Source organism: Ursus americanus, chromosome 3 (genome assembly GCF_024610735.1).
Source record: "Ursus americanus isolate L20-20 chromosome 3, mUrsAme1.1.p, whole genome shotgun sequence".
In the NCBI taxonomy this organism is placed as follows: domain Eukaryota; kingdom Metazoa; phylum Chordata; class Mammalia; order Carnivora; family Ursidae; genus Ursus; species Ursus americanus.
The window spans coordinates 35,685,765-35,807,660 of NC_142129.1; the positions used below are offsets into that span (position 1 = coordinate 35,685,765).

At 35.9% G+C, this 121,896-nt stretch overlaps 1 protein-coding gene across 1 annotated transcript; it reads left to right on the plus strand.

The window, feature by feature from the left end:
* The first annotated feature begins 26,562 nt into the window (after positions 1-26,562).
* SAMTOR (S-adenosylmethionine sensor upstream of mTORC1) lies at positions 26,563-119,476 on the plus strand. The gene is made up of 5 exons (XM_045792813.2): positions 26,563-26,722; positions 41,443-41,584; positions 55,036-55,206; positions 98,766-98,880; positions 116,272-119,476. The coding sequence occupies exons 1-5, from the start codon at positions 26,563-26,565 to the stop codon at positions 116,899-116,901; spliced, it is 1,218 nt and encodes a 405-aa protein (XP_045648769.1). The 3' UTR covers positions 116,902-119,476.
* Positions 119,477-121,896: the final 2,420 nt, after the last annotated feature.

Below are 121,896 nucleotides of genomic sequence, written 5' to 3' on the forward strand. Positions count from 1 at the left end.
CAGAGAGACAGTGAGAGAGGGAACACAAGCAGGGGGAGTGGGACAGGGAGAAGCAGGCTTCCTGCCAAGCAGGGAGCCCGATGAGGGCTCGATCCCAGGACGCCGGGATCATGACCTGAGCAGAAGGCAGATGCTTAATGGCTGAGCCACCCAGGCGACCCCACATCTAATCATATTTAAACATATTTCTAGATCCAATTTTTTTTTTTTTTAAGATTTTATTTATTTATGTGACAGAGAGACAGCCAGCGAGAGAGGGAACACAGCAGGGGAGTGAGAGAGGAAGAAGCAGGCTCCCAGCGGAGGAGCCCGATGTGGGGCTCCATCCCGGAACACCGGGATCACGCCCTGAGCCAAAGGCAGACGCTTTAACGACTGCGCTACCCAGGCGCCCCTCTAGATCCAATTCTAACTTGGACCAATAAAATACCCATAGATTTGCTAATTTAATCAATCATGTGAAGGTTTTAGTAATTCCACTCTTAGAATTCCATACCCTTTGTCTCAGTTCTGAGATCGTCTCACTCTAGCCTTCAGTGCCCTGCTTCTCCTTCTCAGTGAATTCTGCTCATTGTGTCTGTACACACCAAATGTTAGAAGTCTTTGCCAACACAGCAATTGTCAAAAATAAGGTCTTTAGGAATCTCTCACGACCATTACCCACAATCAATTCCATTCTTGCTGAAGGAGAAGATTTTTGCAGAACTTGACAATGCCCAAGTTAGGCAGTTTGTTCAGCAACCCCGAAGTATAGGACACCCAAGTCTGAGGAGTCTTCCAAGATTTATTTGTTCAGCTTGGACTTTCTAACCCTCGGAATTTTCTAATGCATCACAGAGATGCTGTTTTCTGGGGCTCCTGAAAATAATACCTTAGCTATAAGAGCTACCAAAGAGAAGTTATCTTAAAAACCTCTGTATCATTGCCTTTGGAATCATTCTTGAGCCTCTTATTCTCCCACAGCCACATTGTATCTTCAAAAACACCTGATGGCTCTGCCTTGAACATATATCAGAATCTGACCGCCTCTCACTCCTCCCCTGCCCCCATGGTGGTGCTGGCACTGATCTAGGCCACCCCAGATTCTCAGTCCCTGAATTACAATTGCCTCCAAATGGCTCTGTTTCTATCCTTTCTATGCTATAGCTTCTCTTCAACACAGAAGCCACAGAGATGGTTTTAAAACATTCGTCTGCTCTCCTTCGCTCAAAACCCTACAGGAATTCGCCATTTCGCTTGGAGTAAAAGCCAAAGTCCTCGCAGTGGCAGCAAGTTATGTGGTCTCCTTCCCACTTTACCTCCCACGTTACCTCCCGACCTCGTGCTCCAGCTCACTCCACCTAAACTACATCGGCCTCCTTGCTGTTCCTCAAACAAACCAGCTAGTACGTCACTTTGGACCCCCCCCCCCCGTAGCCTGTGCCACCCACCTGCCACGATCCTGCACTTCCTTCAAACCTATGTTCAGTATCATTTACTCAATCAGGCTACACGAGGACCCTGTCTAAAACGGCAACTTTGCCTTCTCGCTGGCACTCATGATGTTGCTTATACTGCTCTACCTTCTCTTTCTCATAGCACGTATCATCCTATAAAAAACTAAATAATGAATATGTTTATTATATTTAATACTTACGGTTTGTCCACCATATCTATAGTATAAATTCTCTGGGAGCATATCTCTTTGTTTTATGCAACCATATTTTCCAGCCACCTAAAACTGTATCTGGTACACAATAAGTCTACAACAAATATTTGTCGAATTAAAGAATAAATGAATTGGTAATAGGAAAATATTTCTGTTACCACCTGAATCAGTTAAAGATTTAGAGTTCAGATGTGCATAATAGAAACATGACTACTGTGATTTATAAAGGAGTTAATTTTTCTCATGTAAAGTAGGCAATTCCAGTTAGTGCCTGTCTTTCTTTCTTTCTTTCTTTCTTCTTTCTTTCTTTCTCTTTTTTTTTTTGTTTCTCAATACCCTATGATTTTTTTTAAATTTAAATTCAGGGGGCGCCTGGGTGGCACAGCGGTTAAGCGTCTGCCTTCGGCTCAGGGCGTGATCCTGGCGTTGTGGGATCGAGCCCCACATCAGGCTCCTCTGCTATGAGCCTGCTTCTTCCTCTCCCACTCCCCCCTGCTTGTGTTCCCTCTCTCGCTGGCTGTCTCTATCTCTGTCAAATAAATAAATAAAATCTTTAAAAAAATAAAATAAAATAAATTCGGTTAGCCAACATATAGTACATCATTAGTTTCAGATGTAGTGTTTAATAATTCATCAGCTGTGTATAACACCTGGTGCTCATCACATCAATTAGTGCCTTATTTCTTATGCCTTTTTGCCTCATGGCCTTTAGCACGGGGTTTCTTCCTTACAACCTCAAAAAGGCTGCTTCACTTTCAGGCACTGTCCGCTGAGTCTGTACCTTTCTGGATTCCTTGTCTGATGACTTCGGATTACATCTCACTAGCCAGAACTAGAACACATGGCCATTCATAGCTGCAAAGAAAATTGTGAAGTGTCCATAGTTTTAAGTGGACGCATTGCAGCCCATAACAGAAGACTGGAATCAACACATGTAAATGCTTAGAACCATGTATGGCATAGAGTAAATGGCATGAACATATTAGCTATTACCATCACCTTTGTCTTTTATTTATTTATTTTTTAATAATAATATTTTTTCATTATATTAAGTTAGTCACCATACAGTACATCCCTAGTTTTTGATGTAAAGTTCGATGATTCATTACTTGCGTATAACACCCAGTGCACCATGCAATACGTGCCCTCCTTACTACCCATCACCAGCCTAGCCCATTCCCCCACCCCCTCCCCTCTGAAGCCCTCAGTTTGTTTCCCAGAGTCCATAGTCTCTCATGTTTCATTCCCCCTTCTGTCTTTTATTTTTTAATTTCTAAAAGTATTCTGTGAATACTTAGCCAATAAGGAAATTAATATAATATGACTGCATTGAATTAATGCAGTTAATATATTAAAGCTTTCCATTTTTAAATAAAAGAATGGTTAAAGTAGCTAGAATGAATTTGCTTTAAAGAGCACAATTGATGATAGGATCTTGGAGTTTACGCAAAATATCTACAAATTAAATGCTACTTTGTTCTGAATCAGGCTCAAGTTCATACAGATAAAATCATACTTCTGTACATTTTCCCAAATATTGCTGATTCATTTATGTCTAAATGTCTATTATGTGCCAGGCACGATTCTGGACACTGTTTTACACTCTGTGGGCAGAACTATAAATAAGCAAAAAGGTGTTTCCAGAATTCACATTCTAATGATCACAAATATGAGTTTATAAAATGAGTTATTAAAAACTCTGTCTATACTCCCATTTTCCAAATGACTTCCTAAATTAATTTATCTAATACCTGACTAATAGCAAACTAAAGTAAGCAACTTATTTAAAAGTAAGTTTCAGGGCACCTGAGTGGCTCAGTGGGTTAAGCATCTGCCTTCTGCTCAGGTCATGATCTCAGGGCGCTGGGATTGAGTCCCACATCAGGCTTCCTGCTCAGTGGGGAGTCTGCTTCTCCCTTGGCCTGCAGCTCCCCTTGCTTGTGCTCTCTCTCTGTCAAATAAATTTTAAAAATCTTTAAAAAAAAAAAAGGAAGTTTCTCTATATCATAAAATTTAAAGAAGAATATCATGCAAAGTGTATTTTCCTTGTTCACTTTTACAATAGAGGCAGACTATTTTTTCCCCATATTTGAATAGTGTACTTGCACATTTATGCTGATTCTTAAGGAAGTTGTTTTCTTTTTTTGTTTTGGTGTACTATTCCTAACATAAGTTGCTCTTATTTCATTCACATCTGTAAATGTTTTAAACATACAGAGCCTGTTGGTCTAGACTGAGGGAAATTATTTCTGAAATTATTTCACAGTCACAAATATTAAGTACCATTCCTTTAAATTACGCACAGATACATAAGATGAGTTTGGCGAAGTGGGGAGAAAAAGTCATCATTTGAATTCATAACTATCTGAAACTGATCTGAAACCATTTTTTATCTTAGGTTAGGTCAAGTCTAAAGAATGGGAAGCAAACATTTAAGAAGGAAATAAGTAATACATCTCAGAAATCCTGTGAGAAAACATTCAAGAAAATGTTTATTTCAAAATATTATGTTCCTTTATTCCAGTGGGGAATGGTCCTTACAAAGGACCTACTTCCTGGTTCTCCAGGGACTCAGGGTCACTTCCTAGTCCCGACTTCTACCCGAGGTTTCTGGGAGCCACTCCTAACACAACAGTCTCTACTTTAGGCTCAGTCACTTCAGGCCTGAAAATTGCTGCTCCCCGTTATAGGCCTATTGGGTAGAGATGGACAGAGTTGTCTCTGCCCCATTTTCAGTTAAGAGCTGGGTGCACAAAGTTTCTTCTCAATATTTTTCCTTTTGCCCATGATAGAAGCAAAAAGGCTTTTTAAAAAAGCCTCAATCAAAAACCTAGAGTAAGGCTAATGACCCAATTAAGTTCTGTTGTCAGACTTTAACCTTTAAGTAATATGTCAGAAAGTCTGAAAAACTGGTTAACCTGTTACCTTTTCCCCAAATTGTTCACAAAATTGCAGTGTTTCAATCATAGTTATGAATCTGAAGACTTTTGGAGTTCAACCACAATAACAATGCTGTAAATAGCCACAATTCTTTTTCTCTTTTGTCCAATATAGCCATTGCCTAAATAACATACATATCTGGTCTGTCCATTCTGCTTGAGGTAGAAATAAACTTTCGCAAGATACATTACCCTTTTGGCCCTGAATTTTGTGGAGATTCAATAAATAATATATATGTCCATATCTTTACTGGCTATTTCCAATTAAGATGTATGTATGTGTGTTTAAGGGTAAGGGAAAATTATTAGAAATAATGAGAGAATTTATAAGCTCACAGATTACACACTTAATATTAAAAATACATAACATTTTAATATTCAAATAATAACCAGATAGAAACTATATGGGAAGGAATGATCCTATTTATAAAAACAATGAAAAGAAAGTATCTAACTATAAACTTACAGGAAATATGCTGAAACTATATGCCTAAAGCTTTAAAACAATATTGGGGAATATATAAAAAGATTTAAAGAAATTATAATACATACATACACACTTGTCTACAAAGGAGATAATGTTATAAAGATGCCATTTCTCCTATAAATTACTCAATAAGTTAAATGCAATGACAAAACACCAAAAGAATTTCTTTGTTCAACTGGACAAAATTATGCTAAAGATCATCTGGAAAACTAAACATGCAAAGACAAGTCAAGCAAATTCCAAAAGGGAAGAATGAAAAGGTCTAGTCCTACTAACTCTTGAGATACACGTAGCTTCCATAATTAAACAGCTTGAAACTTGAGAAGGGATAGATCAAGGGAAGAGAAGACAATAAATAGAACACAGTTATGTAACAGGGTAAAAGTGTTAGCTAAGGCTAAGGTGGTAATCATATTGCAATATATAAATGTATCAAATCGACACCATGAATACCCTAAACCTACACAATGTTATATATCACTTAAATCTCAAAAAAAAAAAAAAATAACCAAACGTATGAGAGAGACAGGTAAAGAGATTTCCTTTATGTTAAAATTGTGTTTCCAAATCAATGTGGAAAAACTTCTATATGGTGAAAACTAAAATTATAACTGTAAGCAAAGTCAAACAATACATAAGGAAAAAGTGTTTGTCACATGTAAAAAAAGATTAATTTCCTTAATTTATAAAGAACTCCTATAAATTAATAAGAACGAGATGATCATTTTGTGAGAAAGAGAAGTATAATTTTTTTTTTTTCCAAAAGAAATCAGGAAAATGGTGCCTACTCTGGAGTGTGACCAAAAAAACCAAACCAAACCAAAACAAAACAAACTCCCGCCCCTCAAAAAACAAAAAACAAAACAAAACCCTGCGGTTGTGAGTAAAGATGTTTGGAGGAAAATGGGAAAGTGAGGCTTTCACCTTCCAGTTTGTATCTTTCTCTACAGCATGGATTTTTCTATCATCCAACCATTTATTTACTTAACATGTCACCATATTGCCTGAGCAATGGAATTATAGGCCAGTATTTATTTTCATTATTTTATTTATCTATATTAAAAATAAAACTCAAGTTATTGCTGTTTTAACATTTTAAAGAAATTGTTCAATATTGCCTGTAATTTACTCTAGGATACTCCAGTGTAGATAGATACAGGAGTTTCAGTTTGATCATACCCCACAAACAGGTAATTATCACTTGAAGTGTCCTAATCAGAAACATGCACTTCATGGGCTGTTGGGTACTTTGAATAGCTCTAACTATAACATACAATCTAGAGACTGTTACACAGCCTTTCAAGTATCTTTATTTCCAATCAACACCAGAGGCTCTGTTAGATGTTAGAAGTGACTTCCCACTGGTGAAATGAATGGTGTTCAAGATGTATGCATTGGCTAGAAACATTATGCAGATGTTCCCACTTTTGAATGAAGAGCCTAGTACTTAGGCAACTCAATTTTCTACACCTTTTAGAATAAAACCTTGGTTTAGGATTCTGAATAAATTATTTGGCTGCCTAATGAAAGATTTTGTCACCTGGTTGTAACCAAAAGTTTAGTTATACTTGACATTAAAATATAGTTACTTTCATCTATATTGAAGCTTGTATGCAAGGTTGTGGCAGAGTGCCAAAAACGATACAATTTAAAGAACAGTTGTATGAACTTTTCCCAATAAATATTGCTGTGTAATGTTCATATGTGGGACAAATTTGGTCTTGCTTTCATTGTAATGTATCACCTCGTGGTGAAATTATGGAGGAGAAGACCTATAGCCCTCACTTAGCTTTTACCAGAGGTCACTCCACATGTATACCCCCAAAATGAATTATTATAAATCATCAAATTACTTTTATCAATTCACAAAAATGTATAATGGAGTGAGAAGGCAAAATCTTAAAAATCTTAAAACAATCTCAGCATCACATCCTCCCTCCTGATTATCATACTTGGATTCCAGAAATACAGAGGTAGAATTCGAAATGTACAATTTAATCATGGCATTGATGTGGGTCTTTATATTTCTTTAGCAAGCTTACAGGGTTGTCAACCCCACCCTTCCTGTGTCATCTGAGATCACTATTGTATTCCCAATTCTCCACCGAATGAGCCTCTTTGTCAGGTGTATTACCATATGGACATTTGCTAAAAGCTCTGACACAATCTGCTGACTGCAAAATATTCTAAATTTGGTCAAAATAGAGTCCTTTATAATGTAAGTTTCTCTATTTTCATTCCAATTCTCCAAATTTAGCAATATCAGCCTATCTGTAATATTTGAAATAATAGTTGCATATTTGGACAAGATTACTTTCTTGCCAGTTTTACTTTTTGGTTGTGTCACTTTTAAATTTACTGTACAAAAATTTAAGATATCTAATCCTTTGTATCATTTGTTAATCAACTCTTGGAATTTCATCCCCTTTAGATCTATTTAAAAAGATGTTTTTGCTTGAAGTCCAATGTAATCTCAAGAATAGTTCACATAAAGGATGCCTGGCTAGCTCAATTGGTTGAGAATCCAACTCTTAGTTTCAGGTCGTGATCTCAAGGTCAGGGGATCAAGCCCTGAACACTCAGCAGGGAGTCTGCTTGAGAGTCTCCCTTTCCCTCTGCCCCTCCCCCAGCTCACACATGCATGCTCTTGCTCTAAAATAAATAAATAAACCTTAAAAAAAAAAAAAAAGAATAGTTCACATGAATTTGAATACCCAGTCTCTGTAAATGTAAATCTTCTGTGTACTTGATGGATGATTTCAGTCTTGGTATCTACCCTCTAGCATTATACATTTAAAAAATATTCAGAATTTCTCAGTCTCATATGATCTTTCCTTATGTCCTTTAACAAAACTCTAACTTAAAACACTAACATCATATTCTTTGATCCTCAAAAAAGACTCCACCTTCTACATTGTGAATTAACTCTCGGAAAAATTACCAACCAAATCCAATTCTTTTCAGCTGAAAAGAGTTCACTCCACATTTTGCCATGAATTATACACATGCTCTCAGATCACAGGATATCTATGAAAACAGATGCCTAACAATTATTAGAAACACAAAATCTGCTAAAGACCTCAGAGACATCTGGTTCAATATCCTATTTTTGGAGGTAAACTGTGCCTTAGAAAAATTTAATAAGTTGTTCAGTTACCCAGAAAGTTAGTGTTAAAGTTGAATCCAGAACCCAGACTTCCTGACTTTCTTGGGCCATTTCTCCCCAAGGATACCACACCACTTCCTCATTCAATTGTCTTATTCATTAAGTTTTTTTCTGAAACAATCTGGAAAAGCCAACATTTCAGCAGCAAAGTATGGAAAATTTGAAATAAAATCTAGATGGAAATTTCAAGCTCCTTTGTTTATATCTAGATAAATACCCTACAGAAGGAAAAAGTAACTCTGACCATTTTTTTAAAAAATATTTTATTTATTTATTCGACAGAGAGAGAGACAGCCAGCGAGAGAGGGAACACAAGCAGGGGGAGTGGGAGAGGAAGAAGCAGGCTCATAGCAGAGGAGCCTGATGCGGGGCTCGATCCCGGAACGCCGGGATCACGCCCTGAGCCGAAGGCAGACGCTTAACCGCTGTGCCACCCAGGCGCCCCTACTCTGACCATTTTTTAACAACAAAAATATCAACAACAAAAATCCTATCTCTTTTCTACGTTCTCTTTTATATTCCCAGATTACAGTTTCTTACTTGTCTTTGATCTCTGTGAGATCATCAAAGAAAATTAGGAACCCTTAAGATCTTGATCTGACTGAGCCATTCCTGAGTCATCTTTTTCTTTCTTTCCTTTTTTAAAAATTATTGAAGTATAGTTGACATACAATGTTTTGTTAGTTTCGGGTGTACAACATAGTGATTCAACAATTCTATACATTACTCAATGCTCACCACAGTAAGTACAGGCACTATCTCTCACCACACAATGCTACTGTAATGTTACTGACTAAATTCCCATGCAATACTTCTCATCTCCATGACTTATTTTATAACTAGAAGTTTGTACCTCTTAATGCCCTTTTGCACACATCCCTGCACATCCCCCTCTCCTCTGGCAACCACCAGTTTCTTCTCTGAGGTTAAAAGTCTGGTTTGTTGTTGTTTTTACATTCCACATATAAATGAAATCATATGGTATTTGTTTTTCTGACTGACCCATTTCATTTACCATCATGGAGTTAACACAATCCCACATTCTAAGATATACTGGAAAGCTATAATAATCAAAACAGTAGGGTAGTGGCAGAAAAATAGACACATAGATGAATGGAGCAGAATAAAAAAAGCCCAGAAATAAGCCCACATTCATATGGTCATTTAATCTTCAACAAAGGACGCAAGAATATGCAATGGAGAAAAAGACAGTCTCTTTAACAAATGATGTTGGGAAAACTGGACACAGCTATATGCAAAAGAATGAAACTGGACTAATTTGTTACACCCTACACAAAAATAAACTCAAAATGGATTAAAGACCTGTATGTGAGATCTGAAGCCAAGAGTCTCCCAAAAGAAAACAGGCAGTAAACTCAGACATCAGCTTTAGCAGCATCTTTATGGATTTACCTCCTTTGGCAAGGGACACAAAAGCAAAAATAAACTATTGGGACTACAGCCGAAACATCCTTTTCAGGGGTCATTCTCTGCATAGTAATTTTGCTTCTAATGCTTAAACTGTTGACTTCCTATGCTACCGTTTTTTTCAACTTCACATGAATTGTTGAAGAACAAACAGGCCCATAAATAAATGAGACTGTAAAGTGGATTCTTCATCTCAAAACCAAGATAATTTTTCAGTTCGGTGTGTTCAATACTGGTAACCGCCAAAGAACCTGACTAGTGCTGCGTCCAAATGAAGCGCTATCTCCATAGCATTGGCAAGGCTGGTGGTAGTGTGGTGTATGCTACCCGGCAAAAGCAGGGGTTTTATATCTACCAAGTTGTGTATGAAATCTAACATCTGTTAGAGCCATGCAAGGTGCAGAGAAGTTAGTTAAAATATACAATAACTTAGAAAAGACTAGATATTGCTCAATGTTGCTGATTAAATTTTAAAAGATTTAGCTTGGCATTTTCTTGTTTTCTTTGACCATATGTTTTGCATTGAGCTTTTTAGTATCCCTTTCTAAAACTCAAGGTATTTCTGCTATCCAGTCCGCACTGTCAATGACATCACATTTCTCACTCTTAGCTCTCATTTCTTACTCTCAGCATAGTTTGTTCTTTTTTTAATTCAAGTACCAGAAGCAAACATTTACCACTTGCAAACAGAGGGCTCTTTCTGAGTTTCTGCATATGTGGGACATGATACACTTACAGAAATGATTATCAAAGGAGCATGTTTACCACTGAATTGAGATATGGGGAAATAAAAGATGATTTAAAATATGTTTTTCGCTTCCTTGGTGAATCTCCATAATCAGCTTCAACGAACCTTTCCTCATCTATAAAATAGGGATTCTAGGGGCGCCTGGGTGGCTCAGGCGGTTAAGCATCTGCCTTTGGCTCAGGTCATGATCCCAGGATCTTGGGAGCAATTTCTGCATCGGGCTCCTTCCTCAGGAGGGAGCCTGCTTCTCCCCCTGTGTTCTCACTCCCTCTCTCTCTCAAATAAATAAGTAAAATCTTCCAAAAAATAAAAACAAAATAGGGATGCTAAAGTATGTAACCTAAAATCTAATTAGAGAAGATATAAGTCCCCATTTATGGCGTTCCACAGTCATATCATCAGATAATAATGTGGCCTAGCAAGTTGTTAGCCAGCAAATGCATCTCCCCTTTCACCCTGCATACCTAAACTCAGGTTTTCAATGAACATCATTTCCTATAGGTCTATAAAGGTCTAGGTATGAGATTTTTCCAGTATGGTGCCAGGGCTACAGAAGAATGAAGGCATGGTCTCTTTAACTGTAAAATCACAACACATGTGATCAACAAGGTAACAATTCTCTGAAGCTGCAGTTGTCTAATACATTCAAATGTCCCCCTCTCCCCCTTAGATTTACAACTATTTTCTTTGTGTTGCTAAAACTGAGTTAAAAATTGACAATAAGTCAGCGTTATCCACACCATATAATAAAGCACTAAGTACAATATCATACATTGCTATTATAGAATTCTATAAAATCAATTATAGTATTGGGTTATAGATTCTAGTGATAAAATGGGGTTTTTTGTTTTGTTTGCTTTTTGGCTTGCTTGTTTGCTTGCTTAACAACATTAGCAGTATAGTCATGGGAACTAAACTGGAAAAACTAGAAACATCCCCCCTTGTCAAAAGTAAACACAGGGACAATAGTGAAAGATTCCTTACACTGTCTAATGTCTGGAGTTCTTTAAAGAGAAACTTGAGTGGCGCATTTGAAGCCAAAGTAAGTTTGATGACACATATTTTTTTTTTAATTTTATTTATTTATTTGACAGAGAAAGAGAGAAGGAGGGAGAAAGCAGCAGAGGGAGAAGGAGATGCAGACTCCCCACTGAGCAGGGAGCCGATTTGGGGCTCTACCCCAGGACCCTGAGATCAGGACCTGAGCTGAAGGCAGACACTTAACTGACTGAGCCACCCAGGCGCCCTGCTGGCACATTCTGAAATATAAGACTAGGATACTGCTTTTCACTCCCAGATTTTCCACGTTTCTTGAGTAATTCTGAATCATTCAAGAAATCTTAAAAATCAGGTCCTATCTTATTTGTAAATATGAATGATCTCAAAATATAAAGAAGAAGGAAAGGAAGAGAAAATTAAAGGAAAAAATAGTATTCTCTGGTCAAGAAGTTCAAAATAGCTATTAGTTTTAAACCTTAGTAATTAACATCAGAGGTTGAATAATGAATAGTCCAGAAGATTTCAGTTTTGATGTGTTAGACTGCTCAAGCTGCCATAACAGAAAAACCTCAGATAGGATGGCTTAAACAACAGAAATTAATTCTCTCACGGAAGTTCATGATCAAGGTGCTGGAAAATTCAGTCTCTGGTAAGGGCTCTATTCCTGGCTTGCAGAGAACCACATTCTCTCTGTGTCCTCACAAGGTCTCTCCTCTGTGTGGGTGTGAAGAGATTGAGAGACAGAGAGAGTGAGACAGAGACAGAGCTCTGGTGTCTCTTCCTCTTCTTGTAAGGACATCAGTCCTACTGGATTAGGGCTGCACCCCTACGATATCATCTAGCCTTAATTACCTTCTTAAACGTTATGTCATTTGAAAGAAGCTAGACACAAAGGAGCACCTACTGCCTGATTCCTTCCATACGAAGCTCAAGAACAGGAAAAATATCACTGTAGTGGTACAATCAAAACATCAACTACATACGGCTAAGTGGAGACCAACTAGAAGGGGCACAAGGTAGCTTTCCAGGTGATGAAAATGTTCCCTATCTTGTCTGAATTAATGCTTTCAAGAATGTATTCATCTGTTGTAACTCACCAGATTGTAAGTGTATTTTACCTCAATAAAAATTGTATCAGAAAGTATCCACAGATCCCTTATAAAATTTAAATTTCTCAACACCATCAGAGAATGTGGACCTATTGCATATATTTATTCTCCATGAAAATTTATCACTATATATAATTGTCCATGCAATATAATATAAATACTAAATATAGAAAGCAATGAGGGGGAAGAAAAAAAGGAACAAGAAATTTTCCAATCTTACAAAACAGCGTTTACTTGGGAAAAGGAAACTACCAAAGATATTTTCTGTTCCTTGTTAAAATTCTTTTTGCCTTCAAGACTCAAATTTACATTCTAAGTGGAAGAGAATTCAAATTTGTCCACTCCTTTGGAATGGATTCTGTGCCTAGTGAGGCAGAATAAATCCCTATAACTTGGCATTTTATGCATATTTTATTGCATATTCATTTATCCTAAAATCTTGTAAGTTAAAAAGCAAATACTGTAGTGACACATTGAGAGTTAACACACCTAACAGGAAAAGTTGTCACCAGAGATGGTTTAAAAAAAAAAAAAAAGGATTGTGTCATCCTAAAACAAAGGTCCTCAACCCTAGCTGTGCATCGGAATCAGCTGGGCAGATTTTTAAATACTGTATACCAAGCCTCACTAATTAAAGCAGAATATTTGAGGTATCAGTCTCGCTAAAATATGAACTTCACAAAGACAGGTTTGATTTTTTTTTTCCTACTTTGTTCATTCTTATATCCCCAGAGCTTAGAAAAGTGCCTGGCACATAATGGGCTCTCAAAACTTGATGAATGAATGAATGAGTGACAAATTAGTTATTACAAGTCAAGGGACAATTTTGGTCTTGTGCATAATGGCAAAATTCCTCGAGGTGACACACGGCACGGCAGTGCAAAGCAGTTATTTTACAAAAACTGTCTGATGGTTTGTATTAACTTTAGCTGAAAATTATTAAGTTTTTATCATGCATTTCCCATGGGTCAGGAATTATGCTCAGAGGAAGGTATATAAATGTGAATAAAATATGCTCCTACATTTGAGAAGCTCCCAGTCTATTAGGGATTAATGGTGAAGAGAAAGTTTAGCACGTAAACATTCATTAACTTATTCATTAATTCAACATCCATTCATTAAACTTTCACTATGCCATGCACATATGTGCCAGGATATGTGGTATCTGTCCTCAGGGAGCTCACTGTCTAGTGTGGGAGAAAAATAATAAACAAAGAAGTAATTTGTGATAAATATTATGAAGGAAATGATTATAATGTTGTGATAAAGCATTTCGGTCAGACGGAGGGCACTATTTTGTATCGAATGGTCATAAAATACCTCTTGAGGGAGGAAATATTTGTGTTAAGACGTTAATGATGAGAAGAAGGCAAGAATGCCCAGTACATAAAAAGGTTTCTAGGAGAGGAAATAACATGTCCAAAATACTCAAGGTTGGAAAAAATTTGGCATGTTCAGGGGCCCAAAAGAATCCAATGCCTGGAGCATAAATTGAAAGTAGAACAAGTTGACAGTGGAAAAAATAGGAATAATTCAGGAAGAGGTATTAAATTCACAGCCTGGGAGGCTATGGTAGAGAGTTTGGATTTTATTCTATGTGCAATATGAATCTACTAAATGATTTTCATCAACAAAATGGCATGATACAATTTATATATATATATATATAAATGATATATATATATATCATTATTCCTTTTTCTAAATGTAAAATGGATTTTGCAGCCTGTTCACTTCTTCTCCATTTCACAATATTAAAATATAGTGACCCCATAGCTCATAAGTATACTTTTTATAGGAGGGAGAGTGATTGGCCCAGTTCAGGTGTCTGTTCATGTTTCAATCAAATGTGCCTGGAAAGTGGGGAGTCATTTGGAATAAATATGGCTTCCAAAGGCTAGGCTGAGGAGCCGGAGCTGGTGTATTAAAGTAAAACTATGCAGTCTAGGACCTGCTGAATCAGAAGGCATAAGCCACCCATACAGGGTTGGCAGTTCCTCAGCACCCAAACTGCTACTTTGGGAAGGTGTAAAACCTGGAGTTGTTTGGATTGAAAGCACAGTTTCAATACACCCACACATAAGAAGTAAAGTCACAAGATTTGTTTTTTACGAATTTCAGAAACAGGGGTAGGTGGGGGTGGGCGGAGAAGGGTAGTGGAGCTGCCATGACAGGGGAAGGGCAGTCCTCCATTCCCAGTCATGAGTGAGAAAGAGGTGGAAAGCAGGGTAGCAAATACCTATTACTTACAAAGTGTTTGGAGTGGAGGTCACTAACTTCTGGGGGGCTTTCCTCTAAATGGTACCCCAGGAAAGCAAAGCAAGAACTTTTGGCAGGGGGCGCCTGGGTGGCACAGTCATTAAGCGTCTGCCTTCAGCTCAGGGCATGATCCCGCCATTCTGGGATCTAGCCCCACATCAGGCTCCTCTAATGGGAGCCTGCTTCTTCCTCTCCCACTTCCCCTGCTTGTGTTCCCTCTCTCGCTGGCTGTCTCTCTCTCTGTCAAATAAATAATAAAATCTTAAAAAAAAAAAAAAAAAAGAACTTTTGGCAGAAATCCTAAACTCGGATCTTATTTAAATGTCCAAAAGGAGGATTGTTATTCTGTAAAATGCCAAGGCAGCCATTCAGAAAAGAAAAAGTTGTTTTTCAGAAGTTTCAAAAACTCAGAAAACCAAAACTTTTTCTTATCACAGAGATCCACTTCTGTGGATCAGCATTCAAACTCATGAAAGATAAGGTTTTTTAGAAGTTAGGCAGGCCGTTCTCAAAGCATGAAGACACAGGAAGATTTTTTAAAAAAACACAGAAGTCATATGATCAACTTCAGCATTTATAAAGTAACTCCAGTAGCAACATAAAGAATAGGTAAGGAATAGAGACTAATCCAATTCAGAGAGGTAAGTCCCGTTAGGAAACCACAAAGAAAAATGGCAAGTAAAAACGAATAAGAACCTGGATCGGGACAGCAATAGCAGCAGTAAGGGAAAAGTATAAACAGATACCAGACACATTTCAGAGATTGAATGGACCAGACTTAAGCATAGGCAATGAGGAAAGGTGAAAAAAAAAAAGATTATTCTAAGATTTCTAGCTTGGGCAATAGAGGAATTGGATCACTGGTAATGGAGACGTGGAAAACAGGAAAAGAAACAAACAAAATGTTTGAGGGGGCAATATCGAGCATGAGGAGTTATTGTAAATCCAATGACAGATTGAAAGTTCAAGAAAGAGTAGAGAAATCAGCATTTGAGAGGAACACAGGTAATAGAACTTTAGGATTGCACGTGATCATCCGGGAAGATCGTGGAAGGTGATGCCCTTAGATGGAATCTAGTTTTCCCTAGAGAAAACTCTAGCACCAGAAATGGAACGAGGAAATATTATGAAGAGCAGTCAGAGCCATACAGGAAGAATAAGAGATAAGTGTGGCTTCGAAGTCAAGAAAGAGTTTTACAAGGAGGAAGCGATCATCGGTATCACATTACACTGGGAAGAAAAGTAGGCCAAGAGCTGAAAAGAGGCGAATGTACTTGCTAGCCACATCATTGCTGATCTTCTCAGAGCAATTTCAGCAGAGTGGAGGTGGAGGCCAGATTGTGGCGGGTTGAGAAGCCACCGAGAGAAGAGGAAGTAGAAGCAGTACCTATGACCTGCTCTTCCTAAAAGTTGTGTATAAAGTGGTATGTATATGAGCATATAATGACTTACGCTATTAAAACTTATTTTATCACGGTGTTGGGTTGGACTAAAACTAAATTATTGACAAAGCTCCCGAATGAAGCATGGATTCCTGACTCTCAGATATCTAGAGATCACCCTATTTTTAGGTGAGATAATTCTGTGGCCCTTTAGAGAGGTAGATCCAATGATATTATATCTCATCTTTATTTTCATTGGTTTTTCATGGCATTGTCTTTAATGATTTCTTCTACCATCATTCTTTTTTTACTCCATCTCAGATACATGACCTTTTTGCCAATCTCATTAATGCTTTGCTCATTTCTGCAAGTTTCCCATCTATTGGGATAATTGCTTCCTACACAAAACCCAGTCTCCTATTAACTGGCTCATTACCTTAAGTTAAAAGTTCAGAAACTTCTTCAAACTGAAATCACTGCCGTGTCCTGAAAAGAAAACTACTTTTGAAGATGCTGACACGTCCGTAAGCCGTAACATTTTTTGGATTAAATTCACTGTTTCACAAAAATTCGACGTATTCCATTTCAAGTTTCTGTTCGCACCTGTTTTCCTCATTGCAATGGTGCGTTTATTACTCTCTGCGTTACAATAGTGGCAAACATACAGAGCAGTAGAGTACAAATAAGTTAATAGCTGTGTTGATAGAGCTAATGTGGTTCAGAAAAGGAATACTACTAAAGTTCCTCTAGTTCTCTCTCTAGTCGAAGACAGTTAGGTTTATAAACATTTATACTCATTATTTCCATGCTGACTAGTTTTATCTTTGCATTTTCTAGACCTACCTCACTGATGCTGAACATCCTAAAAAGACTTTACTTCTTTGGATCAGTGAGAAAAGACCCAGAGATATGAAGTGAAAAAAAAAAAAGATTTGAAAAAATGTAATAAAATAAATGATCTGAATTTATTATACCTAATGAGTAATTTAAATTCTTCTTTGGTAGTATAGGTAAACTCTTCTCAAATACACTTTTAAAAGCGTCTATGTAAGTTCAAGACATACATCACTTCAAATGGAATAATATCTTCTAAAAAAGAATTAAAATGCCCTAGGGTACAACTGCCTTCCCTGTCAACGTTTAATTAGCACATACTAGATGGTGGGCACTGACATAGGGATACAGGCCTTGGTTTGTGTCCTCAAGAACCATACCATGGGTTGAAGACATAGGACAGGCCATTTGTAGGAAAGTAAATGATAATATAAAATAGCACGTTTTTAGTGAGAAATGAGTAGTACAGACACTAAGAGCTATCAGATTTCAAATGGAAAGAGCTACCATATCAATATGGAGTAATTAGAAAAGGTTTCACGAAGGAAATATTCCTTGTGTTGGATCATGGAGGAAGTATAAGAGGTGGGTTAGCAAAAAGGCCTGGGGAAGGAATTAGAAGTAGAGGAGACAACTTGATGACCCACAGGAGAGGTCAAACTGTTTAAGATTTGTTAGGCGAGTCTGGCCACAAAAAGGCCAGAGTGTCTTGTGCTCTGGGGAAGTTAGTGAACTTCCATGCTGTAAGTGAACATACCATGCTACAAGAAGCCCAACCTATAGAGCCCATGTGGAGAGGTCAGGTAGAGAGCTGAGGCCATTTGCCCCTAGCTCCCAACTGTAACAGGCAGGCACCAATGTGCCAGCAATGTGAGTAAGGCCATCTTGGAAGCGGTCTTCTAGGACTGGTTAAGTTACCCACCTGATACCATTACAGAGCCCTGCTTAAACTTCAGAAATTTGAGGAAATCAATGATTGATACTGATTTAAAACAGTATCAATTTTGGTGTGAATAACTGCCTTTTTTCTTCAGATGGGTTAAAAGTGTGACATAAGCAAAGTTTATCCGTGAGGACCTCTTGCTTCACTATTATTCACATTCCCAGCTTTGTCTTCTTTTCCACTTTACCATTAGTGTTTGTCCTTAAAATCCATGTCATGTAATGACTGGTTAATTTATTTTTTAAAAAAAGTCCAAAGTGTCCCTTTTAATGTTATTTATCTTTAAACAAAGTAAGATAGGAATATCTTTAAGATGCAAGTGCTGAAAGATTGGGGGGTAGGGACGGGTATGTAATAAAGAAGGAAGAAAAAAAATGTGTAAAGTCACCATATAAGAACCCAAAACACCCCATTTAAGCTATTTCTTCAAGTTACTTAGCTCACAATTTTTCCTTGCTTACTTTCTCTACTTAAAAGTACCATGTCACCTATTGTAGTGGGGGTTTTTTGTTTGTTTTTGTTTTTAAAACTTTATTTTTAAGTAATCTTTACATTCAGCATGGGACTTGAACCTACAATTCCGAGATCAAGAGTCACATGTTCTACCCACTGACCCAGCCAGGTACCTCAGGTAGTTTTTTTTTTTTTTTCAATTGATCAAAGTTAATTACTATCTCACAGGCCAGTTTATTATAGGCTAAAATCAACTTGGCAGATAACTGTTTCTAAATAACTAACAAAAGCCTCTCTCCATCTGATGCTTTACCTCAAACATATAAAGTGAATTAGAGAATAAAACAAAAAACATATTTTTCTTCAACTAGTCTACCACTAGTTCTCTTTAACTGGTATGAAACCTCAATGGGAAATTTTCTTTAAAAAGCATATTCTCCTACAATTAAGAAGCACATATTTTAATCAACCATAAAAATCTAAGTAGTATTTTCAGTTCCTATAACTATCAACTGTTTGGAATTAGAACACATTAAGAATTTAAAACTTTTCTATCTTAGAGTCACAAGCATTGGTAAGAGATTAATATTAAAAAATAATTTGTTATCTCGCTCTTTTACTTTTACATATCTTCTCAGTTTGGAATTAGAACACATTAAGTATTTAAAACTTTTCTATCTTAGAGTCACAAGCATTGGTAAGAGACTAATATTAAAAAATAATTTGTTATCTCGCTCTTTTACTTTTACATATCTTCTCAGTTAACAGATAGTCCTTGTTATTTTCACATTAAGTTGATCACTTAGCTGATCTAGGTATAAAACTTTGTTTTATAAATAGTAAAAAATTAGAATTTCACTGGTCTGTACTAGTAACTGTCCGCTCTTACTAGTAACTGTCAACTGTATAAGAATATACACAATGTTGGGGTACCTGGGTGGCTCAGCCTGTTCAGCGTCAGCCTTCGGCTCAGGTCATGATCCCAGGGTCCTGGGATTGAGCCCCACATCAGGCTCCCTGCTCCGTGGGGAGCCTGCTTCTCCCTCGGCCTGCTGCTCCCCCCTTGTGCTCTCTCTTCTCTGTTAAATAAATAAAATCAAATCTTAAAAATATATACATATACATATAAACAATGTCTTTTTTTTTCCACTGAAGACACAATACCTCACAGAAGGTCTGGCATGTAATAGATGCTAAATTTATTATTTTTAACAGCTTTATTGAGGTATAATAAGTATATAATAAAATATATACCTTTAAAGTGTACCGTTTGATAAATTTTGATAAATTTAGACTCATGAGACCATTACCAAAATCAAGATATAAACATATATGTTACCCTCAAAAGTTTCCTCATGCCCCTTTTTAATCCCTCTTACCCACTTCTCCTTATCCCAGCCCATAACCTACTTATGTACATTTTGCCACTATAGACTAATTTGCATTTTCCAAAGTTTTATATAGGTAAAAACCATAGAGTATATTATTGCTTTTTTGTCTGACGTCTGACATTCAGCATTAATTATGTTGAGATTAGTTCATGTTGTCATATGAATCAACAGTTTATTTCTTATTATTGCTGACTAGTATTCCATTGTATAGTTATGCCACAGTTTGTTTACCATTCATCTGTTGATAGACATTTGGGTTGTTTTCAGTTTGGGGCTGTTACAGAGATAGCTGCTGTAGATGTTATATATTTATATATTTATACACATACATATATAAAGTGTATACATATATACACACTTTTATGACTCTTGTGTAAATACTTGGGAGTGGGATGGCTGAATCATATCGTAGGTGTATGTTTAACTTTTTAAGAGACTGCCAAACAGTTTTCCAAAGTAGTTGTACCATTTAACATTTGCACCTGTGCTGTATGGGAGTTCTCCCACCTCTATGTTCCAGCCAATACTTGGTATGACCACTCTTTTTAATTTAGACATTCAAATAGGTGTGTAGTGGTATCTCATGTATTTTTAATTTGTTTTTTCGTAATGACTAATAATATTAAGCACTTTTTTCACATGCGTTTTGCTATCTGTACATCATCTTTAGGGAAGTTTCGTATCTGGTTCCCCTTTGGTGAAGGAGGGAAGTTATTTGTTTTCTTATTATTCAGTTTTGAGAGTTCTTTGTATATTCTGGATACAAGCCCTTAATGAGACATATGATTTCAAATGTTTTCTCCCACTCAGTGGCTTGTCTTTTGATTCCCTTAGCAGTCTAAGTCTTTCAAAGAGGAGACAATTTTAATTTTTGTTAAGTCCAAGTTAAATTAATTTTTTCTATTGTGGGTTGTACTTTATGTCATCTCCCAAAAATATGTGCCTAACCCAAGGTCATAAAGGTTTTCTTCCAGAACTTTTACGGTCTTAGGTTTTATATTTAGGTCTGTGTTCCATTTTGAGTTAATTTTCATATATGACATGAGACAAGGACTGAAATTTTTTTTACATATAGATGTCCAATTGTTCCAGCATCATTTATTGAAAGAAACTATCCTTTCTCTGTGAAATGTCTTTGCAATTGTGAAAAATGGGTTGTCTATAATGTGTGTCTATTTCTGAATGTCTCTCCTGTTCCATTGATCTACTTGTTTATCTTTACATTTTACACTGGGGCTCAGGACACTTAAACATATACTATACATATATAAATATAGACACTTACACGTAATTAGAACAAAAGTTCCACCAGGCAATACTTAACCTTCATTAAGTGCAATAATACATGGTGGTATTTTCAATTTTATTTAGTTTTTAAAACTGTGGAACACACTATATTGATTTTATGGTCCACTATTGAGTATTGGCCTAAAATTTGGAAAACACTACCAATTTAAAAGATCCCTTTCAGCCTCCAAACCACTATAATTCTGTGACTCACTTTAATTTTCGGAACATTTTGTGAGATGTATCTTGCCATATAGAGGCTACTCGGCTCCTTTTGAACACCATTTTTGCATCTGGGAGATTTCCTCCGGCATGAATGCAGGCTTAGATAAGAGACTTAGACTCTGCTAACTATATTCTCTGGGGTGAACTGTCTATTCAGAAAGGTGCAAAACAATGAAGCAGAAGCTACAGGGAGTCTTTTGGTCTGTTGAGGGAGACTGTGGAGGTGTGGGTCTTTTAGCATTACAGTGACTGAAGTTCCATCATTCAATGACCAACATTTGCCCTGTAAGCCAAGAAACAGAGTCAGTGGGGTTTGACCGGATAGAGTGGTCGCTGGGTCTGACTTAGGTGTTAGACTACCAAGCTGGGTAGTCTCCAAGTCGGCCACTTTGGTCTTTCTGGAGATTGGGGGCCACCTAATATCCTTTAATAATATTGTGTTTTCGATTTTCATTTTCCTGATGATTAATGATGTTGAGCACCTTTTCATGTATCTGTTGGCCATTTGTATGTTTTTCAAGATAAATAAGTAAAATGTATTACTTAAAAAATGTATTTCTTACTGTGTGTCATGGTAAAAAAGAATATTGAAAAACACTAGTCAAATCTAACCTCTTCATTTAACATATAAAGAAGGAAAAATAAAGCTTAGAGAAATAAAGTGATTAAAGCCCTGGTGGTTAATGAAAAGGTAAAATTAGGATGCAGAAAATCTCTTCGTCCTATGCTCCATTATAAGAACATCATGTATCACCTGGAAGAAGACTTCCCATTTCCTATGTAGATATCTTACTACATTAGTCCTGTTGTGAAAATTAAATGAATTTCATTAATTAGTATATTATAAAAATACTGTAAATTTTATCATTGCATTTGGAGTTAGGCACTAATTAATGGCTTTCACTTGCTCTAGTTAATATTAGGCTTAACATGATTTAACTCTGGAAAGAGAGGTAATCTGTGCTATTTTAAAGATTTTTTTGTTGGCAGATATGTTAAGAACTGCAGGGGAGATATAGGATAGTAGTTATAAACAAATTCTTTAAGAAAATAATTCTATTTTCAATAAATAGAAGGAATTCAATAAATAGAAGGAATTCAATAAATAGAAGGAATTCCTCCCACTATACTGAACGAAACATATCCCTGAAAATATTTCTTTTCTTGCTAGTTCTCTGCTATTATTTTAATTAATAGAATTTATACATTTATAAAATGTACAATGATGTACATCAATAGTGTAAAAAGACTTGATGTCTCTTTTTATTATTGAAGATAGAGATATATTCCAAGCTGGCTAAATCTTTGGCTTGTGGCTATTTAGAAATAGAATTTTTAGGAATTCAGCTAAAATGAGGACTGGAAAAATAAAACCTAATTGTTTTTAAGATTTTGATAATAAAGAGGGCCAAAGAGGAGTAAATAATAACATAGTGAAAAATAAAAATAAAAGAAATGCTTTAAATCATTTACAGAACTCTAATTCCTACTGTGTAGTCTTCTCCCACCTGCAGGAATACTCAATAAATAATGGAAAGTACACATATGCAAAGTGTACCCAGAATCCTTCTATTCACTAACTCAGTGCCATCACCCAGATTTTGATATGGATTTTAAACTTTTACTTTTCACCATGAATTAATATTTTTTGAACGCTCACTCAGAATAGAATGCACTTTATTTTTATATGTTGACTCTTACTGTCTACGGGAATTTGTTTCCCTTATAAAGAACATAACCACAAACAAAGAAGACAGGTGTTTTCCTTGCCAAGGACATTTTTCCTAGACTGAGTGGTTCTTTGACAGAGAAGCTTACTATGACACACCAAATGTGCATGGGGAAGAGTGCAAAAGTTGGTCAGGTAAGGCAAAGAATGAGGATGAGAAATTTATTTACCAGGGGTTTAGTGCAGTCATTAGAAAAAAATGCCTCTTCCTCCCAGACTGGTTTAACCTGCTCAGTGAATACTGTTTTATTCCAATATCCCTTTTACCAACAGCCATTTAAAATAATAATGAGAGGGTGCCTGGGTGGCTCAGTTGGTAAAGCATCTGCCTTGGCTCAGGTCAGGATCCCAGAACCCTGGGATCGAGCCCCGCATGGGGCTCCCAGCTCAGGGGGAGCCTGCCTCTCCCTCTTCCTCTGTTAATTCCTCCCCCAAATCTCGTGCCCTCTCTCTCTCTGCCCCTCTCAATAAAATCTTAAAAAAATAAAATAAATAAAATGAGAGAATTTTTTTAAAAAATAAGATATTTACAGTAAATGAAATCCTTTCATCACATGGGAGGGCAAAGGTGTTGATATTTTCCTGTACATGGGATATGCTCGTTGACTATGGCACCAAACATACTTCCCACAGAGATTCCCTCTTAGCAGCAATTTGGACAAATATTTTACTTAAATGGAAAATCCCATTACCATTCTTCTGCCACCTTATCAGATAGAAAGCTTTTTCCAGTATTACAAATCACACCAGAGGAAGGTTATAAACTTCCTTTTAAACCGTGGTCTATGGCCAGTTGCCATAGTTCTCCTAAGAAAAGTCAGTGTTGGTTACATTGGCCTTTGCCCTATTTGAATTCATGTAAATTCAGAATAAAATCCAGCTTTCCAATTCCTTTCTCAAGTTGCTTCTCAAGAAACTATGAAACCAAAAAACACATTTAGAATATGGAGCTCTTTAATTTGCTTGAAAAATGACAACTAAAGAGTCTAAATTACTTGCTCTTATATTAATATTCAGTGTTAATATTATACCAACCAGAATAGCTAGTTAAAAAACAGCAGAAAAGTCTCACATGTTTCTTAAAAACAAAGACCTTTTAAAAATCTCATTAATGATTTTGTCAATTGTAATACTTGTATTTGAAAAGGGTGCAGTGAAATAGACATATATATTGCTGGAGGTGACATAAACTGCCACCAACAGGCATTCGACAATATATATTAAAAACTTTAACATATTTTAATTAAATTATTAAATTAATTAAAAATTTGACTCATGTTTTAGTTAAAAATTTGATCCTCTGATTAAAAAATTTGACTTTTGGAAATTTAGCCTAGTGAAATGTATAACAGACAAACATTTGTGTACAAGGGTGTTAATCACAGCATTATTTGGAACACCCAAAAACTGGAAACAACATAAATATACTATAGTTGGGAATTGGTTACTAAAGTGAAAGGCTATTCATATAATAGATTACCTTACATGCATCAAAAATATCCAATTTGAAATAAAGATATACAAGCAAAGACAAAAAAATGTTAACAGTTGTTATCTCCCAGTGATGGGTTTCCAGGTGACTTCTACTTTTTCCCCCAGCTTTACTGAGATATAACTGACACATAACATTGTGTAAGTATAAGGTGCACAATATCTTGACTTGATACTTTTATAAAATGCAAAATGATTACCACTATCAAATTAGCTACCACCTCCAACCCATCACACAGTTACCATTTCTTCTTTGTGATGAGAACACTTAAGATCTTCTCTCTCAGCAATTTTATTTTACTCCCATTTGTATTTTCCAAATTTCCTTCAGTATACATCTTTACCTTAAAAAGGACTTTAAAATTCATTTGCAAGTAGTAACGGGGGGAGTTTGTTTTTTTAGTACAGTTCAGTACAAATGAAATTTAATGCCCTCTTTACAATGTATTTATAAATTCCAAATATTTGCACCTCTTTTCACTTCCCATATATATTAAAATATGGAAAGAGCCAAAACAACTGTCATTAAAGCTTCTCTTTCTTTCCAAATGAAAAGCCCCCAAGTAAGACCACCGTAGCCTCAATTTACTACACATGTGTGTGTAACTTCATTATAATTAGTTCTTTTGAAGTTTATCTGTATTTGATCTGCCTCTTCACTATGCAGGTAGGAATACATCTTCCATCTTTATATTCCACCCATCTTCTCTCTTCATTTCCCCCTCCTGTTCTTCCTATGTTCTAGAGAGTGTGTACAATGCTTTGCTCTTCAGAGTCTTCATTATCGAAGGTGACATATAAAACTTAAATGCAAGCTTTATTTATGTTCGTAAAATCATTGGTTAAAATTTTTTTGTAACAATTTACAAACGACATCATGTAACCAACAACTGCAGTTCGGGGGTACTCTCCAACCTAACACAATCCTTTAAGAGCTCTCAGCCTTTTGAGCAGCAGCCCCAATACCACTTCAAGAACTAATACAGTCTACATCTCTCTGGGGAGCAGGGACAGAAATCAACAACCACACTCCCTGGAAATTTCCAAAGAGAAGGGCAAGGAGAGGTGCAGGTGATGGTATAGGTTAGGCACTTAGGCACACTTCACATAGACTAACCCACCAAATTAAAGGACAGAACACCCAAGCCAATTTTAAAAGCACTCAGTTCTGATGCAAATTAAATCAGGGCACGCTCCCTGTGACACCAGGGCCACCACAAAAGTTCTTGAGGGTATGTGTTGAGGGTTTTCCATCTTTCCTTTTCTCTCCACTGTCATCTTCTACTGCTTTTCTTGGCCCTCTCCTTTTCCCATTTCCTGTGTCCTTTGCCCAGCTCTGGCACTAAAGGCATTAACCACTGCCGGCCCGTGAATTAAGGCACCACTTGGTACTCAGACCTCTCCTCTTGCCAATGAAAGCATCTTTGCTTGGGTCCCTTGACGTGTAAAATTCCTGTGCTGTCGAGTCATCTCAAAAGCGTTTCCCCGCGCTGTACAGCTAAAGAGAACCTAGAAGTGACAAAGTACAGCAGGGGTTTAGGTAGAGGACCCCACCCGCTTTGCGGAAGAACACAATTCTCAGGGGATGGAATGGCTGGAAGACCTGAGAACGCTGGGCAGTAGAACCGAGCCCCAACTAAGCAAACTCAGACGCGCAAGCGCGAGGTTCATAGCGCCTGCGCACAGAATCTGGCGAAAGTGGGGAGCAGAAAGGAGCTTTTGGGCCCAGCGCTCCCAGTGCTTCAGCTCCTCTTAGCTCCCAAGCCCCGCCTCCTCCAGCTGCTCGCCGTCCCAAACAACCGGGTGCGCCGCCGGCCCTCTCCGTCCATTGGCCCTTAGCCTTTTCCGTTTCCGCCCAGCCCTCCACAGCTCACCAATCAGCTTGAGCGTTTGAGTAAGGGGCCACCTCCGAGGCCGACGTTTCGGCTTCTCTGCCTCCCCCGGCTGCTGCCTCCGCTGCTGCCTCCTCCTTCCCCACCTCCTCCGTCAGGCAGGCGTCTGCGGGGGCCCGAGGGGCGGCGGCGGCGGCGGCGGCGGCAGCGATATGGAGCCGGAGGCCGGCGGCCGAAGCAGTGCTCGCAGGCCCGGGGCTGGGCCCCCGAGCACTCCGCCGCCTCAGGAGCAAGAGCGGAAGCTGGAGCAGGAGAAGCTCTCTGGGGTGGTGAAGAGCGTCCACCGGCGGCTCCGCAAGAAGTACCGGGAAGGTAAACAGCGAGCTTGAGCGAGGGGGGAGGGAAGGCCTCATCCCCCCCAGCCCCTGTCACCTCTCCCCTCCCCCAAGGGGCCACCATTACAACCTGAAGGAGCCGCACGTCAGCCCCTGCCAGTGCCGCTCTCCCAGGCCCGGACGCCCCCTTCTTGGTCGAGTCCTCGGTCGGCGTCAGGCGCGCTCCTCCCGCCCCCTTTTCTTTGAGGGCCCTTCAGGAGAGTTCCAGGGCTGTGGAGGAACTGAGTCCCCACCCCTTCCAATCCCCTATCCCCAGTCGGGGTGCTGAGATTGTTGTCACTACACACACAAACACACGCACTCTCCCAGAAAAGGTGGAGGTCGCTCGTCGCGAGAGGTGAGGGTAAAACACGAAGGCAGGTGAAAGCCATTTGTGAAAGACAGATTGAAAGAAGCCTGAGTTGCCACTCTCTCCCTTGCGCTTGACCAGCCTGTTTGATTTGCTGGCCCGGCAGACCCCTTGCCTGCGGGTTTAGCCAGGCAGTGCTGGAGCTTCCTCACATTGGTTTCGAGGGCTGCGAAGTCAGCAGGCCTTCTAGCTGTCTGGACTTCACCTTGTTAAAGGGGGGAAAGGCGCCATCCATACCCCCCACCCGCCATTCTTCAAAACCTTGATCTTAGTGTTTATTTCGGTGGGGGAGGAAAAGATCTGGGGCAGGTTCTCAAAATACTGTTTAGCTTTGAATAGTCTGTGTAACCACCAAGCCTCCTAAGGACACAGATGCCAGTGAAGCTGGTCATCGCTGGGAACCTGTCCTATGGAAGATCTTAAGCAAAAGAAGAAGCCTTTACTAGCTTTTGCTTCTACCTGAGGAGCGTTTATAGTTGGGGTCTACAGTTATCCTTGGTGTTTTTAAATATGGGCTTCTTTACAGAGCTATTTTATAGGTCACTTGACATTGAAAATTCCCATTTTTTCACACAGGAGAAATTTCTTGAGTATTAAAATGAGGGATAACCTTTTTCTTGCTCTCACTTTAGCTTAATTGCAAACTGAAAAGTAAGCAGTCGTCTAGTGTGAGTCTTAACAGTGAGTTAAATTTACGGTTAGAAGCAAAATTCTGACAGTGACATGTAACATGTTACTTTTGATTTACACTTTTCAATTACTCTAGAAGATTAGAAAGATGTATCTTTTGTTCCTTTGAATGTAGTTGATGTGTTTCATTTTTCAAACTTTAAATTCAAAGTTTTCCTCCCTTGGCAACTCAAGCCTAGCGTTTTAAATAGCTGCTTAAATAGTCATCCTCAAAGATGGCCTGTAGTTATTGTTTAATAGATAACAATAGAGACTTATCAGGCATAGTTAAGATGTTGACATTTTTTTTTAAAGAACGCTTTAACCCCCAACCCACAATTTATTCAATAAAATGAGTAGTTGTCATGGCAACCATTGCATCATTCTTGATATTCAGAGAGTTTACTTACATAATGGCATTCACTGTAGATTGGAGAAATCCACTGGAGAAATGAAGAAATAAATGGACACAATTTCCTGTAATTTATCATGCTGTTTCATGCAACTCTAAGCAAGTACATCTTTTTAAAGAAAAAGCTGAGTAGCATATAATTGTTTCCATTTTTACCTTCTTATAATACTGTTAATTTATTCATAAATGAATAGGTTCCACTTAAATCAACACACTACTAACGTGTCATCATGTCTTCAAGTGCTGTTTATACTCGATTAGTTCACACATGTTGAAACATGTCTTTAAACTTGAATATTAACCAAGGGAACTTTTGTTTATAATGAGACTTGGTAGTTGGAAGTTACCAGAGCTAGAATAGATACATGTGGTTCATAAATGAATGATCTAGTGTGCTTCTGGGCAGGTAAAGTCCTGGCAGTCTGTAGACATTTAAGTGAGACTGTTCTTTAGGCATTTTAATGCCCCGAATTCTGTCAATGATCTGGATTTCTGTAGGCGTTATTCCAGTGATACACAAAGTCCTATCAGTAAATTAGCAAAGTAAGAGATCCTAATGAGCATGCCCTTCCTACATTTATTTCTGACATGTAGGTCAAATCTTAGTTGTGATTGGACAGAAATCTGTGAAAAGGTGAAAAGGCCATCTGTGAAAAAGTCAAATTGTGTACATAATCCCAAGGAGATAATTTTTAGTGTTTTTCTTTGAGGTTTTAGTATTGTTATGATACTGGTGGCCCACAGTCTGCAAACATGTAAGTTCATTTGCAAGTCACCCGTGGTCATAAAATAATGATGTAAATGGAGCTTAGGTGCTAGGTCAGGTTATACAGGTCTATTTAAACAGTAACTGTAAGACCATCAATGATAAAACTACACACCTTTTATAACAATATTCTTATCAGAAAATGCAGTGAAAATCCCAGCTTAGAATCTTGGAATGTTAGACTAGAAGGAGCTTTAGCATTTGTCATTGATCAGTAGACTGATCAGTAGACTCATCTGGGTGCCATTTGGAAAATTCCTGTCTTCTACTTGAGTATATAGTTTCAGAATCCTTCTCACTGGGGCCTGGAAATTTGTTTTTGGAATGGGGATTTAAACTAGTTTGTTCCTTTTAAACGTGAGTGTGCCAAATCCCAAAAATATTGAAACAAACTTCCTTGAAGTTTGGATAGTTCATCATTAGCACTGTACATATTTTATGGGAATAATAGTTTTTTCTTCCCAATTGCACACCTGATGGTGACTCCGCATGTTGGTGGAATGGAGGGAAAATGGGAAGCAGGAATTTGTGTTAGGTAAAAAGATGCAAATTGATGACAATGGCGTAATCCATGGGATAGGTATGATTAGCTGAGTTGGGACTATATGAGGTATGGGTTTTTGGGTGAGAAATGGCAGGAAAGGAAATAAATTAGGGTAGAATGAAGAAGGAGGCAAAATGTTCACTGGATACTAAGGACAGGAGTGAGCACTGGATAACGAGTATAGGGTTAGATAATGTGGTTTTCCCTTCCCTTATATCTGGTACTGAAATTGAAAATGAAGCAGGAATAACAATGAAAATAAGACTTTCCTGCTGTGGTAGAAAAAGATTTCTCTCCATCCTTTCCAATCCATTTGTCCAACTAATGCTTGTTGATGGGGATGAGCAGGCTTGGGGTTGGGGGGGGTAGTGGATAGAATGGTAAAGACTAGCTGATGGATTTAGTGCACTCTTTCTTTTACCACTTTTCCCCCTCTCCATTTACTGCCTGTTCTCTGTCACCACTTAGAGATCCTTTACCACTTTATCCTTTGTATAAAGTGAGAATCGGAGATAATGGTCAGCGTTATAGGCAGTGCTGATATCTTAAGTAGTTACCAATAGGAAATGGTAGGGAAATGTCTAGCAGTGGTGAGAAGAGGTGTTTGTAGTGTCAGCCATTTATAGCTAAGGGACAGTCTTTTAGATTTGAGTTTATATAAATGGCAACATGCTTGCAGATATAGGTGTTTTCTGCCTTTGCTATACAGAACTTTAAAAGTAACACCACCGTGTAAGCCAGAAATATTTTAAATGTATCGTAAGAGTTACAGACAGCTTTTTAATGGTAGTTTTGCTTTCCAAACAGGGACTTCATTGTTTAATCCAATGTGCCTGATGAGTACATATCTAGTTGAGAACTGAAGTAGAGCCTAGTGTATTTTCAGTTGTCTTTGTTTTTTTTTTTTTTTTCCGTAATCCTAGTCACATAATCCTGTTCTTAAAATGATTATTATGCTTGGCATCTATTTTTCCAAATTTAAAGTATTCATGTAAAAATTCTGAGAAAATATAAAGGCTGCAGTTGTTAGAAATAAAAGTTTGATTTGCATTCCATTTAGTTTTGATTTTTTAACCCATCTGTGAATGTCTTTAGTAAATTTCATCAGTTTATTCACTCTGAATTTACTTATTCTGAGTGCCAGAACAAGTTAAACCAGTTCATCACACAAACCCATGCAGCTTATAAGTTAAAATAAAAATGCATAATAACCTGTTAACAGTGATAGTCTCAAGGTCATGGGATTATGGGTGATCTTTATTGTAGTTTCTTCTATTAAAATCAATGTTAGTAATAGCAATGATGGTATTATAAAAGCAGTTAAAACAGATTACTGATACTGAAGCACAAAAGGAGAACACAGGATATGTTGGTTCTGTAGACTAAGTCCAGAAAAAAATATGTTTCAGAGATAAACAGTTGTGAGCAGTATATTAAGAGGCAACTACTAAATAGTCTAGTTGAGATGTTTAATTCTTATTGATTACTCAAATTATTCATAGTTTGAGACAAAGGGTGAGCAAGAATAGCAGTTTAGGATAGGCTGAAAAATACGTTTGTGACTGTTACTCTTTAGCAAACACCTCAAACAAAAGAATCGGCAGGGAGGGAAAAAACTGTTGAATTAGAAATAATTTTAAACTAATACCAAAAGGTCTAAAAATGAAAGAATTAATGTAATGTTAGTGTTTTTCCTGAAATAAAGTTTTGAAATTGTTTTTAAAACTAGGATAACAAACTTTTTAATTGAAATTTCCTAATTTTTTTTCCTTATGGCCTTCAACACTACTTCAAAATATTAACCAACTCCATGACCCCAGGAAACTTAAAACAGGTTTTCTTTTTTTTTTAGTTTTTTTAAAGTGAGGTTTTACTCTGTTTTCTTTACATTTTTTTTGAAGTCACGCTCATTCTGATATAGAATCGGATATAGAAAGGGCTGCTTTGTGATGGATTCTGTATTTATTCAGCAAAGTAAGTAAGGTGAAGGCTATCCACAGAAGGGCTTTGTTAACTGCATAAGGAGAGTTGGAACTGCCATTCTAGCAGGGAGAAAAAATGAAGGGTTTAATAATGAGTAACACTAAAAGAGAACATTGACTAATAAACAGTCATCTCAGTGAGAGGCACATAGTGTATTAGCTATTTGATTTTGTTATTTTTAGTCATCTTTGTAGTAAGGTGTTTTTTTAGGTTTTGTTTTTTTAACATTTCAAAAGGTATAGTAAAAATTAAGTAGATCCTCTTGATTGGTGTAGATCCTTTTGACTGTTTTGTGGGGGAACAACAATAACAAATGTAGTGGATCTTGGTTCCACATCATTATCATCTGTGGAACTTTGTGGAACATAGGCATATGTATTTAAAAGGTCCACAGGTTATATAAGGGACAGAGGACTTAAGGAACACTGAGCTGAAGTACTAGAGATTAGAGTAAGAAGGAACCTGGAAGAAAGGAGATCACTTGGGAGACCTTAACACTAATCTGATTTAGAGTTAATGATAGTATCAATAACAACAGTGATCATGAAAATAGAGAAAGATACACCAAAGACTTTTTGAAGGTCAGGGTGAGTAGATTCAGTGAAAGTAAGGGGGAAGAGTCAGGGATGATGTCAAGGTTTGTTGTCTGGGAATATATAAGTACCCATTTTCGTCCATTTTGGAAACGTGTGTGTTGGGATGGGAGCAGGGAGAACAGAGTAAACAGACAGGTTGGTTTGTCATAGGGATAGTGTAATTGTTTAGTTTGGAATATATCTTTTGGAAGTGTAGGATTGGAAGCCGTGTCTGTGGAAGTTGAAGTTTGAGGCCAAATGAACTGCCCTGTATTGTGATGATAATGTATAATTGAGTACAGCTTCTTGGAAAACACCCGTAGTGTCCAGTTTTACATTAGTGCCCCTCTTTCTGTCTTATGCTCCCATACCGCAATTGTGCTTGCCTTTATCATATTTATCACTTACCAGTTCATTTACCTGTCTTTCCCCCTAAATTTAGTTTCTTGAGTAGGACTCTGCCTTTTGTTTTTATATCCCTAGTATATAGCATCACACCTTATAAATTTAAGACACACAAAAAAAGAAAGAAGCTAATACAAATATTTCCAGATAGTTGAGGTTAATCTTTTTATATTCATTCGTATTTTTAAATTATACATTTTGGGTACAGTTTTTCTGTAAAGAATTTATGGTCATGGCTTCTTATATTGAATAGTTAGATTAATTTTAGTCTTAAAAATGGTTGAAATTATCAATATAAACATCATACTGTTTTTCTATAAATAAAACAGTAAATAGTGGAGAATGTAGATATTGCAAAGTGCCTTGTCCTTAACATTTGGTACATGTTTGTTGAATCATCTTGCCTTATTTTACTGTATAGTATGAATTTCTTTTCTTTCTTATCTGTACTCCTCTTTCTCTACCCATTGGTTCCTACATACCAGTGTTAGCCAAAGATTTAAAAAAAAAAAAAAAAGTTTTGTGCACAGAAAAATGAGAACTAATAAGGATATTGAATTGTGTGTCTTTGTGTGTTAGTATTAGAAGATGGTAATAATTTTGTGTAGGAGTGTATATTTACCTATATTTATATACTGTAATTTCAGATATGAAAATTTTACAGCCCCAATATCAATCTCCTAAATTTTGGGAGTGAAATTTGTACTAGTTGCAAAATGCAAACGTCTGAGAACCACTGATATAAACTGTACTAATTTACTGTGCTCTAGGTGTAGGTATATTGATGCCCATTGCAAGGGTTATTTTAGAATAGATGGCTATCACCATGCCTTTAGTGGGGCATCTGAATATCCCCTTCTCTCATTTATAAAGAAATTTCTCTACGTAATCAATAGAAATTCTTAGTCCCATTTATACAGAAATTAATTCTCAGAAGATTGTTCATAAGTCCTTTGTTTACACTAAGCAAGTGATCTCTGTGGTTGTAAACGTATCAGTAAAGTTGTTTCATAAGGGAATAACAGATGTTGGTGCCATTGATTCTGACTTTTCTTAATTCTTTCCATCTCATGTATAGGATATATTCAGAGTTTTACATTTTGAATTTACTATTTTTATCATAAACATGTTTATAAAAAGAGAATGCTCCAAACACAAGATAGGCTAAAGATAGGCTAAGTTGTGTTTGTAGATACTGAATTTCATCCATGCAGTATTTTGTTTTTTAATTAAATTGGACTCTTCAGGATGCCTCAAGCCTCACTGATCTGTATATTATTTCAAGAGACATTTGAGTTTACAATCTTACCATAGACCTGTGGTTTTGAGCCATCACTGCACAGTGGCTTCATCTGGGGGGCATTAAAATAAATAACCAGTTCCCACTCCTGATCAATTAAATGAAACTTCTGGGTGATTCCAGTGTGCAGCCAAAGTTGAAACCATTGCCAGAAATCTAACAATTAATGCAGTTGCAGAGACTAAATAACTGCATTTGACTGACAAAAGACCATTTGTTTGTGGCAAGTAGAGTCAGTGTACTTTGTTCTGGTGCACAGCTTTGTTTCTATCTGTGAATGTTCATAAATTAAAAGCTTGTAAAGAGAAGCAAGGTGGTATGGTGGTTAGAAGCATGGACTTTGGCAGTTGACTGCTAAATTTGATGTGTACCCTTGAGAAGTTTACTTAATCTCTCTGTGCTTCACTTTCCTTATCTGTAAAGTAAAATATCTGCCTCAGTGGGTTGGTATTAGAATTAAATGAGTTCATATTTGTGAAGTACTTAAAACAGTATTTGCAACATAGGAAGCATTAAATTTGTTAAATACGTGGTTTAAGAAATAATAGAGGTATATCATTAGCTATACTGCCTGGTTGCATTTAAGGCTTATAACATTGAAGATTGGCTGCTTCCTGGAATTTCTCCCGAGACTGCTCTGTAGTCTCTGTCTTCTTCAGTATTAGAATGGCTGTAACAGTTTTTTTTTTGCCCCCACCCCACCCCCGGCCTTTGCTTCTTATATGTCTGTTTTTATAAGAAAGGTCTGACCTTCATAGTACATTGCAATATTGGGTTTTTTCCCTCTTGAGAGAAATGACTAGTCACGGCATGTTAAGTATAAGATGCAGGTTTTCAGGTGTTCCTGTGTTTGAATCAGGAGCTGCTTGTACACCACACACCTTGGATGTTTTGTTTCCCTTTAGGTGTGTCACTGTATCAGGTACACAGGGATGCTGAGAAGCCTGGTTTAACTGTATTTGTGAGATGGTCTGGTCCTGAACACTTTGTTTTAATGCCATAGAATGGCTGGTGAACTTGTTTCCACTTGGTCATGAGTTTATCTGCTTACCTCATATTAGAGGAAATGATCTTTAAAGGTTCTTGAAATGTGAATTTGATAATGTGGTCATCTATAGGTAATGTATCTTACTGCCCATATTTGATAATATACCTAAGTAAAAATTAAGTAAATTTTTAGTTATGAATTTCTACAAGTTCAAGATTTGTGATACTCAAAGTAAATCAGTTTTCGTTTTTTTTAGAGAAGTTGATGACCCTCAAATTTAATGAAATACAATTTTTTTTATTTTGTAACTTTTACTGTGCTCATGGCACATAATTTTTTTAAATAAAATTTATGGAGGTATAATTTATGTACAATAAACTGAACCCATTTAAAGTATATAATTCAATGGGTTTTGACAGCTGTATACACATGTGAAGCATTACTACATTCAAGATACAGAACATTTCTATTATTTCCCAGATTTCCTCATGCTCCTTTGTGGTCACTCTTCTCTCACTCTGTCCACTGATCCTTTCTCACTATAAATTTGTCCTCTTTTTTTTAGTGTTTTGTGAATATGGAATCATGTGATTTTTTTTGTATTGTATACCATGTAAGAACCACAGTAGTGCAGTGTTGATCTTTGGTATCATGACTCACAAGGGTAAATAACTAAGAATAATGACATGCTATTCTTATCTAAAATTGGCCTCAGATTTACACTTAACAAAATTTCTTATCTTCTGTGCTTTATCTTTTTAAAGTGAGAACTATGAGTTATTGAGAAAATAATATTATTTCTAACATACTTATAAACATCAGATGGTCCTGGCGTGTAAAAATGCATGCACTTTAGCACTATCATTTTTTTTTCACATAAAAACAGCTCATCTATTTAAATAGTGTTGTTACCAATAATTTCTCCTTAAGCATATAGCTTTTCCTAAAAGATATACGTACTGCTGGTTTTTTTTTTCTCTTTCAGTAGAAAATGCCATTTGAATTTTGTTTTTTCAGATTTTTATTTAGATATATGTGTTGTTATCAACAAACTTAATGGATACGACTGCACTTCCAGGTGCAGGTTTTTCTTTTGACAGTAACATAAAGTAAAAAACATATATATCAAAATAAAATAGTGGAGCTTCCAGAAAATTGACTTTGAATCATTGTTTTTCTAAGCCTCTTGTAACTCTTATTTTGAGAACACTATTTTGAAGTATTCAAATTTTACTTCTTTTTCATCACTATTATCCATTGACAGTTGTCAACTGTAGTTTGAATTTTACTCTAGCACCAAATTTAATTTATAATTTTGGTGTTTGTGTATTTTTTGAGCATAGCAAAAATGTAAAACATTTCTTACGCCATTAATGGGGCACTGTGACTGACTCCTATAGCTTATATAAGTTATGAATCAAAGTAGTCTTTGCCTTTCAATTTGTACTTTCTAATGGGAAAATTACCATTTTATGGTTTTAATAGACAATATACAGGAACAAGTGACAAAGTACTATATGGATTGCAGATACATATAGGTAGGAATTGTAAGATGATCAAGTAAGAAGCAGATAAACCCTTTTGAATATGTGAATCAATTATGGTTTGAAGGAAAGAAATTTGCTTATAACAGATGGCAGGAGAGAGGTTAATTCAAAAAGGAAGAATAGTATCAACTTCAATAGGGGATTCCATTGGTTCACTTGTGTTTGGACCTGTTCTTGAGGTTATTTAGAAGAGCAAAGATGAATAACTCCTTAACTCCATTATACTTGGTTCTTAAGAGACAGTTGCACTCAAAGTAATAATATCTTAAACTAATCACAAAATTATTAAAAATGGAACTTTCTTTTTTTCCTTACATCTTGATGACTTACTTATTTTATAACTGGCGTTTTGTATCTTTTGACCCCTTTCACCCATTTCTCCCACACCCCACCCCACACTCCTAGCGACCACCAGTCTGCTCTCTATATCTATGAGCTTGTTTTTTGTTTTTGTTTTAGATTCCATGGAACTCTGTCTTTTGAATTAATGAATTAATGTGCTGGTAATTTTTTCCTACTTAGTTGTTACTGTCTTTTCGTAGGAAGTAGTAGCTCATATTTTTCTCTTTTAGTTGTCACATAAAATGTTTGTAGAGGTGAATTTAGTCAATAATTATGATATTGTCTATATATTAGGACCAGTCTTCAAAATAACTTGGTTCATTGATTTCTGTTATTGAACTTAGTTTGACAACTTAATTGGCATCAGTTCTGTTTTAAATTATTAATTAGTTTTTTTTAATTACTGTTTTAAAAATTTAAATATAAGAATATAATAAATAGGGGCGCCTGGGTGGCTCAGTCGTTGAGCGTCTGCCTTCGGCTCAGGGCGTGACCCCGGGGTCCTGGGATCAAGCCCCACATCAGGCTCCTCCGCTGGGAGCCTACTTCTTCCTCTCCCACTCCCCCTGCTTGTGTTCCTTCTCTCACTGGCTGTCTCTCTCTCTGTCAAATAAGTAAATAAAATCTTTAAAAAAATATATATATATATATATAATAAATAGAAGTCATGTTAACTTAGTTCTAGAATCTTACTACGCAAATTGATGACTTTATCTTTTAGACTAAGCAGAGCTTTAACTTGATCTTTAAAACTATGTATTTGAACAAATGATTACTGATTTCTTCTCTGTATTTATTATTTTAGTTTGACTATAAAATGTTCACTATTAATTTCAAGTTAGGCTGGAGGGCATATATTTTTTATTGTGCTTTCTAAAAATAATTTTTGAATTCTCTGTATTTGGGCAAAATGAAATGTATGTATTGGAGATTTACCTCCCCCCCTTCCTCTTCTTTCTTTCTCTTTCTCTCTTTTTTTAAAAGATACATTCAGACTTTTAGAGGATGTGTATAAGAAGTGGGCAAGAAAATAGATATTGATTACAATGATTTTGAGTCATCACATGCCAATATCATTGTAAAATCATTATCTGACTAATTACTAAATACTTAAGCATTTCTGGTTCTGTTGACTAGATCTTTGATGCAGGTCTCAGGAAGTTCTTAGTTCCTGATTTGCTCTTTGGTAATGAAAAAGTATTAAGTAAGACAATTTTTTAAATGTTGGTTGACGTAATTACTAAATGATAACTAAAAATTCTTAGAATCAAGTTTTAACATATTTTTTGTGAATGCATTTTGACCAAGTTAGCAGAAGGATTTTGATTATGTATACTGGGCACTGTTCAACCTTAACTGGTTTTGGCTTTTAGAACCCAAATCATAAATTATTTTGAAAATACTTTGCTTAAAGGATAAATACCACTACTTTGAATACTGTAAAAACAGAGAATGGGAAAAAAAACCTGAATTTGCCCATTCTATTTTTGTTTATTAACTTTATTTAAAAAATAATAAGCTTTCCAAGGGTATTCTAGAAAGTGGAATTTTTTCATAACTGGAGGCTGTGTTTTTGGTTCACCTTTGTAATCACCATTTAACATAGTGTATTCTTAGCAGGCAGGGTTTGATACATTCTTGTTGTATATAATTTAAAAATTCAGAGTCCAGGTTGCCTTACATAGGACATAGGAAACAGAGGTTCATATCTTACAGCATCCACCACATTTTATGACATATCTTCTTCCCTTTCTTTGATGTCAGTGAGAGTTCATTAACTTTGTTATTCTAGGTAGCGTTTGACATAGAGTATTTTTTTTTCCAGCAAATCCACTGAAAGAATGAAAAATACAATTGCATTGTTTAGGCTCGATTATATATAAGTGTACTACACTTTACTAATCACACATTGGTTTCAGTATCAGCATACTTGGAGAGAATTTGGAGACTTAAATGTTAGCAAAGACATTAAGTTGGAAGTTTTCTGCAAACAGTTTGAATTAAATAGGCTTTACAGACAAAATTTGGATCCTTTTCTCAAAACTTCAGTGGAGCAGATAGTAAGCTTTAAAACTCTACAAGAAATTGATAGTATGTACACAGACTTTGTTGAATGTGAAAAACCGTAGGTCTTAAAAGCTGAAGGGCAGTAGGTTTCTGTATATACAGTTGTCTTTGTATAATTACAGTTGCCTTTGCAACTCCAGTTAATTCAAGAGTAAATTGAATTTCACAGTATACAGTGATATAGAGTTTTAGTAGATGTGTTTGGTGCCCCCACATAACTTACCCTTGGTCTTCAGCTGTGGTGGACAAACACTGTGAGCTCAGAGGCACCCAGGCCTAACAAAGTCACACTTTAAATGAGTGCTGCTTTCTTTTCTGCTTTCCACTATTCTTCAACACTGCTGGAGCCCACTAAGGATGTTCCCTTATTCAATGTCTAAGTGCAAACTAGAAGTACAGGTTCTCAACAACTCTCAGTTAATTGGGGGTTGTAGCTGATACATAAAATGTCCCAGCCTCCTGTCTTTTAGGTGCTCAATTCCAGAGGCATTTGTATGCTTCTCTTGCCCACAGCAGCAAACTCAATAGTGCACCTTTGTATTAGCATTTTTTCCTGCCTTGGCTTATTCTCCCCACTCCTTCACTCCTATTTCCTAGGATTCTGTCCTAAATAAACTACTTATACCCAATTATTTGTCTTAGTTGTATCTTCTGTAGAATCTAAGCTAAAAAGTCTTACGGAAAGGAAATCTGTTTAATTTTGTTAAACATAGCTTTTCCCAAATATATTTGGCCATACAGCTTTTGTTTGAATGATTCTTATTACCAACAAATGTAGTAATTTTACGTTTTTATTTTACATATTATATAGGACAGTGAAACTTAGAAGTTCAAACAAAAGGCCTTTTAGAATTGAAGACATCCATCTTAATAAAAGATAAAGCACCTTTAAAATGGTACTATACCTTAATGAACCATTTGATATCAAGTCTGATGAATAGTCAGGAAGAGTGTTAGGAACCGTCATAGGTTTATTAATGTATCATTAATCAAAATATTTTTTTCAAAGACTTTACTTCCTGTAGTTCTATTTAGAGAGTTGGTAAATAACTACATCTGAAAGATGTTGCTAAAACTGAGGAGTTTTTCTTTGAGAATTTAGGAAATATGTTTGCCTGCTTGTTTTAGTGGACGGTTATTGCAGTCCACTATATAACAAATTGAGAGCTTTGTCATGACACAGATATTACTGGTTAATGAAAATATTGTTGTGTAAATACATAACCCCCCAAAAGAGAACCCTTCATCCGTTTTGGGTTTACAGTCGGTATTCAGGCCAAGATTGAGACTGTGATATATACTCATTTTAACACTGTGTGAGGTCATGTATGTACCTTTATTGCTCTTTCTTAATTTTTATTTATTTATTTATTTATTTATTTATTTATTTATTTGACAGAGATAGAGACAGCCAGCGAGAGAGGGAACACAAGCAGGGGGAGTGGGAGAGGAAGAAGCAGGCCCATAGCGGAGGAGCCTGATGTGGGGCTCCATCCCACAACGCTGGGATCACGCCCTGAGCCGAAGGCAGGCGCTTAACCGCTGTGCCACCCAGGCGCCCCTGCTCTTTCTTAATTTAGTCAGACTAAAGGGCTAGTATTTTTCAGCTCAGTCTTTATTGGACTCTGTGCTTACAATAATAAGGTTTTTCAAATTTTGAATAAGTAGGTCTTGATACATTTGAACTGTTGGAATTCTTTTTCTATGTTTAAAAAAAAAAAAAACACACCTCTTAAATGCTAGAATCTAATAGTCTCACCTGGGGAGAGAATTTGAGTATAATTGTTTATCATCTTCAAATTTGACTGTCTTATGTTTTTAAGTTTATTCTGTCACCAGACAGTTGCCTACATTTGAACATAAGGCAAGAAAACCAATTTTATGACTAAGGACGTTGAGTGAAGCTACCATGATAATTTTTGTTTACCCTTTTTTCAATTCTTTTACCCTTACAATTCTGTTAATGTCATTTATTTGGCCATAGCATTCTCATTCCATTCTTTATTAGAACGCACATTGCTCTTTCAGATTTCATAGTAAAAGTGGTGACTGATTCAGTGTTTTTATAAAGGTGATGGCCAGATAATATAGTTCTCTTATAATTTTTATTCAGAACATTTTATAAAGACTTAAAACTTTGGAGAGGCTTCCAGGGTAATTTCTCTAGCAACGTTTTTGCCCTTGGATTATAATTTTTTGAAGTACAGTATGCTGAGACCACATCCAAGTGAGTTAATAAAAATATTTAGCTTGCTTGCTAATTTATGTTGCCATCTCACCTATCAGCCCCTTTTTAATATAGGAAACTGTCTGTAGAGGTCCAAGAAAATAACAGGCAAGAAGCAGGCTTCAGTAACTTCACTCTGTGCGCAAGGTCATATTGCCCAAGGGTAGCAGGATAATTAATGCTTGAATGCCCAGCCATAATTGTTCCCTACCTGTGTGTTTTTGGTTTATAAACTGATAACTCATACTTATGTCTACTTATGTTTATTAGTTTCATTCAGCTTCACAAATCCATCTGTTTAAAATGGTGAAATTTATTTGATTATCAAATTGTCATAGTTAAAATGCATCATTTATATAAAGGAGCTTTTAAAATTAAAAAGCTTAAGCTTCATGAAATTTGATTTCATGATTTTGCTTTTCTCATTTTTAAGTAATTTTAGGTTATGCAGAAATAAACTTTTAAAAGCCTGAGACATTTTTAAGTGAAGTTAACATAATTCATTTTTTTCCCTTGTTTTTAGTGGGAGATTTTGATAAGATCTGGCGAGAACATTGTGAGGATGAGGAAACACTTTGTGAATATGCTGTTGCAATGAAAAATTTGGCAGATAACCATTGGGCAAAAACTTGTGAGGGCGAAGGTCGTATTGAATGGTGTTGTAGGTGAGTGTTTTTATGAACTAACATTTTTGGTTTCTAATGTATTGTTTAAACTCTTAAATCCAAGTAATGCTTTGTGTAATTCACTGTACCAAAATAGGACTGTTTTAAAACAGATTATGTCTTTTAAATAACTTCTCCCCCTTGCCTCACTTTCCCTAGGTTTATATCATTCATCTCTTATTAATCAAAATGTTTTTCTTGGACATAACTTTAAATTTTGTTTCAGCTTTATAAAAGTATAACTTTAAAAATAAATAAAAGTATAGCTTTTAATGCATTTAATATACTTAAATACCAATACATTTAAAATATGAGTTTTAACACTTAACTCTTCATTAATAAATTATAGTATAGAAATTTCTTTTCGTAATTATCCTTATTTGGATTTCAAGTAAAAGTGAATATGTTTCTATAATTTAAAATTTGAAAACATCTCAAAAGTGTTAAAATCCTGAATTTTGGATGTTTAACTGAGATTATTGCAGAATTTAAATTTATTTTGGATAATGTTTATATTATAGTATAAATTCATAGTATAAATTCTAATATTTAAAATATCAGAAAATGACATACTGCTGGTCAATTCTTTCAAGGTGTAAAATGAGAAGAATGAATATGTATATTGATTGAATTTAAAAATGAATTCTCGGGGGTATCTGGGTGGCTCAGTCCCTTAAGCAACTGACTTTTGTATGGCTTAGGCGGTGACCTCGTGGTTGTGAGATAGAGCCCAGGGCATGGAGTCGGCTTAGGATTCTCTCTCTCCTTCTCCCTCTGCCCCTCCTCTCTCTCTCATTCTCTCTTCCTCTAAAAAAAAAAGGTAAATAAAAAATTAATAAAAATGAATTTCCAGAGAACAAAGTATTATCTTTCTGTGTGGACAATAAATTTATGATAACTTCTGGTTTATATTTCATTGTAGTTATTTTATCTAAAATTTCTGTTTTAATATCATTCAAAAGTTATGTAATGCATATTTTACTCATTCAACAAATAATCCAGAGGTTATTTAGTTATTTTATTCATTTAATAAATAATTTTTAATGATTGTCTACTGTGTACTAGTCAAATCATAGGCGCTGGGAGTACAGTAATCAACCAAACAAAATCCTTGCTATCTTGGAGCTTACATGCTAGTGGGGGTAGAAGCAAGAAACAATATAAAAGTTAAATATATGCTAGGTCAGATATAGAAAGTGCCCTGAGAAAAATGAAGCAAGGAAAAATAAAACAATTTTAAGTAGGGTAGATGGGGTAGGCCTCACTGAATTGATATGTGTAAAAAAACAGGAGAGAAGTGAGAGAAGAAGCCTAAGAAGTCCAAAGGCCTTGAGGTACAGACTATGCTGGGATATTTCTGAAACAGTAAGGAAACCAGTGTGGCTACAGCAAAATGTGAGGGAAAGAAGAGTGATAGAGAATAAGATAATGAACAGCTAGATTTTGTAGGGTCTTGGAAACCATTGTAAAGACATTGGCTTTTATTCTGTGTGAATGAGTCATTGGATGTTTTAAGAAGAAGATTAACAGGATTTTATTAACCTTTTATAATGTGTCAAGAATTCTTAAGAATTAATTGCTGTGTTAAGATAGACTATAGGAAGGGGAGGTTGTAAGTAAGGAAACCAGTTAGGAAGCTAATGTAATAATGAGGTATAAAGTTACAGGGAAACAATTTTTTTGGAGATTGAGAAAGTGAATGGACAGAATATTAGTATAATAAGATTAATGCTCAAATGAGTGTAATGACTGGAGAGGGGAAGGGAAATGATGGTATGTATATTGTGATTATAATGATATGTAAATATGAGTTAGATGAGAGGGAGTGAAAAGGTGGTATCACCCACCAAAGAATTGTGGACCCCAAGAATTGTGGAGTTGGAGAACTAAAGAAAGGAGCCAGAATAGTAGGAAATAGGATGCTTGGAATTAAAATGTTTGGTGTTTTTTGTTTGGTTCTAGAGAGAAAATGGTATAAATCTGACTTACACAAGATATACATTTTCTCCTTCAAGCTAGGAAACGCAAAATGAGATATACTACTGAACCGAATATTTCTCTTAAAACACAGAGTAATAATGTAATCCAGTCAGGAAATCAGCACATCACTATTTAAGACCACCATTCTTGGCTTTTACTAACACTGCTTTAAAATCAGTATTCACATACACCAGGCAAGCTCTCAGACTTTATTTCTTAAATAGACTTTGATAGGTGGCATTCTCCTAGGAGCATTTGCTTGTATCTTCCTTGAATAATGACTCTGCATCACACTTCACTCTTTTTTCCTTAGATTTGTGGTTTTTATCAATAGTTATTGCATCTACATGTGTCCTGAAAGAGGTCGTTTTTAGGTCAAACTGCTGAAAAGGAACATTCATAAGAATTTAGGTCAAACTGCTGAAAAAGAGCAGTAGCAAAATATTGTAAACTAATCTTACTATGGGAAGTAATCCACGAGGAGTTTTATAATGTCTTAAAACTAGCTTGAGGGAAAAGGCTTCAAAACAATATTGAATTTTGAAATTTGATTTATATATAATTTTAACTTGTGTTATATATAATTCCTTTCTCTGTTGATAATTCTAAGAAAGCAGTGGTAATTTAAAAGCTAAAGTGGGCTTTAAAAAGGGTTTGACAGAACTTCTTTCCAGTTAATTATACTTAAAACTTTATAGAAATTTGGTTTTTGAGATAAGGCTTACTGACATTACCCTTCTAAGATTTTATTGGCTGTTTAGCTTGAAGAATTCTACATATGATTTCCTTCAAAAAATAATAAAATTTGATTTATAGTATGAAATACTAAAAACTAGAAACAAAACACAACACAAAGGTATAGTCGTATGTTTAATAAAAGAATTTGCTTTTTCTAAGTCTTTGTACATACAGAGAAACACATTGTTTCCTGAACCATTTGCAAGTAAATTGCAGATAGCATCACATTTCATCCCCACACATCTCCTAAGAATAAGGACATTCTTGTGCATAACCACAGTACCATCATCATGTTAAGATAATTAACAGTAATTTCCTCATTTCCTAAAATTTTTTTTCAAAAATTCAGGTTTTTTTTTATTGTCCCCAAAGTGTCCTTATAATTTCTTTTTCTAAATCCAGTCAGGGCTCATGAATGGCATTTGGTGGTTACATTTCTTTAGGTTCTTTTTTTTTTTTTTTTTTAAGATTTTATTTATTTATTTGACAGAGACAGAGACAGCCAGCGTGAGAGGGAACACAGGCAGGGGGAGTGGGAGAGGAAGAAGCAGGCTCATAGCAGAGGAGCCTGATGTGGGGCTCGATCCCTTAACGCCGGGATCACGCCCTGAGCCGAAGGCAGATGCTCAACCGCTGTGCCACCCAGGCGCCCCACATTTCTTTAGGTTCTTGTTTTTGTTTTCCATAACATTGAGTTTTTAGAGCAATGTCAGTTTATTTGTAAAATATCCCACATTCTCTGTTTTGTGGTTCTTGATTTCAAGATGGTTGATAGTCCTGTTCAAAATATCTGTATATCCTTCCTGATTTTTTTTTTTTTTGTCTTCTTGTTCCATCAGTTACCAAGAGAGATATTTTCAAGATACCATTTTTTCTCAATTTTTATATAAATTTTTAGCTTATCTTTCAGAGATTTAAATTTTCTTTTGAAGTTCTATTCAGTTAACCTTTTCCTGAATTAAAAAGAATTACAATAATTATTTTAAAGTCCTTGTCTGCTTATTCCAATACATGTTTTATCTAGATCTGCTTCTTTTGGCTGTTTTTTCTTTTGGTTATTATGGATCATTTTCCTGCTTCGTTATGTCTGATAATTTTTAAAAAATATATATATACTAACATTGTGTTTAGAAGAGACTGGCATAAATATTAGTTTTCCCTAGAGAGGCCATGCTTTTTTTTTCCCCCCTCTTTGACAAGCTGCTGGGATGAGAGACTGACACTTTGATCCATCAGGGGTTAAACTGAGTTGAAGCTGGATTTCATAGTTTCATTTCACCTCTGGCTTCAAATGCTTTGAGGGTGAGTCCTGTTTTATGTATATTACAGGCACATTCCTCTAGCAAGACTCTGGGACCTTAGCCTACAGAAGAGTGCAAAGAATTTTCTCTGCTTTTTAGTCCCACTCCATGCCTCTAGTGCTGCCCCACTGCCTTTTTCATATTTGAAAATCAAGACCTATGGGGGCGGGGAGGATGCAGGAATAGAACAGGGAGAACAACCTCTGCATTTGGGTTTCTTAAAGATTCCAGACAGCCACACCATTCTAAGCAACCATTAAAACTCTGCTGGTTTCCCTTTAATCAAACAAAATCCCTCTACTATGGAAGAATTGATCCTTTGCTGCCCATGTACCTTTTCAACAAACGTACAAAGTGCCTGTGATCTCTTCTCATCTAGGCCTTTCTTCAGTTCCTTTAGACCTTTTGTATCTTCAGCTCTCTTGATTTCTTTTTAATACATTGTTTTTTAGATTGTATAGTTCTTTTCCCCCCTAGTAACAGCATAACCAGGGGCCTGTTGTGTTTGTCTGTATCCTAATCCACAACTAGCTTTGTGTACTGTATTTTGGATGTATTTGATTGTTTTCTCATGGAGCCATTTAACTAACTTTTTCAATCTCTTTTATTTCTTATAACCTGAAATTTGGATCTAAAGTGTTGATTCAAGTTATATTATTTTTGCCAAAATGTTAGGTAAAACAGCACACTTCTTACTGCATTACACTAGGAGGTTCTTATGTCACGTTATTCTACCAGTAGAAATACTAAATTTTGCCATTTGGTTTACGTGATTATTTCATTGTAACCTTATATTTTCTCTTTGCAATTAGCACGTAATATGTAGAATGACATTTGGCTTGTGGATCAGTCCTATCTCCTAACAATCTTTCAGCTAACAGGTTTATTTCTGTTTATTAAATAAACTGTTTCATTTGGGGTTGCAAAATGATTTTTCAAATTGTGTCATTCTTTGCATTTATTAGCTTCTATAAATAAAAGCTTTTCTTTATGAACAGGGAATGATTACATGTTCTCCAGAAAGGCTGGGAAAAAATAAACATACATGTATACCTAATTCTTTCTGTTTAATTAGCAGTTTTTGCCATAAGTAATTGGTGTAATAGTTGGAATTATGAGTAAGTTTTGGTTTTGGTTTTTTTTTTTAATTTGTGGAATATCACTGTAGCCTCTTACATTATTATTTATCCTGTCTTTCCATGAGTCTTTTTGTTTGTTTGTTTTGTTTTTGAGAGGGGAAGATGTTCAAATTATTCCATGTGTAGCTGGTGGGAGCCCCTTCGAAGCTGGCTTTTGTGTTCTGACATCACCTGTGAGCACTTTCTTACTATATAGTACAAAATGAGCCTTTACTTTTGCTGTCCAAGACTTAGAATCAAAGTATTTCTTCACAGGGCCCCACTTCCTTTTAATGGGAAATGGCATATAGAAATTAAGATCTGGGCCCTAGATGTGCTGCTGAAGGACTTAGTTCCAAATAATATTAATACAGTTGCTTTGTCCTACAGTTCACATAAAGTGGTTTGAAAATTACAATGCCAGTTTTACTTTTAACAATAAACTGGGTGAAATTTAAAATTTCTTTGCATTTCTTTTGTCTTTAGAACATATCCCACTAAGGGTCAGGATCCTGATCCTGTGTTTAAAAGTTACTTGAGACAGTTCTTTTGTATATGGTTGTGTTCACTTTACTTTCATTTTTATAGGTTTTTCTCCCTATTTTAATTTGTGGGAATATAAAACACTTACATGGTTCAAAACTCAAAACTTTATAAAAAGTTGTATTCAGAAAAGTCTCCCACCCATTTTCTTCATTTGTTTTATCCTGGGTTTTTGTTTTTGTTTTGTTTTGTTTTCCCCCAGAATTAACCAAATTCACATACACACATATATCCACCTGTTCTTATCTATGTTCAAGTGGGACATGTTATATACTCTATCATGTACCTTTCTCTTTTACTTATACATGTATATTATATAGAGAGAGAGGCTTTTGATTTCTGTATGTTTTACATCTTGTTTTACTGAATTCTCTTACTGTCGATACTGGTTTCTGATTTATTCTTTTGGGTTGTCTGGGTAAACTCATCTGTGAATATACAGAGTTTTCCTTTCTCTCTAGTTCTTTTGACTAATACTTTTTCTGTTGTCTGTTACCTAGCTGTGCCTTATTCATTTAGCAATAATTTGTGTGGTATGTCTCCATTAAAAACATTGCTGGCTTTTTGGCTGATAAATATGTATAATTTTATGGTTAGGAAGTATTCATCAATTCCTATTTTACTGAGTGTTTTTATTAGGAATAGGTGTTGCATTATGGTGAATGTCCTTTCAGCATCTGTGGAAATGAATATGAGTTTCCTCTTCAAATTTATGAATATAGGGAATTATATTAATGGATTTAAATTTGTAGGTGAAAGATTTTTTGCTTTATTTTGTTCTACTTTTATTACATTGTGATTGATTTAATCTGTGTTGTTTTTTATGTGGCTCTTACTGTGGTTTTCTTCATGACATAATACATGTATATGGTAATTTATGAATATTCCATGTGCGCTTGAAAAAAGCTATACTTTCTATTAGAGAGCAAAGTTTGTTACGTAGGTAAGAAACTTTATTCTGCTCTTTCAGGCTTCTCTAATCTTGCCTAATATTCATTCACTTGATTGAGTCATGTATTAAATTTTCCTATTGTTAGTTGTGTCTATTTCTCCATGCATCTCATGGAGTTTCTGCTTTGTGAAAATGGCTGCTATGATAAATGGCACATAAATATTCATAACTATTATATCTTCTTTGGAAATTGTGGCCTTCAGCATTACAACTTTTCATTTTTTTATTCATTACCAGTCTCTTAATCAACATTTCTCAATCATCTCATGGATGAAATTCATCATCCAGTAAATACTTTAAAAATAGCTTGCAACTATGATGTTCCCTGAGTTCTTACATACCAAAAGCTGTTTTTCCATAGTTCTGTTACAAAATGCACAGCTTAGCTAGATAAAAATCCTTGACTCGCACTTTCTTTCCTTCAACTTCTGAAAATAATGTTTCTTTACTTCAGTCTTATTTTGTATCTTCTTTCCATTTTCTCCCCACCCGCTCCCCTTTCTTTTCCCTTCAGTCTGTGCTGAACTATTTGGGAGTCAATTGCAGAAATCCCAAGGTTTCCATTACTGAATACTTTAAGGTATATCATTGCACTTAGTTGAGGCACATTCTCTAGCTTTCTCGCTCTTTTTTTGTTTGAAGTTTTTATTTAAATTCTAGTTAGTTAACATATAGTGTAATATTAGTTTGCAGGAGTAGATTTAGTGATTCATCACTTAAATTTAACATGTGGTGCTCCTCACAACAGGTGCCCTCCTTAATACCTATCACCATTTTATTTTTTTTATTTAGAGTATAGGGTTTTTTTTAAGATTTATTTATTTAAAAAATTTTTTTAAAGATTTTATTTATTTACTTGAGAGAGAGTGAGAGAGAGTACACAGAGGGAGAGGAAGAAGCTGACTCCCCGCTAAGCAGAGAGCCTGATGTGGGGCTCAATCCCAGGACCCCAAGATCATGACCTGAGCAGAAGGCAGACGCTTAACCAACTGAGCCACCCAAGCACCCCATAAAGATTTATTTATTTATTTGAGAGAGAAAGAGAGAGTGCATGAGCTGGGGAAGCAGCAGAGGGAGAGAGAATTCTGAAGCCAGCTTCCAGGGGCACTGGGCTTAATCCCAGGACCTGAGCAGAAATCAAGAGTTGGCCACTTAACGTAATGAACCACCTAGGTGTCCATTTTTTTTTAAGGCTTTATTTATTTATTTGAGAGAGTGAGCGAGCATGGGTGGGGTGAGAGACAGAAAAAGAGAAGCAGACTCCCCACTGAGCAGGGACCCCAACACCTTAACTGACTGAGCCCCCCAGGAGCCCTACCCATCACCCATTTAGTCCATCCCTACTCACCTTCCCTCCAGCAACCCTCAGTTCTCTATAGTTAAGCGAAATAAGTCAGAGAAAGACATACACCATATGATTTCACTCATATGTGGAATCTCTCTCTCTCTCTTTTTTTTCTTTTTTTGTCTTTTATGACACGGACATTTTACGAATTTTACAGTCTCTCAGTATGGATTTGTATGGTTGTTTCTTTGTGATTAAGTGAAGCATATTAGCAGGAATATCACATAGGTGATACTGTGTCCTCAGTGAGATTTGTTCTGAGCTGAGGTTTTTTTTCCCTTTCAAGTAAGCTTTATTTTTTAGTGCGGTTTTATGGTCACAGCAGTATTGAGCAGAAAATACAATTCCCATGTACACCCTGCCCCCACACATGCACAGTGTCCTCCACTATCAACATCCACCCAGAGTGGTACATTTATTGTAATTGATGAACTACACTGACATATCATTATCATCCAAAGTCCATAGTTTGTTTACATTAGGGTTTGCTTTTGGTGTTGTATATTCTGTGGGTTTTGACAAATGTGTAATGACAAGTATTCACCAGTATAGTTTGACACAGAATGGTTTCACTGCCCAAAAAATCCTCTCTGCTTTATCTGCACATCCCTTCTTTCCCCATACCTCTGACAACTATAGATGTTTTTACCCTTTCCATAGTTCTGCCTTTTCTAGAATGTCGAAAGGTTGGAATCACAGTATATAGCCTTTTCAGATTGATATCTTTCACTTAGGCATTTAAGGTTCTTCAGTGTCTTTTCATAGCTCAATAGCACATTTCTTTTTAGCACCAAGTAATAATCCATTGTTTTGATATACCACAAGTTCTTTCTTTATTCACCTACTGAAGGACATCTTAATTGCTTCCAAGTTTTGGTAGTTATGAATAAAACTGCTGTAAACACCCATCTGCAGGTTTTTGTGGAAGTGAGTTTTCATTTTTGTGGGGCAGATATCAAGGAGTGTGACTGCTGTATTGTATGGTAAAAATATGTTTAGTTTTGTAGGAAACTGCCAAATTTATCACTTTGTATTCCCAATAGCAATGAATGAGAGTTCTTGTTGTCCCACATCTTTACCAGCAGTTGGTGGTTTTGATGTTCAGGATTTTGGCTATGCTATTAGTGTGTAGTAGTATATTGCTATTTTAATTTCATTTCCCTAATGACATATGACCTAGAGCATCTTTTCATATGCTTATTTGCTATCCGTATATCTTCTTTGGTGATATACAATTTGTTTATTCATTTTTAAACTGGATTGATTTCTTATTAAGTTTTAAGGGTTCTTTGTGTATTTCAGATAACAGTCCTTCATCAGCGATGTCTTTGCAAGTATTTTCTCCCAGTCTGTGCCTTGTCTTATTCTCTTCTCATTTTCTTCTCATTCTTTCATTCTCTTTTGCGGAGCAGTTTTTAACTTTAATGAAGTCTAGCTTCTCAGTTCTTTCATGGATCTTGACTTTGGTGTTGTGTCAGAGAAGTCATTGCCAAACCCAGGGTCACCTAGATTTTCTCCTAGGAAATTTATAAAACCCTTTAAGAGTTTTACACTTTTGTGTTTTACTGTGATCCATTTTGAGTTAATTGTTGCGAAGGGCATAATGTCTGTGTTTAGGTTCATTTTTTAGTATGTAGTTGTCATCCCAGCACCATTTGGTGAAAAGACTGCCTTTACCCATATTGTACTGCCTTTGCTCTTTTATTAAAAATCAGTTGAGTATATTGTGTGGGTCTGTTGCTGGCTCTTTTGTTCCATGGGTCTAGTTGCCCGTTCTTTTACCAACACCACACTGTTCTGATCCCTATAACTTTATAGTAAGTTACAGGAAGTCAGATAGTGGTCAGTCCTCCAACTTTGTTCTTCTCCTTCAATATCGTATTGGCTATTCTGGGTCTTTTACCATTCCATATAAACTTTAAAATTGGTTTGTTGGTATCCACAAAATAATTTGCTGTGATTTTGATTGAGATTGTAGTGAATCTGTAAATCAATATGGGAAGAACTGACGTTGTGACCGTATCTTCTTATCCACATTCATGGAGTATCTCTCCATTATTTATTCCCTTTTGATCTCAGTTTTATTTCAAATTTGAAATGTTGTTTCATATCTGCAGTTGCTTACTTATCTGTAATTAATACTGAAATGCTAGCTTTTTCCTCTTTTATGGCTGTTTTTGGTTCTGTGTTTTTGAGAATTTTCATTCACTGAAAAGTTTTGATTATTTTTCTCTTCTCCTGTAATAGAACCTTGTCTGGTTTCTGGGTTCATTGAACATTTCTTTCATGTATTTGTCTATTATGTTGGAGTATCTGTAGATGGATAGATAGGGTGGCTTACTTTGTTCTTTAATTCCAAAGAACCTTGCTTGATTGCTACAGATACAAAAGTATGGTTCCCTTAATAAATACTGTCCTCTTTTGGTCTGACTTAGGATTTTTTACTATGTGTAGATTATAACATCTCATTATCTTTAATTGCTTCATTTTTTCTTCCTTTATCACTAAGCCTCCAGAGATACCTCCTTTTTTCAAGGTGCCTCTTTTCTCCCCCAGAAGTAGGCTCTCCTTTTTGGTGACATACACTTTTTGTACAGTCTGTGTATGATGTCCTTTTGACCTTCCAGTGGCTAATGCTCTGGTTCACAATGTTCCAAATCTTTTTTTAAAATTTCCCCACTGAGAGTTGGACCCCTCTCTTGGATGGTATATCTTAGCTGGTGTGAATCTGTTTTTTTGCCACTTTTAAGACTCCATCATATCTTACCCTCTTTTATAGAGTCCTCATCTGGGTGTAGTTTGGGGGGCTCCAAAGCCAATTCAATTGGCCTTTGATTTTTATTTTCCAATTACATGTAAAATGAAGTGCTATTTTGGGTCCTAGTTATGCCATAGGCATGAACTGTACCACTGAAAGGTCTGTATATTCTTTGAAAGATGTATAGGGAGATTGGAATTTAGATGGCTGCTATTTTATGAGGATCTGGAATTCTAGCCCTTTAAGTATTTTACTGCCCAGTTTCTGGATAACTGTGATCTTGAACCATATAAAATTGCAATTTTTGTAATTCAAGAATTCTTGAATATCAGCAATTGTATATGGTGCTACTCAATAGAAAGGTAAGCAAGCTCTTTACTCTTGTGTTTCATATCTTAGTGAAGCATTATTTGTTGTAGAGGCATTATTTTTAGTACTCATTCCAAGGTTATAAAGGCTACATTTTTTATCAGCTTTATTGAGGTTTAATTACATACAATAAAATGCACCCAATTCTAGCATACAATTCAGTGGATATGGACAGTTGTTTACACTTCTGTAACCACCACCACCACTGTTAAGAAACAGAATATTTCCATCACTTTAAAAAGCTCCATTCCACACTTTTGCAGTTAGTCCCACCCCAGGAAATCTGTTACCTGCTTTCTGTCATTACATTAGATGTTTAAAGACTACATCTTTAAATTAGCCGTTGATCTGAAGCTTGCTTATCACTCCTGTGTCACCTGGTTACCCCTCCCCCATATTTGTGTTGGCCTCAGGGTGTTTTTGTGAGTCGTCCATCCCTTTTGTGCTCGGCACTTTACATTTCACATACCATATCCATCTCTGCAGGATCCATGATGCTTTTTATTTTTGGTGCCTTTACTCATGCTCTTCTCTCTGCCAGGAAAGCACTTACCTCCCAAACTAACATTCTTCCTTGCCTGATTTATTCCTACTCATATATTTAAAGTCAGCATATATTACCCATTGGGTTGTTTATCAATTGTATTTTATCTTTATCAATTGTATTTTCTTTATTGTTGTATAATTGTCTCCTTCACTAGTCTGAACTCCTTGAGGACAGCAATGACTTCTTCAGTTTGTTTTCACATCACAGAAGTGCCTGGTGCCTGGGGGCTCTCTATTCTTAATACTTAATAAATATTTGATTTATGATGAATGGATTTCAACTCCTATATGCAGGAATTAAAACTAAATCTACATAGGAAAAATTAAAGAAGTCTTTTTTTTTAAAGAAGTCTTAATAGTAGTTACTAAGAAAAGCTAAAGTTGAACCGAGCAGCATCCTGTAAATGTGAGGAGAGATGGGCATTGTTCCCTTAGACCATAGTTCTGCTTGCAGAAACCAGTTTTAAGTTAATGCTTCAATTCTTCTCTTGCTATATGTTTCTGGAAATTCAGCAAGCAGTGTCTATGGAGAAAAATAGTCTAGCTTTGTTCCAAGTATGAGCTCTATGTACTAATAATGTGTTTTAAGGGTCTAAAAATTTTTTTTTAGATTCCATTCTCCTACACTTTTTAAAATAGCATTGATAATTTTATCAGTTTTCATATGTATATCTCCTATCACAGTGTAAACTCAAGGGCCAGAGCTAGGTCTCATTAGTCTTTTTTTACCTTAAGATTCCTGTCTTTAATAGCTAAGAAATATTTGAGTCAATTCTATGGTTATGTTTGTTGTCCTATTACATACCCAGGCACGGTACCCTACTGTATTCACTCTAAAATTGTATTAGATTTGAAGAAAATTGATTATAAGGTTATACCAATCAAATATTTCTGATTTTGGCTAGCAACCTGATGTTTTCTAGACTATATGAGCTTAAAATGATACATCTTCAAAAAATCTTCATTTTAATAGTGTAAGAATTGGAGCAAGCAGGAATGATCTCTCGATGGATAAGAATAATTTCCAGGTGTTATTAAAAACCACTCTTATGTTTGAAACTTTTGTTCTCTGAATGTCTACCTATATGATACAGAACCATTTTTACCTGAACTAGATTTTTATTCCCTACTCTCAGAGCAAATAAGATTAATGAGTCTTAGTATGTTGACATCCTGACTTTGTTTTCATAAACCAGCAGGGATCTAAGAAACAACTATTAGGATATCTGTCTACTGCCAGCAAAGCTGGCTCAGAGTTAACTGTAATGACTGTTCTTTTTGTATGCTGTCACTGAATAGCAGAGTTATCTAAGCTTTTCTGGAGGAACTTATGTTTTAGTTAAGAATACAGTTCAGCAAAACATATAGGCACATCTCTACCCCTGAAAGCATACTCTTTTTCTTTTTTTTAAGAGAGAAAGAGCACACAAGTGTGAGAGACAAAGGGAGAGGGAGACAGAATCTGAAGCAGACTCTGCGTTGAGCGTGGAGCCTGATGCAGGGCCAATCTCACGCCCTGAGATCACCACCAGAGCTGAAACCAAGAGTCAGTGCTGAACCAGCTGTGCTACCCAGGCACTCCAACATACTTCTTATTTATTAAATATAATCTATGATTATGCTTTGTTGTATGGTAGTTAAAAGTGCTTCAGGGTGCTCAAACCTACTTCTGTGTGCTATTTTCACAGGAAGAATTTGTAATTGAAAGTTTCCCATTTTGATTAATAAAGGCTAATGTTTTCCCACTCTATTTTATATTTATACCTAGTGTTTTAAAATACAATTTCATTTTGCCTTGTAGTGTATGCAGAGAATATTTCCAAAATGGTGGGAAGAGAAAAGCACTTGAAAAAGATGAAAAAAGAGCTGTACTCTCCACTAAGACCACTCCAGCCTTAAATACACACGAGTCTTCTAAACTTGAAGGCCATTTAACCAACCTCAGCTTTACAAACCCTGAATTTATAACTGAGTAAGTATACTTTCTCTACGCCAATTATTAACGTGATCCTGGATAGCTGTATTAGTAATGTAAAATAGTGTAATAATTTACCACAAGTAGTGGGCCGTTTTCTTGCTCCCCTGATAATAGATTAGGCTGAAAAATGCAGATCTGTAATATTACTAGGTAGACAACTAGCATACACCCAGTATATTTTTGATAATATATTGTGGAAACTCTCACTTTGGATTTTTCCCCCAAGGAGGATGGTGGTGGTGGTTTTTAGTAATTTGCTTGGGCGTAATCTGTGGGATCTGCCTTCCTTGCAGTTTGTATAGTATTGTCATTTTTATTTTTTAGGCTTGTTTCCTAGAGTCTGTCTGCATAGCTTAGTGGTCAGTGATAGCACAGGTTGTACTCAAATATCTCAAGCCAGATAGGCTTCCACCCTCTGCCAGTGGGTGTGTGTTGACTGGGGAGTGCTCTTAAAGCTTAGGCAGTTTTCCAGTCTGCCTCACCATTTACTTTTCACGAGACCCTCTTGGAGCTCCTGTGCTTGTTCACTTAGCCTCCAGGTCATTCAAGGCTATGTGGAGACCTTACGTAGCCCCTGTATACCTTCCTCATTTCCAGGATTTTTCTGGTTGAATTTCTTAATAATTCTCCAGTTTGCAGCTCAGCCCAACCAAAGCTGCAACCTCAGGCTAGCATAGCTTCTGACTTTCTCTGTTTATTTTCTGCTTTTACTGATAAAGCTCTGTGTGGGTTTTTTACCCTTTGTTCCAAATCAGGTTAGCCCCTTCCAGCAGTGAAGCTGCTGCTTTTCATAGCCATCCCTGTCCTTGAAGAACTTCCATACCAACTGAGCAAGGGGTAGAAGTGATAAGAGTGGCTTTAGGCAAATAGATCCTCACTGTTCTTAGCTTAGGATCAGCTTGTTTTCATGAATAAACACTTCTCAACTTGTTTGCCTTTGAGTTCCAAAATGGTGGTTTTTGTTGATTGTGTCCAGTTTTATAGTTGTTTCTTGAGGAGTGGATTTGCTAACTCTACCCTGCCAGAGTCAGGAAAAGAGAATCTCAAGCAGACTCCATGCTGAGCACAGAGCCTGAGGCAGGGCTTGATCTCAAGACCCTGAGATCATCACCTGTGCAGAAACCAAGAGTTTGCTGCTTAACAGACTGTGCCACCCAGGCGCCCCTCCGGTTTAGTTTTAAAGGAGAAAAATTAGTTTGGTTTTAAGTATTTAAAAGAAAGTATCCAAATATGATTGTTATAGGTCAGGATTTACTTAGTATTGAAATTAAACATTGAAATGAGTTACCTAACATGGCTAGGTTTAGATTTTCTTCATTCTAAGAACTCTGGACTCCTTCATATACCCTCTGTCCCCAACTTGTGTATGTAGACATTATTCCTCCTGCTTTTCCTGATGTTTTTGCAGCCTTTACTCTAGTCATATAGAACTATTTAAATTCCCCTATTGGTACATGCTTGGTCTCACTTTCTGGCCGTTGCAAGTACGACATGTCCTCTTTTTGATAAACTATTGCTGTATTATATTAGGCTATATTAGAAGCATCTCCCTTTCCGGAACTTAACTTGAACTTCCCAAAAGAATTGATACTCTTTGATACCAATATTAAACCTTTTTGTAAATAATTCTATTATAATACTTACAATATTGTACTAAAACCACTACTAAATATTTTTCTGACTACGAATGAAGTAAGGTCACAGTGTAAAAAATTTGCATGTAAAGAAGAGTGTGGATGTAGAAAAATTACTGCTCAATCCCAGTTAAATTTGGGCACATTTCTTTCCAGTCTTTTTAAAAATTACTGCTCAATCCCAGTTAAATTTGGGCACATTTCTTTCCAGTCTTTTTAACAGGCATTGCTTTTTACACAGTAGAGACCATGTAGTAAAAGAATTCTGTAACCTGCTTTTCCCATGCTATTGAAACACTCATTCTGCATTATATTTCATCACAAAAACCTACCAATGTATGTGTCTAAGTATAAAGTGATTCTGAACACAAAATAATACTCAGTTTTCCCAGAGAGAGTCGTAGTCTCCTCTCCTCTTTCTCTCAGGTAGATGAAATAATCAAGAGTCAGATGTTTATTTATTTATAGTTATTATATAGGAAGATACATATGCCTTACCATCATATCTACTTGGCTTTTGACATCGGATAACAAGTTTAGATAGCAAGGGTTCTCTTTTTCCCAGTCTTATCTCAAAATATGTATTCAAGTCATTCTGATTTCTGGGTGCAGGTAACAAGGACTCACATAGCAAAAATACCTCTTTTTTTTTACTTATGTTTCATAAAAAGCAAATTTAATACCAAATGTTACTGCTAGAGTCACTTTTTTTAAGTCATCTATATCTCAGAATTGAGATATAATGTGATTGCTGGAAATTTTACCCCAGGTCCCAATTACTACCCATTCCTCCTAACATTAAGATAGCTGTGTCCCAACCCTCTTTCATCTTATACATATATACTTGTAATTGATACACAATTATTTTGCTGCCTTAAAATATTTATATTTTTTGAAAACCTTCAGATGACCATATTCTGGGCCATAAAACACCTTAGTAAATTTTGAAAGGTAGATCAGAGTATTTTCTCAGACCATACTAGAATAAAAGTAGAAATCAGTAGCAAAAAGAGAGCTGGAAAATCCCAAAACATTGATAAGCAACACACTTCTAATTAACACACGGATCAAGAAGTCATCTTAAGAAATTTCAAAATATTTTGCTCTAAATGAAAATGAAAATGTATCTTACCAAATTTATGGGATGTAATGAAAACAGTGCTTGGAGGGAAATTTGTAGTATGAGTGCATATATTAAAAAAGAAGAAAGATTAAAATCAGTACTATAAGCTCCTACCTTCGGAAACTAGAGAAACAAGAGCAAAATAGATCCAGAGTGAGCAGAGGAAAAGAAATAATAAAAGTTACAGCAGAAGTCAATGATATTGAAAACAGGAAAACAGTAGAGAAACTTAGTGAATCTGAAAGCTGGTTTCTTAGAACATTAATAAAATTGATAAACCTCAGACCACGCTAACCAAGAAAAACAAGAAAGAGAAACACAGATTACTAATATCGGAAATGAAAGAGCTGCCATCACTACTGATCTCATGGGGACAGTAAAAAGATACTGTAGGAATATTACGCCCACAGATTTGATAACTTAGATGAAATGGACTAATTCCTTGAAAGACATAATCTACCAAAACTTACACAAGGGGAAAGAGATAATCAGAATAGGTCTATACGTATTAAAGAAGTTGAGTCAATAATGAATAGCCTTCCAAAACACAAAGCACAAGGTCCAGTTGGTTTCACTGATGAAATCTACTGAACACTTAAGGGAAAAACTGACACCAGTTCTCTGCAGTCTGTTCCAGAAGATTGAATCAGAAAGAACACTTCCTAATTTGTGCTGCAAGGCCAGCAGAATGTAGTTTTAAGATGCTGAACCAGTTTTCCCATTACCTATTCTTAAGTAAAATTGACGTGTTCCTGACTGATTGTATAAACATGATTAGATAATGAATGTATTATTATCTGTATTTGGGGGTTAAGTTATGCTTTAGTTGCTTGTGATGGAAACAAATCTAAGGTGAGAAAGAGACTGGAGAATTCATCTAGTTATCACGTGATGTTTCTTTTTAATATGATTTTTATAAGAAAACATCTACCAGTTAAAATTGTAAATCTGTACTAAATTTTTTGCTCCCCTCTCCCTGCCCCCTTTTTGGTCAAGTTCATCAAGTGGCCTTTCGATAAGTGAGCAACCAAACTACATTGTGTGAAGTCATTTTGGTCTAATGTTAGTTTTTTTCTCAAATAGTACTTTATTGGTCAAAGTAAAGAAATTGAGAGGGCTCAATAATGTAGACTTTGTAAAGACTCAGATACAGTGCCCTCTTTTTGAACGGATAATATGGTGGAAAGGATCTTGCTTTGCATATATTGTTCTTTTAAAGTTTGGACATTTAGGTTCTCTTCTCAGAATTAAGCATCTCTCTTTGCTTAAATCTTTATGTTCTTGGGATGGATTTCTAGAAGTAGATTTCTGGGTTGAAGAGTTTGAGTGACTCGGGGCACTTAAACATATTGCTGAACGAATTTCCAGAAAAAATGATACTAAATCCATTACTTCTAGCAGCATAAGTGCCCACTTTGCCAAAACTCAAGAGCACTGAGTATTTTTTTTTTTTTAACTCTTTATCCTGATGGAATAAAATGGCATCCTGGCTTAATAGGCACTTTTAACAGATACGTAAAATAAAACAAGGAAAAGGAAATTTATAAAATAAAATAAAGGAAAATCATATTAAATCAGGAAAGTAAAATTCATTTTACGAAGTTCTAGTACTTGACATGGCATTGAAACATGACACACATGCTGTCACCATACTTTCCAAAAATAAAGACTGTTAATTAGATGGTCTCTGTTGAACCAAGAATCTTACTATAGGCCTTACGTCCATTCTTGCCTTGAGATGTAGATAGTGGCCATGTAAGGTATGTGACAGAGGGAATATAATACTAAAGAAGATCTAATTAGACATAATAATGCCAGTTTGGGGAGTTCACTTTGTAATAAATAGTGATTTTGAATACCATTTTAATATTCTCTTTTTTCCTTAACTTTTAGTTAGTTTAACTTCTATTCAATTTTAGCATTCATTTATTTTATTTTCTTGGGCTTTTTAATATTGAAGGTTATTTTAGTAAGTAAAAGGTGTTACAGTGTTAAAGGAGGAAGTTAAATGTCTTTTGAACATAATTCAGTAAATAAATTAAAAATTTTAAGTGTTTCAATTGTGGTTTTCAATAGTGTTTTGCCTTTACTTTGAAATGTATTATATATTAATCAAAGTATATATACAAACACAAATTTGAACCTGAAACTAAAATTCTTCATTTATTTTATTGAAATGTTAATAAGAGTAAATTACAATTACACATAGCAGATCTGGAGTTTTAGTAATAGTATGAAAATATTAGGTCCCATTTCAAGCCATGTGTATTATGTTTTAAAGCTGTTTCTACAGAAACAATGTACATTACCAATTCTATGTTATAAAGTTTTCCTCCATACATTTTCTTGGTTTAAAATATGTATATTGAAAATCCTGAAAAAGCTGACTGCAAATAATCCATGCTTTTATCGGTTGCTCCTTTCTAAAAAGTTAGAAAGATAGTTCTTTTCCCAATTTTAGCACTGGCTCAGAGAATAACCTCGGGGAAATACCTAACATTCCTAAGTCTCCTTTTCTTTATATATAAAAAAATAATACTGTATAGGCTTATAGCTATTTAAAAAAATGGGAAGAACTATGTGTAAAAACCCCAAAGCTCTGAATTTTCGGGTAATCACCCAAAGTACTAGATGTTGAGAATGAAAGTAGTGAGGATTATATAGGTTCAAAATATAATTTGGATAACGGCTCAATTGGCAAATCATCATGACAATACCATGATCTAGAATTCTGTAACCTGATTGTATATAAAGGAAAATGATGACTACAAAATGTTTTCTACCAAAAGAAATTGTGCCTGGAGAGATTTTTTAAGTAAACGTGCTTCCTTAGTAAAACATAAAGCATGCACGGGGCACCAGGGTGGCTCACTCGGTTAAGTGTCTGCCTTTGGCTCAGGTCATGATCCCAGGGTCTTGGGATCGAGCCCCACTTCGGGCTTCCTGCTCAGCCAGGACCCTGCTTCTCACTCTCCCTCTGCCGCTTCCCCTGCTTGTGCTCTCCTGCTCTGTCAAATAAATAAATAAATAAAATCTTAAAAAAAAAAAAAAAAGGCAAAACATACAGCATTCAAAAAATATTTCTGTTAACCTAAGTTTATAAGATTCTTAATGTAGTTCTGTGTATTGTGTTCTCAACTATTAAACATTTAGCATTGTCTATAAACCAGGTTATTATTTTAATAACTAGAATTGAATCTAATTTGATCTAGTAAAAATATATAAAGCTAATGAGACTTCTATGGGAAATTATAGAAGGATAATTTAAGAAACGGAGTCTTCATCTTTTGTTTTAACTAGAGATTACTTTTCCAATGACTTACCTAAAACCCTTACTGAAACAAGTATCAATGAATGTTACTCATTTTGTGGGAGTGTTTGAGGCATGTGCTATCATTATGTACTATTATCTTATGAGTCTTAATGGTAATTTGGTGGTTATAAACAATCAACTTCTTCCATATACTTCTCCTTATCACTGCAATGTTGTCTTTAAAAAAGTCTTCATCTTAATTCATGTGCTGTAAGAATGTGTCCTTTTATTAGTCCATCACTGTGCCTTCCTAATAGCAATACATTCCCTTTCTCTGCCTGTCTCTTAGATGCTGGTCCTGGGGGCTCTCTTCACACTTACCATATCCTCCCATGACAGCTTAATTTACTCCCATAGCTTTGGTTAACACATGTATGCCAGTGATTCCAAATCTGTATCTCCAGTTCCAATCTCTTATCTGAACTTCATATATCTAGTTGATTAGACATCTCTGTTTGTGCCTGTGAGATATCGTGACTGAGCTGGTTTTCTCCCCTTTCCTGCTCTGTGAACCACCCAAATCTGTTCCTCTTACAATTTTCCCTGTTTCATTAAATGTTATCTGTATGCCCAAGCCAGAAACTTTAAGATTTATTCTTAACTCTGCCCCTATCTAGCTTCCCACATCTAGCTAGTCACCAAGTCTTACTATCAGTTCTAAGTTCTCAGTATCGCTTCTGTCTATCTCCTGTCTGTACTCTGTTTCTTACAAGGGCTATTGCATAGTCTCCTACTTCCAGTTTTTCTCCAATTAGTTCTCCACAGTACAACTTGAGAACTTTTTCTGAAACACAAATCTGATAATACCAACTCTCTCACTTAAATTTTTTCAGTGATTTCCCTTTTCCCTTGAGACAAAATCCGAACTGCTAACATAACATAAAAAATCCTCCATGATTGACTTTTGTCTCCCTTATTTCTCAGTTTTTCTTTTTAACTATACAACTCAATAATACTGCCCTCCCTTTTATTCATGTAGAGTTCTAGCTCCTGCCTCGTTTATTCCTTCTGCCTAGAACATTCTCTCTCAACCCGTCACCTGAAAATTTGCTGTTTATCCTTACACATCGTCTTAAACATTCACCTTTTCAGGAAGAACTTCCTCTACTCCTGGACGTACTTGGTATCATTAACAAGGCCACATTCTCCTCTATCACAACAGATGTCAGAGTGTGATCTGTGGATCTCTAGGAGTCTCTGAGGCCCTTTGGGAAGAGCTGTGAATTCAAAATATTTCCATGTTAAGATATTTACCTTTTTACTGTGTGGTCATTTTACTGATAGTTCAAAAGCAATGGTGTATAAAATTGCTAGGATCTTAGCACAAATTAAAGCAGTGGCACCAAAATATGTTAATAGTCATTATATTCTTTACCGTGCACTCAAAATTTTCAGAAAAGCCCAGTTTCACTTAAGAATGTCATTGATGAAGCAGTGAAAGATAAAAAATTTATTAAACTGAACTCCTGAGCAGTCATCTTTTTAACATGCCATATGATGTGAAGTAAACAAAAATGCTTCTGCTACATACTAAAATAAAGCCATGATGTCATGATGATTATCCACCTATTTCTATTATCCAAACTTCAGAAATTTGCAAAAAGGGGAAAAAAGGGAAAATGACTCTTCACTACATTTTTTATTTTGGAAAATAGGGTTTTTTAAAATGTATATATGATTTTATTGTTGCTATTTTTATGAGTAAATTTAAAAATTCTCAACTATAATTTTTTTTTTAAGATTTATTTATTTGAGAGAGAGCAAGCATGTGAGTGGGGAGAGGGGTAGAGGGAGAGAATCTTCAAGCAGACTCCCTGCTGAGCTTGGAGCCCATTATGGAGCAAAGTCTCACGACCCATGGGATCATGACCTTAGCTGAAACCAAGAGTTGGGAGCTCAACCAACTGAGCCAGCCGGGCCCCCTTAGCTATAATTTCCAATACAGTTAATATCAATAAATATAACCCACATAAACAACAGTTCTTTGGGGTCTTCAGTGATTTTTTAGAGTACAAAGGGATTCTGAGACTAAAGTTTGAAAACCCCTGCTCTAACACATTGTATTTCCCTGATTCTGTTCATGGTTTGTCTTTCTGTTAAGATAACATCCACATTGCTTTGTGGGTAGCTCAGCTCCTAGCATAGTGTCAACACATATTAGGGCCCCAATAAGTACTCATTAAATTAATGAATTCAACAAGCATATGTTGATTATTACCTTGCATATTGTTGAAAATATGAGTCTGAAGGTGAGAAAGGAATTCAAAAATCAGAAAATAGATACAGAAGTCTCATCTGCATTTGGGGATCTTTTTGATTGGTGGAATGACATGATACTATCTGGATATACAGAATATCACCAGAGTCAGTCTGGAGAAAGATGATAAAAAGAGGAGAGAGAAAAACATTAATTATGGAACTTGAGGGAATGCTCACATATAACAAGAATGAAAAGGAAGCTACATGAACGTAAGAGTTCAGAAGGATAATCATCAGGATATAGATTAAGAGGATCGTTCATTGGAAGTTTATGATGATACTGTTAAGTATGAAAGTGAGCAGAAAGGTTAAGATAGGATAATGTCCTGAGGGAAATTTAGATCAGTTCTATCCAAGTGACTACAACACACATTTTAGTCTATAGAGTAAATTTTTTATTATCTTGAATCCCTAAAATAAGACTTTAGCTGAATTTATTTTTAATGCAAATACAACAACAGTAACAAAATTAGGAAATGGAAAAGAAAGTAGCACTTGGCGAAAGCCAGGAAGAGATGATGATGATGATGATGATGATGATGATGATGATGATGATGAGTGTGTGTGTGTGTGTGTGTGTGTGTGTATACACACACACATATGTATAGAGTTGGGTGGATTGAAGAATAAATCATATTTTTAGTGCTACAACTTTAATCATCACCTCCTTACCCTTAGGAGGATCACTTTCTTAATAAAAAAATCTATTTGGTACTTCTCCAAAAGACATACTTTACCTAAAAGCTCTGCTCTTATTTCCCATCATTTGTCTTTCTGGTCCATAGTTTTTTTCTTTAATTTTTTAAAATTACTGATTATACTCAGAGAATGGATTTTTCCTTTAGTTCACGCTATCGTGCCTAGTTAATTGGGATAACTTGGTTTCCTGATATTAAACCTCAGAAAACATTTACTAATTTTATATGGGGTATTGGAGAGTGATGCTATACTTTATGTTTTGCCATTTTTTTATTAAATCACTTGCATTTTGATAAATGTAACTCATTCCTCATCACAGCATTTTGATATGAAAATGTCAAAATATCGCTGTGGTAACTGTCATGATTAAGGATGGTCCTGTGCAGATTTTTACTAGTGATGCCATACCTATAATACCTATTTTCAGAGATTTTTAGATAAATCTGGATATTATTTCATGTTAGAGTATACTGAATATAGTTGGATATATCCAACCAAGACAATGAAGAATCATACTCAGTTATTAAAAGGGAAAGGACAAATTTAACCTGGTGGAATGCTTAACCATCAATTTGTACTATAATTTTTATTTTGTTACACTGCCTATAAATAGGGTGACCGTATGCCCTGGTTTGTCTTGTACAGTGTTGCTTTATGCTTGTTAATAGTGTTTCCTTTTATTTTCAGAAGTGTCCAAGTTTGGACTATATATGGTGATCCTCCGTATAAAACAAGGAACCAATACTGTAATCATAGCTTAGTTAGAAATATACAGTAAGGAAGACATATGATGTGATGAACAGTGGGTGTTATATGAAACTGATAAAAGTATTGAACACTACATCTGAAATAATGATGTACTATAAGTGGGCTAATTGAATTTAAATTTAAAAAAAGAAATATGCAGTAAGAAGGAATAGATTTAGAGATTAGACAAGAGAGATAAGTAAACAGACATCATGACTTAGCTGATGACTTCACTTCTCCCAAGTAGTAAGAACTGGCTTAGAAGAGCAAGCAAACAGAAAAGGTAGAGACTAATGGAATTGAAAACAGACATTCAGTCTGAAAATCTGTAATTAAAAGGCAGAAATACTGTTGACCAGTAGAGTGAGGCGTCATGTGGCCTCAGCAATCAGAACACCTGGGCAGGTATATTTTCAGTCATTCAGAAAAGTATTTGCTGAATGCTACTGTATTTCTAGCTCTCTGTGCTAGGTAATGTGGAAAACAGAAAAAAGAATTGTAAGATTTTTTTAAAACAGGATAATACTAAGACAGACATGTAAAAATGCTAAGTGGCTTAGTTAACATTTAATTCTTCAATTGTGTATTTCTGTATTTGTTACTCTTGGTTGCTTAATAGTAAATGCAGTAGTTTGCAGGTGTAAGGTATTCCTAGAGCAAAGCCATTATTTTCCATGTTTTGCTTTTAAGTATTAATAATATTCAGTAGTCAAACTAATGGACTTGTTTGCATCTTAATTTAAACAAAGTTCTGAGTGTAGGAAAAAAGATCTGTGCTTTTGAGAATCATTATGCCTTGTTTTATAATTTATCCATCCAGGAGTGTTACTCAAAAATAGTTTTGATACGTGCAAATCATATTACAGTAGCAAAGAAAAAGATGTGGAACAGATTAATTTTACTTAGACTCTAGTGTACTAAGTGGCATTATGCCTTTAGACCTATAACCTCTTTGCGTACATGTAATTCCTTTTCATACATGAAGAATTCCTGAAAAATGTTTAAAAGAGTCAAATGAATTCATATAAAAGATGGATAGTTATAAAAGGTCTTTTATTCCCATTCCCTTAAAAAGTAAAAGAAAATTCTTAATTATACCTCATGCTTTAAACAGAATTAGTGATAATATATTTCCAATATGCTATACCTGTTCTTTAATAACTATAAAATCAAGTAAACAATTTAATTTTAGCTTCTCAATTGTAAATCCAGTGGGCATAAAATTGAGAGATTAAAAATTCACTGCATGAAGCAGGCTTAATGAATTTTACCTTTGTCTCTGTTGTGCTAAGACTGATAACTCAGTTCATGTCATGTCACTGGCATTTTAATTTTCCTGTCATTTGCATGAAATACTGGACAGTGCAATAAATTGTGTTTAATTGGCAATGGCATATGTAGGGGAAAAACATGAACCCCAGTTTTTAAATACCTTCATCTGGTGTTATTTAACAGTCTCCCTACTTTGCTTACAATCTCATTCTTTTTTGAGAAAGTATAATTGTAACATTGTTTGAAAGCCATGGTTTGGAGGGCGGGTGCAAGTATGGATAAATTTGAAAGAAGGGAATTTTCAAACTCTTGAGATCTATTACTCATGCCTGGACAGGATCTACTGTTTAAGACCTGGAGGAAAGAATAAGGTTAGTGTCCTTGGCTTTCTAAACCTTCTACTATGAAGTTTATGGGGAAGCTGCTATTTAAAGAGATACAGTTGGAGCTGAAACTCATAATCAGCATAAGAGCCTTCTTCTTGAGTTTCCTTCCCTGACCTCTTCTGTTTCACCAGGCAGCAGCTGTTGTAGCCACAGGCGGCTGACCACTGGATCTCATTCCTTTCCTTCTCTAGCTGTCTCCATTCTCTGTGCTTCACTTGACCAGAGGAGACTAACCTACCTTTGGATCTACCAAAGTCAGAGCTGGCTTCTTTAGATTAGCCACAGTGTTGCACAGAATTCTGAAATGGTTTCCCTGCACCAAATTTAATAACACATTATATACTAAGTTTATTCTCATAATACTGACAGTAGCCAAATTCATCATATTAGGTAACTGTGCATGGAGGTGGAAGTGAATACTTCATTTGTCAAATCATATTATTTCTGATTTTTTTGAAGTGGTATTCTTCATGTAGTACTATATATTTTTATTCTATTGAGTATATTTCTCATTCTTCAGTTTAACTGTCACAGGAAGACATGTGAGAATAATTCATAATACATTTTAATTATATAGCAATTACTAAATTATATTCTGGCTGTGTAAATTTAAGGATAATAACTTTGGCTTGTTTATCACTGTATCATTGACACCTGTGGAATACCTGGCACATAAATGCATAGTATATATTTGAATAAATAAAAGAAAAAATATAAAAACTGTTGAATAATATAGAATGTTGGAGGGTAATTGCTTTATTTCTGGAGAATGTTTTAAAATTAAGAGCATGGCCTTAACTTAAGAGATAAAATGTAAACTTCAGGTGGAAGCCCTCTTTGAAATATGTTAGCTGTCAAAGAACCTTGGATTCTTTCCCACCTTCATTTTCCAAAGAAGTAGTATTTAGATTTAAAAGAAATATTGTTACATACATTAATTTTTATCTAAAGCAGCAGTGATTGAGGTCATAGCACAAAACTTTTAAGCTATAAATGTAAGTATAGAGTAGTCAGGTGTTTCAGAATGACATTATCTACCTAATTCAGTCTCTAAACCTTTAGGCAATGTTTATTTGCTTTAAGAACCATTTAAGAGGAAAAGCCTATTTCTCTCAAGGTCTCTGTACTATTATGGATTAACTCTAAGTTGAATACATATTCTCAAAGGGAGAAAGAATTTTGAAAACCTGGGAAAGTCTGTAGTCTGACAGAATTCACAGTATTCAAGTAAATTAATCCATTCTATCATAAAGTCACAAGAGAACCTGTGTCTGGAGGCCAGGTTTTCTTAAGGCCTGAATAGTAGTTGAGAACTTAAGAAAGAACACTAAAAGCATTAAGTTGTTTACTTAGTTACTGGCCCAAGGGGCATCATAAGCTTCCTCACCACTGTAATTTTACAAGCCAATGTACTAGTGTATAAAACTCCATGGGCACAGATACTGCAGCTATTTTATTCTCTGCTATAATTCTGGGGCCTAGCACAGTAGCCTTACATATAAAGGAACCTAGTAAAGGAGTGAATGAATGAATTCTCTATTAAAGGGCTGCAGAATTAATTTTAAGCAAAATTCTCAAATATTACCAATCTCATGATTAACATAACTCTGACTTTAGAACATAGAGATGAGTTAGTTGAAATGGGTAATAAAGAAGGTTAGAAATGGAGAACTAATGGTACAGTTGACCCTTGAACAACATGAGTTTGAACTGTACCGGTCCACTTACATGCAGATTTTTTTTTATAAATATAGTACTATAAATGTATGTGCTCTTTCTTACAAATTTCTTATATTTTCTTTTCTATAGCTTACTTTATTGTAAGAATACAGTATATATATACAAAATACATGTTAATTAACTATGTTATCAATAAGGCTTCTGGTCAATGGTAGGCTATTAGTAGTTTGGATTTTGGGGGAATCCAAAGTTGTATGTGGATTTTCAGCTTGCAGGGGGTTGACAACATGTTACTCTGGGGTCAACAGTACTCTGTTTTGTTTCTATTGTTTTCATCCCTAGAATATTTTTTCAGTTCTGTATATTGAGTAAGATAATGTTGGTCTAAAATATTTTAGAGTAGTATGGATCCGTAAATGCATCAGATAATAGGTGATCCCAAGAAGAAAAAGAATTAAAGTGTTAGAAGTAGACTTAAGGTTTTAAAAAGGGGATGAGGGGGCGCTTTCTATCTTCAGAATACATTGATAATCTAATACCTCTGTACCACTTGACTTCTTACCCTCGTTAGTATAAGATAGTATATCCAGTTTGAGCCGACTTATAGTTAAACATCTGGAATAAAGATGAGATCAGTTCAAGTAATTGCTAGGGAACTAAGGCCTTATAACACAACAGTGAAGAGGAAGAAACAAAAAGGGAAAGGGAGAATTTTTCAAAGCATAACAGATTAGAGACTTTAAATAAGAAGACAGAAGAAGGGTCAAATGTATAATAACAAAATGTGAAAGAGAAAAGACCAAGTAAAAAGCAGCAAATGATTCCAAAAACATAGGCATATTTATCGTAGGGACAGTCTTATACATCTATAAAAATTATTAATGATTATGATGAATGACCCTATTGTCAAGAAAAGATAGTGTTCACTGAGTCATTTTTAAGAAGACAGGTAAGTCTGTTAACAACTCTTAAAAGATTTCCATTACAGGGGAACCTGGGTAGCTCAGCAAGTTAAGCATCCGACTCTTGATTTTGGCTCAGGTCATGATCTCAGGGTTGTGAGATCAAGCCCTGCGTTGGGCTCCACGCTCAGCAGGGAGTCTGCTTGATGTTCTCTCCTTCTCCCTCTATCGTTCTCCCCGTTCCACGTGCTCACATGTGCATGTTCTCTAAAATCAATAAATCTCTCTAAAAAAAAAAAAAAGATTTCCATTACATAAAAAATACATTCTCACTCAAGCACTAGATCCTTGCCCTTAAAGAATCACAAATTGTGAGTTGTTAAAAAGTACTGAAGTGATGGATAAAGAAGGTGTGGTGTGTATATATATAAAATGGAATATTATGCAACCATCAAAAAAATGAAATCTTGCCATTTCAACAATGTGGATGGAACTAGAGGGTATTATGCTAAGCAAAATAAGTCAATCAGAGAAACACAATTATCATACGATCTCACTGATATGCAGAATATAAGAAACAAGACAGAGGATAGTAGGGGGAGAGAGGAAAAAATGAAACAAGACGAAATCGGAGAGGGAGACAAACCATAAGAAACTCTTAATCATAGGAAGCAAACAGGGTTGCTGAAGGGGAGGGGGGTGAAGGATGGGGTAACTGGGTGATGGACATTGGGGAGAGTATGTGTTGTAATGGGCACTGGGTATTAGATAAGACTGATGAATCACAGACCTGTACCCCTGAAACAAATAATACATTATATGTTAATTAATTGAATTTAAAAAATTAGAGAAAAAGTACTGAAGTGTAGGTTGTCAATAAGTTTGTCATAATTAATAAGATGAAATAGTTTAAACAGTATTTACAAATACATTATTAATTAAAATAGCTTCCCTGTGATGTTAACCGATATCTTAAGATACAATCAGAACAGGGTCATTATTGAATATAAATCTCATGTCAGTTAACGTTATAATTCTGAATTTTTCCAACTTTTGCCAGATCTGATCTAGTCATTTTTTGCTTTTTTTTTTTTAAAACTAGGAATAGAAATCTCAGATCTGTTGGGATTTTTTTTTTCTGTAATTTCCTGGTATTTGCATTTTTCCATTATCTTCCATAATCCTGAGTTTCTTTGCCAGGAGACTGAATAAGCTACTCTTTCATGAGGCTTATTTTAAAATTAGTAATTCAGTCTGTTCACTCACCTGGGAGCAAGGAAACTCAGGATATTGTGCTTTGCTGCTAGAGAACAAATAGTAGTGCTATGCCAATGTCACTCCTCCATGTTTTGGAACTCCTCTTTATCCCTCAAGTAACCCTACACAACAGTGGGAAGCTTGATCACTAAACACAGAGACTCTGTGGGCTGTGTGTTAGAGTTCTCCAAAGGAACAGTCTGTGTGAATATGTATATAGAGAGAGACAATTTATTTTGAAGAATTGGCTCCCATGATCGTGGGGGCTGGCAAGTCCAAATCTACAGGGTAGGTCAGGAGCCTGGAGACCCAGGCAAGAGGTGATGTACCTCGAGTCTATAGGCAATCTGGAGGCAGAATATCCTCTTTCTCAGATAACCTCAGTCTTTTCCTATTAAGGCCTACAATTTACATGATAGAGGGTAATTTGCTTTACTCAGTCTGCCAATTTAAATGTTAATCTCATCTTTAAAAATACCTTGACAGTGACATCTAGACTGGTGTTTGACCAAATACCTGGTTACCAGGTTACTGTCGCCTAGTCAAGATAACACATAAAAATAACCATCACAGAATGTCAGTGTCAATTCGCGTACCAATAAAGGTTAATTTCTTATTATAGAAATAAAAATCACAGATAAATAGAAGTTCTGATGTTTGTTTCCTATACTGACAGATGATTTTTATATTTTCTCTACTTTTAGGAACACTGTAATGGGTGTCCTTTACAGATAGCCTTAATTAAGAAAATACTTATGAATGTTTCATTAAGTATATGAGCTTTCAGAAGTAAATCTCTGATATATGATAAAGCCTCATTAATTTGAAATTCATGATTACTAATATCTCATGAAAAATTTATCTTTTCTGTAACTGGGATTTTTAAACAAATTAATGTAATAAGTATTACAGTTGGGATATTTAAACATTTAGGAATGGAAACTTCAGACTTCAAGAAAAGTCGTTATAGACATTTAAAAAACATTCTTTAATGATTTCACCCTCTCAAAATTACTATTACCTCTCATTTGCATGTACGTTTTTACATTGGTGCTCTCAAAGTATATATGTATATGTTTATATATACATATATGTATGTGTGTTCTATTTTCACTGGCTAGGTAAACATAGGTGTCTGTTGTGGTCCTTGTATTTAATAGTTGTATTTTAATTCATCACATTCATGTTTGATATCTTTTGTCATGTTGTCCTTAAAATTTATAGTGATAATAGTGCAAGTTAAAAGATACGAATATTTCTGTGTTCTTACTAAATATTTCCATTTTGTTTTACAAAAAGTTGTAAAATGTTGCTACATGTAATATTCAGGCTGTGCACTATAAAACACATCACATCCCAGGAAGGAGTCATTCACATTGTTGGCATATACACTAAATTAAGTGAGAGTGGGTGGGGTTGTTACCTCCTGTCTTAGCTTGGAGCAGCAAAAGAGAACACCATCATTCATAAAATAGTACCCACATACATAACATTGCCTGTTTTATCCCATCCATACCAGGCCTCCCAGGGGTTACTGCTGTCTCCTGCTTGCTGTTTGGAGGCCCCGTGTTTGCTCACCTACCACTCTGACACTGACAAGCTCATCTCACTGAAGGTGCCATAGAGGTTATAATAGGTCGCTAGGAGTGTCGCGGTGTGGGGTGTGTTTGCACATATTTGCACAGCCTGGTGGTTTCTCTTGGGCTCTGGAAAGCCACTCTGGGCAGAGCAGGCAGAGCTGTTGCATTCAATTACTGCACTTAATTTGTACAGTAATATACTATTTTAATATTTTTTTATTTGAAGGAAGGTTACCTTTTCTGTAAATCACAAAGACACCATATAGACCAGCACAGCTCAGGAATTTTATCATTTCCATTGTTATTAGTGTGACTGTCATGTATATAAACTTCACTTTGACCTCAGTAAGTACAAAATATTTTTATAATTTGTTTTTTTGATTGCTAGTATGGGTTAATATTACTGGCCTTTAGTTACTTTTAGCCTTTCCCTCATCCCTTTACATCATTTTCCCATTTACATCTGAATATACCTACTCATAAGAACTTCACTGATGAGTAGTGGCCATTGTTACATGCTTATGATGATCGCCATGATGGCAACACAAAAGAAAGTTGACAGCAAGAGCAAGAATCTTGGCATTCCTGTGAAAGCATGACTGAGATCTTTTCACTTATTTATACCCCTCTCTGATCTCTGTATATGGAGCTTCTGGGTTACATGTTCAGTTTTTTCAGATGTTTTGCTTAGATTCTCCATGCCATTCTCTTGAAAATTCTGTTTTCCTATCTCCAATCTCAAAAGTTTCCCAGAGAAGTTCTGTAAAATAGGTAATAATTGAAAAGGGAGTTTGTCAGCAGAATAAATTTGGGAAAACACTGAACTAAAAAAATTAGTTTATTATAGAGTTATGATATAGTTCAATGCCTATAACTCTTTAAAAAGAGAATATATTTCCTACACTCACTAATATATTGAAAAAGGTGCATTTTATAAGACTGGTTCAGGAAATCTACCTAGGTAGCCAACAACACTTTTCTTCTCTTTCCTTGTTAGAGCTTGACTTTGTCCAGATTGTTTAGATCATAAGCAACCATTACTCACCACACTTCCATCTCCCTCCAATATATTCTTTGTGCTAAGTGATAAGAATGTGTTGCTAAATAAATGATAATCTTGATCAGAGCCAGAGGTTGTCTATTTTATCTGTTTTTCTGCTGTTTCTTGAAATGAGTGAGACAAAGGACAGTTGGAATTAATGGTTCTTATATGATCCACAGTATCTAGTAATTTTTAACTACTTGTCATTTATAAGCTCTAAAAATTGGCTTTGGAAAACTTTCTCATGTATATTGACTCATGGATTCAAAAAGTGATAATGCTATTTATACATTGACTCTAAAAATGTGTTTTCATCTTGTGTTTTTCCCTCAAAAAGATATGAGATAGAAACCTCTTTTTCCCTTTCCCCTACTTCAAACCAGCAGGGTTAATAAATAAGGCCTACAGCATTGATTTTGACCATTTTAACCATAGAAACTTTTTTTAGAAGAAATAATTTATGTTCTGGTCAAAGGGTGTAGAAGTTGTAGCCTCCCAGTATCTCCCGTGTCTGCCTTTGTTGGCCCTTGAATGGACTCTAGAAAATACCTACAGCTCTGTAGAAAGCACTTTGAAAAAAACCACTGTTGTAAATTATACACTTGGGTAAATATTGCCAGCTTCTCTTATGTAATAAGTAAAAATTTTACATAGAGTATACATCTCCCTCTTAATGTATCTTGAGAAATTTAAGATGCTGTTGTTGACACTGGCAGCATGCCAGAGAGAAAATTATGTAGGAAATAAAATCCTGTATTTCCTTATTAAACTATTTAACCAAGCAGGGTGGGAATTCAGGGGAAAAGAGTAAAGAAATATGATCTTATACTATAACTGTTTTTGGAAAAGAGAACAAAGACGATATTGAATAAAAAACAACATAGGAGATTTAAATAGAAGTTTAGTTGAACAGGCTGTATAAATTTCTGCATATAATAAGGGTTTTTCTTAACACTTTTCTATTGTGTAAAGAATGAAGAACTATCAAATGAAGTTACACTATGAATTCTTGAGTTTTAAAAATGTTTTCTATTTTTTTAAATTTTAAGATTCCGTGTATACAGTTTTATAAAGAAACCAAAAAATGAAAATTTACTGAGGAATGTAAATGAACATTTCAAAGAGACATTAAGATGTAAAGGAAGCATAAAAGATAAAGTTTTTAGCCAAATTTTGTTTTTTTTAAGATTTTATTTTTTGATTTATTTGAGAGAGCGAGTGTAAGCGAGTCGGGGGAGGAGCAGAGGGGAGGGGAGAGAGTTTCTGAAGCTGACTCCATGCTCAGCATGGAGCCCGACATGGGGCTCGATCCCACAACCGCAAGATCATTACCTGAGGTGAAACCAAGAGTCAGATACTCAACCAGCTGAGCCACCCAGATGCCCCATCAAATTTTGTTTTCTAATCAGTGTGTTTTATCACCTGACTGAATGTAAATGAGAGGTAATATAGATTTGCTGAAAATAGAAACCAGTCTAACAGTATTTCACTTGTTGAAAAAGTTGTCCTTCAGTAAGTTATCTGCTTCCTAATAATCTCTTGACTTGTTATATAGATTTTTTTTTACTAGAACAAGCTAATTTTCCCACTTATTTGCCTTTCCGTCATTAATAAATTCAGCAATTCCTTTCTGTTTTCTCTTCAGTAAGTTATCTGCTTCCTAATAATCTCTTGACTTGTTATATAGATTTTTTTTACTAGAACAAGCTAATTTTCCCACTTATTTGCCTTTCCGTCATTAATAAATTCAGCAATTCCTTTCTGTTTTCTCTTAAGGTATGATAATAGATAATTTTTTAATTGCTCAATCTTTCCATAGTCACCTTTTACATGTGGAAAAAATAGCTTTATATACAGTACATTTAGAAAAATGTATCCAAATACCCCCAGAGTACTATCCAGAGAACATGAGTATATTTCTACAGTACTGTCATATACCACAAAATTTATTAAAACTATTTAATAATGTTACCATACCTACATCACATTCCTTTTTGAGCATTCTTAATTTTGGTAAATTGTCTATCATGATTAAATTTGGTGTTAATTTTGTAGAAAGGTTTCAGAAAATTATATGGCTGTGATGGGTCATAGATTGCAATGGGAAGAATATGGAAAGTGTAATCTGAGAAGAGCCATCTGAGGGTAATAGTGTCTTGGAAGGGAATTTAAAGAGCTTATCCTAACAATGCTAAACATGAATTCAGAGATGGGATCACAAATATTAATATTTGTAATTGATTTTATGGGTTCACTTAATATTCCTAGCTTATATCTTGGCTATATGTAAATACTAAGTACTCTAAACTAATTATACTTTAATAATATGATCCAGGGATACAGAACTGTGTCTATTTTAGTCATTGGAGTCCAGAATTTTTTTTGTAGGCAACTGAGGCAGCTTTCTGAAAGGGAGGGAGACAGAAAAGTTTCTGCCTAGTAACTTCTCCATTCTCATGAAGACCACCTGTACTACTTAAAATTGAATTCCACAAGATACCTTTTCATATTTAAAATAAGTCTTCATTTTGCTTAAGCTAGTTTAGTAGTTTTCTGACTATAGCAGATCAAGACAATGATTCTGTAAACCTTTGTCTTCATCATCACTGCCTATGCATGGAAACCCAGATGATGCATAGTGGGAGTCTGTGAACCACTTTGAATTGTATCAAAATGTGATTTGTGTGTCATATGTGCATTGTTTGTAGGGGTGGAGAGAGAGCTATAGATTTCCTCAGATATTCAGAGGAGTCTGTTACTCAAGAAGATAAAGAACTACCTGTAGAGAGCATTGTGGCCTTTCCCTCCCCAGTGACAGAGTCCCTTACTATTCTGTCTCCATGTTGAAGCAGAGGCAAACTTTGGTTTATTGTATTTGGATCTAACAGTGCCATAGTTATGCAAGTTTATATCCTATATATGGCATATTGAAAAGGGAGCCCCTTAGAGCTTTGCTGCTATCAGATATATAATCTGATAGATGTTTATAAAATTTGGCTCTTAAATACACTGCGTTGTAATTTTTTTTCCTAAGAAGTCTTGATTTTTGTTCATTTAATTATTTCCAACTGGAAGTTGATATAGACAAGTTTGAATCAGGCAAAGGAGTGCTATTTTATGCTCTCAAGAACTGATCTAAATTCAGAATGGCCTTTGGAGGTCATCTCCTCCAACCTTTTACTTTATTGATGAGGAAACTGAGATGCAAAAAAATACTAAAATTTCTAAGGTCACTTGTTAGTAAAGCATGAGTAAAGATGGAGTTCTGTTGATTATCTGTCTGCAGAGCCTTTTTTATTGTATCAGACTCGATACTGGTTTGTTTTTACTTTTAATTCAGGTATAGTTAACATAGAGTATTATATTAGTTTCAGGTGTATAATATTGTGATTCAATAATTCTGTACATTACTCAGTGCTCATCATGATGTGTACTCTTAATTTCCTTCACCCTATTTCACCCATCTTCCCATCTACCTCCCCTCTGGCAGCTTGTTTATAGTTGAGAGTCTGTTGGTTTCTCTTTTTTTGTTGTTCAGTTGTTTTGTTTCTTAAAATGAGTGAAGTCATATGGTTGTCTTTCTCTGATTTATTTTGCTTAGCATTATACTCTCTAGATCCATCCATATTGTCTCAAATGACAATATTTCATTCTTTTTAATACCTGAGTAATATTGCATTCTATATAGAACACATCTTTATTCATTCATAATTATGGGCGGGTTGCTTTCATATCTTGGCTATTGTAAATAATGCTACATTAAACATAGGTGTGCATATGTCTTTTTAAATTGGTGTTATCATATTCTTCGGGTAAATACCTAGTAGTAGAATTATTGGATTATATGGTAGTTCTACTCTTTAATCTTTTGGGAACCTCCATACTATCTTCCACAGTGGTTGTATCAGTTTGCATTCCCACCAACAGTGTCAAGGTTTCCTTTTTCTCCACATCCTCTCCAAAATTTAGCCATTCTGACGGGTGTGAGGTAATATCTCCTTGTAGTTTTGATATGCATTTTCCTGATAAATGATGTTGAGCATCTTTGCATGTATCTGTTGGTCATCCATATGTCTTCCATCAGTGTTCTTTTATTCCTGTGACATTTTGTACACTCCTCTAGAATGCAGTCATTGCATTGTATTCATGTTACACATTTGCATGTGTGTCTTCTTCATTGCACTGAATTCCTTGGGTGTCAGGACTCTTACTCAACTTGTTATCGCATGCTTCTAACCAAAGACAGGCAGGTACAATAGATACTCAGTAAATGTTTGTCTTATTTTAGATATATATACATTTAAAGCTATTTTTTAAATGATACTAAAGGTCCTTGGATTTTTTTGTAAAAGATTTGAAATCTGTTTAGATAAGTAATTTCAATTGACTTCTAAACTAATATTAAACAGTCTTCACTATATATGATTATGGCTTTTTAATGTAAACTTTTTAAAATTGTCTTCCAAAATTTAATCATTATTTCTGATTTTAAAACTTGAGCTTTTAGATTGACAATCCCCATATTTCCACATCAAAAATTAGAACATATGATCTGGCAAAATTTTGTTCATTTTGTTTTTTATATTCTGTGAGTAAAAGGTACTCTGAAATATGGTTTGAATGCCAAGATACTGGAATTTCCAGATCCTTCAGCTGCAGTTTGGGAGAGTGTTTCAGTTGGTACAAGATTGATTTATTTTGGCCCATGTGATTAGTGATCCCGTAAGAATTTATTAAGGCTAATTCTTAGGATAGCTCTTCTTAGTATTAATATAGAAAAATTGTTTATCTCCTTAGTGGTAAAATTATAAGTAGCAATTTAAGAGAAAATTGCAAAACTCAGTCATTTATCTGTTTTTGGTTTTTTAACTATTTTGTTTGCAGAAAATTTCTAGAACGTCCATAATCCAAAAAGGATAGTGTCTTACAAAAGTTTTGTAACAGATGGTTTTTAAAATAGAAAAATGCTGGGAATGAGGTAAATAAAATGTATAAAGAGTAACATGAAGCCACAGGTTAAGGTTGATATAAACAATACCTACTGAGAATTCCTGTATAATTGTTAGAAGTGAGTGATGAATTTAGCTCATAGTCACTGCGGGTTTTCTAGAAAGGAAGTACTCCATTCCTTCAAAATAACTTTCTTTCAACTAGACAGCTTTCATCTAAGTGAAATGAAGTTTTCCAGGCTTAATTTATTTCACACTTAACTCTTTAGTGGGAGTCCATAAATAGAATTCAGAAGGGTCCATGGACTTGAATGAGAAAAAGATTGTTTTTTATTTTCAATCACTTCTAATTAAAATTTAGCAGTTTTCTTCTATTAATATAGGCAGCAAAAATCCAGTATCTGTGATATTTTCACTTATAAAAGTTACAGATTTAGGTATTACAGTTACCATATATTTATTCTCAACATGACTTTAAAATTACCATAGTTATTAGATTCATTGCTACATCATTATTTTACTAAAGAAAAAAAGTTAAGTCTTTCAGTATACATGTATTCCAGTATATAATTTCAGTATATTCCCTTGTATTTCAGTTTATTTATTTAAGGAAAGGGATCCATTACTTCACCAGACTGTTGAAGGGGTTTATGATCCAAAAAATATTTAAGAATCTCTGAGTTAGAGGAGGAAGCTACACATGGTTGTATGATGTTAGATTCTTCCTTTCAGAACTCCTATTCATCCAATAACTGGATTATTTGAATAGTCACTGGCATTCAACATAAATAATATTAAAGTCATAAATATTTTTTGCAATGAAGTTAATATTTGTTTGAAAACATTTAATAACAATGAGCATGCAGTTCCAAGGAGTTCCTTAGAACTTGTGTTATTAATAGCTCTATACTTTCTATACTAAATTAAAATCTAAGTCGAAATAAAAAAGGCTATTAATGAGATGGCAAAAAAAAATGGATGTTCTAACTGCTAGGATAAATGAGACAGAAGAGAGAATTAGTGCTATAGAAGACCAAATGATAGAGAAGAAAGAAGCTGAGAAAATTAGAAATAAACAACTACTGGATCATGAGGGGAGAATTCAAGAGATAAGTGATACCATAAAGGAAAACAATATTAGAATAACTGGGATTCCAGAAGAAGAAAGAGAGGGGCAGAAGGTATATTGGAGCAAATTATAGTGGAGAACTTCCCTAAAGGAAACAGCCATCAAAATCCAGGAGGCAGAGAGAACCCTCCCTCAGAATCAATAAAAATAGGTCAACACCCCGACATCTAATAGTAAATAAAGCTTAACAAAGCTCAAAGACAAAGAGAAAATCCTGAAAGCAGCTGGGGCCAAGAGGTCTGTAACCTTCAATGGCAGAAACATTAGATGGGCAGCAGACCTATCCACAAAGACCTGGCAGGCCAGAAAGGACTGGCATGATATATTCAGGGTACTAAATGGATAAATATGCAGCCAATAATAGTTTATCCAGCTAGGCTGTCACTGAAAATAGAAGGTGTGATAAAAAGTTTCCAGGACAAACAGAAACTAAAAGAATTTGTGATCACCAAACCAGCCCTACAAGAAATATTGAAAGGGGTCCTCTAAGCAAAGAGAGAGGCCAAAAATAACATAGACCAGAAAGGAACAGAGACAACATAAAGTAACAGTCACCTTACAGGCTATACAACGGCACTCAATTCATATCTTTCAATAATTACCCTGAATGTAAATGGGCTAAATCCCCCAGTCAAAAGACATAGGGTATCAGATTGGATAAAAAAGCAAGATCCATCAATATGCTGTCTGCAAGAGACTCATTTTAGACCTAAAGACACCTCCAGATTAAAGTGAGGGATGGAAAACCATTTATCATACTAATGGACATCAAAAGAAAGCTGGGGTGGCAATCCTTACGTCAGACAAATTAGATTTTAAACCAAAGACTGTAATAAGAGATGAGGAAAGACACTATATGATAATTAGAGGGTCTATCCAACAAGATCTGTTATAAACATTTATGCCCCTAACATGGGAGCAGCCAATTATGTAAGCCAATTAATAACAAAAATCAAAGAAACACATTGACAATAATACAGTAATAGGGACTTCAACTCCCCCCCTCACTGCAATGGACAGATCATCTAAGCAGAAGATCGACAAGGAAACAAAGGCTTTGAATGACACACCTGACCAGGTGGACTTCACAGATATATTCAGAACATTCCATCCCAAAGCAACAGAATACACATTTTTCCCAAGTGCACACGGAACATTCTCCAGAATAGATCACATCCTGGGTCACAAATCGGGTCTCAACCGGTACCAAAAGATTGGGATCATTCCCTGCATATTTTCGGACCACAATGCTTTGAAACATTCGGAACTAATCACAAGAGGAAAGTTGGAAAGAACTCAAATACGTGGAGGCTAAAGAGCATCTTACTAAAGAATGAATAGGTCAACCAGGAAATTAAAGAAGAATTTACAAATTTCATAGAAACAAATGAAAATAAAAACACTACTGTTCAAAACCTTTGGGATGCAGCAAAGGCTGTCCTAAGAGGGAAGTGTATAGCACTACAAGCCTTTCTCAAGAAACAAGAAAGGTCTTAAATACACAGCCTAACCTTACACCTTAAAGGAGTTGGAGAAAGAACAGACAAAGCCTAAACCTAGCAGAAGATAAGTAATAAAGACTAGAGCAGTAATAAAGTAATAAAATAAGTAATAAACCTAGCAGAAGATAAGTAATAAAGATTAGAGCAGAAATCAATGAAATAGAAACCAAAAGAATAGCAGAACAGATCAGCGAAACTAGGAGCTGGTTCTTTGAAAGAATTAGTAAATAAGATTGATAAACCCCTGGCCAGACTTATGAAAAAGAAAAGAGGATACCAGTCAGAATGGCTAAAATTAACAAATCAGGAAATGACAGATGTTGGCAGGGATGTGGAGAAAGGGGAACCCTTCTACACTGTTGGTGGGAATGCAAGCTGGTGCAGCCACTCTGGAAAACAGTGTGGAGGTTCCTCAAAAAGTTGAAAATTGAGCTACCCTGCGACTCAGCAATTGCACTACTGGGTATTTACCCCAAAGATACAAATGCAGTGATATGAAGGGGCACCTACACCCCTGTGTTTATAGCAGCAATGTCCACAATAGCCAAACTATGGAAAGAGCCCAGATGTCCATCGACAGATGAATGGATAAAGAAGATGTGTTGTGCGTGTACACACACACACAGGAATATTATGCAGCCATCAAAAATGAAATCTTGCCATTTGCAAGGACTTAGATGGAACTAGAGGGTATTATGCTAAGTAAAGTTAAGTCAATCAGAGAAAGACAGTTATATGATCTCAGTGATACACGGAATTTAAGAAACAGGGCAGAGGATCATAGGGGAAGAGAGGAAAAAACTGAAGCAAGACAAAACCAGAGAGTGAGACTAGGAAACAAACCGAGGGTTGCTGGAGAGGAGGGGGCTGGGGGAATGGGGTGGCTGAGTGATGGACGTTGGGGAGGGTTTGTGTTGTGAGTGCTGGGTGTTGTGTAAGACTGTTGAATCACAGACCTGTACCCCTGAAACAAATAATACCATTATATGTTAATTTAAAAATATTTTTTAAAAAATGAAAGCACTGATAAGGCCAAAATGCAAATTCTCGCAGAAACCCAGAGGAGAAAGCAAAACCCAAAGCAGCCTTTATCCAAACTGGCAGACTTGAACTCTGGTTTTCATACTCCACTGTTAGAGCTGAAGTTCCAAAGAACTGCTTTCTCAGTTTAAGAATGAACCAGAGTAAATCTACCTCATTCACCCAGAGCATGACAGACCTTGACAAGTTGAAACTACAGGACATCCCAAGCACACTCGTAGTCCAAATTTACATCACCAGCATTGTTCAAAAAAATTCAGATCCTGAATTTATTTAGACGAAAGTGGTCCTACATTGGCAGTATCCCTAGTTGCCTGATGGAAGCAAAAATAAATAATTTTGCTCAAAAATATTCATATATAAGATAAGTAAACCACTCAGAGTAAATCATTAAGCATATATGGGAACAAAGTGCCATGATCTAAAGCCAGCAGACAGCAGGAACAGATCTAGAAAGGCCTCAGATACTAGAATTTATAACATTTTTTATAAAATAAACTATCGTTGAAAAAGAAAAGAGGGGCATCTGATCTCTGCTCAGGTCATTGTCTCAGGGTTGTGAGATCAAGCTCCAAGCTGGGCTCTGCACTGGGCACGGAGCCTGCCTCGGATTTTCTCTATCCCTTTCCCCTTCCCCCCTCCCGCTTTTTAAAAGAATTGCTTGAAAATTTCTACAGGGACTAGAAATGTTAAGGATTTATTAGCCTTTTGCAAAGCTTAAATTTAAAAAATAGAACTTGTAGAAATAATAAAATAATTAAAATAACTCAATATAGAGCATGAACTGAAGAGGAAATTACTGAATTAGGTGAGACAGATTAAATGAAATTATCCATAATGCCATGTACAGACAATATTCAAAAAATAGAATTAAAATGCTTAAAGAGACAAAATGTTGAGAAAGTCTAACTTCTTATTAGAGTTACAGAAGGAAAGAATGGGAAAGCAAACCTTTACTAAAAGAAACCTACACATATATTTCATGCAGTAGGAAAATGAACCCAGATGGAAAGCCTGAGGTGAAAGAAGGAATGAAGAACCAAAAAACTGGCAAATATGTTGGTAAATGTAGACATTTATAAAACAATATGTGGAAAGACTAACATCAGTTGTGTGTGACAGATTTGTGTCCTGAAGCCTTTGTATGGTCTAGGAGAAGGCTAAGGTTATTCAATAGTTAAATATACATTTTCCTAAAAGAATAGAAACTGTAAAATTTTCAAACCAGCAAAATGAAAAAATATTTATAATTGTTAAAATTTTAAAGGAAAAATCTAAAACCACTTCTCAACCTTGGCTATACAATGCATGCACTTGGGGAACTGTTAAGATCCTACACCAATTAAATCAGGATGTCTGAGATTTTAAAGTTCCCAGGGTGAAAAGAAACAGAACAGATAGAACAGATGGAAAAGTGTAAAGTAAGATAATAGATATAAATCAACATATGTCAGTAAATCACATCATAATCTTGGGGCGACGGGGCGGCACAGTCTCTTAAGCATCCAACTCTTGGTTTGAAAAAAAATGGAATTGGACCATAAACAAAAGTCAATTACATTTGGATTATAGACCTACAAATGTGAAGGGCAAAACAATAGAGCCTTTCAAGGGTAATGTAAAATAATCTTCTTGACCTTTGCGTAGAGGGAGATTTCTTTAACTTACACAAAATGACATTACAATTAAAAACATGCTAAGCAAGGGGCACCTGAGTGGTTAATTGGTTAAACATCAGACTTGGATTTCGCTCAGGTCATGATCTCAGGGTCATGAAATCAAGCCTCTAGCTGTGCTCTGCGCTTCGCTTGGAGTCTGCTTGTCCCTCTCCCTACTCCCTCTACCCCCCACCATGTGCATGTACACTCTCTCTCAAATATTTATGTATGAGAGTGTACATCATCCATGCTCGGAGTGCAGAGTCTACTTGAGTTTCTCTCTCCCTCTTAAGATTCATTAATAATTAATATTTTGCTACATTCGTTTCATATCTATGTATGTAGATACACTTTTCCTTTTGTTTTTTTCTGAACTCATTTGAGTTACATGCTCAAGTATTTAGGGTTGAAGTATCACCAGAGATCAAGGACATTTGCCCACATAGCCACAATACAATTATCATCACTCAGAAATTAATATTAGTATAGTTATGTAAAAGAGTTTATATCCAAATTTTCCAGATTGTTGTAATAATGTTCGTAACTGTAGTTACAGTTTGTTACAACTGTAACATTTGTAATTGGTTGTTTGATATGAGAACCAAAGATTAGTTGAATTATCAATAGATAGGCTTCATTAATCTAGAACATTCCCTGTGGTATAGATTCGTGTTAAACATATTTGGAAGGCATACTACACAGGTGATACTGTGTTCTCTGTAAGAGAGCACATGTCATTTTGTCCCATTCTCAGTGATGTTAAGTTCAATCATTTGACTAAAGTGGTGTCTGCCAGATTTCTTCACTATAAAGGTTTCTGTATTCTGTGGGGTTATGCATGAAAACTGAATTTCCTGTTCCTTGATAATTTTCACCAGTGGCTTTAGCATCCATTAGTGATGTTGCTTATTTCAAGTTTGTGTTATTGTAGTTATTAGAAAATGGTAAATTTTCAGTATTTTACTAGCTTTAATATTTATTGGTTCTCTTCTGTAAAGAACAGCTTTCCTTTTGACTCTACTACAGTCAGTAGTCTGTACTGTACTACAGCAACATACTAAGTAAAATTCAGGTTTTCTTTGCATTTCTTTTGTCCTTAAAATATTACCTATTAAGATTATTATAGTCAGAATGCTATAGTTCAGAAGGTACTGAATTCTTTTTCCTGTTACTTGATACATACTAGGTTCCTTACTTTCCCTTCTTTTTGTTTTGTGTTTTTAATTATCCCTGTTATTTAATTTTATTTTTGAATATGTAAAACACTACTGACTTTAAAACGTCTTAGATGTCCTGTCCCTTCCACCTCATTTCCAAATGAGGTTTTATTAATTCTGGTTTTCCATCCTGAGGTTTTGTTTTTTGGTTTTTTTCAAAAATGAAAAAAAAAATCCTTTCATTCAAATCAGTTTAAGAGATCTTTCTTTTCTGCTTCCTTAAAGACAAATGGATGGCTTTTAACACCTTCTCAAGAACTGAGAGAGCAAGCATTAAAAAGCAGTAAGACTATACAGCATTTGAACAACATGATTAGCAAACTTGCCCTAATGGCTAAAAACAGAAATGGTACCCCAGAACTACAAAGTAATATTCATTTGAACCATACATGTAACTTTTATAAACATGTTTTATAAAAATTTATAAAACAGGGACGCCTGAGTGGCTCAGATGGTTGGCCGTCTGCCTTTGGCTCAGTTAATACTCCCAGGTCCTGGGATCCAGGCCCGAGTTGGGCTCCCTGCTCAGCGAGGAGCCTGCTTCTCCCTCTACCTTTACTCTTCCCCCTGCTTGTGTTCTCTCATTCTCTCTGTCAAATAATCTTTTTTAAAAATGTATAAAACAAATATAAGAGTCAAATGAGTATATTCACTTTTTTATTGAAATATAGTTAACACACAATGTTACATTAGTTTCAGGCAGACAACATAGTGATTTGACGACTTCGTAACTTAGGCTGTGCTCACAAGTGTGCCTACCATCTGTCACCATACAATGCTAGCACAATACTGTTGACTATATATTTCCTATGCTATACCTTTTAACCCTGTCCCTGTGACTTACTCATTCTATAACTAGAATCCTGTATCTCCCATTGCTGCTTCACCCATCTTATGCACCACCACCCCTTCTCTGGCAACCATAAATTTGTTTTCTGTGTTTATGGGTCTGTTTTCTGGTTTTTGTTTGTTGATTCATTTTCTGTTTAGATTCCACATGTAAATGACATTGTGAAATTTTTCCTTCTGTTTCTGATTTATTTCACTTAGCATAAGATCCTCTAGGTCCATCCATGTTGTTGTAGAGATTTCAGTCTTTTTTGTGGCTAATACTCCATATTGTGTGTGTGTGTGTGTGTGTGTGTGTGTGTGTGTGTATGCACACATACATATATACCATTGTATATATATGAAATATATATACTATATGTATTCCATTGTGAGTGTGTGTGTGTGTGTACACTACATTTTTATCCATTCATTTGCCAACGGACCCTGGGTTGCTTCCATATCATGGCTATTGTAAATAATGCTGCAGTAAACATATGGGTGCATGTATTTTTTCACATGTTTTCATTTTCTTTGGGTGAATACCCACCAGTAGAATTACTGGGTCATATGGTATTTCTCTTTTTAATTTTTTAAGGAATTTCCCTACTGTTTTGCACAGTAGCTGACCCAGTTTGCATTCCCACCAGCAGTGCACAAGGGTTCCTCTTTCTCCACATCTTTGCCAACACTAGTCATTTCTTGTCTTTTTGTTCTAGCCATTTTGGCAAATGTAAGTTAATAGCTCACTGTGGTTTTGATTTGTGATGTTGAACATGTTTTATGTATCTGAATGGCCATTTGTGGAAAAATGTCTACTCAGGTTCTCTGACCATTTTTTAATTATTTGTTTTTTTGGTATTGAGATGTATGCCTGAGGAAACAGATATACAAAAATGTTGCTAGGACCTGTGTCAAAGAGATTACTGCCCATGTTTTCTTTTAGAAATTTTATGGTTTCATGTCTCACATTTAGGTCTTTAATCAGTTTTGAGTTTATGTTTTTGTGTGTACAGTCTAAGAAAGTTGTCCAGTTCTATTCTATTCTAGTTTTCCCATTTATTGAAGAGGTGGTCTTTTTTCCATTGTATATTTTTTGCTTTCTTTGTTATAGATTAATTGACCATTTAGGCTTACATTGATTTCTGAACTCTTTTCTATTGATCTATGTGTCTGATTTTGTGCCAATACTACACTGTTTTGAGTAGTACAGCTTTGTAGTAGTATTTCTTGAAATCTGGGATTGCGATACCTTCAGCTTTTTCTTCTTTCTCAAGAGTCTTCAGGGTCTTTTGTGGTTCCATACAAATATTAGTATTATTCTAGTTCTGCGAGAAATATTGGTATTTTAACAGGGACTACATTGAATCTGTAGATTGCTTTGAGGAGTATGGACATTTTAACAGCATTAATTCTTCCATGGGATGGAGTATCTCCATTAGTCTGCGTTGTCTTCAGTTTCTTTCAGCAGTGTTTTATAGTTTTCAGAGTACAGATCTTTCTCCTCCTTGATTTCAAGTTTATTCCTAGGTATCTTATACTTTTGGGTGCGATGGTAAGTGGGATTATTTTCTTAATTTCTTTTTCTGCTACTTTGTTATTAGTGTACATAGGCAACTTCTGTGTATTAATTTCGTATCATGCAACTTTACTGAATTCATTTATTCTGGTAGTTTTTTGGTGCAATCTTTAGGGCTTTTTATTTATACCATTGTGTCATCTGCAAATAATGAGAGTTTTATACATCTTACCAATTGGGATGCTTTTTCTTTCTTTTCCTCTTGTGATTGCGGTGGCTGGGATTTCCAGTACTATGTTAAATAAAAGTGGTGAGAGTGGACATCCTTGGCTCCTTCATGATCTTAATTGAAAAGCTTTCAGTTTTTCCACCATTGAGTGTGATGTTAGCTGTGGGTTTTCATATATGGCCTTTATTATACTGAGGTTTTTCCCTCTAAACTGACTTTTTTGAGAGTTTTTATCACAGATGTTGAATTTTGTCAGATGCTTTTCCTTGCATCTAATAAGATTTTTATCCTTTTTGTTGCAGCATTGTATCACATTGATTTGCAAATATTACAGCATCGTTGCATTCCTGAAATACTTCCCACTTGATCATGGTGAATGATCCTTTTTTTAATGGATTGTTGAATGCAGTGGTTTGCTAATATTTTGTTGAGGATATTTGCATCTATGTTTATCAGTAATGTTGGCCTATAGTTTTCTGTTTTTGTAGTGTGTTTGTCTGGTTTTGGTATCAGGCTAATGTACGCCCTGTAGAATGAATTTGGGAATCTTTCTTCCTAGTCAAGTTTTTGGAATAGTTTGAAGGGTACAGGTATTAACTTTTCTTTAAATGTTGGTAAAATTCACCCATGAAGCCATCTAGTCCTGGACTTCTGTTTGTTGGGAGTTTAATAGCTGATTGAATTTCATTAATAAAAAAATGTATTCAGGAAAGATTGTATATTTCTAGGAATTTATTTTTTTCTAGATTGTCCAGCTTGGGGCATACAATTTTTTATAAAAATTGTCTTATAATCTGTTGTTAATTCTCTTTCATTTCTGATTTTATTTGAGTCCTCTTTTCTTTCTTGATAAAATTGATAAACCTTTAGCCAGACTTGTTTATCTTTTCAAAGAACCAGTTCTTGGTTTTATTCGTGTCTTCCTTTATTTTTGCTCTAATCTTTATTATTTCCTTTCTTCTACTAACCTTGACCTTTATTCTTCTTTTTCTAGTTTCTTTAAGTTTAAAGTTAGATTGAGCTTTTTCTTGTTTCTTGTGGTAAGCCTGTATTACTATAAATTTCCCTTTTAGAAGTCCAAAGATTATATGGACCATTGTGGTTTTGTTTTCATTTTTTTCCACGTACCTGTGATTTCTTTGTCAACTCATTGGCTGTTCAGTAGCATGTTGTTTAATCTCCACTTGTGTTTTTTCCAGTTTCTTCCTTGTGACTGATTTCTACACCATTGTGGTCAGAAAAGATGCATTATATGATTGCAATCTTAAATTTATTGAGACTCGTTTTGTGCCCTAACATGTGATCTGTCCTGGAGAATGTTTCCAATGCACCTGAAAAGAATGTTTTTGAATGAAATGTTCTCTGTGTATCTTTGAAGTCCATCTGGTCTAATGTGTTGCTAACGGTTTTCTTATTGATTTTCTGCCTGGATAATCTATCCATTGATGTAGGCAGGGTGTTGTTAAAGTCCTACTGTTGTGTTACTCTATTTCTCCATCTATGTCTTGATACTTTATGTATTCAGGTGCTCCAATGCTCCAATGTTGAGTGCTTAGATATTTACAACTGTTAGATCCTCTTGTTGGATTGATCCCTTTATCATTATGTAGTACCCTTCTTTGTGTTTTGTTAGTCTCTGTCTGAAAGTCTACTTTGTCTGATACAAGTATTGCCACCCTGACACCCCCCCCCCCCGCTTCCAATTGCATGGAATACCTCTTTTCATCCTTTCACTTTGTCTGTGTAAGTCTGAAATGAGTGTCCTTATCCATTCTGCCATCCTTCATCTTACAATTGGTGCATTTAGACCATTTACATTTAATTATTGATAGGTATGTCCTTATTGTCATTTTGTTAACTTTTTCCCTGTATTTTGTAGTTCTCTGTTCCTTCTTCTCTTGCGACTGAAGACTTTCTGTAGTATTATGCTTGATATTCTTTCTCTTTATTTTTTACCTATTAAAGGTTTTGGGTTTGTGGTTACCATGAGGTTCATCAGTCCTAAGTTGATGGTCACTTAAGTTTGAACACAGTTTAAAAGAACTTTTTACTACCCCCTCCACATTTTGTATGTTGTCATATTTTACATCTTTTTATTGATAATTTTCTTCTACTTATGGCCTTCTCCCCCCTCACTTGAAGTCCCTTTAACATTTCTTTTTTTTTTTTAATGATTTTTTATTATATTATGTTAGTCACCATACAGTACATCCCCGGTTTCCGATGTAAAGCTCGATGATTCATTAGCTGCGTATAACACCCAGTGCACCATGCAATACGTGCCCTCCTTACTACCCATCACCGGCCTATCCCATTCCCCCACCCCCCTCCCCTCTGAGGCCCTCAGTTTGTTTCTCATAGTCCATAGTCTCTCATGTTTCATTCCCCCTTCTGATTACCCCCCCTTTCTTTATCCCTTTCTTCCCCTACCGATCATCCTAGTTCTTATGTTCCATAGATGCGAAAAATCATATGATAGTTGTCTTTCTCTGCTTGACTTATTTCACTTAGCATTATCTCCTCCAGTGCCGTCCCCATGTTGCAGCAAATGTTGAGAATTCGTTCTTTCTGATAGCTGAGTAATATTCCATTGTATATATGGACCACAACTTCTTAATCCAGTCATCTGTTGAAGGGCATCTCGGCTCCTTCCACAATTTAGCTATTGTGGACATTGCTGCTATGAACATTGGGGTGCATATGGCCCTTCTCTTCACTACGTCTGTATCTTTGGGGTAAACACCCAGTAGTGCAATGGCTGGGTCATAGGGTAGCTCAATTTTTAACTTTTTAAGGGACCTCCACACTGTTTTCCAGAGTGGCTGTACCAACTTGCATTCCCACCAACAATGTAGGAGGGATCCCCTTTCTCCACATCCTCTCCAACAATTGTTGTTTCTTGCCTTGTCTATTTTTGCCATTCTAACTGGCGTAAAGTGGTATCTCTGTTTGGTTTTGATTTGAATTTCCCTGATGGCTAATGATGTTGAACATTTTTTCATGTGTCTGTTATCCATTTGTATGTCTTCATTAGAAAAGTGTCTGTTCATATCTTCTGCCCATTTTTTTGATTTATTTGTTTCTCGTGTATTGAGTTTGAGAAGTTCTTTGTAGATCTTGGATACCAGTCCTTTATCTGTAGTGTCATTTGCAAATATATTCTCCCATTCCGTGGGCTGCCTCTTAGTTTTTTTGACTGTTTCCTTGGCTGTGCAGAAGCTTTTGATCTTGATGAAGTCCCATAAGTTCATTTTATCTTTTGTTTCTCTTGCCTTTGGAGATGTGTCATGAAAAAGGTTGCTGTGGCCAATGTCGTAGAGGTTGCTGCCTATGTTCTCCTCTAGAATTTTGATGGATTCCCGTCTCACATCGAGGTCTTTCATCCATTTGGAGTTTATTTTTGTGTATGGTGTGAGAGAGTGGTCAAGTTTCATTCTTTTGCATGTAGCTGTCCAATTTTCCCAGCACCATTTATTGAATAGACTGTCTTTTTTCCACTGGATGTTTTTTCCTGCTTTATCAAAGATTAGTTGCCCAAAGAGCCGAGGGTCCACTTCTGGGTTCTCTATTCTGTTCCATTGGTCTATGTGTCTGTTTTTGTGCCAGTACCATGCTGTCTTTCTGATCACAGCTTTGTAGTACAGCTCGAAATCCAGCATTGTGATGCCCCTAGCTTTGTTTTTCCTTTTCAACAGTTCCTTGGAGATTCGGGGCCTTTTCTGTTTCCATACAAATTTAAGGACCATTTGTTCCAGTTCTTTGAAAAATGTCCTCGGTATTTTGATTGGGATAGCATTGAAAGTGTAGATTGCTCTGGGTAGCATGGACATTTTAACTATGTTAATTCTACCAATCCATGAGCATGGAATATTTTTCCATCTTTTTATGTCTTCCTCAATGTCTTTCAAGAGTGATTTATGGTTTCTAGAATATAGGTCCTTTACATCTCTGGTTAAGTTAATTCCATGGTAACGTATGGTTTTTGGTGCTATTGTAAATGGGATGGATTCCCTAATTTCTCTTTCTTCAGTCTTGTTACTCGTGTATAGAAATGCAACTGATTTCTGAGCATTGATTTTTGTATCCCGCCACATTACTGAATTGCTCTATAACTTCTAATACTTTGGGAGTGGATTCTTTTGGGTTTTCCATATAGAGTATCATGTCATCTGCGAAGAGAGACATTTTGACTTCTTCTCTGCCGATTTGGATACCTTTGATCCCTTTTTGTTGTCTGATTGCTGTTGCAAGGACTTCTAGTACTATGTTGAATAATAGTGGCGAGAGTGGGCATCCTTGTCGTGTTCCTGACCTTAAGGGAAAGGCTTCCAGCTTTTCCCCATTGAGAATAATATTTGCTGTAGGCTTTTCATAGATGGCTTTTATGAGATTGAGAAATGTACCCTCTATTCCTACACTCTGAAGAGTTTTAATCAGGAAAGGATACTGTATTTTGTCAAATGCTTTTTCTGCATCAATTGAGAGGATCATATGGTTCCTGAGTCTTTTCTTGTTGATATGATGTATCACGCTGATCGATTTGTGAATGTTGAACCACACTTGAATCCCAGGTATGAATCCCACTTGGTCATGATGGATAATTCTTTTAATGTACTGTTGGATTCTATTAGCAAGGATCTTGTTGAGGATTTTGGCGTCCATATTCATTAGGGATATCGGTCTGTAATTCTCCTTTTTGATGGGGTCTTTGCCTGGTTTGGGGATCAAGGTAATATTGGCCTCATAGAATGAGTTTGGTAGCTTTCCTTCTGTTTCTATTTGTTGAAATAGCTTTAGGAGAATAGGTATTATTTCTTCTTTGAATGTTTGGTAGAATTCCCCAGGAAAACCGTCCGGGCCTGGAGTTTTGTTATTGGGAAGGTTGTTCATCACTGACTCAATCTCTTCATAATTAATTGGCCTGTTTAAGAAATCAATTTCTTCCTGTTTCAGTCTTGGTAGTTTATAGGTTTCCAGGAAGGCCTCCATCTCTTCCAGATTGCTTAGTTTTTTGGCATATAGCTGTTGATAATAGTTTCTAATCTTCGAATTTCATTGATGTTGGTAGTGACCTCTCCTTTTCATTCATAATTTTAATAATTTGGGTCCTTTCTCTTTTCTTTTGGTTAAGTCTTGCCAGTGGTCTGTCAATTTTATTGATTCTCTCAAAGAACCAGCTTCTAGTCCTGTTGATCTGCTCTACTGTACTTCTGGTTTCTAATTCATTGATTTCTGCTCTCATCTTGGTCAACTGCTTCCTCTTGAGTGGATTAGGCCTGTCCCTCTGTTGCTGTTCCAGCTACTTGAGTTGAGAATATAAAAACTGCATTTTAGATTTTTCTATTCTTTTGAGTGAGGCTTGGATGGCTATGTATTTCCCCCTTAGGACTGCCTTTGCAGTATCCCATAGGTTTTGGACCGTTGTGTTTTCATTCTCGTTGGTCTCCATAAATTGTTTAAATTGATTTTTGATTTCCTGGTTTATCAAATCATTCCTGAGCAGGATGGTTCTTAGTCTCCAAGTGTTTGAGTTTCTTCCAAATTTTTCCTTGTGGTTGAGTTCCAATTTCAGAGCGTTGTGGTCTGAGAATATGCAGGGGATAATTTCAATCTTTTGGTATCGGTTGAGACCTGTTTTGTGTCCCAGAACATGGTCTATTCTTGAGAATGTTCCATGGGCATTAGAATAGAATGAGTATTCTTTGGTTCTGGGGTGTAGTGTTCTATATATACCTATGAGGTCCAACTCGTGGAGTATGGCATTCAAAGCCTTTGATTCTTTGCTTAGTTTTTGCCATGGTGTTCTGTCTATTTCTGATAGTGGGGTGTTGAGGTCCCCTACTATTAATGTATTTTTATCTATATGTCTCTTTATTCTGGTTAAGAGTTGGCTTGTGTATCTTGCTGCTCCCCTGTTGGGGGCATATATATTTATAATTGTCATATCCACTTGTTGGATACATCCTTTAAGAATAATATAGTGCCCTTCTGTGTCTCTAACTATAGTCCTTAGTTTAAAATCCAATCTATCTGATATGAGAATTGCCACCCCAGCTTTCTTTTGAGGTCCATTTGCGTGAAAGATGGTACTCCATCCCTTTACTGACAGTCTGAATGTATCTTTGGGTTCAAAATGAGTCTCTTGTAGGCAGCAAATGGGTCATTTCTTTTTATCCAATCTGCAACCCTGTGGCGTTTTATGGGAGCATTTAAGCCATTCACATTGAGACTGAATACTGAGAGAGAGAATTTTAATGATGCCATGTTGCCAGTAAAGTCTTTGTTTGTATCGGTTGTGACTTTCTGCTCTGTATCACTCTTGGGGCCTTTTTACCTTTATAGAACCCCCCTTAATATCTCCTGTAGGGCTGGTTTCGTGGTTACAAAATTGGTTAATGACTGGCGATTCTGGAACGTCTTTATTTCTCCATCAATTCTGATTGACAGCCTTGCTGGATAAAGGATCCTTGGCTGCATGTTTTTCTCTGAAAAAGCTTTAAAAATGCCCCCCCCCCCAACCCTTTCTCTCATTCCAGGTCTGTGTAGACAGGTCTGACGTAATTCTGATACCTTTGCCTTGGTACGTGAGAAATTTCTTTGCCCTGGTCGCTTTCAATACCGTATCCTTGGATCTAATATTTGCGAATTTCACTATGACGTGACGTGGCGTAGGTTTGTCGTGGTTGAGCTTGGGAGGGGTCCTCTCTGCCTCTTGGACACGAATGTTTGTTTCCCTTGCTAGATTAGGGACGTTTTCAGCTACAATTTGTTCAAATATCTCTTCTAGACCTCTGTTTTTCTCCACCCCCTCGGGGATGCCGATGATTTCTGATATTGGATCGTTTCATTGAGTCAGTAATCTCCCGTAACCTACATTCGTGGGCGTGGATTTTTTTAAGTCCAGCTTCTGTTTTCATTTTTTCTTCTACTAACCCATCCTCCAATTCGCTAATACGTTCCTCTGCCGCGGTGACCCTGGCTGTCAGAGCCTCTAGTTTTGCCTGCATTTGGCTCATAGAATTTTTAATTTCTGTCAGATTCGCTCTCATTTCCACCCTTAGGGATTCTATATTCTCAGTAACATTTTCGTTAATACTTTTTTCAAGTCTACTCATCATCTTGACCATTGTTGCTCTGAATTCCATTTCTGATAATTTGATTACATCCATATCCATTAGTTCTGTGGCAGAGGCCACAGACTCATTGTCTTTTCTTTGATGGGGGGGACTTCTCCTCGTCATTCTGATGAGGAGAGGTTGCGGGGTTGTCCAGAGCCCAAATTATTGACTGGGACCCAGCCATGCGCCCTTGTTTTATAGGGATCTTAGGGATGTGGGCTTCTTCTTTAAAGATTTTATTTATGTGGCAGAGAGGGAACACAAGCAGGGGAGTGGGAGAGGAAGAAGCAGGCTCCCAGTGGAGGAGCCTGATGAGGGACTCCTTTCGGGAACGCTGGGATCACACCCTAACTGGAAGACAGGTGCTTAATGACTGCGCCGCCCAGGCGCCCCAGGATGTGGGCTTCTTGATTTTTCAGTCTGCCTTCTGGAGGAGGGGCCTGCCGCGCCGATACTCAGGCAACCCTGTTTGGGTAGAGTCTCCGTGTCCCCTGCGAGGGGGGATGGGGATGGGCACGCTGTGAGCCGGTGTTTCCAGGCTTTTGTTCTCTGGCGGCTTTCCCTGGCGGTTTGCTGTGCCTCTTCTGAGAGAGCAGCAGTGGCCGAATCTCAGCCTCTGTCACAGAACAGAGGGATTGCGGCCCATTCTCCACTGATGTTCTCGCCACTTTAACTCTGTTACTGTTGGTGCTGCTCAACCCTGAAGCATGCCGGGATGCGCGCCCCACCACCCAGTGGGACCCAGCCCTCACTTCCAGGGTTGGTGCGTCTCTGTCCTTTGTGTTTCTAACGCCGCCAGCCGCCCCGCGCTTGCTCCTAGCTCACCGGTCTCAGTCCGCTCTCTCACGGGTGCTGTCAGTGAGTCCGCCCGCTCCCCAGTGCAGGTGGCTACCGCTTCCCGGCGTCCGGACACGGCAGCTCCCTCCCCCTTCCGTTTATCTTCCAATATCTGTGCGTGGTTTCACGGCTTCCTGCTTCGTACCTCAATACTCAGCACTGGAGATGTTCATTTGTAGAGATCCAGATGTATCTTCCTGCGTCTCAGGCTGGTCTGGTACCTATCCAGCTCGACTCAGGGGACGGGCTGAAAAAGGGGTCCCCTACTCTTCCGCCATCTTAACGCCCCCCTTTAACATTTCTTATAAGGCTGGTTTAGTGGTGATTAATTTTTATTTGAGAAAATCACTCCTTTAATTCTGAACAATCTTGCTGTCTAGAGTAGTCTTCGTAGTAGGTTTTTTTTTCCTTTCGGTTCTTTGAATATATCATGCTACTCTCTTCTCTGTCTTGCAAAGTTTCTGCTGAAAAATCAGCTGATAGCCTTACAGGATTTCTCTTGTACATAACTTTTTGCTTCTCTCTTGCTCCTTTTCTCTGTCTCTAACCTTTAACATTTTAATTTTTGAACCTCCTTTATGTAACCAGCAATGATATTTTTAAAAGTAGCACTTATCCATAAGGAGAAAATGATAATACCATCAAAAAATGAGATACCAAGAAATAGAAGTCCAACAAAAGATATAGGAGACAATTTAAAAAAGCTAAATAGAGGGAGAACTATGTCGTGTCCATGGATTAGAAGACTGAGCATGGTAAAGCTGTGAATTCTCCCAAAATGATCTTTACACTTAGTGTCATTCTTGTCATAAATCCCAAGGGGATATAGTATATGAAGCTATTGCTATATAGCAATGAATGTTAATTAACTGTAGAAGTGCAGGTGACTCTTAAAAACAGTATTAAATGAAAGAATGTCACAGAAGCAAAATATACTATAAAACTGTATTGTTTAGGGGGGCGCCTGGGTGGCTTAGTCAGTTAAGCATCTGCCTTCAACTCAGGTGATGATCCCAGGGTCCTGGGATCAAGCCCTGTGTCAGGCTTCCGGCTCATCGGGAAGCCTGTTTCTCCCTCTTCCTCTGCTCCTCCCCTTGTTCATGCTCTGTTTCACTCTCTGTCAAATAAAATCTTAAAAAAAAAAAAAAATTCTCTCTCACCCTCTCTCAAAAAAAGAAAAACTGTATTGTTTAGGCATGTGGTCTTAGGTAGTAAGACTATAAAAGGAAATGAAGAGAATGATTACCATGAAAGGATGGATGAAGGATGTCATCAGGGAGGGTCATGCTCCCAGGGTATAAGGAGTGTTTCATTTCTTGACCTGGATGGTAATTACTTGGATCTTCACTTTGTGATCACAAATATGTATTTGATGCAAATAAAAAATTAAGGAGCTGAACCAAAGAATCTGAAACAGACTTGGGTACATAGTGAGAATAAATCCCATGATACTGTTATTAGTGATCGTATCATAATGTTAACTTGAATGATTTAGAATACTCCATCTAGATAGAAAATCTAATTTACAAGAAGCACTTTTGAAGAGACTGTCAGGAATTTGCTAGACAGTTCAACAGAATCTACTAGTATATAATTTAATATGAGGGAAATTCTGCTTTTGCTGTGTTCAGGAAGATCATTACTGGATTAACCACAAAAAAATTCCATCCATAACATTAACAGCTAACAATATTTACCACTTTTGAGCACTTGCCATGTAGCAAATATTGGTCAAAAGTTATAAATGCATTATTTTATTTAATCCTGGAAACAACTATAAGTGTGGGCACCATAACTGTCCCCATATTACACAGGTAAAGGACAGAAACAGGTTTTGATCCTCATGTCTCTGATTCCAGAACTCTTGTTCTTAGTCCCTGTAATCCTTACTTGAGGCTAGGATTATCTAATAGTGTATATGTTATTGTTACAGATATTCATTTATTCTAACTGGTTATGATTTAGGTATTCAAATTTGTATTCAGCAGCAAATGTCAGCTAAATGCCAGGCATGTCTATGGCCCCTATCCTAGATCTTTTGCTCTACTTAGCAGCTTGGAACCTGTGCCACATAAGTTTGCTGGCATCTTTCTTCCTTGGGACCTAGTGTATCATGACACTTCCAAGTGTCAACTTTACAGATCTTTTTTTGTTAAATGCATCACCCATACTACATATTAAGCTGCTTCCTGAGTGGCTGCAGTACTGGAAATTACCTCTTGAAGTGGCTCTTTGCACTGGCAGAGTTGCTAGCTATTCCTCTCAATAATGGACATTCATCTAGAGGTCATTGTCAGAGGTACTGACGGAAAATGAAGTCCCTCTTGAGTTATTTCCTTATACCCTCATGGCTCTTCTGATGAGTTCTTAATTACTTCATATTGTTTTTATATTATACCCTCCCATATACTCTATCATTCATAATCAAATGGTGATGGTGGTCATGTCTATAAAATGTTAGGCATCATGCTCTTTGTAAAAAATATAACCCCTATTTATTGCATTCCTTTTCTGAAAAAAATCAACTTTGTTATTTTCACTTACAGTGCCTTTTTCAGGACCTTAACCTTCTGTCTGTAGTTTAACATCTCCCAGTGGATCCAAAGGAAAATGGTAGCCAAGGCGTAAGAAAGAGAAGCTGGACAGGTTCTCTCTGCCCTTTATACTTCAGAGAACCAAGATTCTATTTTTACACATTCACCTATATTTTCTTTCATTTTTCCAATATGTTCTCATAAATTTTTTAAAGGAAATTATCAGAGGAAATGCAATATGTCTGAAGTTTAATTTTATTATTGCTTTACTATCTGAACAGTAGGACTACAGGCTTGGGTCCAATAAAATCCAGTTTCCTTTATCTTTACTTGCTGCTACGGAGATCGATATTAGTTGATACAATAGTAGAAAAAAGAAGGTGCACAAGACCAGAAATGACTATTTTTGGACATGAGGAAAGCTCTTGCACATAATAAAAATTTTTCGTAAGTTTAAAAATAAATACTATTTATGATGTTCTTTTGGTTCCTTTAAATTACTGAGAAAATTAAAGTCCAAGGACATTGTTATATTGACTAATGAGATTTGATTTGTGAATGCATTCTACAAGGACAGTTTTCAAAGTGTGGTCTGGGGATTTGAGAACCTTCCAAGATCTCTGTAGTGAAAAATTATTTTCGTAATACTAAGATGTCATTTGTCTTTATGTACTCTCTCATGAGTGTAGAGTGGAGTTTTCCAAACTACATGGCATGTAATGTTACAACAGCCTGTACACAAAAGCCCATATGAAAATTCATCTGTCCTCTATTAAAGCAGGCATTAAAGACACTTAAAAATGTTAAACAATTCCTCACTTTTTATTATCTTTCTAATCTAGATTTTTCATTTTAAAAGTATAATTTACATTTTTAAAAATCCTGCAGCATGTTAAACAAATATTCACTGTTAACTAATTTTAATTTCAGATATAGTATTGGTACCTATAACCCACATATATGAAAGGTCTTTAGGGCCCTTAGTAATTTTTAAATATGTAAAGGGATCTTGAGACGAAAAATTTAGCCAATGATTTATATGATTTTTCTCTTACACTTTATCCTATAAAAGGTGAACTGAAAATCATCTATTTTTAGGTTGCTACAGACCTCAGGAAAGATCAGATTACTTGATGTTGGCAGCTGCTTTAACCCATTTCTGAAGTTTGAAGAATTTCTAACTGTTGGAATAGACATTGTACCTGCTGTAGAGGTATGCATAGTTCTGTTTTGTTTTGAGACTTGAAGATCTTACAAAGGAAAAGCACTGCCTTTACAATCCTAAAGTAGCAACTGTGTATTCTATGAACAAGTTGGTAAGAAATTTCTGTTCAAAAGCAAATATTCCATGAAAATGGTTGAGCATTTAGTTGACAATATGGTACAGATCAAAATAACACTGGTTTTTATCTATTGTTGTAATCAACAGACTTTAGTAGACTGCAAAGATTTCCAGATAGCTGTAAGATTTGGGCTTTTGAGACAGTTAAAAGTTAGTAGATGAAACTACTTAAAATGTTTCCTAGATTTTTTTTTCTTAATGACAAATTCATGTTTTCCATTCTACTTTTGATAAAACCTTAGGCACCAAAATTTGTTACAGGTTGCATTTTTAATGTTATAAAGAGAATGTGTTACAGTGTAAATTTTTCACTCTGCTGCTATATTCCTAGCACTGAGAAGAGTGCCTAGTACATGAAGTACTCATGAACTACATCTTGAATAAAAGAATAGAATCTTATTTCAACCTAGGGTTTCAACTCTGAGCCTGTTTTCTTATCTATATGATGGGGTTAGTAATGGACTGTATTTCATAGGACAGTTGTAACGTCTAGTTAAGAAGTATTTAAAACACTTAAGCACAGTGCCTATTATATACTGAGTGCTAAAGAAATGTTTGCCATTATTGAAAAGTTCCAGAGATTCAACTTTCATGAGTCCTTTGATGAAAAAATGCCAACTATTACCATTATCTCTACTTCTGAAAGGAGTAAACAAGTGGACAAATGTTTGCTTTATAGTAGAACAGCTGTTCTTAGCTTATCACTGCAAAGAATTCCTGTGCCATCAGGACCTATACTTTTAAAATGCATTTGGCTTCATACGTGATTTTTTTTTTCTTTCCTCAAGACACACATTAGAGGTATCCTTTAGGGACTGCTGAAATATGATAACCATTTGTTTATATAGAGAGCCATAAACTTTAAACTGTAAAGTCATTGGGGAAGGCAAAAGAACTGCTATATATGAGTTCAGTAGTAGAATCAGACTTCCACAGTTCCAGAATGCTATATATAACTAATTTTAAAACAAGAAGAGATTTTCACTTCCAGCCAAGATGGAGTAACAAGGACCAGATTCTCCTACCTAAAGCAATAAAAAGTGGACAGAATGTTTGTTTACAAGACAAAGACTGAAAACAAATCAGTTGAGCCCTACTCTTGCACCAGCATTTGGCCTTCGGAGAGTTTGTAAGACATGACACAGAGAGGGAATCCCAGGCAAAGTCCTGCTGATTCCCTGAGTTGTGGAGGTAGAGCTGAGAGTCCTAAACCAAGGCAGCTAGGGTTCAGAGAACAGACCAATTATGTGATAGCTGCACAGAGGGAAAACTCTGGAGTACTGGAGGGCAAAGAGTCCTCCTTGAGTACTCAGCTGAGTACTGGTCAGTACATGATATGTGCAAGAAAACTACATGAGACTCGAACTGCACTCGAAAGGAGTCAATGTTACAGTGCCTGGCACTCACGTAAGATGAGAACAGTCCCTGTCCCCATCAGCCATTTTAGTGCATTAAGTAGAATACACAGAAGAGTCTTACCTGAGTGCTGGAAAATATTTAGCCTTAGACTGAACAGTGGTACAGTCCCACCTAACAGACCCAAAAAGATCAAAGTGTCTCCAGGTAATTCAACTACATCCCAGAATAAAGCTCAAGAATATTCAAAGCAATACAATACCGTCCAGCACCCAACAAGGTAAAAATCGTTAGATATCCAGTAAAGAAATAACCGGCCATAGTCAACAAAGACCAACCCTGAACTTACATAGATGTTAAAATTAGGAAACAAGGACATTAAAATAGGCACAGTATGACTCTATTCTGTATGTACAGGAAGTTTAGAGACATAGAACATACTTAAAAAATACCAAATCTAACTTCTAGAGATGGATACTACCACGTAGTATATGAAACACATACTAGATGGAATTAGATACTGCAGAAGAAACATTAAATTGAAGACACAACAATAGGAACTATCCGAAATTAAATATGAAAAGAATTTTTTAAGTTGGAAGAACATCAGTGAGCAATGAGATAATATCAAGTAGCCAAATACAAGCATAATTGGAGTCCCTCCCACAAGGCAGGGAGATTAAAGAAATAATGGCCTAAAATTTTCAAAATTTGATAAAAGCTATAAATCCACAAATCCAAGAAGCTCAAGAAACAAAATTACACCAAGGGACATGGTAATCAACGCCCCCCCAACACATACACAAAATCAAAATCAAAACAGATAAAAATTGTTAAAAAGCAACCAGATTTTTAACTGAAAGATAATTTGTCACCAAGCAAAAATATCTTTCAAAAATAAAGACAGAATATTTTTCAGACATTCAAAAGTTTGAAGGATTCAACATCAACTAATTTACATTTTAAGAAATGTTAAGAAGTGCTTCAACCAGGTGGAAATACAGATCTACACAAAATGATGCAGAATACAGGAAGTGATGTTTTTTTTCTTTATTATTTAAACTCTAAAAGACAACTGACCATTATTATGGGCTGAATTCTGTCCTATTCCTTCTTGAAAAAATATGTTAGGGTCCTGACCTCTGGTATATTACTTTATTTGGATATGGGGTCTTTACAGAGATAATCAAGTTAAAAATAAGGTCATGAGGGTGGGTCCGAATTCAGTATGGTTGTAATATTCTTATAAAAAGGAGAAATTCTGGCTTAGAAATACACACACAATGTCGTGTGAAGGCAGAGGGGTGATGATTGTACAAGCCAAACAATACAAAGGTTGCCAGCAACCAGTAGCTAGAATAAAGGCATGAACAGATTTTCCTTCACAGCCCTCAAAACTACCAACCCTGTAGATACCTTGATCTCAGATTTTTAGCCTCTAGAACTGTGACAAAATGCATTTAAGTCACGCAATTTGCAGTATTCTGTTACAAAGCAGTCTTAGCAAACTAATACATCCATTTAAACAAGAATCATACGGAATGCGGTTTATACGTAAAAAAAAAAAAAAAAAAAAAAGTGTGACGATAATAATAGCACCAAGGATGAAATTAGAGAAATGGAAATATATCCTATTTTAAGGGTTTTGTATTATATATGAAGTGGTGAAATACTTGAAGGTAGACTGTTAAAGATACATACATTAAATCCTAAAGCAACCACTGAAATAACAAAAGAGTTAAAGCCAATAAGCCAATAGGGATAAGATAAAATCATAAATTCATTTAATCCAAAAGATGGGAGAAAGAGGACAAAAGCTATAATGAAGAGATGGGACAAACAAAATAAATAGGAGTACAGATTTAAACCTTAGTGTGTCGATAATTACATCAAATAGGCTGCAATCTTGATCTCCTGGCTATGGAGGCCAAGGGAGCATGTATTCCTTGTTCTATGGCACTGTAATAGTCAGTGTCACCCAGAAAGGAGCTCATACCCCCTGTCTGGCATCTCTGTTTTTGCAGCTGCTGCCAGGGTACATCACTGCATCCCTGGCTCTGGTGGCCAGTAAGGCTTACACTCATGGGTCCCACAGAACTGTAATCAATGAAGAAAGTTCCTTAACAGCTATGCCCCCCAGAGCACACAGCAGGTGGCATCAGACCTAGGAGCTCAGTCTTCCTGTGAAGGAAGATTATTAGCTAATTATCATGACTATGGCTTGAGTGGCATTAATTAAACACACATCTTGGGGCTGACTATAATCTTTTCCAGAGACTTCTGTAGGTGGGCCCTATCTTTGAGCTCACTCTCTGTTGTGCTTCCAAGTGCCAGTTCTTGGCAGACTAGCAGGCTACCACCCTGAGGGCAATGCACAGACAACAGACTGAGGCACACTCCCCAGTCTTTCTGTGAAGGAGGCATCTTTGCTTGGTCTGGGGCTTTGGCCTTAGGGACCTCCTTCAGGCTTGGCACACATTAGTGTCATACAAAGCTCTCTCAAGGAACACAGGCTGAGGACACCATCCTGCATTCTCTGTCTGCCTTGCTCCACCTCGTTACTATCACCCAGAAAAGACCTTATACATTTGTCTGGGGCCCTGATCACTTTGCCACCCAGAGGATACCTCCAGATGGCCTGGTTCTCATGGCCAGTGGAGGCTTACATTTGTGGTCACACAGGACTATAATATATTTGCATACTTTTAGAACTGATGCCTGGAGGTCTGGCTTCCCACCAGCCTAGAATCTAGGTGCTGAGATCATCCCCCACCAGAACAATGACAGGTCTTGGTACCTCCTCAACTATTGGAAGCTATTAAAAATGTAATAGGCTGCTTGGACAAGCATAAAGGTTTGAAAGACAACCAAGAACTGAGATGGAGTTGAACAACAAGTTTCATCTCCTACACAAGGCCACTCTTTCAAGACAGGAAGAGGCTGAGGTGTCATCTGCTATATAGAAACCAACACAGAGAGTCAAAAGGAAGAAAGGAAGGAATATGTTCCAAATGAAAAAAAAACCAAAACAAAAAAAGATAAAACTTACAAGGAAAAAAAATTAATGAAATAGAGGTAAGTAATTTACCTGATAAAGAATTCAAAGTAATGGTCATGAAGATGCTTACAAAACTGTAGAGAAGAATGAATTAACACCATGAGACCTCCAACAAAGAGGTGGAAAATATGACAAGGTACCAAGTACAAGTCACAGAGCCGAAAAATGTAACTGAACTGAAAAATACACTAGAGGCATTCAGCATGAGACTAGAAGCAGCAGAAGCAGCAGTCAACATGAAGACTCAACACAGAGCAGCAAAAAAGAATGGAAAATGGAGAAAATACTAAAAGTAGCAAGCAGAAAACAACTTACTGCATACAAATGAACTCCCGTAAATCTATAAGCAGATTTTTCAGCAGAAACTTTATGTTCAAAGGGCTGAAAGATAAGGTACTGCCATCCAAAATAATCTACCCGCAAAGTTATTCAGAAGTGAAGGAGAAGCTTTATAAATAAACACTGATGAAAGAAAATGAAGATGACACAAAGAAATGGATAGACATTCCATGCTCATGGGTTGGAAGACAAAATTGTTAAAATTCTGTACTACCCAAAGGAGTCTACAGATTTAATGCAATCCTTATCAAAATACCCCAATAGCATTTTTCACAGAACCAGAATAGTCCTAAAATTTGTATGGAACCACAAAGACCCCAAATAGCCAAAGCAGTCTTGAAAAATAAAACTGGAGGTATCACAATTCCATATTTCCAAGTTATAATACAAAGCTGTGGTAATCAGACAGCGTACTGGCGTAAATATAGGCACATGGATCAATGGAATAGAATAGAAAACCTACAAGTAAACCCACAATTATATGATCAATTAATCTTCAACAAAGGAGGAAATTATATACAACAAGAAAAAGACAGTCTCTTCCACAAATGGTCTTAGGAAAATTGGGCAGCTACATGCAAAAGAATGAAACTGGACCACTTTCTCATACCAAACACAAAACTAAACTCAAAATAGATTCAAGACCTAAATGTGAGACTTGAAACCATAAAAACCCTAGAAAAGAGCATAGACAGTCATTTCTCTGACATGGGCCAGAGCAACATTTTTCTAGGTAAAAGTCTCCTAAGGCAAGGGGAGAAAAGCAAAAAATAAACTATTGGGACTACATCAAAATAAAAAGTTTCTGCACAGCAAAAGAAATGATCAAAACAAAAAGACAAGCTACTGAATGGGAGAAGATACTTGCAACTGACATATCTGTTAAAGGGTTAGTATCCAAAATATATAAAGAACTTATACAACTCAACACCAAAACCACAAATCTTATTTAAAAATGGGCGGAAGACATGAATAGACATTTCCCCAAAGAAGACATACAGATGACCCATAGACACATGAAAAGATGCTCAATATCACTCATCCTCAGGGAAAGGCAAATGAAAACTACAATGAGATATCACCTCACACATGTCAAAATAGCTAAAGTCAAAGACAAAAGAAACAACAGGGGTAGGCAAAGATGTGGAGAAAAAGGACCCTTGTGCAGATGGGAATGCAAACTGGTGCAATCACTGTGGAAGAGTATGGAGGTTCCTCAAAAAAGTAAAAATAGAACTGCCCTACAATCTAGCAATGACACTACTGGGTATTTAACCAAAAAATATACAACCACTAATTCAAACAGGTATATGCACCCCTGTTTATAGCAGCATTATTTGCAATAGTCAAACTATGGAAGCAGCCCAAGTGTTCATCAGTAGATGAATGGATAAATAGTAAGTAATAGACAGATAGATAAGTGGTAGATAGATAGATATGCAATGAAATATTATTCAGGGAGTGCCTGGGTGGCTCAGTTGGTTAAGCATCTGATACTTGATCTCAGCTCAGGTGTTGATCATGGGGTCATGAGTTGAAGCCCCAAGTTGGGCTCTACAGTGGGTGTGGAACCTACTTAGAGAAAAGAAATCTTATTTAGCCATAAAAAGGGACAAAATCTTTCCATCTGTAACAACACAGATGAAGCTAGAGAGTGTAATATAATGCAAAGCAAAGTCAGAGAAAGACAAATACTGTATGATCTCATACATGGAATTTAAACAGAACAAATGAGCAAAGGGGAAAAAAAGGAGAGACAGACAAACCAAGAAATACACTCTTAACTATAGAGTACAAACTGATAATTATCAGAGGGGAGGTGGGTCGATGGGTGCAAGAGATGATGGGGATTAAAGAGTTCACTTACCATGGTAAGAAAATCATTTTGGGCATAATTGAGGAAATTGGATATGTATTGCTTATTTAAAATCCAACAGTAAGTGTCTTAGGTATGATTTTTTTTTTTTTTTTTTTTTTTTTTTTTTTTAAGTGGAGAGAGTTCCAGACAAGTAAAAGCTAATAAAGGAGTTCATCACCACTTAACTGGCCTTAGGAGACATGTCAAAGGAACTTCTTTAAACTGAAAATAAAAGGCACTAATTATTATTAAGAAAAAATATGAAAGAATACAAATCACTGGAAAGGTTAATACATGGTAAATATAGTGGATTAATCACATAAAGTAAGTATGAAGATTTTAAAAAGTAGCAAAAGTAAGTGTGATTGTAATAGTCAAAGGACACACAAGATTAAAAGATACAAAATGTGTTGTGAAAAACATAAAACACGGGGATGGGTAATAATGTTAAGCTTTACAATGTGAACAATTTAAGTTGTTATCAACCTAAAACAAGTGTCAAACAAGTGTTAGAGATCTGAGTTGTTATATCTAAGCCTCATAGTGACTACAAAGCAAAAATTTATAGTAAATACACAAAAGATAAAGAGACAGGAATATAAGCATACCACTAAGAAAGGCATCAAACCACAAAGGAAGAGAGCAAGAGAAAAAGGAACAAAGTGGAACTACAGAAACAGAAAATAATTATCAAAATGGAAATAAGCACATACCTATCAATAATTACTTTAAATATAAATGCATGAACTTCTTCAATAAAAAACACAGTTTGTTGAATGGATAAAATAAACAAGATCCATTTATAGGCTACCCGACTCACTACAGATGTAAGGGGAAACAGACAAAATGTGAAGGGTTGGAAAAAGATACTCTATGCAAATGAAATCCAGAGGAAAGCTGGAATAGCTATACTTTTATCAGACAACAGACTTTAAAGCAAAGATTGTAATGAGAAAATACATTTGTAAATATGCATTCAACATAAGAGCATCTAAATATATAAGGCAAATATATATTTAGATCAAAAGGGAGAAATAGCAATACAATAATCATAGGGGATTTTAGTACCCCACTTACATCAGCAGATATCCCACTGACCTTAAATGACACATTAGACCAGATGGACTTAATATTTTCAGAACACTTCATCCAGAACAACAGAAGGCACCTTCTTCTCAAATGAAAGTGCAGCATTTTCCAAGACAGATCATATGTCATGGAAATACTTGTATTATATTATACTTAAGAGGATTAAATTATCAACTACCTTTTCTAACCACAGTCAGTGGTATGAAAGGAGACATTAATTACACAAAACTAGAAATTTACACACGTGGAGATTAAATGTGCTATTAACCAGTGGGTCAAAGAAGAAATCAGAAGAGAAAAATACTTTGGGACAAATGAAAATACAAATGGAACACACCAAAATATATGGGATGCAGGAAAAGCAATTCTAAGAGGGAAGTTCATAGCCATAAATGTCTACCTCAAGAAACAAGGAAAGTTTCAAACAACCTAACTACACCTCGAGGACCTAGGTAAAGTACAAAAGAAGTTCAAAAATAGAAAGAAGGAAATAAAGATCAGAGCAGATGTAAATGAAATAGAGACTAAAAAGACAAATAGAAAAAATGGATGAAACTAAAACCTGGTTTTAGGAAAAGATGGACAAAATTGACAAACCTTTAGCTATACTCACCAAGAAAAAAAGAGAGGATTCAAAAATGAAACAGCAGATGTTACAACTGATGCCACAGAAATACAAAGGATCATAAGAGGCTATGATAAACAATTGTATGCTAACAAATTGGACAACCTACAAAAAATAAATTCCTAGAAACATACAACCTACCAAGACTGAATTAAGATGAAATAGAAAATCTGAACAGACTGGCTACAAGTAAGTGGATTAAATCAGTAATCAAAAACCTTCCAACATGAAAGACCTAAATGTGAGGGAGGAATCCATCAAAATCCTAGAGGACAACACAGGCAGCAACCTCTGTGACCTTGGCTGCAGCAACTTCTTGCTAGACACGTTTTCAAAGGCAAGGGAAACAAAAGCAAAAATGAACTATTGGGACTTCCTCAACATAAAAAGCTTTTGCACAGCAAAGGAAACATGGACAAAACCGTAAAACAACCAACAGAATGGGAGAAGATATTTGCAAATGTCTTATAAGTTAAAGGGCTAGTATCCAAAATTTATAAAGAACTCATCAAACTCAACACCCTAAAAAAACCAAATAATCCAGTCAAGAAATGGGCAGAAGACATGAACAGACATTTCTCCAAAGAAGACATAAAAACAGCCAACAAACACATGAAAAAATGCTCAACATCACTCAGCATCAGGGAAATACAAATCAAAACCGTGATGAGATACCACCTCACACCAGGCGCAGAATGGCTAAAATTAACAAGTCGGAAAACAACAGACGTTGGTGAGGATACAGAGAAAGGAGAACCTTCTTAAATGTCGGTGGGAATGCAAACTGGTGCAGCCACTCTGGAAAACAGTATGAAGTTTCGTCAAAACCCTACGACCCAGCAATTGCTCCCCTAGGTACTCATCTAAAGTATACAAACATAGTGATTTGAAAGGGCACCTGCACCCCAGTGTTTATAGCAGCAATGTCTACTGTAGCCAAACTGTAAGAGCCCAGATGTCCATCGACAGATGAATGGATAAAGAAATGTGGTATAAACAATGGAATATTACTTAGCCATCCAAAAGAATGGAATCTTGCTATTTACAATGATGTGGATGCAGCTAGAGGATATTATGCTAAGTGAAGTAAGTCAGAGAAAGACAACTATATGATTTCACTCATGTGGAAATTAAGAAATAAAACAGATGAGCTTGGGGGAAGGGAAGGTAAAATAAGATAAAATCAGAGAGGAAGACAAACCATAATAGACTCTCAACTAGGAAACAAACAGGGTTGCTGGAGGGGGAGGTGGGTGGAGGATGGGGTAACTGAGTGATGGGCATTAAGGACAACACTTGATATAATGAGCAGTGGGTGTTCTATGCAACTGATGAATCACTAAACTCTACCTCTGAAACTAGTAATAGTTATAACTATTGTTGATTTTAAATTTTTAAAAATGAATGCTAAAAAAAAAATACCTTCCAACAAATAAAAATCCTCCTCAAACTCTTCCAAAAATTAGAAGAGTTTTGGAAACTCTTCCAAACTCATTTTATAAGGAAAGCATTACCCTGATACCAAAACCAGACAAGGATGCCTAAAGAAGAAAAATTACAGGAACAATATCCCTAATATGTAGATACAAAAAACCCCAACAAAATGTAAGCATACTGAATTACAGTAGTATAATAAAAGAATCATACACCATGATCAAGTGGGATTTATTCCAGGGATGCAAGGATGGTTGAACATCCACAAATCAATAAATATGATACACTATCTTAACAAAGGATAAAAATCTTATCATCTTGATAGATATGGACAAGCATTTAACAAAATACAACATCCATTTATGATAAAAACTCTCAACAAAGTGGTTATGGAGGGGACCTACCTCAACATAGTAGAAAGGCTAAATATGACAAACCCACAGCTAACATCATATTCAACTATGAAAAGCTTTTCAGTTTTTCTGCTAAGATCAGGAAGGAGACAAGGATGCCCATTCTCTCCACTATTATTCATTCAGTACTGGATAGTTACTGCCAGAGCAATTAAGCAAGAAAAGGAAATAAGCATCCAAATTGGAAAGAAGTAAAGCTGGCACTATTTGCAGATAACATGATACTATATATAAAAATCCTAAAGATTCAAATCAGGAAACTGTTAGAATAAAGAAATCCAGTAAAGTTGCAAGATAAAAAAATCAACACAAAAATCCATTGTATTTTTATACACTAATAATGAAATATCAGAAAAAGAAATTAAGGAACAATTCCATTTACAGTTGTGTCAAAAAGAATAAAGTACCCAGGAATAAATCTAACCAAGTAGGTGAAAGACTTGTATATTGAAAACAACAGTACAATAAAAGAAACTGAAGATAAAAATAAATGGCAAGATAATCTGTGCTCATAGAGTCAGAGAATGTTAAATATCCAGACTACCCAAACCAATACACAGATTCAGTGCAATCCCTATCACAGTTGCAGTGTCATTTTTCAGAGAAACAGAACAGTCCTAAAACTTAATTGGAATCATCAAAGACCCCTAAATTCTGAAAGCAGTCTTGGGAAAGAAGAATAAAACTGGAGGCATCACACTCCCTGATTTCAAACTATGTTACAAAGGTATAGTAATTAAAACACCGTGATACTGGTATTAAAACCTACACAGAACAAATAGAGAGCCTAGAAATAAACCCGTGTATCTATGGTCAATTAATTTACAACAAAGTCGCAGAGAATAGACAGAGGAAAAAGGATAGTCTCTTCAATAAATAGTGCTGGGAAAATTGTACATCACATGAAAGGAATGAAACTGGACCATTACACACCAAAACTAAAAATGGATTGAAGACTTGAATATGGACTGGAAGCCATAAAACTCCTGAGAAAACATAGAGTGTAAGCACCCTAATATCAGTCATGGTGATATTTTAAATCTGACTACCAAAACCAAAGGCAACAAAAGCAAAAAATAAACAGGGGAGACTACATCAAACTAAAAAGCTTCTGCAAAGGAAACCAGTAACAGTATGAAAAGGCAACCTACCAAACGGGAGAAAATATCTGCAAATTATTTTACATCTGATAAGGGACTACTATCTAAAATATATTTTTAAACTCACAATTCAATAGCAAAGAAACATACAGTCTAATTAAAAACTGGGCAGAAGATACGAATAGACATTTTTTCTAAAGACAACATACAGATGGCCAAAGAGATTTATGAAAATACGCTCTACACAATTAATTATCAGGTAAATGCAAGTAGAACCACAATAAGATACCACCTTTTACCTGTCAAAATGGCAGTTATCAAAGACAAGTATTGCTGAGGATGTGGAGAAAAGGGAACACTTGCACACTGTAGGTGGAAATGTAAATTTAGTGTAGCTGTTAGGAGAAACAGGTTTTCTCAAAAAATTAAAAATGAAGCTACCATTCAGTCCATCAATTCCACATCTGGGTATTTATCCAAAGAAAATGAAAACACTAACTTGAAAAGATATGCACCCCCATGTTCACTGCAACATTGTTTACAGTAGCCAAGATATGGAAACAACCTATGTGTCATTGATGAATGAATGGATAAAGATGTGTGTACATATATAATGGAGTATTATTTGTCCATAAAAATGAATGAAATGAGTCAGAGAAAGACAAATATCATACACTATTTTATATGTGGCATCTAAAGATATATAAATCTTTTTTAAACCAAACTCAAATACAGAGAACAGATTGATAGTTGTCAGGGGGAGTGCAAAGAAATGGGTGAATTGTTTTTAAGTTTAATATAATGGACTAAGCCATTTATTTAAAAGTCAGTGATTGTCAGATTGGGGGAAAAAATAACAGTCACCAAATATATGCTGCCTTTAAGAAATGCACTTCAATTATAAACATACAAATAGATTAAGAGCAAGAAGCTAGACAAAAAGAAAGTTGGTTGTGGCTACATTATGATCAAAGTAAACGACAGCAAAGAAAATTATCAGCAAAAAGATGACTATTTCAAAATAATAAGGTCAATTTATCAAGAGTACAAAATAATCCTAAACATACATGCATCTATAAACAGCTTAAATACATAAACCAAACACTTATGATAAAGTAGCAAGGAGAAGTAGACATATTTTTCATGTATTAGAGAAAGAGAGAGCACGCATGAGCATGGGGAAGGGGAGGGGCAGAGAGAGAGGGACAAGCAGACTCCCCACTGAGCAAGGAGCCCAGTGCGGGGCTCAATCCCAGGATCCCGAGATCATGACCTGAGCTGAAGGCAGACGCTTAACCGACTGAGCCACCCAGGCACCCTGACATTTATAAAATTATAGTCAGAGATTTTAAAACCCCTCTCTCAATAATTGATACAACAATTAGAGTGTCAAAGAAGAACTCATCAGGGAAATTAGACCATATTTTGGAATGAAAAGTAAAAGAGACTGAAATGTGTAGGATGACACTAAATCACTACTTAGGGGAAATTATAGCCCTGACCACCTTTATTAGAAAATAACAAAAGTTCGAAGCAATGACAAAGTTCCAAACAGACAAAAAAGGCACACTAAATTCAAAGTACAAGAAAGAAAGAAAGAATCAGAGTAGAAATCAATGAAATAGAAAACGTTGAGAAAAACAGCTTGGAAAACTGATAAAAACAAAAGCTAGTTCTTTGAGAAGTTAAAATTGATTAACCAGTAGTCATACTGATTAAGAAAGAGAGGAAGAAGTGGTATCATTACTGATTTTACCAATATCAAGAGGATAAAGAAATCTTGTGAACAGATTTATCCCAGTAAATTCCGCAACTTAAATGAAATGGACAAATACCTTGGACACCATCACAGGGTAATCATGAAGAAATAGATAACCTTAATGGCCCTAAATGTATTATAGAAATTTGAATTGAGAGTTACAAATTTTTCCAGAAAGAAAATTTCAGGCCCAGATAGTTTCATTGGTAAAATTGACTAAACTGTTGTGCCTACGTGGCTCTGTCAGTTAAGCATCCAACTCTTGACTTCAGCTCAGGTCATGATCTCAGGGTAATGAGATTGAGCCCCACATTGGGATCCGTGCTCAGCATGGATTTTGCTTCTCCCTCTCCCTATGGTCCTCCCCCCAACACATGCTCACTTGCTCACTTTCTCTCTCTTTCTCTCTCAAATACATAAAATCTAAAAAAAAAAGAAAATTGACTAAACTGTTAAGAAATAATACCAATTATACACAAACTCTTTCATAAAATTGAAATGGATAGAATACTGCCTTCTTACTCTATTAGGCCATTACCTGATACCAAACCAGAGACCTTCCTGAACAATATAACATATCCCTCATGAACATACATGTAAATGTCCTATAGAAAATTTTAGCATATTGAATGCAATAATATTTCAAAACAGGTAATACATCATGGCTGTTTGGTTTGCAAGACTGGTTTAATTTCAGAAAACAATTTTTTCATCTCAGTAGCACACTGAAAAGGATAATCTCTCAATAGGCATAGGAAAAACATTTGATAAACATCCATTCTTTCCTTATGAAAACACTCAGAAGGAACTGAACTGAATTTCTTCAACCTAGTAAAGGCTATAATGAAAAACCTACAGCTAACATCATACTTAAAAGAAAAATGTTTTCCCCACTAGAACAAGAGTATCCCCTACTCAACACTTCTATTCAGCATTCCCTGTAAGTCCTAGCCAGTGCAGTAGAGCCAGGAAAAAAGCAGTAATAGGCATCAAGACTGGAAAGAACTAGAACTGTCTTTATTCACACATTACATTGATCATCCATTAGATTATTCCTTGGAATCTACAGAGAACCTACTAGAATAAATGAGTTTAGCAGGGTTGCAAGATATAAGATCAATATACAAGAGTCAACTGGTATGTGTATACACACACACACACACACACACACACACACACACCACAATCAACTAGAAATTAAAAACAGTACCATCAAAAATATGAAATATTTAATATATAAACATGAAATATCTATTTCACATAAATCTGATAAAAGATGGGAGAAAGCCTGCATATTGAAAACTGTAAATTATTGACAAATTAAAGAAGACCTAGATACATAGATATACCATGTTTATTTATGGAGGAACTCAATATTGTTAATACATCAATTTTCCCAAAATTTATCTATAGATTCAAGGCAATCCTGATCAAAATCCTAGCAGTTTTGTAGAAGTTGAAAAACTTACTCTAAAATTTATGAGGAAACTTAAAAGGACAGTGTTTGAGTAATACTACCTCATTTCAGGATTTATTTTAAAGCTATAGTAATCAAAACACTGTAGTTTTGGTGTCAAGAGTATCAATGAAATCCAAGATAAGGTCCACAAATAGGGCCAAATTTATGGACTACTTATATTCAACCCAGATGGAAAAAATGGTCTTTTCAAAAAATGGTGGTTGGAAGAATTGGATATCCATAAACAAAAGAAAAAACTTTAGTCCATACCTCACACCATATACAAAAATGAACTCGAAATAGATTATAAACCTAAATGTAAAACAAGGCTATAAAACTTCCAGAAGAAAACATTGAAGAAAACCTTCATAACATTGGATCAGGAAAAAAATTTCTTAGGTATGACACCAAAAGCAGTCCATTAAGCAATACATTGATAAATTGGTCTTTCATCAAAATGAAAAACTGTTAAGAGAAAGACAAGCCAGAATCTGGAAGTACTTTAAAGTCCTACATCTGATTAAGGATTTGTATCCAGAATAATGAATTCTCAAAACTCAATAATAAGAAAACAGTGTTTTCTAGGGTAAAGCAGCCTTTTAAGCGAGCAAAAGATTTAAACAGACACTTGACCAAAGAAGATACCCAGACAGCAAGTAAGATAAACATCACTACTCATTAGGAAGATGCAAATTAAAACCACAGTATACCACTCCACTCCTATATTATAATGACTAAAATTTAAAAGCCTGGCTACTCCGAGTGTTGATGGGGATTTGGAGGAACTGAAATTCTTATACACTCATGGTAGAAATGTGAAACTGTTTACTTTTGAAAACAGTTTTGGAGGTTTTTTTTTAAAGTTAAACATGCACCTACTATATGATCCAGCTGCCCCTTTCTTGGATATTTACCCAAAAGAAATGAAGGCATATCCATTGAAAGTCAAACAGAAATGTTCGTAGCAGCTTGTTAGAATAGCCAAAAGTTAGAAACACCCCAGATGTTCATAAACAGATGTATGGATAAACTTAACTGTGATAAACTCTTAATACAGTTGGATACCTTACAGCAATTAAAAAGGAATAAACTAAAAAAAAAGAAAAAGAAAAAAAAGAATAAACTATCAATAGATGCAAAAGAGTAGATGAATCCCAAAATAACTGTATTGTGTAAAAGAAGCCAGGCAAATCAAGAATACATTATTCTGTCTTATTCCATTCATATAAAATTCTGCGAAATACAAACTTAATCTATAATGATAGAAATGACATGAATGATTGCCTAGTGGCCAGGAAGAACAGGAAGGGTACAAGGAAGGGATTAGAAAGGCTCAGGGAGGAAGCTTTTGGGGGTGTCAGATCTATCCATTAAATTGATTATGGGAATGGTTTCATGAACGTTTAAATGACAAAACTTACCAGTGAGTACCCTTTAAATATACTTGCTTGTAAATCAGGATATTTCAGTAAAGTTATCTTAAGAGGGAACAAAAGGGGGGGGTGCCTGGGTGGCTCAGTCAGTCAGGTGTCCGACTCTTGGTTTCAGCTCAGGTCATGATCTCATGGATTATGAGATCAAACCCTGTGTTGGGCTCCCTGCTCAGCAGGAAGTCTGCTTGAAGATTCTCTCCCTCTGCCCCTCTTCCCACTTGCCTGCACTCTCTCAAATCTTAAAAAAAAAAAAAAAAAAGGTGGCGGGGAGCAAAGGGAAGGAGAAAAACATCTTTTTCTGTGTAATAGAACTTCCCATATCACTTCCCTGATAGATAGTCCACATGATTATGTGACCAGCTTGTCTACCTAGTAACAAGAATGAGGGAATGAAGTATTAGCCCGTATCATTGTTAGTTAATAACTATTATACTAAGAGAGCAACTAATTTTTATCTAATTTTAAAACTGCTTTATTCTGGATCATTTCCATGGAGTTGTAATTGTCAGCAAATTATGCACGGCTGTGTATTCACTTTGCTGTGGTAGTTCCCATGTCATCTACGTTGACTTTAATATGTAGTTTTAAGTCAGGTATTAACTTTTTAATAGAATAAATGTAATACTAAAATTATTTTTAAGATGGTTCGAGCTAATGGTTAAAAGACACTTTTCATATCTTTAAAAAGTGTTGGTGCTCATATTTACAAATTTATAATGCCCCTTTCATTATCCTCTTTGATTTGTATTTCATGGTATTTCTTGTTTAAAGTTTTTATATTGGCCTGGCTTTGTTAACTGTAAATGTTGAAGTGAAAATAAATATGACTAAGTTAAGATAAATCTTTCTTAGAAACTCTTACCCAAATTAAATTTCAAATTGTCAGGCAGAAATATTTATTTTTTTAATGATGAGTAGAAATTCTCTGGGCTTGATTACTCTTCGAGATTTTAGTGGGTAAAGGTTCAGTTTGAATGTCTTTGCAAGCGGAATAATGTAGAAGGGAAAGAATCAAAATTAAATCTTGGGGGGCGCCTGGGTGGTACAGTCGTTAAGCGTCTGCCTTTGGCTCAGGGCGTGATTCCAGCGTTCTGGGATCGAGCCCCACATCAGGCTCCTCCGCTGGGAGCCTGCCTCTTCCTCTCCCACTCCCCCTGCTTGTGTTCCCTCTCTCGCTGGCTGTCCCTCTGTCAAATAAATAAATAAAATCTTTAAAAAAAAAAAAAATTAAATCTTGGAAAATGTAGAAATGCCATGACAGAGTTTGGTATAAAATCTGTGTAACAGGATGGAAATAATCTTCAGATTCTTACTATGCCTTGTTTTTCCCTTTCTGCAGAGTGTATATAAATGTGACTTCCTGAACTTGCAGCTTCAGCAGCCACTCCAGCTTGCACAGGATGCTATCGATGCCTTTTTGAAGCAGCTGAAAAACCCTATTGATTCTCTTCCTGGAGAACTTTTCCATGTGGTGGTTTTCTCTCTCCTCCTTTCTTATTTTCCATCGCCTTACCAACGATGGATTTGCTGCAAGAAGGCCCATGAACTGTTAGTGTTAAATGGTTTACTGCTTATCATCACACCTGATTCCTCCCATCAGAACCGTCATGCTATGATGATGAAAAGCTGGAAGATTGCTATAGAATCTCTGGGCTTTAAACGCTTCAAGTATTCAAAATTTTCACATATGCATTTGATGGCATTTAGAAAAATCTCCCTAAAAACCACAAGTGACTTGGTTAGTAGGAACTACCCAGGGATGTTATATATTCCTCAAGATTTCAACAGTATAGAAGAGGAGGAATATTCTAACCCTTCCTGCTACGTTCGATCAGATATAGAAGATGAACAACTAGCATATGGTTTCACAGAGCTCCCTGATGCTCCATACGACTCAGATTCTGGAGAAAGTCAAGCCAGCTCTGTTCCTTTCTATGAGCTAGAAGATCCCATATTACTTTTAAGTTAGTATCAATGTTAAAGGCCCTTTCAGTCCAGACTTCTAAACTAATTGCTTACACTAATCAGAAATACTAACATGAACTCAGTACTTAAAACCTGGTTTGCATAGAAGAAATGCAAAGGTTTACAGAGTTTGCTATTTTTTTCTACTTCTGGATTTTAAAATTTATTCTTATATAGAAAGCTTAAAGTTTCATGCAGAGTGACTCCTGTCGTAGCAGAAACCACTGTTACTTTAGCATTTAGCACTAAGATATCATAGAAAGGTACCTTTTTTCTTTAGTGCTATTGTGAAAATGAAGCATAACTTGCTATGTATTTTCCTTTTGTAATCTTTTCAGTGTTGACTTTAAACCATTGCAATGAGAAAGATACGTAGAAAGCTGTAGCTTGCACTTTGATGACTCACAAGTTAAATGTGACACAGAGATAGATTGGTTTAGTTGTTTTGTGATGCACTTATTCTCTTTTCTAGCTAAATTCTTACCTGTTACAGAAAGCCATTTTCTGTTCAGTTTTGACTGATGATCCAGCATATCCTCAACTTTTTGGAATTGATCTTTTTCTTTTTTGCTCATTTGGCAGCATCAGACATTTGGGGAAAGAATTCCCCCAAGTATGTATTCTAATTTCATTAGTACAGTACAATAAACACCATTGCCAAAGTAGAATGTTCATATCTTTCATATTGATTTAGGCCTTGGTGTTAAGTATATTTAACTGTGAGAGTTCACTCTTACCTTTTTTAAATTTAGGTTTCATTTACAAAATTTTCTATGTAAGCAAGAACAATACTCGATCCTGACCTGAAACACCTTTGTGAAAGGGTTTGCACTTGTAAGAGTTTATGTTCTGTCTAGACCAACCTTGTTAGGGTCCTCACCTTTCCATTAAGGAGGTGTGCTGCACTACAAGTCTGGAATTATATAGAAAAATTTTAAATTAACCCTCTGCTAGCCATCTCATAAAATGGTTTTGACCCTTCGGTATTCTAATTTCTATCAAAATTCGAGCAGGAAATTTTCTTCGAATATATAAACCATTAGTTGGCTGTGGGAATTTTCCCTTTCCACATTGATAAATGACTTTCTGTGTTTCTGAATCAGAAGCAAATGATTAAGGAGAAAAATATGTCCAAACAAGACAAGATTAGTTTAAGTAGCTAAGAACATTTGGTCCACATTGTCTTGTCAGCCAGCAATTGTCATGTAAACTGTCATTTTTAAGAGTGCCACTGTGTGGATTTTTTTTTCAAGTGGTTATTACATTAAAATTACCTCATACTGAGGTTTTTGCACTGAAATATCACAGTTTCAGAGTTCATGGTTAATGTGTGTGTTTGTGCGCGTGTGTGTGCGCGCGTGTGTGTGCGTGTATTTTTAAAGGAAACTTGCATTTTCAATAGTTGATCCTAAATTTCATAAACTGCACTTCTTTGCTCTGGTAAAACTGATGTTTTTGTGCTTATTGTGAGTTGCTGTAGTTAACTTTGAACGTCAAATTTTATTTAGAAAGACAAAATTACCCTTTAAGATATCAATGTTTGAGTATATATACCCAATATTTCAAATTAAATTTCACATTCTAAATTAGTGAAAGTAACAGGACTGTAATTAACCTAAAAAGTCAGTTGAATGAATGCAATAAATACTTTTGGCATATTTGAGCAACCAGTAACTTGAAATGTTTCATTTACTTTCAATAGCTTCAGAGCCCTTAATAATTAAGACTGACTTTTCTTTCCAATTAAGCACTACAGGTCACATCTTTATCTCCCCCAAAAGAAGGGGGAAAAACCCCACTGTGTTCAGGTAACAGAACTGTGTTTTGGTAGTACCTCTTTTATCCATACTGCCCATTTCCTTTGATTGGGCTAAATACCATCTTAAGGGCAAAGAAGACAATGTATCTAATTAAAGCGCTTTGAAAGTAAATGAAAACCGTGCTTTTGAGAGGCTGGTGTAAGTATCACCTTGGAGTCAGCCTTTGTGTTACAGCTAACATGTTGGTGCTATAAATTCTTCTGATTGTTTACAGATGTTGATTCTGCTTATGCTCCAAAGTGTGCATGATGTATTTTAAGTAGTACTTTAAAGAAAAGTCTCTTTATAAAACCTACTCCCACTTAGTATAAATTTGTTTGGATTTGTTACTGTAAATTCAGCTTCAAATTAGGTTGGTACAGGATTTAAACTAATACATATTCCACCAAAGCCAGTTTAACATTTAAGTGTTAAAATAGTCCTGTGGCTTGGTGCCAGATTATATATGTAATGACAAGAGAAGTTAACAGAGCCTTCTAATATTGAATGGGTACTCTTGAGAATGATTTCATTTGGATATAAATAAGTTTTAAGGGGTCTCGTGTCTCAGAACAGGATTCTCCAAAATAATTTGGGGTTTCAAAAATAAATGATCATTTAGTTAGATTCTTCAGGATCATGACTAGATCAAAAATGGTTTATATCATAGTTGCCAAATGGTGGGAGATGGCATACCTGAAAATGTATGTTTGTGTTTGTTGTATTTTTTCACATTTTGTGAACAAAGCACATTTATTAAAAATTTTAAATTTTCTAATATTCATTGTCTATTACTTACAACCTGAAAGTTCTGTGCTCTTTGACTTTAAGTGATTTCAAATTTGGGAAGCAGTTTAGAATTTGAATGACATCCAGAATTTTCAAGCCGATTCACCCACTCAAATTCTTTAATTTCAGAAATTGATTCACCAAAATACAGAGAGCTCAAGTGACTACCACCATACTGTTATGTATTATCATGCTGTTTATCAAAGAAGCAGGGACAACAGCCCGCATAAATTCTAGTTCATTGTAGGTCTACTTTCCTTGAAAGTTCTATAAGAGATAATTGTCTTAATTATTTTACGGCACCAGATGGCCTTCTCATGATGTTGAACAGTTCTTTATCCATTGAAAAAATGTTTGAACTTTACCATATACAGTATGCTGGGGAAACATTAGGATTGGGGTGGTCACAGTCCCCTGCTTTCATGGAGCTGATGATCTAATGGAGAAGACAAGCATCGTACATAGAGTTAACATCTGATTGCCTACTGATCCTTACACCTTTGCCCCTGCTCAGGTCCCTTAATTTGTTGACCAAAAATGAAACAATGCAAAAAAGTTTTAAACACAACTGCTCAACAAATTACGAATACATTATTGGTAAGAGGGATGTAGTTGTTCATCTCTAGAAAAGTGCAAGCTACAAACCAATTCTCTGATAGTAAAAGACAGGTAAAAAAGAGGGGGGACTCAAGCTGTCGCTCCATTTTCCCCACATTTTTCAGAGCACGGTGCTAGAATGGTATTCCTCTTCAAGAATCCACACGCTAACATTTGGTTCCCTTTCCCACCTCTCCAAGTCAACCTCCAGCATGCTCTCCTCAACCTTCTATGATAAAGTCCTGGGGTAGGGGGAAGGGAACAAGCCTGTGTCCACCTTTGCACCAGCTAGCTAGTCCCTCTGCCTAGAATATCCTCCTCTTATTTTGGATTTGTAGAAGTAGTTCATTTTTGTTATTCAGGTCTTAGCTTACATGTCACCTCCCTAGGGAGTGCTTCCCAGCCCACATAATCAAGTAGTCTTCACGTCACCATAAAGTCTCTGCATAACAATTATCTGAAGTTTATCTTTTCCCTTGTCTATATGGCTAAGGCCCTCATCTGTTCTGTATCCTCAGCCTAGCAACAAAGCAGGTGATCGGTAAGTATAAATAAATTTACATATATTTATTATGAATAAATTCATTTTATAATCCAACTGAGAGGACACAGGACTATGGCTGGCAGTTTAGGAATCTTGTGGGGTCGTCTGGTTTTGTTAGTTTATTAACATTCTCAAAATTAGGATATAGGTCAATTTATACTTCAGAAAAGTCTGAACTGGTTTGTAGAAAATGTCACTTAGATCAATACTAAGGGATTTGGAGCCATATAATTTTCCTCCCCTCTACTTAGTTCTACCCATTGAAATTTGTTCTATTTTAATCTCAGATCATACCTTCTCACCACATCTCTGTCAGTGCTATCCAATCGCTACCTCCCTCTCATTGACAATAAAGAATTGAAGTTTGTACACAATCATTAGCTATGCCACATCTAAGGAAGATTCAGCTAGTTGACCTATTTGGTTCTACAAGAGAAGTAATGCTCCAGCAGTTTCTTAATTCATGTAAGGGATATATTATGCTAACCACTTTGAAGATAGGTTTCTACCACTAAACACTGAGATTTGGGGCAAATTTCTTCATAGGACCTGTTTCTTAATCCACAAAATTCATTTATAGGGTGACTGACAAGTTTACCAAGTTTCTGTAATGCAAATAACACGGTCTTGTCACATAGTAACATCAGCACACAGTTTCTATTATTTATTTTAGCAAATAGCCATTAATAGCGCTATTCCTCTTTTCTTAGTCCTGACTATTCTGTGCCTTCCATGCACATTGACCATTTCATCTCCACCATTCACCACCAATTCAAAATCTGATATCCACTCCTTAGAATCTTACTGAGCAAGTTAAATATTGTTCAATTTTCTCATCTTCAATTTTCTCCCCTTTGAGTTCCCAGAAAATGACACAGAAGATACCCAATCCACTACAACCTACCCTGCAAGATTTCAATGGAAACTACAAAACAAACCTCAACACAAGATCGTCTTGTCTTTATAAGATGATTCATGAAGATGGGTAACCGCTTCCTCAGTATCTATTTCTCACAGAAGAGTTTCCATAAATATAAAGCACAGCAGTTAATATGAAGTATTTGTACAGGTTCACAACCCTCAAGAGAGCTTCCTGGATGTAATCTGAAACACGCCCTGGATGTGAAGAGCAGGGAGAAGCCAAAGAAAGAGGCCACTTGAGCCTGGTAGGTGGCAGTTTTAATAAGCAAAGGGAACTTATTACACAAGGCTTCTCTTGGGCAGCAGCAAGAGGAATGGATCCCTGCACCTGCTCATGAAATCTTAAAAG

Bases quoted from the DNA above. Each gene is read 5' to 3' on its own strand.
- SAMTOR (XM_045792813.2), top strand. From the start codon at position 26,563: ATGGAGCCGGAGGCCGGCGGCCGAAGCAGTGCTCGCAGGCCCGGGGCT. The intron at 41,585-55,035 runs GTGAGTGTTTTT...TTTGCCTTGTAG, and splicing joins CGTATTGAATGGTGTTGTAG to TGTATGCAGAGAATATTTCC. The intron at 98,881-116,271 runs GTATGCATAGTT...CCCTTTCTGCAG, and splicing joins ACATTGTACCTGCTGTAGAG to AGTGTATATAAATGTGACTT.